The following is a 144179-nucleotide window of genomic DNA, read 5'->3' as shown; positions in this document are numbered from 1 at the left end:
CTTAGAGTTTATAAATGCATGGGAAACACAGGCAATAGATAAGAAAAACAGGTAATTTATAACATATGATAGAAAAGGAATAAGTGCTCTGGAGAAAAATCAACCAGAAAGTTAATTGAGAATGTTGTGAGGAGCAAAGGGCTATTTTATGCTGGATGGGCAGGGAGGGCATCAGTGTTCATGATTTGGAAGAGGTAGGAAGCCAGCAGATCTCTGGGACTAAAATGTTCCATACAGAAAGAAGAGCAAGGGTAAATGCATTTAGGCAGGAAGAAAGATGGCATTCCCTCAAGAACAGCACAAAAGGCATTATGGGGAGTGGACTGAGGAGATGGCAGGGAGCAGCGGCTATCAAAGAACTGAGGGAGCTTGCAGGCCATTGTAAGGACTTCTGTGTTCACTTAGCCTGAGTTGGTAAGCCAGAGGAGAGACCTCATAAGACTTACTTTAGAGCAACATTCACTCTGGCTTCTGTGTTGCAAGTTCTCAGTGATCTGTAAAGGAGATTAGGAAGATAGTTTGTTTAAAATCTTAACATGTGAAATGGTAAAATAAATGGTAAGAATAGTAACATATATTTATTCAGACTTTTACTATACACCAAATATAGATCTATCTTGTATAGATTTAATATTATATAATCTCATTAAATTCCTCCAATAATATGACATATAGTACATATATTATCCTTATCTTATGGGTAGGAAAAAGAGTTCACGGAGTTAAGGAACTTTTCTAAGATCACAGAGCTAGTGAGTTGCATTGAGAAGATCTGGTTCTAGGGTTGAGACTCTAATATGTCTTCCCCTACAGGACATTAAATGAGATCTAACTATTTTACACCTATGTGTGTATATAAATTTTTTTAATTCAGTTCTTTCCACTATGTAGTTTAATTATTAGTGTTTAACCAAATACATTGCCTTTTGTATTAATGACCATGAGTGAATGAAAATATCTCCACAGATCCACATACTGTATTTTGTAAAAGGGACTGAAAGTCACCAGTTTTCTGTAAATCATATCAAATATTACTTAAATTAGCAAATGAATTATCAGCTATGGTAGAGTATTTAAAACACTGATTCATAAATGTAGGCTCTGTATATTTTGACAGAGTTTAGTTGGTATAGATGAATGGTAAATATGCTTTTTAAATGTGCACTATATTCCTTTTTTCATTTTGATTCATGATTTGGAATCCTGATTAAGTCTCTCCAGGAAAACAACAGATTTTAAAGCAGATTAGAGTGAATAGATATTTGCTTTAAATCTAAACCCTCTTTGAAATGTCTTCCGCTTGGGTTCCACTGATATGGTTAAAGTTCAAAGTGCAGTGATTGTTTTCAAAACTAAACATTCTTCAGGAGCCCTAAAAAACTAGTTTAAAATGGTGGCGGACATATGCACATAGTAACAAACCACAGCTTTAAGTAAGTAGAAGACACATCTCACTTCGCATTTCATATAGAGAGGCTCATCTTAGCTTATTATTGACTCAATAATACCACCCTAAAGATGTCCATATCCTAATCCCTGAAACCTGTGAGCATGTTACCTTGTATTGCAAAAACAACTTTACAGATGTGGTCAAATTAAGAATATTGAGATGGAGAGATTATCCTGGATTATCTGGGTAGGCTCAATGTAATCATAAGCATCCTTTTAAGAGAGAGGCAGAAGATCAGAGAGGGAGAGAAATAGAAGATCTATGCTACTTCTTTTTTTTTTGAGGCAGAGTCTCGTTCTTTCTCCCAGGCTGGAGTGCAGTGGCGCGATCTCGGCTCACTGCAAGCTCCGCCTCCCGGGTTCACGCCATTCTCCTGCCTCAGCCTCCCGAGTAGCTGGGACTACAAGCGCCCGCCACCATGCCTGGCTATTTTGTATTTTTAGTAGAGACGGGGTTTCACCGTGTTAGCCAGGATGGTTTCGATATCCTGACCTCGTGATCCGCCCGCCTCGGCCTCCCAAAGTGTTGGGATTACAGGCGTGAGCCACTGCGTCCGGCCTAGGAGATCTATGCTTCTGTTGTCTCTTTTTGCAAAAATAGTCAAAGTTATTTTACTTAACTTTTCCTGTTAGGCACTGGGCTGAGTAATTTATGTTCTTCACGTTATGTATTTCTCAGAGCCTTATGAAGATGTGTTAGCTCCATGTAACAGATAAGAAGACCTGGGCTGAGTGAGTGTGTGTGAGTGACCTGAGGTGGTAAAGGAGAATGTTTATGGGACCCTGGCTCCAGAGGGTGATGAAGGGTCCAGGTCTCAGAAAAGAGATGCAGTCATGGTAGGGCTCTAGTCCCAGAAGAGAGAATGTGTGGAGAAATTGAGACAGAAACTTATTAACATGGACTAGGCTAGCATGTGGTGGGCTTGGAACAGTAGTAACAGGCTGGGCATGTGGGTGAGCAGGGGTATCTGAGGACCTGACCACTGGGGAAACGGTGAGAAGGCTTTCTAATCATAGCTGCCCACTGAATGAGGCTGATCATTCACTACCTGCTCTCATCATCACCCTGGTGTAGCACTTGAGAGAAATAAACCCTCCAATGACAGTGAATCTAGAAATAGAAGGAGGAGTCAAGAAGATGCCACAAGGCTACAAACAAAAGGATAAGTTGTCAGTTTTTACCAAAGGTCCCCGACTTATTAGAAAGGCTACTGAATAGTTATGTAATTATTCTAAAAACACATGGAATAAAAGGCTACTCTGAGTAAGCAAGGTATACTTTGAAAGCTTCCATGCCAAAACAATTAACAAACCAAAACAAACAAAAAACCATCCTACATATACCTCTAATTGATTTTAATTAGAAAATAACCTCTTTGAGGTTAAGGCTTATAGCAACCACTCACATTTTGCATGAAGTTCTCCAACAAAAATTGCTTTTTCTTTTTTGTTATAAGTAAAGAAAAGTAAGTTATCAGTGAAGAAGGAATTATTTTGTGTCATGGGGCACTTTAGTGAAAATTGGATACAATTAGGGAAGTGGAATAGAGCAAGATATAACAAAAATATTCAGCTAAAAAGGGAGGAGGGAAGGATGATCAAAGGATATTAACAACAAATTTTTCCTAATTTTCCATTTTAAGTGTGCCACTGAAAATTTTCTCTTTGGAAGACTTTGTATGACACAGATTGCCTGTACGTTATCTTTTAAAACAGGAAAAATGTTTTGGTTCTGTCAAATCCGTAAAATAGTTGGCTCCAATTTCTTTCTCATATTTGAAAATGTGTCATAGAAACATGAGTTATTGTAATTGGATGTTTTTCTCATGGCACTCTATCTTAGTCCATTTGGGCTGCTATAACAAAATACCATAGACTGAGTAGCTTATAAACAGCAGAAATTTATTTTTCACAGTTCTGGAGGCTGAGAAGTCCAAGATCAAGGTGCAGGCATTTTTGGTGTCTGGTGAGAGTGCATTTCCTCATTCATACGTGGCACCTTCTTGCTGTGCCCTCACATGGTGGAAAAGGCAAGGCAGCTTCCTGGGGCTTCTTTTGTAAGAACACGAATCCCACTGAGCCCTCATGATTTATTCACCTCTCTAAGGCCCCACCTTTTAATACTGTCACATAGTGATTAGTCTTTCAACATATGAATTTTAGGAGGACGTATACTTCAGAACACAGCATACTCTCGATTAAAATGACCATAAAACACTCAGCCATGCACATCTATTTTATTAGTGGCTCCTTTCTGTTGCTCCCTCCTTACCTATATATCTTATTTTCTCTCTTCCTTCCTTCTCTGCCTCCTTACCTTCTGATCTGGTCAGGCTTTGTGTCTTCACCCAAATCTCATCTTGAATTGTAATCTCTAGGTGTTGAGGGAGAGACCTGGTGGGGGGAGATCAGATCATGGGGCAGTTTCCCCCATGCTGTTCTGATGGTTTTATGAGTGTTTGGCAGTTCCTCTCTTGTTCGCTTCTTCTTCTCCTGCCACCCTGTGAAGAGGTACCTTCTGCCATGATTGTAAGTCTCCTGAGGCATTCCCAGTCATGTGGAACTGTGAGTCAATTAAATCTCTTTTCTTTATAAATTACCCCCTCTCAGGAGTTCTTTATAGCAGTGTGAGATCAGGCTAATACACCTTCCTTCTTTCCTTTTCTTAACTGGAGGCCATTACCTTAAGTGAAACAAATCAGAAACAGAAAGTCAAATACTGCATGTTCTTACATATAAGTGGGGGCTAAATAATGTGTACACATGGACATGCAGTGTGAAATAACAGACATTGGAGCTTGGAAGGGCAGGGATGGGAGAGGGGGTGAGGGGTAAGAAGTTACTCTAAGGATGCAATGTACACTATTCAGGTGACAGTCAACACTAAAAGCCCAGACTTCAACACTATATAATATATCCATGTAACAAAACTGTACTTGTACCCCTTACGTTTATAACTCTTTTAAAAATGGAAACCAGTGTTGTCTCAGCTTGCTAGGAAAAGATATGTGATACTAATAGGTACAAGATGAACCCTTATTCCATTGTTGAATATGAAGACTTCAAAACAAAAACTGGTCCAATTTACTACTATTCTTATCAAGAAATATAAGTCACAAAAATATGGTCAAATAACTAGCTATGATAAATGCACTGAATGTTGCAGCTGGGCATTCAACTGAAATGGCTGCACTCTGACTTGACACTAGTGGAAGGAAAAGGCCTCATTGCCAAATTCAAAACTTGCTTTTAACATGGAGGTTTGAAAAATTAAATTATTGCCTGTCGTGCTGTATTTGAGGGTGTAATCACCAAGCATTGCATAACTACCTGCTGTACTTCAAAACTGTACCCATGTGCTCTCTGAGTCAGCTTTACTTATCATCTGCCCCCTCCTTCTCAGCCTTCTCATGAACAACTGTCGTCTTTTTTTCTTTTCATTTCTTTTTCAAAAAAAAAAATTAGTTCCATATTCATTGACACTTTCCTACCACATGATATATGTTGTTGGCTAGCTCCAGCCTGGCTCTCCTTTTTGGTTCTTTCACAAGCTGTCGTGCATTTAATCGTTGTAGGGCTGGATAGGACACACGGCTAAGTTTCAGTTTGTTCATTTATTTGGCAGAATGATCAGTTCAAAGTTTTAGAAAAAGACAGAACAAATGCACCATACTGATGTATTTTGTCATTTGAGTGGCTGCTTTAGAGGTTCTCATCTTCACCAATCACATTCATTTTTCCCATTTCTTTCAACTCAGCCCCACTCCTCCTCACCCTGATTCCCCGCACAGACATGCACGATCGATTTGACTTTCAGGGGTCATAATTATGCTTGCAGTTTTGAGGTTTCTGCTAATGGATTTTACCACTTAGCCAAAGTCTTAACATTCTTTTTCCTTCATCCTCACATTGCATTACACCATATATTTAGATTTTTACCACAATTCTGGAAACTGATGGATACACACACATACATGCACATACAAACTGAATAAAAGATGCACTGTGCTATTTGCTGGAGAGAATTCCATTATGACGGTTTCAACAAAGCACTGTTACTGGAAGTCACTAGTCAGGACTTTTAACCCATTTATTCTAGCATATTTTACCTTTCAATATTATTCTTTGTAGACTTTGTTCTGTTTGCTTGTGCTTTTTTTAATGTTTACTTTTTTTTTACAACTCTGCTTTCAAATTGTAAGAAAGAAGAAAAAAAACCTGTTAATTTAAGAACTGAGAAGGAATTCCTCTTAGTTGAAATGAATATGTTTCTTGAGACCAGCACCATGGTAGACCATCCGTTTGGTTGAACAATGAATGTCTCTCAGCATAGGAATAGGCTGAGTAAGAAGTGAGGCAAAGGGAAACATATTTCTATGAATGGTCATGTGAGAAGCATTTTGAGCTTCTCTAGGCAGCCTGAGAATAAGAAAGAAGATGAAAGTAGGTGGGGAACGACAGATCTAGAAACTTAGGCAATGGTCGACATTCTATATTAAAGAAGGGTGAAGTCTCCAAAGTCAGAAATGGCTAAGAGGCTTTAAAATCAGATACAACTAATTCTTAATTCCAAGTTGTTCCCTATGTCACTATAATATGGAAACGGCCCTTCTCCAATTCGCTTTGCACCAAAACTTCACACTAGTCTGCTAGTCATAGATAAATATACAACTCCGAGTGGTTGCTATTTGGGGGTGTGAAATGATTGGGGGCAGTGTACAGTGGGTGAAGAGGTGAGGAAAATCAAAGGCATAAGCAAGAAGCAAAGGCAGGGTGTAGTGATATAAACTTCAGCAAAAGTAAATTTCAGTGCCAATGGTGGCTGGCAGAAATTTAAGTGCCATCACTTCTCACTCTAAATCTGTGGCAAATATGAGAAGTGAGATTTGTCAGCTTTATTTAAAGTGTCTCCAATACTGTGGAGTGCTTATTGCATCCAGGAGCTGATTTTTGCATTACAATATAAACTGCATTTAGAAAAGAGCTCTGAGTATATCCCATGATATCAGTTTTAAATTGTGCATTTCTGTGTATTGTTAGACAAAGGAGATAAGAAGAAACAGGAGGAGGGAGGTAAAGAAGCGAAGAGGAAGAAGAAGGAAAAATGAAGACAGGAAAAAGATGTGCCAAAGTTCTTTTCATGTGGAGAGCATGAATTTTCTGCTACTGCCCCTCACTCCTCCTCCCTTCCTTCTTATCCTCTCTTCTTTTCTTTATTTTCTTTTTCCCTTCTAATATGGTTTGGATTTATGTCCCCATCCAAATCTCATGTTGAATTGGAGGAGGGGCCTGGTGAGAGGTGATTGCATCATGGGGATGGATTTTCCCCGTGCTGTTCTCACGAGAGTGAGTGAGTTCTCATGAGACTTGATGGTTTAAAAGTGTGTGGCACATTCCCCCTTTGCACTCTGTCTCTTCTGCCACCATGTGAAGAAGGTCCTTGCTTCCCCTTCGCCTTCTGCCGTGATTATAAGTTTCCTGAGGTCTCCCCGTCATGCTTCCTGTTAAGATTGCAGAACTGTAAGTCAATGAAGCCTCTTTTCTGCATCAATTACCCAGTCTCAGGTAGTTCTATACAGCAGTGTGAAAACAGACTAATACACCTTCTTTTATTCCTCCCTTCTTTTCTGCCCTCCTGCTCTCATTGTCTTCCTGGCAATGAAAGAGAACAGATTGCAGTAGAAATGGTATGTAACAATTTTGGAGAAAGGCAGCTTTTAATCAGCAATACCTGCATTCTCTTTGGTTTTACTAACATCATGCAGGAAATTAATTGTGAATTAGTCCTCATATGAGTCTCTGAATCTTCAGTGGGATGAAGTATATTTACCTAAATATGGAGGGCAAGTATAGGTTTCTTAGGGAAGAGCTCATCAGACATGGGAGAAAAGTGGGTAAGAATGAGGAAAGGGCTTAATAAAGTTTTTAGAAATACAGCATTGGTTTTCAGAGAAAAGCTGTATGGGGCAACTGGGGCAAAATAATAAGCAATTGGTGGAAACTGGTAGTGTTCTTGTCCTTTCTCAAGGATACCAACCCTGCCTTTCAGACCATTTCTCTGTTATTTAGACTCCTATTGGTCTTCTTGTTGGCTCTTATTACAATTGAAATCAATTTATTAGTGGTGTCTTCTCTACTACATTGTAAATTTCATGATGGCAGGGACAGTAAATTGCTTATACAGTGATAGGCACTTACACACTCTTATTAGTACTATTATTAATCTCTATGTATCCCCACCTAGTATAATGCCTGGAACATGGTAAATAGTCATTAAATGTTTACCTAAAGCAGGAATAAAATGACAGATGCAGAGGGGAGACACTCAAACTGAGGAGGTCAATGAACTGACCCAGTTTGTTGAGCTAATTGTCAGTCAGATATATATGACTTTGTATATCATTTATATACCTCCTAAGGGTGTTTAAGTATAAGGAGAATTTGCTTAGTAAAATTAATTCAAATATTTATTAACATAAACAGATTTTAAAAACAGTCTAATTTTAGCAAAATTATTTTGCATTTTTTAAAACTTTAAAAATGCATTGAGAGTTCTTTGTGACAACTCATGGTGAGTTAGTCATTTTAATAGACATTGTTTTACTGAATTCTGGCCCTGAATTTCAAATTGAGATTTTCATGTAACTCTGAATTTAACTAGATTTGAACTAATTGCTTATTACTTGTTTTATTTAAGAGATTAAAATGTATGGATTTGTTTATGTTATGGACTAAGATTCTTGCCCACCACCCCCCCCCCCAACTTCAGTAATGTTTTTCTCTTATTTGTAACTATTTCCTGTGGCAAATTCCTTTAATAATCACTTTCCCCACTGCAAAGTGTGAAGTACAAGGTCTCTAACAAATTATTCAAGTGAATGTTGACGTAAATTACACTGTAGATAGGCTGTCATTAATGATGATGGGTGTGTCCTTTTCAGAGATTATGATTTCCTGCTTCTTAAAAGAACAAGGAGTGGAAATCCAAGTGGAGACTTGCTTGTGGTTACATTTTGATGACTCAGTATCATGACTGTAATCAAGGACCACATTTTTTTGATAGGCTGAATTTTTGAAATGGAAACAGCACCATAATTATGGTATTTCAGATGTTCATATGACCTAAATTTATACATGTATTTATAATTTTCTTACATTACTTCTATATATTTTCTCAGGAGTTTACACATTTCTATAAAAGAAACATACTACAAAAAATTAAAGATTTTAATGACCTTGTTTAAGGTGTTTTGAAATTGCTTATTTATGAATGATTTTAGTTCATCTAGGTTTAATATAACCTCAACAATCTGTTACAAAACAGCACTTTCAGCATTCTCTGATAATTGATAAAAATTTATATTACAGAAAGCTAAGTACTCTTCCCAAAATCTCTTTCCTTTTTCGTGTTGGAATTTAGGCTTAGTTGAGTGAAATAATTACAGGCAAGACTGGACACATCAAACCATTCCAAGGATTCCAATGATTCTGTTGTGCTGTGGAACGGATGGTGTTCTCTGGCATTTAAGGTAGTTTGAGATGGCAGACTATTTTGTTGCATAATTCAATAGAATTTAATTCAATTCATTTTTATTGATGAAATAATTAAAACCTACAGAAAAAAAGAAAGTAACAAACACACGATGCACGATTTAGGTTTAACAGATGCTATTTTGCCATGTTCCTTGAGTTCACAGCTTATTTTCACTTTAAAGAAATAATACATTGAGGATCCCAGCAAAGCTTTATCCCTGGAACCCTCCCTTCTCTTGCCTGATAGGCAAACTACTCGCTATTCAGGAATTGGTAATAACCTAATGTTCTTTTACTAAGTATTGAATGAATTCATAAACAGTATGCAAAATTGTATTGTGTACTTTTAAACTTTACTTAAATAGTATCATACCCTGTGTATCCGACTGCAATTTCCTTTTCTCACTTAACTTGATGGTTTTAAGTTGTTAATACACTTTACCAGTAGGAATACACCACAGTTTGTTCATTTCTCTGTGATGTTTCTGCATTTTTGCTGTGATAAACAATATTGCAATGAAGAATCCTTGTACTTGTCTCCATTGAGCACTTGTAAAGAAATTTATTTAACGTAGATGTGTGGAAGTGTAATTCCTAACTCATAGGGCAAGTGCGACTTTAACTTTTCTAGATATTTCTAAATTGCTCCCTAAAGTCTTTGTATAAATTTACATTTAAAGGTCAATATTTAGGTTTCCTTTCCCATATCCTCACTAACATGTGAATGTTAATCATCCTAAATATTTGCCAACTGGAGAGAGGTGAAACCTTAACTTTTATTTCCCTGTGTAAAGTAGCTGGTTAAGATTTGTTACTATGAGACCAGAAGATACAATCACTTCTTTTTCTTTTCTGTAAGACCTCTGGCATGAGGAATGACGTTCATTATATTACTAGGTTTATGACACAACATTATTAGTCCAGGCATGGCCATATTTTTGCTTATCTGTTTGTTTATAAATAATGCCGTGGACACCCATGACCTCTTAAACCCCTCTCCCTTTGCATCCCTTAGCCCTAAAGTGTAGTTTGCCTTTTAGGAATTTGTGTGTGTGTGTGTGTGTGTGTGTGGTTTGCATTTGCTTGTTGCTAAACTTTATAAAGAGAGTATCATATTGAATTTCTTTGGGGGTTTTATTATGTTAAGATTTTCCCATGTTTTTGCAGGCAGTTGTAGTTTCGTCTTTTTCATGCTCCATTGTGTGAATAAAACACAATTTATTTAACATTCTCCAGTTAAAGGCAATTAGGGTTGTTTGTAATTTTTTGCTTTTTGATTGTTCTTGTCAACATCTCTTGGTGCACATGGATAAAGTTTTCTCTTAGTTAAATTGCTATGAGTAGAATTGGTGGGTTTGGGGTATTCAAATTTCTACTATACTGATCTTTGAAAGGTTTTGTAAGATCGCCTGTAAACTCACCCAGACCTTGTGTTAATTCTGTGTGAGATTTTAGCAACACTTCAATTTCTTTACTAATGATAATGCCATTCAGGTGTTCTATATTCTCACAAGTTAGTTTTCTTGGGTTAACTTTTAACAAAAATGTGTTCATTTCACCTAGGTTTTCAATCTAATTTGAACAAAGTTATTGATAATATTTGCTTGTTCTCTTTATAATTTCAGTTGTATCATTAGTACTGTCTCCTTTGTCATTCATAATATTATATTTGCATTTTCTGTCTCTATCTTTTTATTCATCAATATTACCAGAAGTTTGCTTTTATTTTCCTACTCTTAAAATACCTAGAATTTGTTGAATTTTTCTGCTTTATCTTCATCTACTTTGTTATCTTAATTATGTCCTTTACTTAACTTTCTTTGGCCCTATTGCTTGCTTGTAATTTTTTATGTTGGACAGTTACTCTTTAATTTTTAGTCTTTCTTCTTTTCTAATTTGAGCAGTTAAGGCTGTAAATCCCCCTCTCAATGTGGCCTAAGGTATTCCTCACACATTTAGATATACTATTATTATTATTATTCACCTCTAAGAATTGTAACATTTCTTACCATTTATTTTTCTTTTAGACCAATGAGTTTTAATGAGGATTTTAATTTTCCTGTTTCTAACTTTTAACTTAATTGTGTTGCAGTCAAAGTACATGAATTGTATAATAGGTCTTATCTGAAATATTTTGAGATTTCTTAAATGTCATAGGATGTAGGCAACTGTGGTAACTCTTCCATATGTGTTTGAGAGGGATGTGTTTTTTCTACCAGTGTTTTCTTTGATGAGACTATATTAGCCTGGGAAAGTGGAAGGAAACAGATGAGGAGCTATGTTAGTATCTAGGTATAAAGCCATATAAGTTGTAATTGAATTTGTGGATTGTACAATTTTGAGATTGATAAGGTAAACCTGACTCAGATGAGATACTGATATATACCAGATTTGCTTACATGTAGATTGCTTTCAGATCTAGAAAGAGAACGTCATGGTAACAGAAAGCCTGGGCCACCTCACTCAGCTTTCTTGTATGTTATGGTCTGCAAGTGGTGAAAGGAAAACACCATCTGTGCTGAAGAATGTAGCTAAGATCTCTGTGGTATACCTTGACTGCATTTGCTTTCTTCTCTCTGTGCTTTAGGTAAGTAAACACTACGTGATTTTTACAAGCAGTGCCAGTCAATGTTTATTATTGACAAATGTCAACAAAGTGGTTGTGTACCTGACACACAATTTTTTGAATGCTGCTTTACCAGCCGGAATTCTCCACGGCCGGTGGTGCCTCTGCCCAGGCTTTGCTAGGGCCACTGGGCCCTGGCATCTGGACGAGAGGGAGACAGTGGCACCCCAAAACTCGGAGATGCCAGCAACTGTGGAGTCCCAAGGGGTGTTACAGCTTTTGCTCAGGGAGTCCCGAGGTCTGAGCTCCAAGGAAGTGTTACAGCTGTCTTTCGTTCCTGCTGCCTGAGCTTGGTGAAGGGGGGTGTGTCACACATCTCGTTTGGTCCCACTGCCTGCAGCTCAATGAATGGGGCTGTGTGGTGCCCAGCGGTTTTTTCACTCCTGTAGCTTGATGAGCAGGAGTGTGTGTACACAGCACCTTTTGCACCTGCTGTTCCACGGTTTCCAGGTTCTTGTCTCATGACCAAGAGGAATGAGGTATGGTGGACATCAGAGGGCGAGCAAGGCAGAGAAGAATTTTATTGAGTGACAGAAAAGCTCTCAACAGCAAGAGGGGACCCAAAGTGGGTAGCCCTCTGTGAGGGTGAGTCCAGGATTTTTATGGGCTCAGAATGGGGAAGTGCATGCTGATTGGTCCACGGGCAGGCCTGGAAAAGCAGCATTCAATTGGCTAAAAGGCATGGGGGAAGTTTTCACTCCAGTTGTGGGCTCCACCCAGAACTGGCAGCTCAGGTTCTCAGGCTTCAGGCTGTCTTTGGTTTGAAGATTAGGTTTCATTGGGGAACCTTTCCTGTCTGCCCAGGGATGCATCTGTCTCCTGTTGCTATCATACCTAAGGTCACTTTTTCATGTGTTCTGCCAATTAAGTTTTCTCTTCTTTGAATAATCTGATTAAATCCTTTGTCCTTTCTATCTTGAATTGTTTGCTTTTCTTATACATTTCCACACACACACACACACACACACACACACATTCTGGACTTTACAACTTTCTCTTAGATACAAAACTAATATGGTCTCTTGGATATGGACTATTTCTATATTTATAGTAATTTTAATGTACAGAAAATTTTTAATGTCATACACTTACAAATACTTTCCTTTATAGTTTCACTTTCTTTTTTCATTTTCACAATTCTTTAAATATTCTATTCAGAGAATACTATGTGCCAGATAACCAGATCTAGGGGTACAGCAGCAAACACAATAGACGAAGTGCCTATTCCCTTCCCAGCACCGATAATAATTGATATAAAGAAAAGTAAAACAGGGTAATGATATAGCAAATAGTAAGTATTAAGTGTGGACGTTCGTATTTTATATCTGATGGCCAAAAAAAAGCCCTTCTGAGTAGAGCAGAGAACTTGTTAGGCAAGGGAGGGAGCAACCCATGTAGATATTTGTCTTGTTTAAAATTTTTTCACTGTTCTGATGACATAACATTTACTCCGAAACATTCTTGTAAAATATTTTTAAAATTAGCTTTTCATATTCAGGTCTTTAATCTGTTTAAAATATTTTTGTGTATACTTTGAGGTAAGAATCTAATCCGAACTTTTTCTATGCAGAAAGCCAACCATTTTAACACCATGGATTACATAGGCCACTCTGTCTCCACTGTTTTGTAATGCTGCCTGTTGTATACCTTTGACTTCATATATAATTGAGCCTTTTAAAGTAAGCTTTCTATTCTGTTCAATTGGTCTACTTATTTGTTTCTGTACCAGGATCACTAGTTTAATTACCGTGTTTTTGCAATAAGTCTTGATTTCCAGTTGACTCTTTCCTCCTCTTACTGGTTTTTATTTTTAATTTGTGCTGATTATTCTTGGCCTTTCATCCTGGAATATATATATTTGAGTATGAACTTATCTAGTTTTATAAAAATTTTTTAAAATATTTTATTTTCACATGTCAATTCATTTAATGAGGATTGCCATCTTCAAGCTATTGAGTTTTGTCATCCAGGAGAGGGCATATATCTCTATGAATTTAAGTCTGCTTATAAATCCTTCAGTGAAGATTTTAATATTTTATAAACTTTTTATTTATTTCTAGGTCATCTACATTTCTCAACTTTTAATACTTTTTAAAGGATATTTTGTATTTTTTTGCTTTTGGAAAATAAGTTTTTTTGGTATAATGATCTGATATTCAGCAACCTTACAGGGCATCCTCATTATTTTAAATATATTTGTTGGTAGAGTCTCTTCAACTTTCGATTTAGACAATAATACTATCTGTGAATAACAAAAACTCTTTATATACTTTTTTTTTTACAATACTTAGCCATTTTATTTATTTTCTTTCTTGTCTGTTTTTGTTGGTTAAAATTCCTTTTTGTTTTTTTTGTTTTTTGTTTTTTTTTTGGGACAGAGTCTTGCTGGAGTGCAGTGGTGGGATCTCAGCTCACTGCAACCTCCACCTCCCGTGTTCAAGCAATTCTCCTGCCTCAGCCTCCCAAGTAGCTGAGATTACAGGAGTCTGCCACCATGCCCTGCTAATTTTTGTATTTTTAGTACAGACGGGGTTTTGCCATGTTGGCCAGGCTGGTCTTTAACTCCTGACCTCAGATGATTAGCCCACCTCAGCCTTTCAAAGAGTGGAGATTACAGGCGTGAGCCACCATGCCTGGCCAATTTCTAATAAAGTGTTTAATAACATATGTTAATATATATATTTTATATATGCATATATAATAAGATATATATGCATATATAATAATATATTACACATAAAATATATTAAATTTATAATTTTACCATCTTTTAGTTATACAATTACACAATAAAAGGATTCGAAAAAATTGTGAATTCCGTATTATGTATATTCCAGTATATGAATTGTAAATTCTATACTTATACAAGTAAATTGCATATAAATAATACGCAAAGGACTATGCTTATTTTCTATTGTTCAATTATCTTTCTATTCTAAGATATCATATTAGATTATTATGAATTTTTAAATACATTATTAAATATGATTTGCCAATATTTTAAGTATTTTTGTTAACACTTTAGCATGCGTTTATCTACATTTTAGGTAAGGCTGGACTTTCTTTTTCCATGTTTTTACTGTCTTTTTCTATTATTTGATATCAAAATTGCAATAGCTTAATAAAAAAGAATTGGGAGTTTTTCTACTTTTACTACTTTGGCAATAGTTTGCAAAAGTTAGGAATTATGTGTCCTTTAAATGTTTGTGGACGTCTCCTATAAAATACCTGTCTACTTTTTGTTGATTATTTTGTTAAATGTAGCTTTTTAACGTTGATTAATTTCTAACTATTTAAAAATATATTCCAATTTTCTATTTATTTTTGAGTCATTTTGGTAGTATTGGTTTTTCTAGAAAATTGCCCATTTAATCTGGCTTTTAAAATAAATTGTTCTGAATTTGGGCCCTTTATTAAGGTTGTTAAACCTGTACTTTGTTACTAGCTATTACCTGTATTTTTTTCTTAAGATTTGCTTATGACTGTCTCCCTTTATCTTGAGCCATCTTGCCAAAAACATGCTTAAATTTATTAGCTTTTCAGAAAAACAGTTGTCACATTTTTTTATTTCTCATCATTATGTTTAAATCTATTACTGTTACCACATTATCTACCTTTTCTCTACATTCTTGGCACTTGCCTCATTGTTACATTTTTGTGGTTATTAAAATCGGCATTCATTCACAAAGGTTAGATATCAGCGTTAAAGAGAAGTATAAACTAAAAAGATTTCTCCTACTTTTACCTCCGTCTGCTCAATTTCTATGCAGAGATTTTACATAATTATCTTTATGCACACACACACACACACACGATTATTGCCCTTCTTTTGTTACTTAATATCAGATATGTTATATTTTAGAAATTTACCTATACCACTACATTATGAGATTAAAACAAATTGTTAAAGCTGGTTAGTATTTCATTTTATATTTGATAATTATTTAACTATTCCCTTTTGATGGATATTGATGTTTTTTCCAAACTTTTGCTATCATAAACTCTGATGCAACGGTAATAGTTTACTGCATCTGACCTATCTTTACATATATTTTTGCTGAATCATTTGGCAACAAATTACATACACTATGGCACCTCACCTATATATATTTCACATGCATCTCTGAAAGATAATGACATTCTCCTGTGCAGTCACAATTTTATTGTCACATCTAAGAAAATTAATAATTCCATATATAAATTAAAACACAATTCTTATTCATATTTTTTCAATTTTCCAAAATATATTGTATATATGTAAAAATCTGGGGTTCAATCAAGTTTGACAAACTGCATTAGGTTGTTGTATCCCTTTAGTTATTTTCAATCTAGAACACTCTCTCTCCCTTTTTATTTTTTATTACACTGAGTTTTTGAAAATTCCAGGCCAGGCCGGGCACAGAGGCTCACGCCTGTAATCCCAGCGCTTTGGGAGGCGAAGGCAGGCAGATCACCTGAGGTCAGGAGTTCGAGACCAGCCTGAACAACATGGCAAAACTCCATCTCTACTAAAAATACAAAAATGAGTCGGGCATTGTGTCAGGCTCCTGTGATCCCAGCTACTCGGGAGATGGAGGTTGAAGTGAGCAGAGATCATGCCAGCCTGGGTGACAGTGAGACTCTGTCTCAAACAGAAAGAAGGAAAAAAGAAAGAAAGAGAAAGAGAGAGAGAGAGGAAAATTCCAGGCCAATTGCGGCATAGATTTTATCATATTCTGGATTTTTTGGATTGTTTTGTTTTCTCATCACTGGATTCAGGGTAAGCATTTTTGGCAAGAATTTTACAAAAACTATATTGCGTTATCAATATTGGTTATGTTAACTGGCATTATTGGTGATGTTTGCTTTGCTCATTTAATTAAGGCAGTGACAACGAGATCTCCCTTTTACAAAGGTACACTTTCTTTTGAAATGTATAAGTGTTCTTTGGATGAATAATTCAAAAGTATGTGAATATTTTCTATTTTAATAAGATTTCACTCAGAGGTTTCCACACTCATTATGATGCTTGTCTAAATCAATTATTGAATAGAATTGCAAAATCATTGATTTTCTAATTCTTTCATTCTTTTTACATTTATTAGCTGTGATTCTTTAAAGAACATCCTTTCTTTTTTCCCTTCTCTCTTCTTATAAAACTATACTCATCATTTAAAAAAAGTATAATAATTCGTTGCAATCATTATCTTTCTTAGTGCTCAAATTAGTCCAAGTTTGGCCAGAATATGCTGCTTCAAGAAAGCTTCTCCTTTTGACCAACTCTTTTTTTTTTTTTTTTTTTATTATACTTTAGGTTTTATGGTACATGTGCGCAATGTGCAGGTAAGTTACATATGTATACATGTGCCATGCTGGTGCGCTGCACCCACTAACTCGTCATCTAGCATTAGGTATATCTCCCAGTGCTATCCCCCCCCCGCCCCCCACCCCACAACAGTCCCCACAGTGTGATGTTCCCCTTCCTGTGTCCATGTGTTCTCACTGTTCAATTCCCACCTATGAGTGAGAATATGCGGTGTTTGGTTTTTTGTTCTTGTGATAGTTTACTGAGAATGATGATTTCCAATTTCATCCATGTCCCTACAAAGGACATGAACTCATCATTTTTTATGGCTGCATAGTATTCCATGGTGTATATGTGCCACATTTTCTTAATCCAGTCTATCATTGTTGGACATTTGGGTTGGTTCCAAGTCTTTGCTATTGTGAATAATGCCGCAATAAACATACGTGTGCATGTGTCTTTATAGCAGCATGATTTATAGTCCTTTGGGTATATACCCAGTAATGGGATGGCTGGGTCGAATGGAATTTCTAGTTCTAGATCCCTGAGGAATCGCCACACTGACTTCCACAAGGGTTGAACTAGTTTACAGTCCCACCAACAGTGTAAAAGTGTTCCTATTTCTCCACATCCTCTCCAGCACCTGTTGTTTCCTGACTTCTGAATGATTGCCATTCTAACTGGTGTGAGATGGTATCTCATTGTGGTTTTGATTTGCATTTCTCTGATGGCCAGTGATGGTGAGCATTTTTTCATGTGTTTTTTGGCTGCATAAATGTCTTCTTTTGAGAAGTGTCTGTTCATGTCCTTCGCCCACTTTTTGATGGGGTTGTTTGTTTTTTTCTTGTAAATTTGTTGGAGTTCATTGTAGATTCTGGATATTAGCCCTTTGTGAGATGAGTAGGTTGCAAAAATTTTCTCCCATTTTGTAGGTTGCCTGTTCACTCTGATGGTAGTTTCTTTTGCTGTGCAGAAGCTCTTGAGTTTAATTAGATCCCATTTGTCAATTTTGGCTTTTGTTGCCATTGCTTTTGGTGTTTTAGACATGAAGTCCTTGCCCATGCCTATGTCCTGAATGGTAATGCCTAGGTTTTCTTCTAGGGTTTTGATGGTTTTAGGTCTAACATTTAAGTCTTTAATCCATCTTGAATTGATTTTTGTATAAGGTGTAAGGAAGGGATCCAGTTTCAGCTTTCTACATATGGCTAGCCAGTTTTCCCAGCACCATTTATTAAATAGGGAATCCTTTCCCCATTTCTTGTTTTTCTCAGGTTTGTCAAAGATCAGATAGTTGTAGATATGTGGCATTATTTCTGATGGCTCTGTTCTGTTCCATTGATCTATATCTCTGTTTTGGTACCAGTACCATGCTGTTTTGGTTACTGTAGCCTTGTAGTATAGTTTGGAGTCAGGTAGTGTGATGCCTCCAGCTTTGTTCTTTTGGCTTAGGATTGACTTGGCGATGCGGGCTCATTTTTGGTTCCATGTGAACTTTAAAGTAGTTTTTTCCAATTCTGTGAAGAAAGTCATTGGTAGCTTGATTGGGATGGCATTGAATCTGTAAATTACCTTGGGAAGGATGGCCATTTTCATGATATTGATTCTTCCTACCCATGAGCATGGAATGTTCTTCCATTTGTTTGTATCCTCTTTTATTTCCTTGAGCAGTGGTTTGTAGTTCTCCTTGAAGAGGTCCTTCACATCCCTTGTAAGTTGGATTCCTAGGTATTTTATTCTCTTTGAAGCAATTGTGAATGGGAGTTCACTCATGATTTGGCTCTCTGTTTGTCTGTTATTGGTGTATAAGAATGCTTGTGATTTTTGTACATTGATTTTGTATCCTGAGACTTTGCTGAAGTTGCTTATCAGCTTAAGGAGATTTTGGGCTGAGACAATGGGGTTTTCTAGATATACAATCATGTCATCTGCAAACAGGGACAATTTGACTTCCTCTTTTCCTAATTGAATACCCTTTATTTCCTTCTCCTGCCTAATTGCCCTGGCCAGAACTTCCAACACTATGTTAAATAGAAGTGGTGAGAGAGGGCATTCCTGTCTTGTGCCAGTTTTCAAAGGGAATGCTTCCAGTTTTTGCCCATTCAGTATGATATTGGCTACGGGTTTCATAGATAGCTCTTATTATTTTGAGATAGGTCCCATCAATACCTAATTTATTGAGAGTTTTTAGCATGAAGGGTTGTTGAATTTTGTCAAAGGCCTTTTCTGCATCTATTGAGATAATCATGTGGTTTTTGTCTTTGGTTCTGTTTATATGCTGGATTACATTTATTGATTTGTGTATATTGAACCAGCCTTGCATCCCAGGGATGAAGCCCACTTGATCATGGTGGATAAGCTTTTTGATGTGCTGCTGGATTCTGTTTGCCAGTATTTTATTGAGGATTTTTGCATCAATGTTCATCAAGGATATTGGTCTAAAATTCTCTTTTTTTGTTGTGTCTCTGCCAGGCTTTGGTATCAGGATGATGCTGGCCTCATAAAATGAGTTAGGGAGGATTCCCTCTTTTTCTATTGATTGGAATAGTTTCAGAAGGAATGGTACCAGTTCCTCCTTGTACCTCTGGTAGAATTTGGCTGTGAACCCATCTGGTCCTGGACTTTTTTTGGTTGGTAAGCTATTGATTATTGCCACAATTTCAGCTCCTGTTATTGGTCTATTCAGAGATTCAACTTCTTCCTGGTTTAGTCTTGGGAGGGTGTATGTGTTCAGGAATTTATCCATTTCTTCTAGATTTTCTAGTTTATTTGCATAGAGGTGTTTGTAGTATTCTCTGATGGTAGTTTGTATTTCTGTGGGATCGGTGGTGATATCCCCTTTATCATTTTTTATTGCATCTATTTGATTCTTCTCTCTTTTTTTCTTTATTAATCTTGCTAGCGGTCTATCAATTTTGTTGAACCTTTCAAAAAACCAGTTCCTGGATTCATTAATTTTTTGAAGGGTTTTTTGTGTCTCCATTTCCTTCAGTTCTGCTCTGATTTTAGTTATTTCTTGCCTTCTGCTAGCTTTTGAATGTGTTTGCTCTTGCTTTTCCAGTTCTTTTAATTGTGATGTTAGGGTGTCAATTTTGGATCTTTCCTGCTTTCTCTTGTGGGCATTTAGTGCTATAAATTTCCCTCTACACACTGCTTTGAATGCATCCCAGAGATTCTGGTATGTTGTGTCTTGGTTCTCGTTGGTTTCAAAGAACATCTTTATTTCTGCCTTCATTTCGTTATGTACCCAGTAGTCATTCAGGAGCAGGCTGTTCAGTTTCCATGTAGTTGAGCGGTTTTGAGTGAGATTCTTAATCCTGAGTTCTAGCTTGATTGCACTGTGATCTGAGAGATAGTTTGTTATAATTTCTGTTCTTTTACATTTATTGAGGAGAGCTTTACTTCCAAGTATGTGGTCAATTTTGGAATAGGTGTGGTGTGGTGCTGAAAAAAATGTATATTCTGTTGATTTGGGGTGGAGAGTTCTGTAGATGTCTATTAGGTCCGCTTGGTGCAGAGCTGAGTTCAATTCCTGGGTATCCTTGTTGACTTTCTGTCTCGTTGATCTGTCTAATGTTGACAGTGGGGTGTTAAAGTCTCCCATTATTAATGTGTGGGAGTCTAAGTCTCTTTGTAGGTCACTCAGGACTTGCTTTATGAATCTGGGTGCTCCTGTATTGGGTGCATATATATTTAGGATAGTTAGCTCTTGTTGTTGAATTAATCCCTTTACCATTATGTAATGGCCTTCTTTGTCTCTTTTGATCTTTGTTGGTTTAAAGTCTGTTTTATCAGAGACTAGGATTGCAACCCCTGCCTTTTTTTTGTTTTCCATTTGCTTGGTAGATCTTCCTCCATCCTTTTATTCTGAGCCTATGTGTGTCTCTGCACGTGAGATGGCTTTTCTGAATACAGCACACTGATGGGTCTTGAGTCTTTATCCAATTTGCCAGTCTGTGTCTTTTAATTGGAGCATTTAGTCCATTTACATTTAAAGTTAATATTGTTATGTGTGAATTTGATCCTGTCATTATGATGTTAGCTGGTTATTTTGCTCGTTAGTTGATGCAGTCTCTTCCTAGTCTCGATGGTCTTTACATTTTGGCATGATTTTGCAGTGGCTGGTACCGGTTGTGCCTTTCCATGTTTAGCGCTTCCTTCAGGAGGTCTTTTAGGGCAGGCGTGGTGGTGAGAAAATCTCTCAGCATTTGCTTGTCTGTAAAGTATTTTATTTCTCCTTCACTTATGAAGCTTAGTTTGGCTGGATATGAAATTCTGGGTTGAAAATTCTTTTCTTTAAGAATGTTGAATATTGGCCCCCACTCTCTTCTGGCTTGTAGGGTTTCTGCCAAGAGATCCGCTGTTAGTCTGATGGGCTTCCCTTTGAGGGTAACCCGACCTTTCTCTCTAGCTGCCCTTAACATTTTTTCCTTCATTTCAACTTTGGTGAATCTGACAATTATGTGTCTTGGAGTTGCTCTTCTCGATGAGTATCTTTGTGGCGTTCTCTGTATTTCCTGAATCTGAATGTTGGCCTGCCTTGCTAGATTGGGGAAGTCCTCCTGGATAATATCCTGCAGAGTGTTTTCCAACTTGTTTCCATTCTCCCCGTCACTTTCAGGTACACCAATCAGACATAGATTTGGTCTTTTCACATAGTCCCACATTCCTTGGAGGCTTTGCTCATTTCTTTTTATTCTTTTTTCTCTAAACTTCCCTTCTCGCTTCATTTCATTCATTTCATCTTCCATTGCTGATACCCTTTCTTCCATTTGATCGCATCAGCTCCTGAGGCTTCTGCATTCTTCACGTAGTTCTCGAGACTTGGTTTTCAGCTCCATCAGCTCCTTTAAGCACTTCTCTGTATTGGTTATTCTAGTTATACATTCTTCTAAATTTTTTTCAAAGTTTTCAACTTCTTTGCCTTTGGTTTGAATATCCTCCTGTAGCTCGGAGTAATTTGATCGTCTGAAGCCTTCTTCTCTCAGCTCGTCAAAGTCATTCTCCGTCCAGCTTTATTCCGTTGCTGGTGAGGAACTGCGTTCCTTTGGAGGAGGAGAGGTACTCTGCTTTTTAGAGTTTCCAGTTTTTCTGCTCTGTTTTTTCCCCATCTTTGTGGTTTCATCTACTTTTGGTCTTTGATGATGGTGATATACAGATGGGTTTTTGGTGTGGATGTCCTTTCTGTTAGTTTTCCTTCTAACAGACAGGACCCTCAGCTGCAGGTCTGTTGGAGTACCTGGCCGGCCGTGTGAGGTGTCAATCTGCCCCTGCTGGGGGGTGCCTCCCAGTTAGGCTGCTCGGGGGTCAGGGGTCAGGGACCCACTTGAGGAGGCAGTCTGCCTGTTCTCAGATCTCCAGCTGCATGCTGGGAGAACCACTGCTCTCCTCAAAGCTGTCAGACAGGGACATTTCTGACCAACTCTTATTTGTTAATGAGAACATTCTTGATTTTTGAAATTGCATTTCAATGTGATTAAGATTGAGCATCTTTGCATATGTATAAAAGCCATATGTATTTTTTTCTGTGAAGAATTTATTAATATCCTTTGCTCATTTTCAGTTAGGTTGCTCATCTTTTTGTTATCAATTTGTATGAACTTTGTTAAATTTAAAAGGACTAGAACTTTGGCTGTGGTTTTAAATATATCACATTTTTGTGACATTATGATTTTATGTTTTGACTTTATGATTTTTTTCTTTTTGCCAGAAAGATTTCAACAATTTATCTTGTTAAAATGATTTTTTTTTCGTGGCTTCTAGAGTTTGTGTCAGTTAGATAAACCTTTTGCACTCTAGATTCTAAAGGAATTCTACCATGTTTTATTATAGGACTTTCTACCATGGGACTAAGATGTGGTTGTCCAGGTCGCCTAGGAGGTCTGGTGAGAATAATACTAGTGTTATTAGGGTGAGAAGGAAGAGGAGTAGGCCTAGGATGTCTTTGGTTGTGTAATAGGGGTGGAAAGTGATTTTGTCGGAGTGGGAGGAGATTCCTAGGGGGTTATTTGATCCTGTTTTGTGTAGAAATAGAAGGTGTAGGGTTGTTAGAGCTGTAATGATAAAAGGTAATATGAAGTGGAGAGTGAAGAATCGCATTAGAGTGGGGCTACTTACTGAGTAGCCGCCTCAGACTCATTGGACTAGATCTGTTCCGATATATGGGATGGCGGACAGTAAGTTTGTAATTACTGTGGCTCCTCAGAAAGATATTTGGCCTCATGGGAGGACGTAGCCCATGAAGGCTGTTGCTATGGTCATGAATAAGAGGATAATACCAATGTTTCAGGTTTCTAAGTGGGTGAATGAGCCGTAGTACAGACCCCGGCCGATATATAGGAAGAGGCAGATAAAGAATATTGAGGCGCCGTTAGCGTAGAGGTAGCGAATGATTCAGCCATAGTTTACATCTCGGGTGATGTGGGCAATTGATGAGAAAGCGGTGGAGGCGTCTGGTGAATAGTGTATGGCTAGGAGTAATCCTGTGACGATCTGAATGGTTAAGCAGGCGCCAAGAAGTGAGCCGAAGTTTCATCATGTGGAAATGTTTGATGGAGTAGGGAGGTCGATGAATGAGTGGTTAATTAATTTTATTAGTGGGTTGGTTTTGCGTGTTGGGGTCATTAGTGTTCTTGTAGTTGAAATACAACGATGTTTTTTCATATCATTAGCCATAGTTATAGTCTATGCAAGAATAATGACATACGCTCTATTTTTGTTAAGTGTAATTTTAGTAATGGGGTTTGTGGGGTTTTCTTCCAAACCTTCTCCTATTTATGGGGGTTTAGTGTTGATTATTAGTGGTGTGGTTGGGTGTGCAATTATCTTAAATTGTGGGGGACGTTGTATGGGTTTAATGGGTTTTTTAAATTTATTTAGGGGGCATGATGGTTGTTTTTGGATACACTACGGCGATGGCTATTGGGGAATGTCCTGAGGCATGGGGATCAGGGGTTGAGGTTTTGGTAAGTGTTTTGGTAGGGTTAGCAATGGAAGTGGGGTTAGTGTTATGGGTGAAGGAATATGATGGGGTGGTAGTGGTGGTAAATTTTAATAGTGTGGGAAGTTGGGTAATTTATGAGGGGGAAGGGCCAGGGTTGATTCGGGAAGATCCTATTGGTGCAGGGGCTTTATATGATTATGGGCGCTGATTGGTGGTAGTTACTGGTTGGACGTTGTTTGTTGCTGTGTACATTGTGATTGAGATTGCTCAGGGTAATAGGTTATGTAATTAGAAGGAGGATTAGGAAGAGTGGGATGAGGAAGGAGAGGAAATAGAGTTTAATTATGCCTTTTTGGGTTGAAATAATGGTGGAGGCTGTGGTTTGGTGTTGTGAGATTGTCTTGGGTATTAGTTTTTCTAGTCAGATTAGGTCTAGTAGAAGTAGGGACAGGTCTTGGCTTATGAGAAGACCTAGATGGGGGATCATGCAGTGGATGATGTTGGGGTAGAATCCAAGTATGATGGAGAAATAAAATGTAGGTAGTGGGGGTTTTGGTTTGAGTTTGTTGGTTAAGTAGTTTAGGTCTAGGGCTACTAGGAGGCCCAAGAAGGTGACACTTAGGGCTACGAGTTTTAGGTAGGGTGGGGTTGTTATTTGGGGGAGGGATGTAGGGAGAATGTTGTTGGTAATGAGGAATCCTGCGAATAGGCTTCCCATTGTGAGGTGTTTGATGGGATTAAGTAGGGCGGGGTTGTTTTCGTTGATGGTGACTGGGGTTGGGAAGCGAGATTGGCCTGTAAGGGTGTAGAGAATTATTCGAGTGCTGTAGGCGCTTGTTAGGGAAGTGGCGGTAAGAGTAATAGATAGGGCTCAGGCGTTGGTATACGACATGTTTGCGGTTTCGATGACAAGGTCTTTGGAGTAGAAACCTGAGAGGAAGGGTATTCCTGCGAGGGCTAGGCTGCTAATGGTGAGGGAGGTTGAGGTTAGGGGCATGGTTTTAAGTAGTCCTCCTATTTTTCGAATATCTTGCTCATTGTTGAGATTATGAATGATGGATCCAGAGCATATAAATAACAGGGCTTTAAAGAAGGCGTGAGTGCAGATATGAAGGAATGCTAGGTATGGTTGGTTAATACCAATTGTGACTACTATAAGTCCTAGCTGACTTGAAGTGGAGAAGGCTACAATTTTCTTAATGTCATTTTGTGTGAAGGCACAGATTGCTGCGAATAGGGTAGTAATGGTGCCTAGGCATAGTGTGAGGGTTTGGATTAGTGGGTTGTTTTCTGCTAAGGGGTGAAAGCGGATGAGTAGGAAGACTCTGGCTACGACTATAGTACTTGAGTGGAGTAAAGCTGAGACGGGGGTTGGACCTTCTATGGCTGAGGGGAGTCAGGGGTGGAGGCCTAGTTGAGCTGATTTGGCTGCTGCTGCTAGAAGGAAGCCTAATAGTGGTAGGAAATTGGGGTTATTATTTAGGAGGAGTATTTGTTGTGGCTCTCATGAGTTGGAGTGTAAGAGAAATCATGCTAGGATTAGGATGAAACCAATATCGCCGATACGGTTATATAGGATTGCTTGGATAGCTGCTGTGATGGCGTCTGTTCGGGCATATCACCAACCGATAAGCAGGAAAGATATAATTCCTACGCCCTCTCAGCCGACGAAGAGCTGAAATAGGTTGTTAGCGGTGACTAGAATAAGTATGGTGATTAGGAAAATAAGGAGGTATTTGAAGAATTGATTAATGTTTGGGTCTGAGGCTATATATCATAGTGAAAATTCTATGATAGACCAAGTGACGAATAGTGCTACAGGAATAAATATTATGGAGAAGTAGTCTAGTTTAAAGCTTAGTGAGAGTTGTAGTGTTTGGGTTGTTGTTCAGCATCAGTTTGTGATAATGGTTTCTTGGCCCAGGCATATAAATATTGTTGTTGGGATTAGACTGATGGTAAAGGCGGATGCGATAGTTGTTTTTACGTAGTGGGGATATGAGCTTTTTTTGTCAGGGTTGATGAAGGTAACGGTGATGGGGGGAATTAGAGAGGTCAAGGTGAGGATAGTTATGGTAGTAAACATGGTTATTATTATTTTATTTGGAGTTGCACCAAAATTTTTGGGTCCTAAGACCAATGGATAGCTGTTATCCTTTAAAAGTTGAGAAAGCCATGCTGTTAGACATGGGGTGAGAGTTAGCAGTTCTTGTGAGATTTCTCGGTAAATAAGGGGCTGTGAAACCCTATTATTAGATTCACAATCTAATGTTTTGATTAAACTATATTTACAGCAGGTGAACCCAGTAATGATGCTAGGGTTGAGAGATAAAAGGAGGATGGGGGATAGGTGTATGAGCATGAGAGTGTTTTCATGTGTAAGGGAAGGTTTTATATTGTTGATGTGGTGTGTGGGTGTGCCTTGTTGCGTTGTGATAAATATGTAGAGAGAGTACAGGGCTGTGATCAGCATACTAAGTCCTACTAGTAGAAGGGTGATGTTTGATCAGGGAAATATAGCTATTAGCATGGAGAGCTCTCCTAGTAGATTAATAGTGGATGGTAAGGCAAGGTTAGTGAGGCTTGCTAGAAGTCATCAAAAGGCTATTAGTGGGAGTAGAGTTTGAAGGCCTTGAGAGAGGATTATGATGCAGCTGTGGGTTCACTCGTAGTTTGAGTTTGCTAGGCAGAATAGTAAGGAGGATGTAAGTCCATGGGCAATTATGAGGGTGGTCGCGCCGGTGAAGCTTCATGGGGTTTGGATGAGAATAGCTGCTACGACAAGAGCTATGTGGCTGATTGAGGAGTATGCGATGAGTGATTTTAGATCTGTTTGTCGTAAGCAGATGGAGCTTCTTATAATTATACCTCATAGGGATAATATAAGGAAGGGGTAGGCTATGTGTTTAGTTAAGGGGTTAAGAATGAGGATGAGATGTATCATTCCGTAGCCACCTAGCTTTAAGAGTACTGCAGCGAGTACCATTGAACCGGCAATAGGGGCTTCAACATGGGCTTTGGGGAGTCATAGGTGTAATCCGTAGAGGGGTATTTTTACTATGAAGGCCATTGTATATGCCAATCATATTAGGTTGTTAGATCAGGAATTTGTTAGTTCTCGGGCAGTAAGAGTTAGTAGTATAATATTAAGTGAGCCCAGAGTGTTGTGAGTATGGATTAGGGCAATGAGTAGAGGGAGGGAGCCTACTAGTGTGTAGAATAAGAAGTATGTGCCTGCGTTTAGGCGTTCTGGTTGATTACCTCGGCGGGTAATAATAACTAGGGTGGGAATAAGGGTGGTTTCGAAGAGGATATAAAATATAATTAATTCTGTAGCTGTAAATGTTATAATTAAGGAGGCTTGAAGGGAAATTAGTATGGTGAGGTATAATTTTTTTCGTGATGGGGGTTCGTTGGATAGGTGATGCTGGCTTGCTATAATTATGAGAGGTAGAAGTCAGGTTGTTAATATTAGAAGGGGGGTTGTTAGGGGGTCGGAGGAGAAGAGAAGGGAGTAGCTGAATAGATTGCTGTTGGTTTGATTGAGGAATAGCAGGGGGGTGGAGCTGATAATTAGGCTATGGGTGGTGGTGTTAATTCAGATTATGTGTGTTTTAGAGAACTATGTTAGTGGTAGCAGTATGATTGTTGGGATAACTAGCCTTAGCATTGAAGCAGGTTCAGGTTATTGACGTAGTCTAGGCCACATGTGTTGGAAATTGAGATTAGTAGGGCAAGGCCTACTGCTGCCTCGCAGGCAGCGAAGACTAGTATGGTGATGGGTATGATGTTAGCTAGGAGGGAGTGGGTGTTGAGAGTTATGAGGGTGATTATAATAAATAATGATAATATTATTCCTTCTAGGCAGAGTAGAGAGGATATTAGGTGTGAGCGGTAAATCAGTATTCCTAAGAGTGAAATAGTAAATGCTAGTATGATGTTTATGTAAATAAGGGGCATTTGGTAAATATGACTATCATAATTTAATGAGTCGAAATCATTTGTTTTGTTTAAACTATTTACCAATTCGGCTCAGTCTAATCCTTTTTGCAATCATTCATAAGTTAGGCTTAGGGCCAGGATGATAACTAATAGAAGTGATGATATGGTTATTAGCGGTAAGTTGGCTGTTTGTAGGGCTTATGGTAGGGGTAGTAGTAGAGCAATTTCTAGGTCGAATAATAGGAAGGTGATAGCTACTAAGAAAAATTTTATGGAAAAAGGAATGCGGGCGGGGGATGTTGGGTCAAATCCACATTCGTATGGGTCGGATTTTTCTATGTAAAGGTTAAGTTGTGGTAGTCAGAATGTGATAATTATTAATAGTAAGGCTAAGAGGGTGTTAACTACTAGGATTAAGGTGAAGTTAATTACTCTTTTTTGAGTGCTATCAAAACTAGTTAATTGGAAGTTAACGGTACTGCTTACACTAAAAGAGTAGGATCCTCATCAGTAAATGGAGATGTACAGAAATAGTCAGATTACATCTACAAAGTGCCAATACCAAGCGGCGGCCTCGAAGCCAAAGTGGTGTTTGGATGTGAAGTGGAATAGTAGTTGGCGAGCTAGGCAGACAGTGAGGAAAGTTGATCCAATAATAACGTGGAGACCATGGAAACCTGTAGCTACAAAAAATGTTGAGCCATAAATGCCATCAGAGATGGTGAAGGGGGCTTCAAAGTATTCTGAGGCCTGGAGAAGGGTGAAATAGATGCCCAGTAAGATGATTGTGATAAGTAATGCTTGAATCGTTTGGGTTCAGTTATTTTCTGTTGGGCTGTGATGGGCTCAAGTAATTGAGACTCCTGATGCGAGCAGTACGGATGTATTCAGGAGTGGGACTTCTAGGGCGTTGAGAGGGGTAATACCTGTTGGGGGCCAGTGCCCCCCAAGTCAAGGGGTAGGGGCTAGGCTGGAGCGGTAGAATGCTCAGAAGAACTCAGCGAAGAAAAAGACTTCCGAGGTGATGAATAAGACTATCCCATATCGGAGGCCTTTTTGGACGGGTAGTGTGTGGTGGCCTTGGTATGTGCTTTCTCACACTACATCACGCCATCATTGATATATGGTTAGTGTATTGATTAGTAGGCCTAGTGATAATAAGGTTGTGGAGTAGAAGTGAAACCATATGGTCAGGCCGGATGTTATTAGGAGGGCTGAGAGGGCCCCTGTTAGGGGCCATGGGCTGGGTTTTTCTATGTGATAAGCGTGCGATTGGTGGGCCGTTATGAGTTTTCATGTAAGTAGAGGCTCACTAGAAGTGTAAAAACATAGGCTTGAATTAGGGCGATGGCAATTTCTAGAATAGTTAATAAAATTAAAATTATGAAGGTGATGAGGGTTAAGGGGAAGCTGATGGTTAATATTGCTAGTGTAGCGCTTCCAATTAAGTGTATGAGTAGGTGGCCTGCAGTGATGTTGGCGGTTAAGCGTACGGCTAAGGCTAATGGTTGAATAAATAGGCTGATGGTCTCGATAATAATTAGTATGGGGATGAGGGATGTGGGCGTGCCTTGTGGTAGGAGGTGGGTTAGGGTGATTTTGGCTTTGAAGCAGAAGCCTGTAATCACCGTACCTGCTCACAGGGGGATTGCTATGGCTAGGTTTATAGATAGTTGGGTAGTTGGTGTAAATAAGTAGGGTAGGAGTCCTAGGAGGTTAGTTGAGGCAATGAAAATAATTAGGTATATTAGTATGAGGGATCAGGTTTGTCCTTTAATGTTATGGATAGTTATTATTTGTTTTAAGGTGAGTTGGATTAGTCACTGTTGAGCAGCGATTAGTCGATTGCTGATGAAGTATTTGAAGGTGGGAACCAGTAAGGGGGGAAATAGAATGATTGGTACTGCGGCGGGTAGGCCTAGTACTGTAGGGGTAATGAATGAAGTGAATAAATTTTCGTTCATTTTAGTTCTCAGGGTTTGGCATGGTTTTCTGTTTTAGTGAATTTTGGCTAAGCGGGTGAATGGAAGTGTGTATTTAATAGTTTTAGTTGAGTAATGAGAAATAGTGTGAGAAGTACGGGGGTGATGACAGTAGGCCATGTGGTGGTGTTTATTTGTGGCATTTCACTGCAAAGAGAAAATAGCTCTCTTAGTCTTTAACTTAAAAGGTTAATGCTAGGTTAGCTTTACAGTGAGCCTTGCAGGGGGAGTGGGGCAGGCTGCAGGGTGAGTAGGAGGGCTATAAAGTGAATACAGGCCCTATTTCGAAGATTTTTAGGGGAATTAGTTCTAGGACGATGGGTATAAAGCTGTGATTAGCTCCGCAGATTTCTGAACATTGGCCATAATATACTCCTGGCCGTGTGGCAGTGAATGTGGTTTGGTTTAGGCGTCCGGGGATTGCATCTGTTTTTAGGCCTAATGAGGGGACGGTTCATGAGTGTAAAACGTCTTGGGATGTGATTATTATGTGAACGGGGGCTTCAACTGGGAGGACTACTCGGTTGTTGACGTCAAGAAGTCGAAGGTCCCCTGGTTCTAGGAATAATGGTGGGAACATGTAGGAATTGAAGATTAATCCGCCATAGTCAGTATATTCGTAAGTTCGATATCACTGATGGCCAATTGATTTGATGGTAAAGGAGGGATCGTTGATTTCGTCTGTCAAATAGAGAATGCGTAGAGATGGGAGGGCGATTAGGACTAGGATAATAGCTGGTAAGATAGTTCAAACAGTCTCTATTTCTTGGGCGTCTGAGATGCTAGTGTTGGTCAATTTTGTTGTGAGTGTTAGGAAAAGGGCGTATAGGACTAGGAAGCAGATTAGGAAAATGATTATAAGGGCATGGTCATGAAAGGTGACTAGTTCTTCTATGATAGGGGAGGTAGCGTCTTGCAGACCTACCTGTGCTGCGTGTGCCATTAAGATACACAGGGCTTAACCTGTAATTTAACTTTGACAAGGTTATGAAATGGTTTTTCTAGTATCTTTTTGAAAAAGTCATGGAGGTTATGGGACTGGCTTGAAATCAGCTTTAGGAGGTTTGATTCCTTCCTTTTTTGTTCAGGTTTCATAGAGACTGGCTCTTCAAACGTATGGTAGGGTGGAGGGCATCCTACAATCACTCCAGGTTTGTAGAGGGTTGTTCAATTATTAGGACTTTTCGCTTTGAGGCGAAAGCTTCTCAGATTATAAAAATTATTAGTATTACCGCTGTCAGGGAAATAAATGAGCCTGCGGATGATAGAATGTTGCATGTGGTATATGCGTCGGGGTAATCGGAGTAACGTCGGGGTATTCCAGACAGGCCAAGGAAGTGTTGTGGGAAGAAGGTTAGATTTACGCCAACAAATATGATAACGAAGTGGATTTTGGCATAGGTCTGGTCTAAGGTGTAGCCTGAGAATAGTGGGAATCAGTGGACGAAGCCTCCTATGATGGCGAATACAGCCCCCATTGACAAGACGTAATGAAAATGAGCTACAACGTAGTATGTATCGTGTAGTACAATGTCTAATGATGAGTTTGCTAGCACGATGCCTGTTAGGCCGCCTACGGTGAAGAGGAAAATAAATCCTAGGGCTCAGAGGACTGCAGCGGATCATTTAGTATTGCTTCCGTGGAGTGTAGCGAGTCAACTAAATACTTTGACGCCAGTGGGGATGGTGATAATTATAGTAGCAGAGGTGAAGTAGGCCCGTGTATCTACGTCTATTCCTACTGTAAATATATGGTGGGCCCATACAATAAATCCTAGAAAACCAATTGACATTATGGCTCAGACTATACCTATATATCCGAATGGCTCTTTTTTTTCCAGAGTAGTACGTTACAATGTGGGAAATTATACCGAAGCCTGGTAGGATGAGAATATAAATTTCGGGGTGGCCAAAAAATCAGAATAAGTGCTGGTATAGGATAGGATCCCCTCCTCCAGCTGGATCAAAGAACGTAGTATTTAGGTTGCGGTCTGTTAGCAGCATGGTGATGCCAGCAGCTAGGACTGGAAGGGAAAGGAGTAGCAAGACTGCTGTGATTGGGACGGATCAGACGAAAAGGGGCGTCTGGTACTGAGATATTGCAGGGGGTTTTGTATTAATAATTGTTGTGATGGAATTGATGGCTCCTAGAGTAGAGGAAATGCCTGCTAGATGTAGAGAGAAGATTGTCAAGTCTACAGAGGCTCCTGGGTGGGAGTAGTTTCCTGCTAAGGGAGGGTAGACTGTTCAGCCTGTTCCTGCACCGGCCTCCACTATAGCAGATGCGAGTAGTAGTAGGAAGGAGGGAGGGAGGAGTCAGAAGCTTATGTTGTTTATGCGCGGGAACGCTATGTCGGGAGCGCCAATTATTAGGGGTACTAGTCAGTTGCCAAAGCCCCCAATTATAATGGGCATCACTATGAAAAAAATTATTACGAATGCATGGGCCGTGACGATGACGTTATGGTCATTACCTAGGAGGTTGCCGGGTTGACCTAGCTCAGCCCTGATAAGGAGGCTTAGGGCTTTGCCCAGGACTCCAGCTCATGCGCCGAATAAGTATAATGTTCCAATATCCTTGTGGTTTGTGGAGAACAGTCAGCGGTCGGCGGCGAACATCAGTTGGTGGGGGGGGGGGGGGGGTAAAATTGCTGAGTAAGGCATTAGACTGTAAATCTAAAAACAGGGGCTAAACCTCTTTTTACCAGCCCTGAGGTGATTATCATGTTGAATTGCAAATTCGAAGGAGCAGCTTCAAACCTGCCGGGGCTTCTCCCGCCTTTTTTCCCTGTGGCGGGAGAAGTGGACTGAAGCCAATTGATTAGGGTGTTTAGCTGTTAACTAAATGTTTGTGGGTTTAAGTCCCATCGGTCTAGTAAGGGCTTAGTTTAATTAAAGTGGCTGGTTTGCGTTCAGTTGATGCAAAGTAGGGTTTTGGAGTCCTTAGTTGTTACAGAAATTAAGTATTGTAACTTACTGAGGGCTTTGAAGGCTCTTGGTCTGTGTTAACCTAAATTTCTATGAGATAGTCAGTATAAGGGGGGAGATGGGTAGAAGTAAGGTGGTGAGGATGATGAGTGCGGGGACGAGGGGAGTGGGCTTTGTGTTTTCGAACTGTCATTTTATTTTTACGTTGTTGGACATGGGGAGTAGTGTGATTGAGGTGGAGTAAATTAGGCGCATGTTAAAATAGAGGTTAAGGAGGGTGATGATGGCTATGATGGTAGGGGTAAGGAGGCTATCATTTTTTGTGAACTCTTTGATGATAGCTCATTTGGGTAGGAAGCCAGTTAGTGAGGGTCGGCCTCCTAGGGATAGTAGGGTAGATGGAATTAGGAGCATTAGCCACGTAAGTTTGTTTCAGGTGTGAGATAATAGCAGGATTGTGGTGCTAGAATTTAAGTTGAGAATTAGGAATGCGGTAGTTGTCAGAATAATGTAGATGACTAGGTTGAGGATGGTGACGTTTGGGTTGTATGGCAATACTGCTATTATTCAGCCTACGTGGGTAATTGAGGAGTATGCCAGGATTTTACGTAGTTGGGTTTGGTTTAGTCCGCCCCAGCTGCCTGCTAGGATAGATACAATTGAGAGGGTAAGAAGGACGTTGACGTTTACTGATGGGGAGATTTGGTATATAATTGAAATGGGGGCTAATTTTTGTCATGTAAGGAGGAGTAGGCCGGACATTAGGGGGACTCCTTGGGTGACTTCTGGGACTCAGAAGTGAAAGGGGGCTATTCCCAGTTTTATTGCCACGGCTGTTACAATTATTAGTGACGAGTATTGGTTGGTGGTGTTGGCTGTGGTCCATTGCCCGGAGAGTACGTTGTTGGAGAGGATGGCTATTAGAAGGATTATGGATGCTGTTGCTTGTGTAAGGAAATATTTAATAGCAGCTTCTGTAGAGCGGGGGTTTATTTTTTTGGTTAGGATTGGGATGAAGGCTAGTATATTTATTTCTAAGCCTAGTCAGGTAAAGAATCAGTGCGAGCTTAGTGCTGCAATGAATGTACCTGTGAAGACGGTGAGGTAGATGATAGGTTGGGCTAGGGGGTTAATTAGTACGGGAAGGATATAACCAACATTTTCGGGGTATGGGCCCGATAGCTTATTTAGCTGACCTTACTTTAGGATAGGGTGTGATAGGTGGCACGGAGAATTTTGGATTCTCAGGGATGGGTTCGATTCCCATTGTCCTAGAAATAAGGGGATTTAAACCCCTATAATTTACTCTATCGAAGTAACTCCTTTGTCAGACATATTTCTTAAGTTTGGGGAGGAATGCCGGAGATTGTAATGGGCACGGAGATGTGTCATATGAGTAGTGCTAGGGTGAGTGGTAGGAAATTTTTTCATAGGAAATGCATGAGCTGGTCGTAGCGGAATCGGGGGTATGTTGATCGAATTCATAAAAATAGGGAAGTCAGGAGTAGGGACTAAGATGTGACTTTATTTTTACATTTATACCTTTGATCTATTATAATTTTATTTCTGTTGTATGGTATGAACAATTAATTCAACTTTATGTTTTTCTAACAGTTTATCTAGGTTTCCCCACTTCATTTATTAAAAAATAATTTTAGCTTTTGTTTTAGATTCAGAGGGCACATGTGCATGTTTGCTACATGGGTAAATTATGGGTATATTGTGATGCTGGTGTTTGGGGTATTAATGATCCTGTCACCCAGGTAGTAACTGTCACCGATAGTAGCCAATGGGTAGTTTTTCAGTCCCCATCTCCTCCATCCCTCTCCGCCAAAGTAGTCCCCAGTACCTGTTGTTGCCATCTTTATGTCTATGTGTCCTCAGTGTTTAGCTTCCACTTATAAGTGAGAACATGTGGTATTTACTTTTCTGTTTCTGCATTAATTTGCTTAAGATAATGGCCTGCAGCCACATCCATGTTTCTACAAAGGACATGATTTTGTTCTTTTTTATACAGCTGCATAGTAGCCCATGGTGTATAACCAAGCCTCACATCATTTTTAAATAGTTCATGTTTTTCCCTCTGGTTTGAGATGATACTTTTATCATTTGATAAAATTCCAAATTTATCTGGGCCAATTTCTGGTCTTTAGATTCTGTTTTTAATGTACCTGCACCACCGGGTTTTAATTACTGAAGAATCGTAGTATATTTTGATGACTTTGTATTTTCTCAATCTTTGTTTTTTAGTCACAAAAAGTTAATATTTTCATATAATTGTAGAATTACTTTTCCTAGTTAAAAATGTTCTTGGCATTTTTATTTGTATTATGTTCCATTTATAAATTAACTTTAAAAATTGACAACTTATTAGTATTCCTATCTAAAAGCATGACATATCTTTCTATCTGGTCAAGCTGTTTTTAAAAAATATACAATTTACAGGCCAGGCGCGGTGGCTCACGCCTGTAATCCCAGCACTTTGGGAGGCTGAGGCGGGCGGATCACGAGGTCAGGAGATCGAGACCATCCTGGCTAACATGGTGAAACCCCGTCTCTACTAAAAATGCAAAAAATTAGCCGGGCGTGGTGGCGGGCCCCTCTAGTCCCAGCTACTCAGGAGGCTGAGGCAGGAGAATGGCGTGAACCCAGGAGGCGGAGCTTGCAGTGAGCCGAAATCGAGCCACTGCACTCCAGCCTGGGCGACAGAGCAAGACTCTGTCTCGAAAAAAAAAAAAAAGCATGACATATCTTTCTATCTGGTCAAGCTGTTTTTAAAAAATACACAATTTACAAATGTCTTGTTAATTTTATTCTTAGCTTTTAAATTCTTTGTTGCTATTGTAAATGGTATGATGTCTTTCATTATTTCATGTAACTTGTTTGTATATACAAAGTGTACTGATTTGGAAATTTATTTATTTGTAACCATTATCTTAAAATAGTTTAATTCATTGTAGGAGAGATTTTTGTTGTTGTTGTTGAATGTTTTATTTTTTCCAGGTAATTAATCATAAAATAATGAGTTTTTGTGTTCTTTTTTCGTTATTCATGCCTTTTCTTGTCTAATTCTAGCAGTTAAGGCATAGAAAATGATAAATGATAGAGGTGACAATATATTTCTTTGTCTTATCTCTAAGATTAAGAAAAGTACTGTAATATTCCCAAATACTAGAAGTTGCACAAAGCAGTTCATCCCTATTCAACTGTACCCTATCCCAGTTCATCCCAGGTGAAAGTCTTAGTAACTGCAATACAGCAGCCTGACAGGAGCTATCCATACTCTGCTGGTCACTTGAGTTGGGCTCGTTACTGCCATTTGGCAGGTGAGTGAGTAAATCTGTAGTAAACTACAGATTTTTTTGAGTCTGCACTCTAGACTACGTTCAATATCAACTGTCTGAATTCAAGTTCTCTAGAAAAATACCACAAAATAAGGAAATGCTTCTATGAATACTGTGGAGGGAGTGCAGGAAGCAGAACACGGAGGGGAAAGACAAAGAAAGGTAAAATTTCAGGTAAACACCTAGCCTGATCCTGCAGATTGGGAAAATAACTCTGGAGGGCAAAATATACTTTAGAGATCGTCTCAACTAAAGGCAAGTATGTTGGACTGTCATATTCTCAAATCAAGGAGTAATCGGTTAACATCCCTTAACATTCCATAAGGGATGTAAACTCCCAGGCATCCCTACTCTGTCCCCATGGGAAAAGTGGCTCCGATAATCTAAGCGCCGTCCTCTGAGGAGAGTCGCAGGTATGACTTTTTAAGCAAAAACAGAAGCTAAGGAACAAATACCCAAGAAAAGTGATATGAGAAAATCTCTATAGAACATCAACTATCACCTACAATTGATAATATTTTTTCCTATTGATTTAATATTGAGAGAAGTGTGTTGAATTTTCAACATTTGCTTATCAAATTTTCTGTTATTTTATTGTATCTGCTTCACATATTTTGTGCTGTGTTCTTAGATGCATAAAGACATTTTATCAGTACAATGACTGTCTTCATAATAGTTTTTGCTTTACAGTTTTTTTGTTTTAACTCCTATCTTGTAGGAATAGCAAGCACTGAATATGCGAGGAGAGTTGCTAGTAAGAGAGAACATCAAAGTGGAAATAAATAGTCAATTTCTGTATCTTCTCTTAAGCCAGAGTCAGCGAACTTTTTCTGTAAAAAGGCAAATTATAAACATTTCTTATTTGGCAGGCCATTCAGTCTCTTTCGCAGTTACTCTACTCTACTGTTGTAATATGAAAGCAGCCATAGAAAATATATAAATGAGTGGGCATGGCTATGTTCTAATAAAACTTTATTTATAAAACTTCCTGTCATTAGCCAATTGCACTGACCTTGTAATGCCTTATTTGCAGTTAAGATATTGTTAAACAAAGAGTTGGCAAACTACACAGGAGTTAAGAAAAATATTTATATTTTTAAAGGGCTGTAACACACACACACACAGATACACAGAACATGGACAGAGACAATGGGTAGCCTTAAAGCCTAAAATATTTACTACTTGGCCTTTTACAGGAAGTAGGCCAATGTCTGCACTAAACTCACAAAAATGAGTCTCGCAGTTTTTTCTCCTGTTTTCACTTTCTGAAATAATTTCTCTAAGGAGGAGATTATTTATTTCATAAAAATTTGGTAGGCCTTACCTGTAACACAAGTAGAACCTAGTTTTGTTTGGTTTTGTTTTTTTGAGCCAGGGATATCCTTGATTAGCACCATAAATAGTTGTCCTTCCATTCAGTTTTTCTGTTTTTTCTAATGACATAAGAGAATCGATTCATTTTCCAGAAATGTGTCCATTTTATTCTGAGTTTCATATTATTTTCCATATAGTAGATCACTGTACTCTTTTATTATTTAAAAATTCTCTTTAGCTCTCTAAGATATTTTCTCTTTTTTTAAACTCACATTTAATACATTTCCTAATTTTTTATTGCTTACATTTGCCAAACCTGTACCTAAATTATTATTCTTTCTAAATAATTAGATTTTCAATTGGGAATGTTTTCTATTCCCCTTTTGTTCTTAATTTTTTTATTTATGTAATTATCTTTTTTCTTCTTTGACTATATTCTTTTTACTTAAATTTTTCTGTTGAATATTGAGCTCATTTCCTCTTTTATTTTCTGATGAATGTATCTCGAAGCTTTAAGTTTTCCTTAATCTACTCTAACAAATTTGAACATATGGTTTTCATTGTTATTCAGTTTAAAGTATTTTGTGAATTTTTTCTCAGGGCCTATTTTCTAATTTAAAGATAAGTTGGTAGTATGATTTTTTTTTTTTTTTTTTTTTGAGACAGAGTCCCCCTGTGTTACAATCTCAGCTCACTATAACCTCTGCCTCCCAGGCTCAAGCGATTCTCCTGCCTCAGCCTCATGCTGGGATTATAGGCATGAGTCACTGCACCCAGCTGGTAGTATGATTTTTAATTTCCAGACATATAAGATTTATTTTATTAGTTTTATAACTATTAATTTCTAATTTTGTTGCATGTTTATGGTAAGAGTGTATAGGTTACACAATGTTGATTCTTTGGAACTTACTGGGGTTTCATTATTGTCTTCGATACAGATATTTTTGTTAATGTTTCATATATGCTTGAAAATAATCTTTATTTTGTATTTGGTGGATGGGAAATTCTCTATAAAGTAACTGTACTGAGTTGATTAATTATGCTCTGCAAATTTTCTACAGTTTTGCTTATTTGTCTGCTTGAGCAATCTGTTTCTGAAAGAATATCACAAATTTTCAACTAATGTGCTTTTTTTTAATAATTGAGTTATAACATAAATACAGAAAGGTATAACAATACAAATGTAGGCCAGGCGCAGTGGCTCATGCCTGTAATCCCAGCACTTTGGGAGGCCGTGGTGGGTGGATCAGTTGATGTCAGGAGTTCAAAACCAGCCTGACCAACATGACAAAATCCCATCTCTACTAAAAATACAAAAATTAGCTGGGCATGGTGGCGCATGCCTGTAATCCCAGCTACCCGGGAGTCTGAGGCAGGAGAATCACTTGAACCCGGCAGGCAGAGGTTGCAGTGAACCGAGATTATACCACTGCACTCCAGCCTGGGCAACAGAGTGAGTAAGACTGCGTTTCAAAACGAAAATAATAAAATAAAACAAAATAAATGTAAAGCTCAGTGAATTGTCAGAAAGTTAAAATATTCAGATAATTACTACCCAGGTTATAAAATAGTACAATACCAGGACTCTAGAACTGTTTTTGTTCCCCCTTGCAATCACTAGAAATGCTTATCTCCAAAGATAACCAGAGAGTTCTCAGACTGTAGAATCATTTCACCTGTTTTTAAACTTTATATAAATTGAACCATACAGTATATGCTTTTTTCTTCTATCTTCTAACATTATGTGAGAGTCATCCATATTGTTTTTTTATATCACTATTGTTTGTCCTTTTTTTATTGCATTGCAGTATTTCACTGAATAATACAATGATACATATATCCGTTGTACTGTTAATGGACATTTGGGTTATTTTCAAATGAATAAAAGTACTAGGAATGTTCTCATCCATGCTTTTTGGCATATAGATGCCCTGCATTTTTATTGGGCATATTCCCAGGAGTGGGGTTTTTTTGTTCAAAGGGTATGTGTCTGTTTAACTTTAAAAGATACCACCAAACAGCTTTCCATAATGGATGCACCAATTTGTGTCCCCCCACCAGCAGTGTAAGAATTCTGGTTGCTCCATGCTGTCAGTACTCCTGGTATTGCCAGTCTGTCTCATGTGAGCCACTCTCAGTGGGAATTGATGGCTTATTGTGGTTTCGGTTTTAATTGCCCCAATAACTAATACTGTTGAGCAGTTTTTCACAAATGAATTGACTATTTTATTGAGCATCGGTTTAAATTTCTTGGCCATTTTTTATTGGCCATTTTATTGTCATTTTCCTATTGACTTATACAAACATTATTTATTCTGGATATGAGACCTTTGAAAATTGCAAATATTTTGTCCCATTTTAAGATTCACTTTTATAATCAAATAATATATTTCGATAAACTCAAAATCTTAATTTTAATGTATTACACTGTATTTTTCTCTTTTTTATATTAGGGCTTTGTGTGTCCCTTTTAAGAAATCCCTGATTACACAAAGTTTAGTAATATATTCTGCATTTTCCTCTAGATCAGCAATGTCCATTAGAATTATAATGTAAGCCACAACTTTGAACCACAGATATGATTTTAATTTTTAGTAGCCATAATAAAAAATAAAATAGGTTAAACTAATATGAATAATACAAATTATTAATAACTTTTTTTGTTATTTTTCTTTAAGACTTCAAGTTCTAGTCAGATTTCAAGGGCTGATAACCACATGTGACTAGTTACTATCATATCGGGTGACCCATTTCTAGAAGCATTCATGATGCGCCATTCAAATTTAGCTCCATGATCCACGTGCAATTGACTTTTGTGTGTGTTATTAGGTAGCATAGCTAGCAAGGAAACTAGGTAGCTTACAGAAGCAAATGAAGATCTTCAGGATCCCGAGCCAATCTGGGTCCCTTAGGAACTAAGATAGGGCATGATAGTACTAGGACTTTCTGAATATCTCTAATTTCTGCATATTCTCTCTTATTCCATGAGGATATTTGCAACACGTCAGGGAACATGGCCACCAGTTGTTCTCAGGTCACATCTTTACAATCTCCAACAACAGATGAAAAAAGCTAATTCTAATTCTGTTTAGAAATATCCCAGCTCAGGTAATATTCCAATACTCTGCAGCCAGAGCAATGAATTATTTTTGGCCAGGCCTAGATTATATGCCTGTATTTATAACCATGGGACAGAAATTGTTACTAGAAAATGGTAACTACCACTATACATTATTTCTGTTTCTATTATGAGATGCTGTGAGGAAGCTAGGACTATTTCTTGTGCACAATAAGCAGTAAATAAGTATTTGCGAATAGCACTAGGATAGTCTCATAATTTGACAGCTATGCTTAAAATAAGGCCTAATACAGGATCAAAAATATGTATTCATTTGGTTTGAACACATTTTTATGATGCACAAGTATTTGAGGACCATCCAAACTCTTAGTTTACAAGCTTAAAACTGGCAATGTTAAGAGTTCAAGGCAATTCAACATTTTCTTTATAAACTGCATTTTCTACAGATTTTGGGGAGCTTAGAAGAGGTACACTGGTGCCCTTAGTAGCAATGTGCAGCTTTGCAAACATTCTGAGTGGTGGCCTCTATCTTACATGAAAGTACAATCCTTTTGGTTTTTAGTCTAACATCAGCCATTTTTCTTTGCAATTTAAAAAAAATACTGTGAGGAGGAAAATGTTATTTAATATTGAAAGAATAATTGTCCTTTGTAATTCATTCAGTTTCCTATCTGAGTGGGGTCTTTGGCTCAACTTATGAGTTCAGTTATTTATAACAAAATTTAAAATTAAAGTGTGACACTGTGTTAATTAGAGAAAGTTACTGTTCCCTGAGATTCCTAGTGTCCTACTTTTACCTCATATTTCTTCAGAGCTAATATGTTTCTCTTATTGGGAAACAAAAGCTGCTCCCCCTTAGGTACATTAATCAGGAAAATTGTGTGAGTGAAAGGAGATGTAGGAGGAGGAAGAGAATTGGAAAGAAAAGAATCTCTATTTAGCGTCCTTCTTTGGGAGTTTTAGCAAGAGTGCATGAGGAAAATGATCCATTTTTGTTTTTTGAAAGACATAACAACTGAGAAAAAGTATTTATTTTGGCTTTATAAAAACGTTAACTTGGTGTAGCCGAAACCAATTATATAGAATTTAGATAGATAATTTAAAAAGGAGAAAATGTAGCCTCAATTATTTGGGTGGCAAAGCATTGAGGTGGTGTCATTTTCTCAGGTGTCAACATAACAGAAAATGGTTCTGACCTTTTCCATGCTACTTTCCTAATGGCGATTTCTCATTTCTTTCTTTGATCATCCTCACCATACTTGACTCCCTTCTTTCCCTGCCAACCTCTCGCACACAGGCTTTTTGTTTGTGGTTTTTGTTCAGAGGTTCAGAAGCTTATTTAATGGTGCGTATAAAGGTAGCTTCAGGGTAATGATAACATTCAATTCTTCTCACTGAATCCAAAACCACATGTAACTATAGCCAAAAATGATATCTAGGATTTCTTTTCTTTTCATATTTGTTTTTTCTTGACACTTGGTTGAGAAAGTTAGAAGGGTTTAAAAATGTTTTGCCTTTTTGACTATTGCAAAGTAAATATTTTAATTTAGCTTACATTTTTAATGCATTTTAAATTTATAATCATAATATAACAATAGTTCATATAATGTGGAAAAAAGTCATACATAATATCATTACTTTCTATAACTACTATTCTGTTTTCCTTTACGGGCTTTTGCTATATGCATTTTTTATGTAATCGTAATTGTGTAATTTTGAACTTAGAAATTTTTTTTGGTAATTCAAAGGAACAACATGACAATGAAGAATGTGTATCTTTTACATAGTTCAAAAAAATCACCTAGTGCTAATGAGAATCAGAAAATGACTATTTTCTGGAGTCATGGTGAATTTTATATTTGTCACACTCAGATGGTGATTTAAAATGCTGGTTTATTATGAGTAGTAAGAAATAATTTTATCTTTTAATGTTGAGGAAGGCTTATAGTTGTACGTATGTGACAGCAGTATAAAGTGTAGAATCTTTTTAATTTTGTAAATATTGGATTTGACTGTATTGCCTTATTAAAAAACTCAAAATAAAAAAATAAAAATAAGCATTACACAAATTATGAAATTCAAACTGTGTTGTTATAAACAATGTAGCTTTAGGATACATTCTACTCACAAAACAGTCGCGTGTAAAATGTTTTTATACATGCATTAAAGAAAAAGAAACTCCTTAAAATGAAGTAACCATTTCCTGTTTCATTTTGTTTGAACAGCTTTTGTTGCTCACTACGAGTTGCTTTAAATCTCTGGGAAGGTCTGTTCCGAATTTACTACTTCTGGATTGGCTAAAATCTCTTTAAAGTGTGTGCTTTGTTCTCTAAAAAGCTTAGGTCAGTTGAGCAACAAGCTCCTCCTGTTTTTTTTTTTTTTTTTTTTTTTTTTTTTTGTAAAGAGCTGAGTAATGCTGGAGCCTTCTCATGTGGCTGATGCAAACCTGGAGAATTTGCATCATCATTTAGCTGTAGTAAGTTGGTGTGACAGGCAGGCGCTTAAATACAAGCCCATGAGGAAGCTGAGCTGGTTTGTAATGATAGGGCGGCAGCAGCAGCAGCAGCAGCAGTGGTGGAACGAGGAGGTGGAGAATTGAGAGCACGATGCATACACAGGTGTTTCTGAGTAGTAATTAGATCGCTGTGAAGGAAAAAGCACACCTTTGAGTTTTTACCTGTGAACACTATAGCGCTGAGAGAGACAGTCTGAAAGCAAAGAAAGCAAAGAGGAAGACATCGATCAGTAACACCAAGAGACACCAAAGTTGAAAGTTTTGTTTTCTTTCACTCTGTTTTATTTTTCCCCCGTGTGTCCCTACTATGGTCAGAAAGCCTGTTGTGTCCACCATCTCCAAAGGAGGTTACCTGCAGGGAAATGTTAACGGGAGGCTGCCTTCCCTGGGCAACAAGGAGCCACCTGGGCAGGAGAAAGTGCAGCTGAAGAGGAAAGTCACTTTACTGAGGGGAGTCTCCATTATCATTGGTACCATCATTGGAGCAGGAATCTTCATCTCTCCTAAGGGCGTGCTCCAGAACACAGGCAGCGTGGGCATGTCTCTGACCATCTGGACGGTGTGTGGGGTCCTGTCACTATTTGGTGAGTGCGACTTTTTCTTTTGGGGGGGCGTGGCTGTGGGGCTGGAAAGCTTGCTTTCTGGGAAAGCAAATTGTAGTTTTTGAGGAGTGAATGGATGGCAAAGGCCACACCAAATTTTTAAAATTTTTGTTCAGGTACGTGAACTACCCAGACGCAGCATCCACTGTTGGTGTGATCTGGAACACCCTCAAATTGCTTCCTACAGGCTGTACTTTCTTTTCCTGACTAAGACAGGCTGTTTTCTGACTTTTCTCTGTGGTGATGAGAGCAAAGGCTAACTTTCATGACCCAGTAAAAAACATGTACACTTTCTGTGCCGGGCAGTTGTACACTTAGCTTGGGCATTCTGGCAGCTGGCATGCTGAATGAGACACCTGTGAAGTGGAACCTGGCATGGCCTATTTAGACATAGAACGGAGTGTTCAACAGAAGTCTTACTGACTTTTCATTAGCCAAACAAATGGGTGGCAGTCTTTATAAAAATATTTTTTAAGTTCATGTGCTTGTCACCTCTTAATATCCTTTCAAAAGTCTTTGACATTGGAGAGATGTATGATGGCGCATAACTCGATCCCTATCATAATGGGGTATATTGCAATGGCCTGAGCATATTTCAAATTACTTTTCAACCTTTTATCTCTTCTCAATACCCATATACTTTTGCAATATAAGTTTTAAAACTTCAGTTGGGTGTTAGTTTTCTGTGCTTGCCCAGATCTGTTTTTTTCATTATATTTCACTTGTTCTCCAGGGACACAGAGAATTTGTCCACCTGTTCACTAAATTAATCTGAAGGGAACTGGCAGAAGTATAATTATGAATTTTTCTTCAAAATTTATGTCTCTTCTATTGATTTGAGAATTAATAGTAAAGAGGTAAATAAATACCCCCGTATGAAATAGGCAAATTACTAGAGAGCTACCTGAGTTTGTTGTAAAGATGATAAAAACTGGTGAACTGTCAAACATTAAATTTGATTTATGCTATGAGGATTTATTTACTCTTCTTGGGAAAGATTCTGTACTTTAAAGTTGCTCTTTGTCTTAACTCTAGGACTAACACGAACTAACAAGTACTAACACTAACTCTAGGACTAATTAACAAGTACTAACTCCTGTTCCCATGTGTACCAATCCATTCATTCTTTCTACTCAGGCCTTGTGATGTTTTAAATCATTGGTTTGACACTCATCTAGAGACCCCAAATTCCATTTTTTTTTTTTTTTTGAGACAGAGTCTCGCTCTGTTGCCCAGGCTGGAGTGCAGTGGTGTGATCTCAGCTCACTGCAACCTCTGCCTCCCGGGTTCAAGCAATTCTCCTGCCTAAGCTTCCCGAGTAGCTGGGACTACAGGTGTGTGCCACCACGTTTGGCTTATTTTTTGTATTTTTAGTAGAGATGGGGTTTCACCGTGTTAGCCAGGATGGTCTCGATCTCCTGACCTCGTGATCCACCTCAGTCTCCCAAAGTTCTGGGATTACAGACATGAGCCACCGTGCCCGGTCCTCAAATTCCATTTTTAGGAAGAAGTTATTTTAAATAAAACTTGTTAAAACAAGGTCATAGTATAGAAAGATTTATAGAGGAATTATTTGGGGTTTTTAGAGAGAGTTTGTGGTATTATTTATAACTAACTTGTGCTTTATTAAATATTCAGTAACAATTGTGTATCATTATTTCCCAGTATTACTTCCCAACTTTATAAAATAATTTGGAGTAATATCGTTATGAAAAACTCTAATAGTGCCCTTAGCCACTATTAATATTAAAATAGCTCTGGTATATGCACTTATAGATAAAGAGAAACCTAATTGTTGATCATCTTAAATGATTTTGTGCACCCTTAGCCTTTAAATCTTCCTACAGCACTTTATATATTCAGAATAAATTAATATCTAATCAGAAAAACCACAACCAGTTTACTGGACTTTGCATACTTATGTGCATGCAGCTTCCACTATGTGATTCAATTTTTGCACATAATAAAAGGTTATTCAGATGTAATAAAATAGATCAGTATGAGTATTGAACTAGTTAAAGTGATGTTGACTTGCACTATGAAAATATGCTTATGCATAAGTATTACATATCATCTTAAGCAAAAGCTCAAAAAAAAATAAAAAGAAACAGCTAAGGAGACTAGCTAACATTACACTTGAGTTGGTATTCTTTGATTAGTAATTGCAGGGAGTGTGCTCTTGTATTAATCTACTTATCTTTATTTGCATTGCATTTGTCACTTAAGTTACCAGAAGCTTTTGGACAGGAGTGCCTCTCTAACAGCAAGCAAAGCAAAATGTGAAGAAAAAATAATCCTTCTTTTTAAAAAGACTCTAGAACTCTGGGACCAACTGTAAAGAATCTGTACATTTGGTTTAATACATATATATACTTTTTTTTAAGTGAAGGGTCAATACATGGATTTTTACATCTTGTTTTGAACTTTTTTCATCTGGGCAAAATGGTTATGAAGCTTGAGACCTTTAAATGAAAATCATTCCCCCAGAACTCAGTTTAAACCTAGGGCAACCATCCTGGAGTTTCAGTAAAGCATACAGAGGTCTAGGTATTGATTCTCTGACAATAAATTCTGAGGTACTTAAGACTCTTTCAAATAACATTTTATATTGGATCCTTTTCTGGACAGCCTACCAACATGGCGAGTGGTATGTTTCCCCATGGAGAGTGAGTTGCAACTAGTTAAAATTAGTTATAGGTAGATGAAATACACCAGTGTTCCCCAAATATTAGTCTGCAGACTAGTTACTTTAGAATTATTTGTGCAAATTTTAAAATGATAGAGATTCTTGAATTTCTCTTGTGGACAATCTATACTGTCTTGATTAGAGACTATTTTTCATTTGAGTGTTTTCGAATTAAAAATTATTCCCAGACTGAGCACGGTGGCTCATGCCTATAATCTCAGCACATTGGGAGGCTGAGGCAGACAGACCCCTTGAGCCCAGGAGTTCCAGACCAGCCTGGGCAACATGGCGAAACCCTGTCTCTACAAAAAATACACAAAAATTTAGCTGGGCATGGTGGTGTGTACCTGTGGTCCCAGCTACTTGGGAGGCTGACGTGGAAGGATCACTTGAGCTCAGGAGGTGGAGGCTGCCGTGAGGTGAGATTGTGCCACTGCACTCCAGCCTAAGTGCCAGAGTGATACCCTATCTCAAAAATTAAAAAAAAAAAAAATTATTCCTAGGTGACTTTGATGTCATGATAAGTTTAGAAATCAGATATAAAATATGTGACACTAAGATTTCACTGAATATCCAAATTATATTTATATTGGACAGTTCTGTCTAAATTATTACTAATCAGTAGTACTTTTCTACACTTTTATTCTCAGAAGTAGATTGGAAAAAAATTATGTTCTTACATTTGAGCACTTGGCAGTACAGATAGAACTTTTCACATAATGACAGGATTTTTTTTTTATTTTCTTGTTAGTTACTCAAATTAATAAGTATAGCTATATTTCATGTGGTGCTTGCCATGTGTCAGGCCATGTACTGTCCTAGGTACCCACTGCCACATTTATACACACAACTCCTTTATGAGGTAGAAACTGAGATCTCCATTTCACAGAGAGTGAAACTGAGGTTTTGGAGAGTTGCATATTTGTCCAATTTTATGTGAATTGTATCGTTAAATGTTAAAAATGTAGCTTATAGTTAATTTGATCTAAAGTTCACAAATATAAATTATAGCACCTCATTTTAAAAAGTATATTCTGGGCCGGGCGCAGTGGCTCACGCCTGTAATCCCAACACTTTGGGAGGCCAAGGCGAGCAGATCACCTGAGGTCGGGTGTTCGAGATCAGCCCGACCAACATGGAGAAACCCTGTCTCTACTAAAAATACAAAAAATTAGCTGGGCGTGCTGGCAGGCACCTCTAATCCCAATTACTTGGGAGGCTGAGGCAGGAGAATCACTTGAACCCTGGAGGCAGAGGTTGCAGTGAGCAGAGATCGTGCCACTGCACTCCAGCCTGGGGGACAGAGTGAGACTCCATCTCAAAAAAAAAAAAAAAAAGTATATTCTGGCCGGGCGCAGTGGCTCACACCTGTAATCCCAGCACTTCGGGAGGCCGAGGTGGATGGATCTTCTGAGGTCAGGAGTTCAAGACCAGCTTGGCCAACATGGTGAAACCCCGTCTCTACTAAAAATACGAAATACGAAATTAGCCGGATGTGGTGGCAGCCACCTGTAATCTCAGCTATTCGGGACCCTGAGGCAGGAGAATTGCTTGAACCTAGGAGGCAGAGGTTGCAATGAGCTGACAGTGTCATTGCACTCCAGCCTGGGTGACCAAAAACTCCGTCTCAAAAAAAGAACACCCAGAGTGTACACTTCAAAAAACATCCAAGATAGCCTTTTATAGAAACAGACTGAGTCAGAATTCATTTTGTTGACAAAATATATCCTACAAATTAAATGAAATCTTGGCCGAGCGCAGTGGCTCATGCCTGTAATCCCAGCACTTTGGGAGGCCGAGGCAGGCAGATCACGAGGTCAGGAGATCGAGACCATCCTGGCTAACACCGTGAAACCCCGTCTCTACTAAAAATACAAAAAAAATTAGCGAGGCGTGGTGGCGGGCGCCTGTAGTCCCAGCTACTCAGGAGGCTGAGGCAGGAGAATGGTGTGAACCCAGGAGGCAGAGCTTGCAGTGAGCCGAGATCGCACCACTGCACTCCAGCTTGGGTGACAGAGTGAGACTCCATCTCAAAAAAAAAAAAAAAAAAGAAATCTTGCAAGGCATAGAGTCCATGGTTTTCTAAAGAGTGGATACAGCTTGTTCATTTTGATTTTCCACAGAAACATAATTTATTAAAAGGGTTCTCAAAAAATAACTCAAAAAACTTAAAAGCTAACTCAGACATTTGGACTAATGCCTTGTCTTGGTGTGAGATTGTGTTCTTCTAAAAAATAGGTCAATATTATTGACATCTCTCTCCTCTTTTTCCCCTATTTCCAGGTGTTCAGCTCAAAATTCTGGAACACATGATATTGTAGACATGTATCTTTGTCATTTCAAGTAAAATTATAGTGTTCAAATAGAATAAACTAAATCTCAACTGTGAGGATGTTAGAAAAGGAACTTGGTGGGTCTTAGCAATTAGATGATGGTTATTTGTCTTGAGTAAGGATGCCATTCAGACCAAAGGAGGTAGTTACATCTTGGGCAACATATAAACATTATTGTATCTATTCTAATGCTGGGTGTCTTGAAAATGTATTAATATTGTGACAAATATTTCACAGGAGCCTTGTCTTATGCTGAATTGGGAACAACTATAAAGAAATCTGGAGGTCATTACACATATATTTTGGAAGTCTTTGGTCCATTACCAGCTTTTGTACGAGTCTGGGTGGAACTCCTCATAATACGGTAAGAGCATAGTAGAAAGAATTAAGAAAAAATAAACCAATTCATTCTTATGAATCACCTTGATTATTTTTAACTGGTTAGACATATGCATGTCATGTGACTACATGATAAACATGTCTACCTCAGGATATAAAGCCTGTGATAAAATACCTTTCTGAATTAAGATATTTTTAATGCAATTTTATCACTGACAAGCAGTTCACCAGCAATGCCAAACTTTTAAAAGTATCTACCTTTCTTTAACCCTCAGCTATTCTCTTTGACACTTCTAGGAGAAAGATGCTTTCTTGAAAGAATATGAACATGAAAATTCACCTGGATACCTTTTGACCAACTAGACAAAATTAAATATTGAAGTTTTCTCTTATTGTAGATTATATCATTAAGGCATTTAACTTTACTTAGTCATTGTGATGAAGACACTTCTGTGCCTAACAACTTAGTTGGTCACCAAGTCTTATACTTCATAAAAAATAGAGTTTGCATGACAGAGTCAAATGACTCATTTCCTTATATTAAACAAATCAGGAACTACAGTTCCAAAAGTCTTTTTTGATTTTATCATTGTAACAATGTGTTTACATTCCTGCTTGTCTTGGTTTAAAATCACACTGAATAGTGCTAAGTCACTCTGAATAGCAACTTTCCTTCAACTTTGTGGGAAGCTTATGATGTCATATGAGCATTTCAGAGTATCACAGTTCCTTAAGGCTAACTACTTCAATAAAATGTGATGTGCACATTCTGATTACAGAATTTAATGGATATTACTAGGGAAACTTGCTCTTATCAAACTTATCAAACATATGTGATTGAGAGTTCGTGTGAGCTTTTATGGCTAAGTGCCAAATACAGTGCTAGTAAGTATTGACAACACTAATCATGAGTTTTACAGTGTTATAAGTCTTTTTTTTAACAAAAAAAAGATCTTCAAAGCAGTATATGCTTCATGAAGTCTTTTTCATTTTAAACAACTCTGCATTATTTAAAATTGTTATAATGAAATAATAATAAGTATTTTTTTCCTTTCCTGAAATTCCTGTATCGAGAATGTACTTTCTGTTCCTTTTGGTTATCTCAATCTTATCTGCTCTTCAAAGGTCATCTTAAATCCTTTCTTTCCCACAATTAATTTCCTGTTTATTTTAATTTATGTTATTTCTTTCATCTCTAAATTCTTCTGAAAATGCTATCTCTGCTTCACATTTGGCATTGAACATGATACCTTCTATTCTTCCTTAATATTTTAGGTGTCTATATTTTGTTTCCCTTTTAAAACTGCCAACATTTCAAGCATATAAAGATAAGATCTTTTTGTAACCCGCATACTACTTAGGTCAGTGCCCTTTTTTTGGCGTATATTAAATTATTTTTGAATAAGTAATTGAAAGTTTAAAGTTATAATATGTTGTGTACAACATACTCAGCATTCAAATGCATGTACTACTTATTTAGACTTCTGGCCTGTCAGGCTGGTGGGCTTTGGAGCTTAATACAGTTGGACTTGACTCCGTCTTCAGCCATGTATTAGTTGTATAACTTTGGCTCATTGCTTGGCATTATGATGAACATGATCATTCCATATAAATATAGCTTATATCTTACAGTAGCACAGATAAAATATTCATATATTAATTTATTTACTCCACAAACTGCTACTGAATGGTAAATGGCAATAAAAAGAGATCCAAAATGAAATCAGCTACAATTTCTGCTCCCAGGTAGCTGATAATCAAATGTTACTTTAATTAAAAAAAAAAAAAAAACTACTTTTCTCTGTGTGTGTGTGTCTGTTGACAGAGGAAAGTACCTTTGTATTCTAGAAGCTTTTAAAATATGTCCATATATCTCTTTGTCATAACATACTCATATTGCTGAGTTGGCCTTTTAAATAGGCAGAATAACAAATGACATGAGGAGGGACAAAATATCTAAGTATGTAAACATTTCTCTTCTTTTACTAATACCCATAGTTCCTAAGTACTTCCCATTAAAATTATACCTTTAGATTAAGTTAGTATTGCCAGAAATCATCTGTAAAACACAGATTTCAAGGAGAGAAATATTATCTATCTGTACACAGCAGGGGTCATTAAACCGAATTTGCGTGTTCACTATATATTCAATATATATTGGGTTTCCGCTATATGATAGACACTGTACTAAACACTGGAGATAAAATTGTGATTAAGATAGATATGATTTTGTACCCTTAGAACTCAGAGTTAAGTGGGAGGAAATCATTATCAATCGAGAAATCACATAGGTAAATATAAAATTGCTACTGTGATAAGCACTGTGGAAGACAGGCCAAGGGCTTCAGTATGAATATACTCCAAGAGATCTGGCCCAGTCAGAGGTTGGAGAAGCTTTCCCTGGGAAAGGAAAATTGAACCAAGATCTGAAGTATAAAACATAGTCAATGAGTTGCAGAGGCTGCAGGCAGAGAAGATTCATATCCTTCTAGTGGGAGGAAGCTAACTGAAGAAGTAGGGAGAGCTTAGACCAGATGGAGCCTTGAATGCAATGTGAAGGCTTTTTGCGTATCCTGAACATATTTTGAAAGCTCTAAAATGACATGATCAGATTTTAAATTATACATCAAAAATTGTATAAATGATGGAGAGTAGGATAAACAGTTTTGCTTGGGGAAGATGGGAGGGTGTCTAGGAAAAGAAGAAAATGAAAAACCTCATGCCGCTCTCCAGTATCAGCCGGCCAAAGTTGGGAACATGTAACGGTGGTTGGTTTTCTGATAATCTGTGGATCAGGCATGAATGTTGGGTAACCACGAGAAGAAAGAGAAGCTAAAAAGGAAGTTTGGCATAAGAAATTAGATAATTGCCGCTGGGCACGGTGGCTCACGCCTGTAATCCCAGCACTTTGGGAGGCCGAGGCAGGTGGATCATCAGGTCAGGAGTTCGAGACCAGCCTGACCAATATGGTGAGACCCCGTCTCTACTAAAAATACAAAAAATTAGCCAGGCATGGTGGCATGCACCTGTAATCCCAGCTACTCAGGAGGCTGAGGCAGGAGAATTGCTTGAACACGGAAGGCAGAGGTTGCAGTGAGCTGAGATCGTGCCACTACACTCCAGCCTGGGGGACAGAGTGAGACTCCATTAAAAAAAAAAAAGAAATTAGATAATTGCATAGACTTGCATGTTTATGGAAAAAATATGCATTCATATATACATACATCTAAAATGAAAAGGTCTGTGCAATTTTCTCATAAAAATATGTGAAGAATTAAAATAGAAAGATGTATTACCTATATTTCTATATACCTGAATTTATTTTGTATTCTTGTCTCATTTATATTTCCTTAATTGTATAAGATTATAATAAATCTATTATTTTTAAATTTATATTTTATATCTGAATGTTACTATAGGATTAAGAATAATCACTTGACTTTGAGTTTTTGTCTGTACAGAAAAAATAAGAGTAAAACAATGTCAAGTACTTAGGCATGTATTTGCAGGGAACACTTAATAGTAATTTTTTAGGTTGAGTGTTGTGTTCATTCTTTTGACTATGCCCTGACACATTAGATCTGTACAGCATTAACTAATTCATAATATGGCTGAAGTTTACTTACTGACTTTTTGAGAAAGAAGATGGCTTCCTGTAAGCCTAGCTCTGTTAAGATCTCGTGTAATAAACCAGATTTTTAAGGAAAAGTCAAATATGGGAGAGCAGGGGAAAAGTTGATGGTACTTACCCTTGTTCCCAAGAATATGTGAAGTTTAAAATCTAGCCACCAATGTTACAGGAAGTATCTCATTTGGAATGTCTATGGCAACCTAATCAAGTACGGAATTCTGAAAACTATGGACTTTGATATTTAACATGTTCCATATGCTAAATACACTCAAGGTAGAAAAAATTAATGAAAATGCTATTTTTTCCCCTGTGGTTAACCTAAATATATACATTTTTTTTAGCCCTGCAGCTACTGCTGTGATATCCCTGGCATTTGGACGCTACATTCTGGAACCATTTTTTATTCAATGTGAAATCCCTGAACTTGCGATCAAGCTCATTACAGCTGTGGGCATAAGTGAGTATTATAGCTATATATGTGAAAAAGGAAAAACAACACAAAAATGATTGAAGACAAAGTGTCTTTAGACTTTTTGCATTGCGGAATTGCCTCTCAAATCATGTTCTTTTTGCTTACAGTTCCAAATTTCTACTGGAAGGATTTGGAGTGGGATCCAATATTGTATTCCATGCCAGTTTTGTATTTGGTCAATAGATATGATGGCTAATCTTTTTAAATGGTAAAAATCACCTTACTAGTAAAATATTAAGTCTATTATACATGAACAAGACTTTTAAAGAGAAAACCCCAATTATTTTAGAGATTATTTGAATTGGAAATTAGCTATATATTGAATTATATCTCATGTGTAATCATGGAGTTACCTTTATGTAGTGGGTGTGTAAGTTGTGTTTATACATTTTGCAGTGTTAGCAGCTGTCACTCCCAGTGTTATAATGTCAGCTGCCTGTTGTTGGTCATGAAAAGAGTTTTCTTTTGAGATTGATTATTAGTAGTATTTTCTAACTAGATTTCTTTATGGTCTCCAAATTAAGAAGTTGTTCATCTTTTATCAATGGGCACAAATATTCATTGATTAAAAAAAGAAACAAAAAGAAGAACATGTACAAAATTGCATGAGTGATGTGAAGCCATATATGACTCTAATTCCCCAAAAGATGCCAGGTACCAAATACTTAAATATGGGAAAGGATAACTTAATTCTAGGTGCCATTTGAATCACTGTCTTAAGAATCAATATGATCACATTTAACCGAGTTTAAGCTACTCATAAAGAGAAAGTTACATGGGAATAACTGAACTGCATAATCATGGAAGAATTTTTAGTTTGTATGGCTAAGGTGTTTCAATGGGACAATGCCTGGGGTATTGCCTGTAATTTACTTATTGCCTGTAATTCATTTATTTATTTTTAATTAAAATTTAAAAAATAGATTTAGGGGGTACAATGCAGTTGTGTTACGTGGATATACTGTGTAGTGGTGGAGTCTGGGCTTTTAGTGTAACCATCACCCAAATAGTGTACATCATAGATATTAAGTAATTTTCATCCCTTATCCTCCTCCTGCCCTCTCATCTCTCTGAGTCTCCGATGTCTATTATTTCACACTCTACGTCTATGTGTATACATTATTTAGCTCTCTCTTATAAGTGAGAACCTATGGTATTTGAGTTTCTTTTTCTTTAATTCCACTTAAAATAGTGACTTCCAGTTCCATCCATGTTACTTGCAGCAAAGACATTATTTTATTCAATTTACTAAGAACACATTAAAAAATGGTAGCTATTTATACTTTTGGAAAAACATCATTTGAAGTTCCATGAGACTAGAGACCTATTCATTGCTGTATTTCCAGCCCCTCACTTAGCTCCTACCATGTTGTTGGTGCTCAGTAAGTATTTGTTGACTCGATTTTCTAAGAAGTCTAAGAATTTTTTCTCCAGCAGAAAAGTCTACAGTCTGTTTACTTGTTAAACTTGGAGGATTAGGTGTCTTTAATATATTTCCAGGCAGTGGGAAAATGATAAAAATGAAATAGAGTTTGTTCATATTATGTTCAGATCTAGCAGTCTAAGTTTTTGTGGGTTGAACCATTTGAGCATAGTGGTTACAGTTTAGGCTTTGGAGGGAAACAACCTGGAATTGAAACTTGGTGTTACAATTCTTAGTTTTGTGATCTTGTGCTAATTTTTAAACCTATTTAAGCCCCAGTTTTATTTATTAGGAAAATGCCTATGAAAAGATAATCTATTAATATCTTGAATGGCTGAAGGAAGATGAAATTAAGCCAGATTTTTTGTTTAGGTCACATTCTTTTTCATTATTTTTTCTTTTTTTTTTTTTAGCTTTTATTTTGAGTTCAGGGGTACATGTGCAGTTTGTTACATAGATAAACTCGTGTCATGGGGGTTTGGTATACAGATTGTCTCATCACCCAGGTACTAAACCTGGTACCCAAGCTATTTTTTTCTGATTCTCTCCCTCCTTCCAAACACCCTCAAGCAGGCCCAGTGTCTGTTGTTCCCCTTTGTGTTAATGAGTTGTCATCATTTAGCTCCCACTTATACATGAAAACATGCAGTATTTGGTTTTCTGTTCCTGTGTTAGTTTGCTAAGGATAATGGCCTCTAGCTCCATCCGTGTTCCCGCAAAAGACATGATCAAAGTCAGATTTTTAAGAACTTTAACAGAGTGCCTTGCCTATAGAAAGTTCTTGGTAAGTCCACTGTTCCACTAAGGGACTGGACTAACAGCCATTGTTATATTCACCATTTTCTTGTCACTTGAATGACTGAGGCAGAATCATATCACAATTATTATATTTAAAAAAGAGAAGAGCAGGAGTGGCATTTTTGAGAGCTCTGTAAATTAACAATAATAGTTATTAATTAAAAGCCATAACCAGAAGACTAAGTAGATTGCATGTAAACATTTATAAATCCACAAATTTTACCCACTTTGGAGTTAAAATTATATGAATAATAATGCTATATTTATGTTTTTATAAGTCTAGATAACTCTCTTCTTGTTTATCCCAATTCAATTAAACATTTTAAAGGGAAAATTTGTATCGCTGAGGATTAAATGAAAACTGCTCAAACTAAACTTTAAAACAGTTCTAGGAAAGGATAACCATGTTGGGATTTACAAAACCTCTGTAGTAGACATTGGTGACGGAATAGTTAACAACGAGCCTGAGTAAATCTTAGATGAACCCAGACATTTCCTTCTATGTTTGCCATGAGTTATTACATTCATTTTTAAATTTTGATGTTCCTTTTGCAAGCTTGAAATTCGGAGAAAGAAATGTGTTCTCATAATCAGCAACAGTTAAAAAACAAACTGGATATCCTTATGACTCAGTGGTAGGTAATGTAAATCAGTGCCCTAATTGGGAAAGTCAAACTGTCTCTAAGAAAAATTTAGCTTTAATGGAGCAACAGTGGGTGGAGATGGAGATAGAGAAGGAGAAATTTATCTAGGGGCAAGTCTCTCACATCCTGCTTTCTTCAAAGTGAGTCTAGGTGATTTTCTACCTGTTAGGGGTGGAAGGTTACGAAGATGCAGAAAATAGAGTTTAATTGCATGAATTGCTTCCCTGTGATCCCTGGGGAAGGAAACAGTTTGTGGTCATTTGAAATCTCTAGTTAAGCATAGAAAAAGGGCAAACCTGAAGGGTCTTGCCACATCATAGAAAAAAAGAATTTCAAATTTTGTGAAATGTTAGCCAACCATTTGAGAGATGATAATGGGATAAGGGTGGGGGGTTAAGTAAATACTAATTCACCTCCATTTTTTTAAGTACTGTATTTCATTTCTGTCAAATTTAATGAAGATAAAAACGTTTTTGCTTGTACAAATTTCATCCATTCCAGTAAACATGTCAGGTGCATGGAAGTTTAGGTGGAAAATCTTATAGATTCACATTTGGCTGCTCCCTTATAGCCCAATATTTAATTACTTTCTTTTATTCTTTTTTTTTTTTTTTTTTTTTTTCCGAGACGGAGTCTTGCTCTGTCGCCCAGGCTGGAGTGCAGTGGCGTGATCTTGGCTCACTGCCAGCTCCGCCTCCTGGTTTCTCGCCATTCTCCTGCCTCAGCCTCCAGAGTAGCTGGGACTACAGGCGCCCGCCATCACGCCCTGCTAATTTTTTTGTATTTTTAGTAGAGACGGAGTTTCACCATGTTAGCCAGGATGGTCTCGATCTCCTGACCTCGTGATCCGCCCGCCTCGGCCTCGCAAAGTGCTAGGATTACAGGCATGAGCCACCGCGCCAGGCCTGTAATTACTTTTTTCACCTTCTGTAGAAGTTCATGAATTTTCACTGCTTTTATAGATTCAATAAGCATTGAAGTATGCTCAATATTTAAAATATTTATCTGTTCTGTATTCCTGAAATTGGACCCTATATAATTATACACTTGAATGTCAGAATATTATAATAAAAATATTCTCCTTAAGATATGAGATCTAGTCCCAGATCCATCCCTAACACCATCAATTGTTGGATGTCAATTTCCTTGCCAGTTTATTTTATCTATATAAAATAAAGATAAGTTAAGAACCCCATCCTAATTCTCAAACTTTTGAAAGTAATTGGGAGGAACAAGCAAAATAACATTTGTGATTGTATTGTGAAAAAAATTAGCCAGTTCTACAAACGTATTACTTTATATTCTTTTTGAAATCTATATTTTCCTGGCACCATTAAATTACATAAAAGAAAATCTAGGACTATTTCTGTGTTAATACTTCAAATACAGCATATGAAGTGGCTCTGTTTAAATCTTTGAAATCTGGCTATACCTACTTCTTTTCTACCATAAGTAACGTACCAACACAACCAATTCTTAGGTAAATATACGTAGTATTAAAATATACAAGTACTGCAGAATGACTATCATATACTTTAGGAGGATGATATGTAAAATGTGGAAACAAAGGGTCCTGAAATCCCAGCTAACATAAATATGAACTTTTGCAGAGAGAAAGAGCCATCGCGAGTTTAAAAGAACTAGGTACACTAAGGGGATCATGTATGTCTTTTGAACTACTTTCTCATTGTTATCTGGGAACTAATGGTAAAAGTGTGGGCTCCAGAGTTAGATTACCTGGGCTCCAGACCCATCTTCACTGTTACTACCTATGCAAACATAGGCAAGTTAAACAATATCTCGAGTCTCAGCTGCTCATCTGAAAAATAAAGCCAATAAAATGACTATGTCATAGAGATATGAGGATTAAATAACATTATTCATGTAAAGTCTTTGTACAATGTCTGCCATAAAATAAGTTTGTATTTATATATCACTTAACATTTTTATTCCCAATAGTGAGATCCTAGATACAAACTGTCACTCTGCTTTTTAAAGTGTTTGTTGCTACGTGTCTTCTCTAAAATTAATGCATCCAGGAGACGAATGCTAATAAAAAGATAAAAGGAATCCAGGCAGCCATTACAAAACAGTAGTGAAGCAACCCACTTTATCTCAACATGTAACATACATACACAGTATCCATATATTTTATCAGTTAAGAACAAAGTACTCAGCATTCAGAAGCCAAGAAGAACCTGAACCTGGGAGAAAACCCAGTATATCTAGACTCTGTAATCTCACTCTCCAAAACCCAAAGACGGACTTGAATTACATAGTGCAGAAAGAAATACTTGCCAGTCCTTAAATCACAGCTTCAGTCCTTAGCATTCCCCTAAACATCCTCTTCAAATATAGCTTCCTTCAAATACATATTTCTTATCTCCAGGATTTATAGATACAACTTCCATTGCCACATTTCAGTTCTTAGGAAACTGCATCATAAATAAGTAAATAAAAACTATATGTCCCTGTATTTTTATTTTGGTAAAATTTAAGGTGAGCATACAAAAAATGCCCAAACTGATATAATTATTTCCTCATGTGTGAAATTAGCAAATTGTTATTCAAAGGAAGTAAAACTAGGACCAGAGAGCTGGCCCAGATTTCTTTCATTACTGCAATGTGGGTAGGTAGTATTTTTTAAAAGTATATATTATTTGTTTCAGAAACTTAGAAAGCTCTTGCATTTAGTGAATCCCAAGTCCCTTTTCAATATTGTTGGATAAGCAACATACATAGACACAAATTTCACTGTAAAGACACGTGATGAAACAGCAGTTATAGCCACTGGAGAAGCTTCACTGTGCCTCTCACTGGCTGCCTTGTTACTTGTTAAACTGTGCCTTCAGGGTAATTCAGGTGCATCTCAGCTGGAATTTGGTGTACTAATAATGAGAACAATGTCTGGATGCTCGGATAAAGCAGGGTTTTGAGAACCCTTTGAAAAAAATTCATCTTTTTTTTTCTTAAAAGGTTTTATTGAGGTGTAATTGACATACAATAAACCATACATGCTTTAAATGTACAGTTTGATGAAGTGTGATGTATGTATTCCTTGTGAAACTATCACCACAATCAAGTACCCAGCAATGGGATTGCTGGATCATATGACAGATTTATTTTTAGTTTTTTGAGGCACTTCCATACTGTTTTCTATAGTGGCTATACTAATTTACATTCCCACCAGCAGTGTACTAGCATCTTAATGAGAATTTTTGTTAAGCTATCTGAGAGGGAAGCAGGGTGAGATGATCAATTCATAGTATCTGTTTAATTTTGTCTTCCATTTGCCTAAGAAAACTTTACAAAGTATTTTTTAAAATCCCAAATACCCAGGTTTTTTAATATTTCAATAGGCATTAGGTACTTATACTCTTTATGAAAGTAACAAAACCTCTTTCTTATTTTCAAACATATAGATAGTTGTTCCAAAAATAAGAATGCCTCTGTCTCTCTCTCCTTCCTTCCTCCCTGCCTGCCTCTTTTCCTTTTTATCCTTCTCCTTTCCTCTCCTTTCTTTTTCTCTCTTTCTCTCTGTATAGTAGTTTGTTTCTACTGTGGAAAGAACTTTCATAAATACAGAGTGCTTTGGGTTTTAGGAGTCCTATTTGAAAGAAAACACTGCCCTTTTGTTGCTGGTGGCCACATGAGACAATTTTTTCACTTTTACACCAAGGTTGAACCTCCTTAATTAAAACAATAATCATTATTGTGTAATGACTCATCACACAGTCATTTGCATAGAAAAGGAAAGGAATCACTGGATGATGGAGCAGGGAGCAGAGTTACACTAACTTATTTTCCATATATAAGTGCCTTATATTGGGGAGAGATAAATAATTTTATTTTTGTGATTCCTCTGATAAAATAATGCACTTTGTCATTGACAACAGACCTGTCTATCCCTTCATGTTTTCAGCTTCCAACACAGATGAAATATCCCCCTTTAGATGCCCCTGTAGCTTATTCAGGGGTTTGGTCTTTTTGATCATTCTCATAATTACTCCTTTGAAATATTTCTTCATTAGTAACCCCGTATTTCACTTTGTATGAGATCTTCTGATCCCTTATTTTTTTCCCATCTTGGAGTTTTTTCCAAAAACAAAATGTATTTTATTGCTTCATTTACTTTTGAAATTTTTTTCGTCTTTATTGAGGTATATACAACAAATAAAATTGTAATTTTAGGGTGTACAATGTAATGATTTTATTTATATATATATGTATATATATATAGTGAAATGATTGTCACAACCAAGTGAGTTAACACCTCTATCACGTCATTTAGTTACCCCTCTTTTTTTTGTTTTGTTTTGTGGTGAGAACATTTAAGTATATTTCAAGTATACAATTCAGTATTTGAAACTATAGTCACCAAAATGCTATATGTTCATCATAAAATTTATTAAAATAAATTTTTTATAAAAATAAATTTAAAAAATTGAAAATTATTTAGTGTTCTATCACTTATAAACACCTGCTGTTGATGTTTTGGTAAATATGTTTCCAGATCTTTCTATTTCTCCTTCCTTCCTTCCTGCCTTCCATCCTTCCTTCCTTCCTTCCTTCCATCCTTCCTTCCTTCCTTTCATCCTTCCTTCCTTTCCTTCTTCCTTCCTTCCTTCTTTCCATCCATTCCTCTAACTTGCTGTATTGATCAGTAATATATCATGAATATCCTTTCTTGCAATAAATATTTAACTGCCTCATAATTTTAAGTGGCTGCATATAAACTATTAAAATGATATACCTTAATTAGCCTTCCTTTAGGAGGTTTAGGCTATTTCCATTTTTTTGCCTTTAAAGATTATGTGTTGCTAACATTTGCATTGATTGTTAAATTCTGAAGTGAGCTAGTAACTATATCAGGCAGTGAAAACTGTGAGGTGGACTCATTACTATATATAAGGAAAACTTCCAATTGCAATTTGAATAATAAGAATTCTGTAGGAGTTTTGTTTCATTCTTTGAGAAATATCTTTACATTTTAAATGTTTGTTTAGGGAGAATATACCTTTATAAATATAAAGGTTATAGTTAATAACTGTAAATGTCAGGAATAAAGTAGTGTTTTGGGTGGTTCTAAGTATAAGGTTGTGGAAAGAGTATAAAGTTGAAATCCACTGTCTAGAATAACCTCAGCCATCCCAGCAGAGTAGGGGAGAAAGGTCTTAAAGCATCACCATTTCCCTTGTGCCTTAGATTTTCTAACTGAGGATCCAGTTCATTCATTCAACAAAAATGTATTAAGCTACCTGGGCCAGTCATGGAGCTGGATACTAGCAATACAGCGATGAATAACCCTTGCTCTATCCTTGAGGTTTTCACGGTCCACAAGGTGTCGAAGGTGGATAGTTATTGCTGCTTGGGAAATTGTAGACAGCATCAGTAAGAATGAGAAATTCTGCTGGCTTTAAACCCAATGTGCATCCTAGCCTGGTTAATCTTTTGCACTCATCACTTAGAATATTGTGCTCAAGCCCTAAAACATATCTTGAAAAACTATACTTGTACAGTAGGTTGAAAGTCGCCCCTTGACATGCTAATTAGAAATAAGACAACCAAAAGAAAAGTGCTGCCTGAGGCTAGTCCTGAGAGTGAAAAATAAGATCTGAGCCAACTTCTACACTTCTTGCTCCTTCTTGAGTGTGATCCACATTGGCAGGCATACCATCGTGGAGACAGAAAAGAGTTGTCACATCAAGCTAGAGAGTCAAATTCAGCCATCTGATTGGATGCTGGGTTTGGTTAGAAGACATTTTTATATGATTGTTAGAGTACTACAATATATGTCCACTCTTACATACAGAGAACAAGAGAAGAATTCTTATTGTCCAGAGGTTTTATCCATGTTTCTCAAACTTTCATGTGCATAAAAACCAGCTGGAGAACCTGTTGAAATGTAGATTTGTATTCGTTAGGCCTGGGGCAGGGCCTGAGATTCTGCATTTCTAAAACACTTCTAAGTAATGCCAACACTGCTGCCTCATAGATTGCCCTTTGAGTAACAAGGACCTAAAATGTCTTTGTGCCAGTGAGAATTCACCTTTTGTAACTTCATCTATTTGTTTGCAGCTGTAGTGATGGTCCTAAATAGCATGAGTGTCAGCTGGAGCGCCCGGATCCAGATTTTCTTAACCTTTTGCAAGCTCACAGCAATTCTGATAATTATAGTCCCTGGAGTTATTCAGCTAATTAAAGGTATGGACTGAAAAGTAAATGCTTTTTAAAATACGTATCTGCTTTTGGTCTTTTTTAACACTAACTTTTGCTTGTACTAACAGAATCCTTAATTAGTCTCTGCTTGTGGAACTTAAACTCTATATTGTCATCTAATTGATTTGAAAGGCTGCTACATTGTGAGTGAGTTGGTTTTTACAGTTGAATGGCAGAAAGAGGATTAAGACTGGGCCAAGCAACAAAATAAGGCATCAGTGAATTTTCTAGGTTTAATGGTTTGGAGTGAAAACTCGAAGTGGAAAAAAAAAACCTGCCATTTAGTTTTAATTAAAGATAAATATGTCTTTTTTTTACTTTAAAATTGTCCAATAATAGTAATAAAAATTAAAGAGAAGAAGGTATCTGGAAAATGGTAAAAGATGATCAATAATTCTTTGACTTTCTGGTTATTATTCCTTTTAAATTGAGAGTGGTATCCTCAACAGAGCAGTCAATATGGGAACAGCATTCCTAAACACCAAAATTATATCACAGTAAAATAGTTGTAAAAACTTAATTTTTATTGTTACATTATTTTTAATATAAAATTTGCATTTCTGCGATTACTTGCTTTATAGAGTTTAACATTTAATTTAAAAAAGAAATTGAGAGGTGACATTTAGAGTTTTTGTTTTAGGAAAGAAGGCACATGCAGTTGCTTGGATTCAGTGGAAATTGTTGAAGGACAGAGATTCACATGTGGTATTTAATTAGCAACAGGAATATAGCAGGAAATAAGAAAGTGAGAAGAAATTGTAAAGGAATGACATAACTTGGGCATGTTAAGTATTTAATGTTTACATTGATATTGTCTGTTCCAAGAAAGGGAATCTATAGAGAAATTTAATGACGTTGCAGAAGAATTACACAAGGCAAAAGGAAATGCCAACGTTTGGTAAAATCATCACTTTTGGTAGAAGCATTAAATAATGACAAACACTGAAAGATCAGCCACTCTGGAGCTGGGAAAGGGAGCTGCTGTTGCCCATTTAATAAGCCTAGTGGGAGATTTTAGAGCCCTGCTGGTGGAAATGCTTTTATGAAATCCAGCAACCGCAGCCAATGCAGAATAAACACAATGAAGATTTTGACCGTTGGAGCTTGCACTGAAGACAGGAGCTTGCTCTTCTAATACACCTTGGCCTTCACAGAGCTAGCCTGCTCATTTCTATCTTATTCGTTAGGAATGTAGGCACAATAATCTGTTTTGTTAGTGCTTTATTTTTCTGAGCTAACTCTTCAGTCTTCTGTAAGAAGTTTCTTCAGTATTTGAAAAGTGCAGAATCTCTGGGTCATTGGCTGTTCTTTAATACTAGTTTAGATTCCAAAAGATTATATGCTATCCCTTGAAACTAAGATTTATTTTCTTTTTCTTTTTGGTGTAATGTAAGATACTATAGGTAGCATTATAGACTTTATTCCATTTTTACCAGGTATTTATATATGTATATGACAAAGGGTTTGGTTGCCCAAATGTTGCTGTATTGCAAATTCCTTGAGAGCAGAGGTCATGATATATCTTGAGGTCTTTTTGGTGGCTACAATACAGAGATACTTTAATCTATAATCATGATATCAATGCTTAATGTGACAGGCTTATTCAGAGATCTCACGCAACAGAGAAATTCCCTGAGAATATTACCACATTTAATGTAAATTTAACATTTTAGAGATCATTGTTAGCAGGTATATTTGCTCGATTACTATAAAATTGTGATTTTCTTCATCTCTAACATGATCACACATTTTTCACATTAATCTGAAACTCTAGTAGGAGATTTTGTTAATACAGATTGTGCTTTTATTTCTATTCTAATCATATCCTGAAAGTAGTCGTATGTTATGTATTCACTTATGAGAGTTTGTTGAACTTTCCTTTGAATATTGACTTTAATCTTCATGAGACCTCTGTTATATAGCCAAAATATTCCTGAATTCTAGAAACAAAATGCCCCTCTTTTGTAATATTCTCGAAATGGCACTTTTGAAGATCTGTGCTTGTGACCCAGTCTTTATAGAATTTGGTTTTTCTTATTGATTATTTGGTTCTGCACTCTAAGAAATATTGTGCCTTTTTGCCAAAGAGACCACAGATTATGATAAAAGAATATTCAACAGATGCTTCTATCTGAATTCCATTGTTTATATTTTTCTCCTGGAAGGATACAATGATGTTTTAGTAAAATGGGCATTTCTGAATTTATCGTGTCATTTAAAAAGTGAGCTATGTTTGGGAATCATTTGAGGGAAAAATTGTTTAGTATATAATTCAACATTCTCCATTTTTGGTCTTCATACTCACACATATTATATTTATATATATGTTACGCCTGGGCAATGAATGCAGGAAAAACTGAGATTTGACTTGGAAGACAGAGTGCCTCATACACATCATCCATGCCCTGTCCCCCTTCTGTTTATTTACATGAACTTTTATTTTAAAACAAAGTCTCACTTCCCATTTGGGTCATCTCATTTGCTATTTTCTTTGAGTAATAGAAACATTTTTTCTGCTTAAGCTTGAATATTGACTAACTAAAGTAAATCTGAATTTCTAACTTTTAAAACTATTCAAAAGATATAAAAGAAAAAGTTCCATTGTGATTCACAAAATAGAGAAAAAGGTGATGAATAAAAGTGTTCAATTGACATGCTGCTGCAAAATTTGTTGAAACCTATTTATTTTAGAGTTCATTATAATATCTTTTCAATATTTCTAGGAAAAAAAACATGTCATTTTCTAGGACAGGGTCACAGGGTGAGTGGACTTTCTCTGTAAAGGACAAGAGAGTAAATATTTTCAATTTTTCAAGCTGTATGGTCTCAACTCTGCTATCATAGGTTGAAATCAGCCACAGGCAATACTTCATGAATGGGCAATACTTCATGAATGGGCATTTTTAACTTATAGATAAAGAAAACTTTATCTATAAGAAAGGCTTGCAGCCGGACGCAGTGGCTCACACCTGTAATCCTAACACTTTGGGAGGCCGAGGCGGGCGGATCACAAGATCAGGAGTTCGAGACCAGCCTGGCCAACGTGGTGAAACCCCATCTCTACTAAAAATACGAAAATTAGTTGCGCATGGTGGCACGCTCCTGTAATCCCAGCTACTCAGGAGGCTGAGGCTGGAGAATTGCTTGAACCCAGGAGGTGGAGGTTGCAGTGAGCCAAGATTGTGCCACTGCACTCCAGCCTGGGCCACAGAGTGAGACTCCATCTCAAAAAAAAAAAAAAAAAAAAGAAAGGCTTGCAGTTTGGGTTGGCACACATGGTCCTCAGGATTTTCCAACTTCTCTTCTAGGAGGTAGGCATCTAATGAACAACATGGGGTAAACAGAAAGCAGAAAGGTGAATTGTGTAGGAAAGTAGTCCTGGGATTTATTTCCATCTCCTCATTAAGCGTAAAACCTTGGATACCTGTCCGCATTTTTTTGCCAAGCAAAACATTATCTTTACTTTTAAGAATTCTATCGTATTCATAAAGATTATAATTTACAGAAAACCCTTTAGTCTTCTTTTATGGTCACAATAGAGGCATACTCAAACAGAGGATTATTTTTCAATGCCATTTTCATCTTTGTTATAAATTTATTAAAAGAGAAACGTGAAATAGTGTTAATGATCAATATACTTTGGGACCCCTTCTATAGAATGGGTACAGTATTGATAAAGATGGTAATCGACAGAAAGTAAGAAATCTAGACTTAAAACAGTATGGTTCTCCGCACCCCCATGTTTCTGGTTAAGAGTGAATAAGAACCAATTCTTTGAAAAATCCTAAAATCAGTCTATTCTAATTACAGGTCAAACACAGAACTTTAAAGACGCCTTTTCAGGAAGAGATTCAAGTATTACGCGGTTGCCGCTGGCTTTTTATTATGGAATGTATGCATATGCTGGCTGGTAAGTTGATAGCTCCAGATCTGGTGGTTTGTATAGTTCATTAATCCCATTATGCACTCAGATTAAGTGCCAAGCAAGGTGCCAGGCAAATGTGAATAGCCATAATCCAGTGTGATAGGCTTTACTTGAAATGAGAAATAAGGTATTATCCCCTCCACCAGGCCAATTACTTCGCACATGACAACCAAACATAACAGGTTTCCAGTCAAGGTGACTGCTAGATTTAGCCTGATGACGTAAAAAACAAACAAATGCTGGGTCTTAAGATCCAATAAAAATTACTTATAAGTATGCACAAGTAAGGACATAATAATGCCGTAAGGTACTAAAGAATAATACTTCACTTATCAAAAGGCCTTTCAGCTAAAGCTCCAAGGTTGTTTACAAATAGTGATCAATTGATTTTCTTTTCCAGCTTCTCGTGAGAGAAGTAACTCAGATGTAGAAATAAGTATGACATTCCCAGAAGGTAAATGGTAATCTAAAGGCAGAGAAAGAGAAACCAAGATAATGCAGTCAACTCTGCTAGACAGTCTGTTACATTTAAAAGGACCTTACATGTTCCTTAAAATGTCCCCAACATCTGAAAATTTTAAAAAGTAAAGATGATTAAAATCATGATGCCACAGATATATTTCCTTTGATGTATGTCCACCTGTGATACCTACCTTTCTAGTTAAGTCATTAAAACTTTGTATTTGTACCTTGTTTGTTCAGATACTTGAAAAACAGTAATCATGTAATCATGGATAAGAGTGGGACTTTCTCTTCAGTAAATTTTATTGACCTTGTAAGATTTAGTTGAGATGATGGTTGCAAGAAAGCCTACAAGGTATTATTTAATTTTCAAAATCATTGTAGTAAGATTAAATTTCATTGTTTTGGGGTAAATCATGGCAATATTTATTTTTTAATTATCTATAAATCTCATTGTTATACAGCTTTAGCTGTGAGAATGATCTATGAGCCTGGAAGTAATATTAGGAAACTGCACTAGCTAAAAAATTATATGAATGCATTTCCAACACAAATATAATTCCTTTTGTTTCTTTAGTTTTTAAGATCTTACCTTCTAGCCAATGCATGGAATATGGATATATTTCAAAATGAATGGAGTGTTTACCCTATTAATCTCATTGAATTATGAAAATATGGTATTAGAGGATAATTAGGGAGTATGGGAACTTAAAATCTTAACATGGCCTTTGAGGCAAAATATGCTTGAAGATTGTTAGAAGATTATAGCTCTAAGGAAATCAGTGTAAAATATTTGTATATTCCCAGAATATTTTTATAACCATTATATGTAAGCATTAGTTTTGAATCACTCAGTATTTTTGAAGTCTTTTTGCTTTTGTCTGAAGCACAATGTGGTGCTAGACATCAAAAGAACTGAGTGTGATCACAGGGTTAAAGCAGAATCAACTGTTCTATGGCTATTCAGCCTGGATCAGAGCTCTGTGCCCTGGGGCTGAAGCCAAGCTACTGGGAGGGTCACTGGGAGACACCAGAGCAAAGCGGGGAGGTAGAGAAAGCTTTCAGCTACAGCCAAGTGTTGGGAGCCCGGCAATAGGCAATCACGAGTGTGGAATGTGAAGATAGTCACAAGGGAGATTTGATTAATTCTGTTGAATGAAATTTCTTTTGCCTGCAAGTACCATAGATCTGTTCCCATGCAATCTTAAAATATTCTTTTACCCTCCTCACTTTTCTAATACCCAGAACTAAAAATTCAGGTCACTTGCTTTATGTAGAGCAAACTTTCTCCGCTTATGTAGGCTTTTGAGGGCTGATGAATTTCTCCATGGATGAAGACCCTTTTCATTTTGAATTATTGTATTAATATTTAACTTTATTGATGCTGACCCCAAAATGTTTCTCTGATTACAAGGTAAAAGGGGTTTACATGAATCCTTTTAAATACTTTTACCCATATAATCCTCATGTCTACTCCCTATTTGAAAGACCAAAAACCATTGATTTCTTTATATCCTTGAGGGTTCAATCACAGTATCGGAAAATAAGTCCAGGATTTAAAATGGAATGTTATCTGATACAAGTGGCTTATGTAGGGGACAGATAAGTAACTGTGTTTCTATAACAGGTTGTTGTGCTACCTGAATGCTGCTTTGTGAAGACGCAGAAATAATCTGGCTGTTAATCTATGGTCATCAGTCTTAGAAAAAGGAAGCTGTGTTTAGAAAAAATAGAGTCTGTTGGTGTGGACTTCTAGAGGAAAAGTTATTATCTGGATGTAAATGAAACAAGATGGAGGCTAAAAGAATTCCAAAGAGAGGGGCATTTATTCACTTGCCAAATGCGATCTTGCCTTTCTGACCTTTCTCTCGCTTTCAAGATATAATCATAAGACTGGGTTGTAGAATTATCAGTGGGGAAGTGTAAATGATTCTCCGCTCCCTATGCTGCTGCTATGACAATGTTTGAAGCCCCCCTAATAAAAGGGCATTGAAAATGAGTAAGTCAGAAGCAAAACAGCTATTGTCATCAGCGCTTACCTCCCAACCTGTTAGCCTGTAAGTAAAAGCAGCAAGACCATTGTTGTCCTGGAGACCTTGCTCTGCTAGCAAGGAAAAAGATACCACCAAGCCCAGGGTGGGGATATGAATAGAGGAGGTTTTTGTCTCTGAGGAATGCAGAACCTTTCTAGAATGATAAAGCTACTTCGCAGAAACTTGAGTAGGGGAAAAAAAATCATTAACCCAGTCGGGTCACACGGTTGGGTCAGAACAATGTTAATAACATTGCCAATGTCTGCGTTCAGAGAAATACATCTGCCAGTCCCCCTTGTGGCCCTGGGGAACTCAGTCCCATATCCTGATCCAGAGCTAAACATTGCTTGGTAGGGTTTTCTTTTTTTTCAATTGTGTGATAGAAAATCATTTTTAGTGTCTTTTTCTCTTTCTTTTAAATCCTATCCTCAATGGATTTAGTCTTTCTAAAGCACTTGCTGGGATTATTTTGTACTATTGTGTCAAATCTAATCTAAAGAATAAGCTTCTTTTAAAAATAATTCACATAGTTGGGTATTGGAATGCATTGCTAGCATTGCAGTACCTTTTATGCACAATCATGGAAAAGCTGGAACAGTAGATCTTATGAGCATTCTCTAGAGTCCTTGAAGTGTTGTAAACCAAAGAGAATATCATGGACTCATTCCTGGAGACTAGAATGTAAAGGTGGATTTCCCACAGGATGTGTGAATGTTTGGACTAAAACAAGAAGCTTTCTCCTTCCTACCCACCATCCTGCTCCAAGCCCTTTCCTTTTCTCTACTCCCTGGAGCTATGGCAAATATTTGAAATTGTGTTCTATTTTTCATAAATATTTTCTTTCTTGCTTTAACATTGTGGGAAAAGACTACTTCCTAAAACAACTGTTAGGAAGGAACTGGCTATTTTTGACATGAGAAGCCTAAAAATATTTCTTGGGGTGTGTGATTTTTCATTGGTGGTGGTGTTTGTTTTTTTGTGTGTGTGTGTGTTTTTTTCTTTTTTCTTTGCCTAGTTCCCATTGCCTCAGGCTTATAGCAAAGACATCAAACCCCTCTTGGAGTGCATATTCCAGATATAAGTACTGATTATTGCTTGCTTTCATGGTGTAACTACAATCTCTATTTATTGAAACTTATTTTCTAGTCATTAGAAAAATCTTTGGCTGCTGACTTTTTAGATCACCGTTACTGCTACTGTTCTGTCAGCTCCTCAATTGTTTCTACTTAAAACAGTCCTAAAATTGTAGACACTTTAACCTTGAACATCAACTGACTACTTGTGAATTTGGATGAATTTAGATGGTTTTATAAAGATGGAGCAAGACAGGTTTCTTCATCTTTGTTTTAGCTGGTGAGATACTTAAAGTATATTAAGAGCTGATGGACTTATATTCCAGCCACTTGATTTTAGATTTTAGAGAATTTGTACCTATGAATCTGTGCTCCTGCATACCTATGTAAAAGGTTACTTTTAATAATAATAAGATAACGGAAGATTATATTGAATATATGATTTTTTTTTCACAAAAATTTTCTAAGCATATAAAAGGAAAAGGTAGAAAAGTCTTTGCCTTCGTATGTTTGGCTCTTTCTATAGTAATCCCTCTGTCACACTTGTACTGCAGAATACTAAACGGGTGCTCCTTTTCCTGTGCCTAACCCCTCTGCCACACTTTTGTGCTCGTGTGCTATTCTCAGTCTGGAATGGCCTCACACCACCTCACCAGGGTAAGATAAAGCAATTCTTAAAGGTTCAAGTTGGGTGATGCCTCCTCTAGAAAACCCCCTTTGACCTACCAGGTTGGGCTAGACCTGCCCTCTGGCTCCCACGTGCTTGATCCAGTATTGGACCTGCACTGTATCACACTATTCTGTGGGACATTCTATGAACTATGAGCTCCTTGAGACTATGGGCTTACCACTTGTATATCCCTGACACATGATAAAAACTCCACAAATATGGCTTAATAGAAAAATGATTTATGGGAGTATTTAGTTGTTAGATATTTTCATCTTACTGTAAGTATTGTTATAGTTTTCGTAATTCTGGGTTCAACATTAAATATTTAAAATTTGAGACTTTGGATAATGGTAAAATATATTAATAGTTTATAATTTATTTATCTATTTTTAGGTTTTACCTCAACTTTGTTACTGAAGAAGTAGAAAACCCTGAAAAGTAAGTAGCCAGATGTACCCTGAAATTTTTATGAAGAATAAAATTTAAGATTACATAGTTTAGAAAGCAGACTTGAAGAAGGAATTCAGTGTGGGCTAGTCAACCTTAACATCGTCATCATCATCACTATAATTCTCTTAGACAGATAAGATTTATTTCACTTTATCACAAATTATATACATAATTATATTTATAATTATATACAAATAGCTTAATTATATAGTCTACATTCAATACTAAGTTGTCTTTTAACCTGAAAATAGGAAATAATAAAGTTATATTTTAGGTAGCCTATCCCATATAAACACACACATATAACTTAATATGGACTCTAAACTACCCACAGGATAGCTTGAACTCAAAAAGTTAATTATTTCTAACAATTCACGTAATTTTTTTTCATAACTATCGAATTAAAGTGAGTAATGTAATTAATGGACGATTAGTTACAAAAGCCTAGAAATACCTGCAGAATGTTATAGGACCTTATAAATTTGGGGAGCTGGATAAGTTTTACTCTTTCTTTCTAGGTAACAACTTGAGAAGTAGATGATTTGATGGCGATTTATGTAATATTTTCAAAATGAACTAACTTAGAGAAAAATGAATTATTCTTATAATTTGTTCATAAACATTGGATTTTCTACAGGAAAAAATAATTCATGGGCAAAAGAGGGAAAATGTAGGAACTATAAATGTAGACTAAATTATAAAGTTATTTAATTCATTTTACTTTATTGAACATCTGTTATGTTCCAATCACTGTGCTGGAAACAGCTTTCATGATGCATAAGACTTGTCTTGAAGTGTTTTATTGACTAGTCAATGAGTCAAATGTGTAAACAAATAGATGTAACAGTGTGATTGGTACCAAAATAGATTACTTATCCAGTTTGGCAAAAAGGAAAGAAGGAAATACTTGTGTATCTAGGGAGATGTTGTTTATAATAGTGTCTCAAATGATGAGTAGGTGTTCCTTAGGTAAATATAAATGAGAGAGAAGAGGGGTATGGGGGGAGAGAAAGAGAGAGAGAGAGAGGAGAAACACACACAAACACAAACAAACACACACTGATTTCTAGGAAAAAGAACAAGTACAAAGGTGCATCAGTATGAAATAGCCTGGACATCAAAGAATATGCCTAAGGGTTGACAATTCACACTAAGATAGACTAAGAAATTCTGGCACCTGGTATCTTGGGAAATGGTAAACTGATGAGATCTGGCCAAGTACCAGGAATGTCAGAGTTTAGAACACACAAGCCAGCAATTGGTATCTGATTCAACTGCTATGCAAATCAATATGTAATTTAAACATGTGAAAGCCCGTTTTATTAAGAAATATGACCAATTTATGCCAATATTGTCATATCTATAACTGGAATTGTAGGTCGAGAACACATATTTACCAAGAGCTAGTTCTTTCTAAGCATTACTTGGAAATGACAAGCTACCTTATGACTGTAAACCCATTGATTACAGAGATAAATAGGTTGGCCTGCCTTTTTAGTTTTTGAGAATAACTTGTATGTAAGCAGCAGCATAGAGAAAAGACAGTTATTACTGGATATAATATAAAATATGTATTGAATTTCTATTACGGGAAATAAATTACTGTGGTTCGTAACTATGTCTGTTAAGTCTACAGACATTTTAAATACATCAATTACTAGAATTTAACATAAGAGAATATTTTTATAAGCAAATGGCAAATTGTAGGGTTGCAGACAAGACCTATAACATAACGTTTATTATATGATACATCAGTGGTGTAGATATAATTCATATTATCTTTAATATTATTTAACAGTTTAAGTGTGATTTTTGCTTGACACATATACAGTAATACTATTGTGTATATTAAGCATATCTTGAAGCTACTTATGCCATTATTACCTCAACCCAAATTTCTGATGTATTCCACTAAACTGTGTTCCAGTTAAGGATTGTCTCCTTCTCTTCTTTAATTGAAGGGCCTTAGTTGCACACCACTGATAATGTCCATGATTTAGTGCACACAGATACTAAGGAACAGTGATGGTGATGTATTGATTCAGTGTTTTGTTTTTTTTTTCTGTTGCAAAGAAATTCCCTTATCTCAAAAATGGAAATAATAATAGCACATACTTCACTGGGTTGTATTGATGAATTAATATGCATAAAGTGCTGTAAATTAGTGACTGTCACTTTTTAATTTCTACATAATTGTTTGGTTGTCATTACTACTATTATTGTTATATACTTTATTAGAGCAAGGTAAATGTTATTTGCAGAATAGTGTTTTCTAGAATTCAATATTCCAAGCAATTATTTTTCTTCAGAGCTTTTGAAAGAAATGTGAAAAATTACACCATTTTGAAGCTTACTCTCTAAACTTTTAGGGTCAAACCTCATATGCATTCTTGATCTCTATTATGCATTCTTGATCCATAAAATATCTTTATGGGATATCTACACTATCTTGATGCATGCATATGATGTGTAATGATCAAATCAGGATAATTGGGTACTCATCACCTCAAACATGTATCTTTTTTTGTGTTGAGATTATTCCAAATTTTCTCTTTTAGCTAATTTAAAATATACTATGTTTTTGATAACTACGGTTACTTTACTATGCCACTGAACACTAGAACATGTTTTATCTAACTGCATTTTTGTTTTCAATAACCAACTTATCTTCATTACTTTCTCCTTATACTTTATAACCTAGGTAACCATCATTTTACTCTACCTCCATAGGGTCAACTTTTTTTTAGCTCACACATGAGTGAAAACATACAATATTTGTCTTTCTGTGCATGGCTTACTTCGCTTAATATAATGTCCTCCAGGTTAATCTATGTTGCTTCAAATAACTGAGGATTTCATTCTTTTATTGGATGAATAGTATTCTAGTGTGTGTTTATATATATTTTCTATATCCATTTATCCATGGATGGACTCTTAGATTGATTCCATATTTTGGCTATTTTGAATAGTGCTGCAATAAACATGAGAATGCAGATATCTCTTCGGTATACCGATTTCCTTTCTTCTGGATATATACCCAGCAGTAGGATTGCTGGATCATATGGAAGTTCTATTTTTAGTGGTCTGAGAGCCTCCATATTGTTCTCCATATTGTCTGTACTAATTTACATTCCCACTAACAGTGAATTTTAGATTCAGGGGGTACATGTGTAGCCCCTGAATTTAAAATAAAAGTTTTTTTTATTTGTTATATGGATATATTGCATCATACTGAGGTTTGGGGTATGAATTATCCTGTTACTATTGGGTATGGGGCATAGTACCCAGTAGGTAGTTTTTCAGCTTTTGCCCTGCCTCTTGCCTTCCTTAGTCTAGTAGTCCCCAGTATTTATTGTTCCCATCTATGTGTTCATGAGTACCCAATGTTTACCTCCCAATTATAAGTGAGAACATGCAGTATTTGGTTTTCTGTTTCTCTGTTAATTTGCATAGGATAATGGCCACCAGCTGCATCCATGTTGCTGTAAAGCACATGCTATCATTCATTCTTTTTTATGGCTGCATAGTACATGTATATGTACCACATTTTCTTTATCCAACCCACTTTTGATGGGCACTTAAGTTGATTCGATGTCTTTGCTATTGTGAATAGTGCTGCAATAAACTTATGAGTGCATGTGTCTTTTTCATTGAATTACTTATTTTCCTTTGGATATATACCCAATAATGGAATTGCTGAGTCAAATAGTAGTTCTGCTATAAGTTCTTTGAAAAATCTCCCAACTTCTTTCCACAGAGGCTGAACTAATTTACATTCCCACCAACAGTGTATAAGCATTCCCTTTTCTCCACAGCCTTGCCAGCATCTGATATTTTTTGACTTTCTAATAATAGCCCTTCTCATTGTAGTTTGAGATGTGAGATGCTATCTCATTGTAGTTTTGATTTGCATTTTTCTGATGATTAGTGATGTTGAACATTTTTGCATATGTTTGCTGGCCATTTGTATGTCTTTTTTTGAGAAGTGTCTCTTCATGTCCTTCATCCACTTTTTAATAGGATTACTTGGTTTTTGTTTGTTGAATTGTTTAAGTTCTTTATAGATTTTGGATATTAAACTTTTGTCAGATGCAGTTTGTGACAACCTACAGGTTGTCTGTTTACTCTATTGATAGTTTCTTTTCCTGTGCAGAAGCTCTTTAGTTTAATTAGGTCCCACTTGTCAATTTTTGTTTTTGTTGCAATTGCTTCTGAGAACTTAGTCATAAATTCTTTCCCAAGGTCAATGTCCATAGTGGTACTTCCTAGGTTTTCTTCTTGGGTTTTTAGAGTTTGAGGTTTTACATTGAAATATTTAATTCATCTTGAGTTAAGTTTTGTATATGATCAAAGATAGGGGTCCAGTTTCATCCTTCTGCATAAGGCTGGCTGGCTATCCAAGTATACCGTTTATTGAATAGGGAATCCTTTCCCTGTTGCTTATTGTTGTTGACTTTGTTGAAGATCATATGGTTGTAGGTGTGTGACTTTATTTCTGGGTTCTTTAACCTGTTCCATTGGTCTATTTGTCTGTTTTTTGTACCTGTATCATTCTGTTTGGGTTACTGTAACCCTATAGTATGATTTGAAGTCAAGTAATGTGATGCCTCTGGCTTTGTTCTTTTTGTTTGGGGTTGCTTTGCCTATTTAGGCTCTTTTTTGGTTTCATATGAGTTTTAGAATAGTTTTATCTAATTATGTGAACAATGGTGTTGGTAGTCTGATAGGAATAGCATTGAACCTGTATATTGCTTTGGGCAATACCGCCATTTTAATAAGATTCAGTCTTTTAATCCATAAGCATGAGATATTTTTTCATTTGTTTGTGTTATCCACATTTTCTTTCAACAATGTTTTATAGTTCTCCTTGCAGAGATCTTTCACTTCCTTGGTTAGACGTATTTCTAGGTATTTTTTGTTGTTGTTTGTGTGGCTGTTGTAAATGGGATTGCATTCTTGATTTGGCCCTCAGCTTGAATGTTATCAGTGTATAGATATGCTACTGATTTTTGTACATTGATTTTTGTATCTTGAAACTTTACTGAAGTTGTTTTAAACACAGAATGCTTCCAGAAATATTTATGGGTGAATATCAAGCACAGATGGTAAAATTATGTGGACTTAGCCCAGATGTGTAATTTGCATTATTTTTTTAGGTAGACACAGCTTCAAAATACCTTTAGTTACAAGGGAGAATAATTATGATTCCATCTCCTTTGTGATGTGCCAAGATAAATGTGTTTCCCAATCAGTCATGGATGCATGTGTCCAGGTGTGCTGCAACATGCAACTTTCTGGCAGCTGGTGAAATGAATCATCTGCTGAAGATACAACACCTTTTATGGTCTTCCTCCACCTAGACAATAAAATTTTCCTAAATTTGTGACCTAATAGAAAGATGATAATTAATTTAGATTAGTGAAAATACCAATGTGTATTAAAATATATAGAATGCAGAGTAAGTTTCCATGATCTCAATTGACTACACTTTAGGTGTAATTTCATTTTGAGACATCTTTCAAATTATCTACCATTACTTCATGAAATAACTTTTGAGCTGCTATTATAAGTAGGTGGTATAGGACAGTTCCTTAAGCGTTGTATCAAATGAGAGACAAAGGTGGGCAAAATTCCTGTTTGTGTAATTACATTTATAGTGTTAAGAAATTTTGCCATGATCTTTCTTACAATGTTTTCTTCTCCAAGAATAGCTTTGAATTTATGGAAGTAGCAATCTTTCAAATACAACAATTGCTGTTGAACTTTTATAATAACATAAGAGTATTGCCTTTACTGATTATCTATAACATGATGGCTGACTCCACAAATTAATATATTAGAGTAAGGATTGTATTTTGAGGGACATGAATGTCCAAAGTTTGGACCATGAAGATGATAGAATCCCAAGGAATAACTGAATTTTAAAAGGCTTCCCCCCCCCCAAAATGGCATATATATATATAGCAATAATAATTGCTACTGTGTACATTTGTTTTAAAAAATCATAGTGCTTGCGCAAGTGTAATGAATTTTGCCTTATGATATGACTTTTGTGGTGACTATGCAATCTATCATTGTTCAAAAAGTTACACAGTGCAGAGAACATATCATTGAGATGTATAATGTTTGTAATCCTGCTCTTAGATTGATAAATCATATCTTGTGTTGATGAAAGCCAAGAAACGAATTGCTTTTCTTTGACCTTGGGGATCTGAGATTAGCCAGTTTGTCTATTAGTCTTGTTCCAGTGTTCTTCTCACTTCATTTATTCCTTCTGTTTTGAAGAGCTGGAAATAGCAGACTTAGAGGAAGTCAGTAAACCTTGATATCATCAGTCATTTTTGAAAAACAGGCTATCAACACGCTCTGAATAATCAACTTTAATAGAAGGTTTAAATAATCAGAGTGTCATGTTTAATTAATACTTTGCCTACTTCCAATTTATATTAATTGATGCCTCAAAGTCATCACACCTTGTATCAATGAAAACTTCGAAGAAGTGAAACTTGGTTTGGGAAAAATGCCCAAAGACCTTTAAGGCAGTGTGATCAACCAGATTGGTCTACAAATGGTCCTCAATCATGTTATTTGCATTCAGTTCAGATGCTGCCATCTTAAATTCTTAGTGTATCTGTATTAATTCCTTATTGACTGTGTAATTATTTATGATACTGTTTTATAAGGCCTATTGCTTGTAGGACAGTTTTATAACTGTTACCTGAGTAAAAAACATAAGAAAACAAAATAGGCAAAATATCTTGCCCAAATGTGTTGTAGCAAAGTTGCATGACTAAAGACTAAAGGTTAATTGAAGCCTTTTATCTTGCATTTTGACAACTTAGGAATGCAGCTTGCTTTCTTTCTCTTTTTATTTTTTGAGAGAGTCTCACTTACTCTGCTGCCCAGGCTGGAGTGCAGTGATGTGATCTTGGCTCACTGCAACCTCCGCCTCCCAGGTTCAAGCGATTCTCATGCCTCAGCCTCCCAAGTAGCTGGAATTACAGGCATGCGCCACTATGCCCAGCTAATTTTTGTATTTTTAGTAGAAGTGGGGTTTCACTGTGTTGATCAGGCTGTTCTTGAACTCCTGATCTCAAGTGATCCACCTGCCTCAGCCTCCCAAAGTGCTGGGATTACAGGCATGAGCCACCACACCTAGCCAAGAATGCATCTTTCCATGAGAGACAAATATTCCTCTTTATATGCATTTAGTTTTCTAACTTAATAGTTGCTAGAAAACAACATATAATATTGTAACTGTATATGTGCAGATTACAGCAATATTGTATTTTGTAATCTTTTTATTACAAGTCAATGTTATCTACATTCTTAGACAACATTAAATATTATTTTAAAGAATATTTCCAAAGTTTCTACTACAAGTACTCAAGTTATATGTTTTTAAGATATGTATTAATTTATTTACAAGTTTATAAAGGTATTCCCTGTGGCAAAATGAGGCATCTCTTTACTAATGACAATATGACATCATTCGAATTATCTTAAAATGTGACACTGCTTTTCTTCAATTGTTGAAATAATTGATATCTAAATTAGAATCCTTCTGGGTTTTTTTTTTTTTTTTGCTTTTCTTTAGAAAATATACATAAAGCTTGGTGAATCCATTTTTAAATATGTTTCACAGTAGAAATAGAATTGTGCTAGTTGAGCCACTGAGGCAGACAAAAGATTGGTATTTGGCCAGATGTCACAGAGAAGAGATGATTCTGTGTTCAAAGAACAAGGTCACCAAATTGCTCTTCCTTGCTTTTGTTCACTCTAAAAATTTCTCACTAATAGAACATGTGGTTGATGTACCTTGGGATCAAAATTCGTGCATTTCTCAGCATCACATGTGCATAAAAAATACATTTTGCCCAAAGACAGTTTGTTCATATAAGGCTGAAGTGTCAAATAAGTGGTGCAGAAATTATAGGATTATATTATAATATTTTATCATGGGGTAATCAAAGAAGACAGATATTAATCCTTCAAGTGCTTTGTGGGAGCCATTTAGCTTTTCTTTCTTTTTTTTAATTGTAAGGATCCCAATTCCACTATGAGGCAAAATTTGAAGGGCAATGCTTTACTTTCTTTCATAATAGTTGTTTCAAAGTTCTAATTTTAATCTCATCGAGTTTTATATTTTGAGGCTAGAACAATAAACTCTTGTTTTAGGAGCAACAACAGTGGCTGGTTTAATTTTATCCTATGTTTTTGTTCCCTTTAACTAGCTGAGAGAGAGGGAGGGAAGGAGGGAGGGAGAGAGAGAGAGAGAGAGAGTGAGAGAGAATACAAGTGGTACGATGAGTAGAACGATAGAATCACAGAATTTCAAAATTAGAGGGGAAATTGAAGACCATCTAATCCTTTTTAACCAGATGCAGAGATCTTCTCTATAATACCTTTACACAGCAATAATTCATGTATGATAAATTGAGAAACTAACTATTAATATAACTTCCTTGAACTGGGCTATCAGCCTTTTTTACTTCCTTATGCTAGTTAGCAACCTGCTAATTGCTATGACTATTTCAAGCCTAGATAAATTTTTGGTTAGCTGGCATAAACGATGGGTCAAATATTTTGACTGCAATAGATACAACCAAAATGAGAGTTAAATAAAATACACCAGAGATTCCAGAGTTAGAACCCTGTTATCTGAAAAGAAATACCTTCCATAATCAGAAGCATTAAGTCAGCCATTATATTGTCTCCAGCTTTTGAGTCCACACTTACATAGCCCCCCCTCATCCATATTCTTATTTATGCACAGAAGCTACCTTTGTTCTTTTCTTTATGTCTGGATTTGAAAGTTAGGTGATTGTGACCAAAATGAGGTTCACAAGTAAAGCTTACATTCTGTGTCATACTTGGTGAAAAACTTCTTAGACAACTAAAATCTAGTCCAAGGCCTGCTGCTCTCTGGGCACTCATGCAGATGCAATGTTGTTTAAGATTCTCACTGAAATAGAATAATGTCACATGTAGTTCACTAAGGGTAGAGACAAGATGCGTTCAGGTTATTATGTTTACACACACCATGCACTGAAATCATTTTGATAACTTTATTCTAGTCACATTCAAACACTGACTTAGATTATTGATCTACTCAGGAAAATGAGCAACTTTTGAATTTGGATAGGCACAAGCTAAAACTGTATTACCAATGTAAACATCTAAAATGAACCAAATGAAGTTGAGACTTTCCAGTGAAAAAAATATTTTCTTTACTTCTATGAACTGTAAAAACATCTACTTGCTGAGTCTTTGAAAATAGCACTAGTTCAGGAAATCAAATTCTAATCCTGTCTCTTTTTAACTAGCTGTTTGACCTTGGACAGACTTCTAAATTGCTTCCGAATCTTTGTTTACCAGTTTTAAATGGAAAATGATAATCCCTATATTATAGTTCTCATGGGGTTGTGAGGATAAAATATGTGAAATTCAAAAATGTTAATGAGCTCTGCAAGTAATATACAAACACCATCTGCAACCAAAACCTATATTCTTCAAAGATTAGAATATTTTATAATCTTTGAAAAAATTAGAGGATTAGCATAATTGTTTTATGAATGGGGAGTGCCTTTTCACATACATGACCTATTAATCAGCTTGAAAAGTTGTTCTGCATCATCAGCAAAATGCCCAATTATTAGTAGTTAAAAGGTTCAGAAGATGATGAGAATCGCTATTTATTTTATAGTCTACTAACCTCCCTCAGGTGACAATATGCTCACACATCGTAATCAGAATGACTTCCTGGCAGATTTTTTTTTCTTCTTAAGCAAATATTTGTATGCTCACACCCCTATTGTCATTGTCACTGTTGCCTGGTTGTGCTGATATAATGGATGGACTGTTTGTGTTTCTACTGAAGTCACCTATTTTTAGGTTTACTATCTTACCAAGAAACTCCTTTATGAAATCTGACAAACAAGATCTTGATCTGAGTGGCTGGCATCATGTATTTTAATATTTTATTTTTACTTTTTCTAGAAAAGGAGCTATTCTGTTGATACAAAACAGAAGAATACAAGTTCACTTCCAGATAATTTTTATGAATTTTTGCTTAATTTAAAAATATAAGCCCATTATTAAAAATACAAACAGTATCTGCTTTCTGACAAGTAGATTGATTGCAGCATAAAAGTAGCACCTCAGATTACTTTTAATAACATGATGTATATTATCTTCATTCTGTGGCATAGAAAGCTGAAGGTCAGAGTAGTGAAGTAATTTCTCATGCCCATGTAGTTAGCCAACGAGAAGACCAGAATTGCAATCTACGTTTGCCTGGTTCTAGAGCTGATGCTCTTTCTAACATGACAGCTGGTTTTTGGGAAAACAAATCTGATCCATGAGGGTACAAGGTGAATGGCTAAGGAAGTAATTTTGCTATGGAAGAGAAAGTTGGAGGAAGAGTAGAACCTAGAAGAGTAGAACAGAGAAGTGAAGATGTCTCGGGCAGCGGGTGAGCATACATACAGCCATAGAAGAATTCTTGGTTTTACGGAATAGTATGTAGACTGTTTTGACTAAAGGAAAGGATTGTGAAGAGGAGTCAAAATCAAGATAGTAGTAGGATGTGGATAAGGGGATACAGCAACTTTTAGCCTCTACTATAAGAATTTTGCATCTTATCCAGTAGCCAATGGTGGGATGGAGGGTGGGAAAACTGTTGCAGGTTTTGAATGTGTGGGAAGCAGTGCTTAGAGACAATTAACTTTATCACAATTTTAGTGGATTTTCCTCTTGTGACACATATGCAGTTTTTAAAAAGTCATAGTCTGTGAAGATATGTTTTAGTTTTATTTTGCATGTTTGTTTTTAATAAAAGCAAGTAACTCTGTTAATTGCCTCATACACCTGCATCATTGCTAAAGTCAGACAATATGATAAATTATGTGGCAGAAATTATGGCAAACAGCACCATAATCTCCACACTGTCCAAGTCCAAAGATATGGATTAAACTGCTTAGAGAAAAAGGATGCATCAGCATAGTGTTTACATACTATGCAAAAATATAGAGCTATCTTGTTTTAATGAAAAAGACACTATCATTTATTTTCCCTGACAATGGAAGAACAAATGGGATTTAATTAAATGAGAATATAGTTCATTTTAAAATTAAATTTATATTTCAAAAGCATTGAAATGAGAATTTGGTTAGGCATTGGAATTCTCAAAATAGAGATAAAAAGGATTATTGTTTAGCCACAATTTAGGGGATATTCAGGTTGAAAAAATGATGCACTATTGCCTAAATGTGTTTCTAGTTCAAAAATATTATAGTTATCTTTTTAGATTACTGAATATATGGGAACAAATGTAGGGAAGCACATCTTACACCACAGACCTATTTTACTGGGGTGGGGAGGGAAGAAGGTTTCACGTACTTGTAAGGTAAAGGAAATCCTTAGTTAGATTTTCCTTTTTCTTATAAGTATGGTAAGGTCAAATAGAAATCTTAGGTCAGAGTTTCTAAATATTTTAAATAAGGTGTATTAAAGATTTGATTTTACTCATTTTGTATTCTAAGTGAAGGGCAGGTATAAGGAAGAGAGTAAAATAGCAATGCCAGTGCACGATATGAGTCAGCCTGGGGACAACTGGCACTTCCAGGCACAATGAGCATCACACTGGTGTTGTGAAGGTAGCTCTGCACTTGGAGTCAGGTGCCTACAGTTTTAGCTCTTGTTTTGTAAATATTTGATTTTATGTCCTTAGCTACATCTTTTGTCCTCTCTGAGCCTCTGGGTTATTGGCTGCAAAAAAGAAATGGTAGAGTGGCAAATTCTGAGTCTCCCTTCAACTCTAGCATGTTCTATGATTCTTGTCGATGACACACGAGTACCTAGTTTGACAAGGAGAGTATATCACTATGGGAGCATGGCTGAAGGGTGGAAATGTAAACAGAATATCTGTCTTAGGGACACTTAAGAAAAAGTGTCAAGAACATGAATCAAGAGAAAGGGATGCTATGGCCATTTTCCAGATCCCATGATGGTTAGGAGATTAGGCAGGACCAAAGTTTCCTCAGTTATCTCAGAAAATGTTAAGAAGTTTGAATGGGTAAATGGAGGAAATGAGTCCAAACTGGCACCCCTTCAAAATGGAAACTTAGTTATTAGATCTAAAGATCTAGGATCATATCCAACCTATAGAATTGAATTCTACTTAAGGGATCACCTGAAGTAGAGTGTCTTGTGATATATGGAGGGTACCAGGAAAAATAAAGATTTTAAAAATGCTCGTTGAGGGCACCATTAATGTGGTATAATGATGAATCCCTAATCCTATTTACTATTTTTACTATATATGCCCACAGAAGATATAAAATGGTCTGTAGCCTCCGTGGTCCAGAAGGTTTATATTAGTCTCTTATTATGTGATTCATTATTTTTCTCAAGAGCATAGACATATGGGATTGCCCATAAGTATCCATAGATGCAATTATATGAGAGGAATCTTTTCTGATGGGTCTGCTACATTTCAGTATTAGACATTCCCCATTATTTAGTTAGGATTGCATTTATATATTTCTAATATGCTACGTACATAAAGAGAGGGAGCAATCCTTGACATGACTTTCAAAAGTCTGCATTAATTCATTCCTTTTCCCAACTAAGTGGGTATTCTAATGCTTACCTTAAGATCATTGTGAGAATTAGATATAATTTATGGCTGTGTCTGACAATGCTTTGCTCATAGTAGATACTTATTTAATGGTAGATGGTTTGCTTTTTATTGGTATTAAACATCATGTCATTAGTTCATTTGTCACCCATAGGGACTATCAGATCAGGATTTGTGGACATGGGGAAGCTGTTTCTTTTCTTCTGTACTGCTTGACTGTTGGCTTTGACAAAACCCATTCTCACGAGGGAAAAGACACTCTTACTTGAAACACCCAGCCATGGGAAATGACAATTATCTCAGTCTCAGAGTTGAAGCATTTCTAATCTCCAAAGCTGGAGGTTGTTTTTCAAGAACATATAATATTTTTATAATTGGTTTTCTAAGGAGACAGGCTCATAGTTTTTTAAATCACATGGTTTTCCTGGCTATTTAGTGCTGTACCATATTATCTTTCTTTCCCTTTCTTATATGCTTTCTCTTAAAATTATAGAAGTGGAAGAAGTACATCTTTCTGTGACAAAAGCTTAAACAATAACCCGTACTGATACATATTATTGAGAATGCAGTGATCAAATACAAAGGCCACTGTTTTATATATCAAGCTGTACAATACTGTATGAAAAATAGTTCATGATATCAAGTTCATGGCATAGCACTAAAATAGGCCATAATATGTAAAAACTAGAGCTTATAATACATAGCCATATAACACAAAATGAGATATTGAAGAATAGAATGTATGATTTTATGAGCAAAGTCATTTCTAGGTCCTGGGAGACTGCCCCTCGCACAATGCTTTTCTTGGCATCCCAAGTCCCACCTCTTCCGAAGAATCTCTTCTATTGGCTTTTCATGATGCTATTTCTTCTTCCTCCCTGATATTCTATGGTCATGGCTGTTCTCTAAGAGATAGATAGCAAAGGATTTATTGTAGTAATGTCTCTAAATTTCAAAATGGTTTCAATTATCATATTACCTGTGTGTACAAATAGTTCTCTACTTGGTTACCTTCTTCTATTCACACATTGACTTGGCTTAGTGTATTGGACTCATTGTCATAATTAAAACCACAATTAATTTGACCTTGAGAAAATAAATTATCAAAGCCTGTGATGTTAGAGTTAGAAGGAGAGGAACCATCAAAATTCACAACCCTTTTATTGTGAAGCTAATGAAATAGAAGCCACAGAGATGGATTAATTTGTCTATATTTATAAGTTAAAATCCTGATCCTTTTCTAGTAATCTTTCCAAATGCTTAGTGTTGTTGAATAGAAATCTAAGAAAGATGGCTATGGCAAGATTTTAGCCTTGAAATTAGCTGAGGGAAATGTAATCATTAGAAGTGACCTCTATGTCATTTGAGAATAGAACAAAACTGCTTTTAAAAATGTGTAAGAGCATTAAAATTTGCCTGCGTTCGACTTTCTAAAGCTGTTAGTCAAATAGATAATGAAAGAGGGTGCTAGGCTGGTTGAAGTAAGTTAATCCATTTCAGGTCGTTTACTGAAGGTCATTTGGTTAGAAGATTAAAATAGAAAGTTTATGATTAGGAAATGCTGAAATGTTAGAATATTATAAGGAAATAGCTGCTTTTTATTGTCTTTAACATCTTTACAGATACACTGGCTCTTAAAATAGGTTAAATCTCATTTGTGGAGGCAATATTTAATTTTTCTGTTATTGATATTGTCAAACAAAGTCTCACTTTCTATATTCTGGCCTGAGGCAAGTAAAAGAGAATTTGAAATAGAAAACAAGATTAACTTTGTTTTCAGCCAGAAAATGACAAAAAGAAATGAGGGAGATAGACAGCAAGTAGAGGTCATGATTTTAAGGTACTATTCTCTAGCTGCTCTGGGTCTTGTGGAAAAAGGTTAAATGTGTTTTAAATGTATGTAAGTGTTTAGCTATTTAATCCTCATAGTGCAGTGTCCTCTTGCCAAGGAGAAGTGATCAAGTGGCAAATGTTGGGGGAAAGCCACTAGAAATTGAACTCAATGATGTCTTTCTCTGAGCCGCGGAATTGTTTGTCTTTATGCCAAGTCACAAGGTGGACTCTGAACTGCAGCAAGGGAGAAAGCTTCAGTTTGAATACACAGGTGCTTTTCAAACCATTGAGTTTATGATGCAAGTCTGTGACTAGGCAGAGCAGGTATTTCCTGTTCTCTAAAAGACAGTGCTAGTTCTGCTCTATTGTTGCCATTTCTATAGCAATACCTGGGTGGAATTCCCTCCCTGCTTAACCCTGCCTCCTCCACTCCCTGCCTCTGATCTATGCACACTTAGAAACACAGGATATCCTAATTATCCTGTTCCAGTATTTCTCATAATGGACACATATTGTTTATTCTATTTTTGCATGACGGGAACACAAATCTCTACCCAGTAGTTGTGGTCGATGATCCATTTAGTCAAATGAAGAAAGGAAAATTTATATGTATTCTGTACCTTATTGGAAGTCAAAGTAAAACTTTATGATTGTGGTAAGTATTTTCAGTAACAGTATATAGCATTTCCTCCTTTCTTTTAATAATAATAGATAAACAAATTTAAAATGCCAAAAAATTATGATGAAATTAAAAATCACCTGTAATATCTTAATCACATCAAATAAAAGTACTCACTGTTATTATTTTGATATTTCGTTTTCCCCCACCATTTGTGTGTGCGTGTGCATATATGTAGTGCATTATGTTGCTTGAGATAAATGTAAATGTGTATTTTTCTTCCTAACTTTGGTGTTATATAATGTATTTACTTGTTTGTTTATTGTCTGATTCCCAAGGCCAGGGCTTTGTCTGTATCATTACTGCTGTATCCCTGACAGCTGGAAGGTTCTTCCAAGTGTGCCCTGCCATTTAGATTTGCTGCATCTCAAGCTCAACTCCAGCTCTTTCTACTTATGTGCTATAGATCTGTCTCACCGTCTTCATTTCATGTCATTTTATTATATTTTCCTATATCACCTAGATCTTAGTTAAGAACATTTTTAATGCTAGTATGATATTTCTTTGCGGGGATGTGCCAGTATCCTTGTGCTCATTTTCTTGTTGGACATTGCAAACATTCCTAATGTTTCTTAATGTATTAGGTTGGTGCAAAAATAATAATAATTCTGGATTATATATTTCATATATAAATCCTTACATATCCAATTATTCTCTTAGAATAGATTGCTAGAAGAGAGTTGCTGTGTCAAAGGCAACAAACTTTAAAACAGTTTTTCTATTACCAAGTTGCTTTCCAAAGTGGGTATATTAATTTCCTCTCCCAATAGCAATAGCTAAGAATACTTACAGTGTTGGGTGTCATTATTTTAAAAAATCCTGGTTAATTGAAAGGCAAAAATTACACCTCATGGTTTGAAAATGCATTCATTTGATCATCAGTGAGGCTCAATAGTTCCAGCATTTTTAGCAGCTACATGTGGTTACCATTTTGGAGCATGAATATTGGTGATTCATCAGAATTCTTTATATGTTATGGCTATTGATTCTTTATCTATTATATTATTTGTAAAAAGTTTGTCCCAGTTTTTCACATTACTCAATTTTCTTTATGATCCCAGCTTACAAAACTTGTGGTTTTGTTTCTATAATTTGTAGTTAGATATAATAATCATTTTTTATTTCTGTATTGCTATTATGATCCACAAATCTTTATGTCCCTAGATCATTTTCATCTCACCTATATTTTCTGTTTGTTTGTTTTTCCTGGTTTCTTTTTTACAGCCCACTCTTTACCTTATCTGGAATGGATCTTTTTTTTAAACCTGATATAATATAGGCTCTTGACTTTCCCCCAATTTTCTCAATATCCCAATATTAGCAAATAGTCCTATTACTCCTTAGTTTATGATACTTACATTATATTATATTGATGATACTTTTTTATTTATTATATTATATTTATGATACAATATATTACATTGATACTTGTCATTATATTATATTAATATATTTTTATCTTATATACTAAGTTGTATTTCAAGGCAATCTATTCCGCTTGCCTTTTTATAGATATATCAACCAATTACTATATAATTTTATTAAAAGTTTGTAATACTCTTTTTTAATCTGAAGGGAAAGGTAGCCTCAATTATTATTATTTTTCTCTGAATAAGTCGACATTGAATATAACTTATATTTGCATAGAGATAGTTTTTACTCTTAGCTGTTCACGTGGATGAAGAGAATCTGTATAGTGCTTTTAAATTTAAAGCTCGTGGTGTTTCAAATTATCTTGGTAGTGTTATCTCTCATAATTAAATCTGCTCTATATAAAGATATAGTCCATGTATATGGCTGAGTCTTTTATAGTCCAAAAATTTATTTTTCTGTGTACTATGGTTTATTAACTTGTCTTATTTTTCTTCTTTCAGATTTAAAAAATGTTAACTAATTAAAGTAACTTCCCAAGTACCTACCAATGACATTAATCTTCCTCTTTTTGTCTTTTGTTCTTTTTACGCCCTAAATCCTATTAATACAGCAACTTTTTAATATGATTTTCTATTTTTCAGAATACTTCTTAACAACATAGCAAATGCCAAAATGTTAATGGAAGTATTAATGAAAACATGCAAAAAATATTTATGATTCTGATAATTATTTAAATTGCCTTAGATTTAACATGAATAAATTTAATTATTATATATGTATTCAAATAGTTGGATATATAATCCTGAGAAAGAATACTTCACTACATATGTTATAAAAATGGTAATGAACACATTACCTAAGAAGTCTACACTAGAAATAATAAGATACCTTTTCATTCTTGACATCTTTCTTCTTTTAGAACCAAGTATCTGTAGAAAAATATTTGAATCAAATTTTAATGGAATTCTTATTAGAGGTTTGCTACTTTTCTTACAAAATGGCAATATTGCCAGGCATGGTGGCTCACGCCTGTAATTCCAGCACTTTGGGAGGCCAAGGTGGGCGGATCACCAGAGGTCAAGAGTTTGAGACCAACCTGGCCAACATGGTGAAACCCTGTCTCTACTAAAAATACAAAAATTAGCTGAGTGTGGTGGCAGTTGCCTGTAATCCCAGCTACTCGGGAGGCTGAGGCAGAAGAATCGCTTGAACCCAGGAGGTGAAGGTTGCAGTGAGCCGAGATTGTGCCATTGCACTCCCGCCCAGATGACAAGAGCGAGGCTCTGTCTAAAAAATAATAATAAAATAAAATAATAAAAATAAAATTAAATTAAATTTAAAAAAGGCAATATCAATGTAAGCCTATTTCATAACAAGTCTTTTTTTCCCCATGGTGCTTCATCCTCACTTGGTATATTCTAAATATGCATACACAAAACACAATTGTGTTGCTCTTTCAACTTCAGTAGTCACGGAGGGAGCTCAGTATTTTGACAAGGAATGTGAGCTGGCCGTTGTATATTTAGAAGTGAGTCCTCCTTGTGCTCCTTTCCCTTCCGAGTGTTGACATCATTTCAGTCTGTGCCTATTTTTCATTGACTGGTTTCTCTAGATTAGTGAGGCCCGGTCCTTTCCATGGCACTCACACCCTGTTTGTTTGTACCCAACTCCCCACTGGTGGCTGCTGGCTGATCACACCATGCTGTTTTCGTGTTTTATGGAGAAATGTTCATGTGTGGCTGCTGTGTTTGATATTAAATCTGAGATGAACTTCAGGAGATTTCCTGCTTTTTATTACAAATAATTTTGGCTAGGGGCAGTGTTATCCTGTTCATAAATCAGGTGTTCTCAGAGACTTAATAATTTAGAATTCACATGAGGATTTGGTGGAATAAATATTTCCTTTCTCTGTTAAGCTGCCTCTTAACTTTCTTCCTATCTTCTCCTTTCTCTTCACTGCTTCCATTTTTTTAAGTCTTCTTTAAGTCTTTGCCAAAAATAAAAATAATAAAAAATAAGTAAAACAACAACAAAAGAGGCCAAAGAAGCCAGAAACCCTTTCTGCATGTGGTTACAAGCCACATAAAAAGCAGAGTTATCCTTGAGGATGACAAACAGTCCTGACAACCCTTCTCAAAAATGTTTGCACTAGAGATTTAGAGGAAACACTTCAAGGGCCCTTAATAATGCTCATTGAATAGTCTTAATATTTTTATGGAATTGGTGAGTATGAATACATAAATAAAGATATTTGAAGAGACTATAAGGAGTCAGAAGATGTTTTAGTTTATCCTCATATTAAAAGCAGTAGGTAATGGAGAGTCCCGGGGTGGGAGACCAACTTAGAAGAAGGAGGTAAGGTTCCTCTGAGGAGGGAGACTTTGATCTGAGAAAAATAGGGCAACCATGTGAAGATCTAGGGGGAGCAGCACGCCAGGGAGAGGGTCCTCCATGTCTTGTCCTGTTTGAATTTTAGATTCCATGAGAGGATGAATTTTTGTGTGTAGCTGATGTCTTTATCCCTTTGCTTATTATAATGTCTAGCATATAGAAGATATTTAACAAACATTGATTAAATGAATGAACTCGATATAAAGAATGTTAATAAATGCAATGGGAAATATCCTCCTGAAATTCAGATGGTTTTAAAAACATTTCTTGCAATAAGGTTTTGATAAAAGCTAAGGTTGTAAGATACAGTGACTTATGAAGACATTACGTGAGATAATACAGTCAATGTATGTGACCTTCCAGAGGTCTGACCTGATCCCACAGACAGCCTTTTTAGAATGCAGAAGAGTGAACAGATCACTTATCCTTTAAATGATCTTCTGTAATGATCATTATTTTTCAGCCAGGCTGACACTTTGAAGTTATAATGATGGAAGGTACTTTGATGTGCTGTGCTGCTGCTTGAGGACAGAATCACATCTTCAGACGACAGGAGAAGAGATTGTAAAGTTGGCATCCTATTCTCTCCTGTGAATGACAGAGCAAAACAAATGCAGAAACTTCCTTAGGATGCTCTGTTACTTGAGCAAGTGGGCTTAACTGAGTTTTCAAAGAATTCTATTAAACAATCTTTACGGATTAGCTTTATGTGCTAAAATTATTAAATAATGAACTTTCAAGAAAACAAACTTTAGATTTCATTAATTCAACACCCTTGTCAACTCATGGGGAAGTGTAAGTCCAGAGAGATTTGGTGATCTGTGTTTCTGCTAGTGATAGGGACTAGTGATAGTGATAGTGATATCTGCTAGTGATAGTGACTAGACTCAGACTTTTCCATAATTCTGTGAAATCAAGTGAATACAAATATCAGAGACAGAACTCCAGAGAAAAGATGTCACCAAAAGACAGTTTACATTTCGGATGGTATATATAGACATTTTTCTTGGTTGTAGGAGTTTAGAGTATAAAGCTGAGGGAAATGATGGAAGCAAAGAGAAATTAGGAGATGGACAATTGTATGAACCACTTTTGTTTCCCTTGGGCAGAGAGTCCCTGAGCCATTAGATAGCGGCACTTGACTTGAGAAAAATGTTCCTAAAGAGAGGGACATGAATCTTTGTAGTCTAAGAAAAGGCATTAGTAAATATAAAATGAATGCACAAAAGCTTATTTTTCAAAAGTTGTAACATTTGAGCTGAAAGATAAAAGATCACAACATTTCCATTTCTGCGGGGAATATGAATCTTTATAAATGGACAGCCTGAGGAGAGGAGAGGGAGGGCTTACAGGAGGTTCTGCCATTCTGAGAGCCTTTGTGACCTTTTCAGGAAGCTGTCAACTGTTCCAACCAGGAGTCTTCATCACCACTTTCTTGACAGTGACATATTATCTCTCTGAACTGGCAGGGTGCTTAGCCCATCAACTCTGTTTTTTTCTCTTTCCCACCTTTCCCTCTGCTCCATTCAGCTGCTATGTCGTGTCCTCTGTGGCCTTGGCATGTGGATTTACCACTTTAACTAAAGCCAGGCCATTTCTATTGGCTTCCCTATCAACTTTATACTTTTCCTACTAACATTAGCTTCATTTGCTAAGGTTATGTTTCCCTTAATTACCCTAAGAGTATGAATAGAGATTTATTGCAGTGAAAAATTAGTTTCAATTTTAGGGTCAAATATGTACATACATACCTATATAATCATTCATATTTAGGCATTTTATAAAACCAACTCATCTATATTCTGTTTATTTATTTAAGATGAAGTCTCACTCTTGTTGCCCAGGCTGGAGTGCAGTGGCACAGTCTTGGCTCACTGCAACCTCTGCCTCCCGGGTTCAAGCGATTCTCCTGCCTCAGCTTCTGAAGTAGCTGGAATTACAGGTGCCCGCCACCATGCCTGGCTAATTTTTCTATTTTTAGTAGAGATGGGGTTTCACCATGTTGGCCAAGCTGGTCTCGAACTCCTGACCTCAGGTGATCCACCCGCCTCAGCCTCCCAAAGTGCCGGGATTACAGTTATGAACCACCACGCCAAGCCCAATTCCTGTATATTTTAAACTATAGGAAGCCAGCATTGGGTCCACAAAGTGATGTAAAGACATGACTTAGAGCATCTAGAACAGTGATTTTAAAACCTACCTCAACTACTGGAACACATCTTTCTTTGATAGAATGTCAATACGTAAAACTAGTAAGAGTTTTATGTTGAAAACTGGTCATTTCTGGTTGAAATGAGTGAGAACAGGATAGTCTATAATCCTATTGCTTATCTTATATTCTAATTCCCAGAGCACCCTACTTGAAAGCCAGTTGTTTAGTTGATCACCAGATATCAAAGTGAAATGATCAATATTAGTTGCACTTGCCTTTGTTGGTCAGAAATGTTGGAGGCAATTTTGGGTGGTAGAAGCAGTAGTTCGTTTGGTGGGATTGAATGTCTCCATGTTTACTTGTTTCATTTCTTATTGTGCAGCAGAAATGTGATGGGACCTGGTTGTGTGTGTATAGTATAAGTATTGTCAGTTCCTTCTAAGACATGTGTTTACTGTCTAAGGGAATTTTGAACCTAATTCCCATTTACCATGCCAAAGCATATATATCTATTTTATGTTGCCTTGTTTTTAGCACAAGAGTATATTTTCTTAACGTTTCTTGTCTTATTATGAGTCCTTGGGCAAAACAAGGGGCAACTGTAGTTTGTTCTTTGTTGGATGGGTGGCAATTTTCAGAAGTGCAAGAGATTTTTAAATTTCAGAATAGCGAACAATGGGGTCTATCTTTCCTCTGTTTTGGGGAAGTAAGAATAATAATTTTTCTCTCTCCTCGCTTTTAAAGATGAAAATCAGTTTTTATTTGATATTGTAATTTAGGACATCATTTTAATAATTTTATATCATATACTTGTCTCTTATAAAACAAATAATATACTATAAAATAAAATTTAATGAGGACCCATTTTAAGTCTTGTATAGACTAATTAACTAAAAGCTACAAAAAAGTCTTGATATAATGAGGTCCTTCATTCTTTTGTTAGTTAGAATAATGCTAGCTGTTACAACAGACAACCCACAAAATTTCAATGGCTTTAAACAATCAAAAGTTCATTTTTAAAAATTATATAACACTCCATTGTTGGTGTCCCTGGCCACCAGTAGGCTTTCACATGTTTATTCTGTGACCCATATTCCTTTCATCATGTAGCTTTGTCATGCTATAGGTCCTTTGCAACTAGCTCACTCAGGAAAAGAATGTCACAGGGTGACACACTTAACCACCTTGGTCTTCAATGACACATCTACTCACATTCTGTTTGCAAGAATGAGTCACTTTCCCCTCCTAGATAAAAGGGGCTGGGAAATGTGGTGTCTCTTTTGGTAGCTGCTTCTCATAAATAACTTATACTTTGGAAAGAGAAAACAGACTTTTGGTGAGTAGTTGGTTGTCTGAGCTGTAAATCTGAATCTTAGAAACACTATTATAAAAATCATTTACCAAAATGTTGCATTATCTTAGTGTTGTGTAGACCAAATCCTGAGGAAAATAATAAGTTTTTTAAAAAAATTAAAAACAACCTAAGAGATACAAGAATTGAACATCAGTATAAAATTGAATTTATTACTATTAAAATATTTTGTCTTCTTAGTTTTTTAATTGCTAGTATTTTATTTAAAACCAATTTTGTTTTTGTACACTAGAACTTCCCTACAAATATGTTTGTGTTTATCCATGATAAATATGGATAACTGTAATATATCTGGAAGACACACTCTAAGTCTTTAGAAAATGAGAAAAAATGAGATGCAGACAATGCAAATTTTTTGTGTGTATGAAATGCAAGCAAATGAAAATTTACTCTCAAGCTACAATTTGCTGAATAATTTTATTTAGTCATGAATTTATTCTAATAATAGAACAAAAATAATGAATAGATAAAACTGCTTATATTTATGTTTCTGATTGCTTATTATTCCATATTTCTGAGTTGTGAGTTTTCATTTTAGTTCATTTTTCTGTGTGGTGGTGGCTAAGAGTGACCCTTCTGGCCATTTTTCTATGTGGCTTTGCTGCACTTTTCTCCTTGCTTTATGCATCTCTGCACATTTTTCCATGAGCTTCCTTTAGCCCTGTAGTCTTTTAATCTTTGTCTGTTCATTTCTTACATCTCCCTACAGGTCTCTCTGTCCTCTCTTCTTTTATGGAGTTCTTCATCTGTGGACAATGGAGAATGGTGAGATTTAGATTAGACATCAGTGGTATTGAAATTTAAAATGTCTCAGTGAAAACACCCATAGCCTTGCCATGGTTCAGTAAGAAGCAGAGGGCAGGTGTTTGATGCTGGAAATCAGTGAGATCACTGTGCACATTTATGTAACAATATGCTCAGCCCATCACTTTGTTCAGCCTTGGCCCAGAATCATCATTAAGCATGAACATGAACCATAGACCTTTAAAAAATGTTCATAAATAGGCTTATTGAATGTTTTCTTCCTCTTGCTATATTTTTTTCAGTGACCACCTATGCCTTCCCTGCAACTATGTGCTATGTCTCTTCAAATACATTTCATTTATAATGTTTTTAATAGCCAAATTCCCACTCAGTAGAAAACTAGAGTTACCGCCATAGCACTAAATGACAACGAGGCAAAATCACTGAAAACACACAAAGAAATGTGTGTTCTTCTACAGATGCTCTCAGTCATCTGTAGTCCATTTTTTTTCATGTCTGGAAAACTATTTGTTTTCTTGAACGCTTACTTGTACTTCAATCCCTGCTAGAAATGTCAGAAATCAGAGAGGCAGATAGGACAGTTCCATGTCAAGGGGTCTCTGGAGAGTTTAGTGTGAGCAAGAGTCAGGGAAAGTATGTCAAAATGTATGGAAGAAAACTCATGTGAATGAAAAATACAGATAGCTTTTCTTTAAAATGTACTCATTTACTTTTTCTGTCTGCAACACATGACTGAAGTTTGAAGGGCAGAATAAAATGAACAGCTGTGGTAATAAGATAGAGTACTTCTGCAAAAAAGTAAATTGGTGGGTTGAAAAGAGAAGTGAGAGATGTTTGCGTCATTTCTGGGTCAGACCTACAGAAAAGCTTTCCAGGTCTTTACAGGGTCACTATAAAGAAAATGTGAAACAAGTATGATTCAAAAATAAATGCTGTGAATCAAAAGGTACTTAATATAATTATAAGTACTTTATGTTGAGATAAATTACAGCTCCATTTCAATTGTATGTAAAGAAATAGTCCCGTTTCCCTTTGTTTTAAATCTTACATTTTAAGGTATTTGCCATTTTTTGTTCTTAATTTTTTCTCTTTCCCTCCTTTCTTTTTTTCTGAATGCCAAGTACATATGTTAAAATATTTAGAATTTTTAAATAGAAATGTGAAGCATCAACCATTTCTCTCCAGAACACACAAATGTAGGTTTTGACAGAACTGCCTATCCTCATGCCCAGCCCCATAGCACAAAGACAAGTTTAGATGCCCCAGGATCCATGAGTTCTGTAGTCACCATTCTATGTGTCCAGCAGAGGGGAGTGTGTATGATCTATTTGGACTTGCACAAATCTCAGAAGACTGTATTCATGTTATAAAATAATCTGAAATATCCTAAATTCAGGTGATCAGAGAATTACTCATGTAATTCAGACCACTCATGTGGGCTGAATGTCAGAAATCCTTCTAACCTTCAGGTCTCCTTGACTTCTCTGGAGAATCAAGCTAGGTTTACTCATTACTCATTTCATTTTCAGAGCAAGGATCACTTTTAGCAAAAATGATGCAATGGGAACAACAGTCATTTCTGATGCTCCATGATAGAGTTGCAAAGCATGCTTTAAAAAACGCACCTTATTCTGCATTATTTACAAATTTATTTGTGGTGTGAATGTTTTTTCTACTGTTTCTACCATTAGGTGTGAAGAAAAATATACTTGGCTTCAAATGTGTCACACCATGACAATTAGTCTTCTAATATTTGCCTCATTTATATAAAATATAATACATGTTTGTCAGCATGTAAAGGTCCTGGGGCCTTGTACCTAGAGTTAAAGCAGGCACAAAGCAGCCATGACATTGTGACAAGATATACCATGTGTGTGGAACTTAGGGTCAGAAGATGTGGGTTCTTGTTCCAGCCCTCCCACTTACTACTTTTGTGACCTTGGTTATGTCACTCAACCTCTCTGAGACTTTTTTCTTGTTAAAAAATTGTGGGTATTACTTCCTGTTTCCATGGGTTGTTGTAAATAATGTTTGCACATGCTCCTTCTCATTCCACAAATGATTTAAAATGACATGCATATATTTAAAGATAAAATAAGATGTATTTGCCAGTGCTTTGTAGATTATACAAACATAAGTCGCCTGCCATCATTATAGGGCCATTTTCATTTCTGGGGAAGCCTATCACTCAGAACAAAAATGCTTCTAAGCACATGTTTTGGAGACTTCCATTTAACAATTTCAAATAAAGCAAATATGTGTGACATAGACTGGTTATAAGTGCCAATTTAAAATAAGCCTATAAGAAAAGAAGACTATCCAAGACCTTTTTGACTGAAGACCATTTACAACTAATAAAAATAGCAAACTCTCACATACTTAATGCCTGTTAATTGAAAAGAGCATATATGACAAAAAGCTGTTAGGATTAAGTAACTCTTGTAAATGGTATTTTGTTAGTCATAACAAACATGTACTAACATTTGAGAAAGAATAGAACTTAATTTTGTTAAGAGTGAGTCATTTTTACTCAGCTTAAAAATAATGCTTTTGTTGCATTTAGGATTGGTGGATACCTCACAAGAACACAGAGGCTTTGAAATATCCGTGGCCTACCGGTTCCTTCCTCTAATTCCCTTCATTATCAAGTGCCATTTGCCTTAATCTTGGGTTACTAGCAATGCTATCTGCTCTCTGCATCTAAAGCCTCCAGAAAGATTGCTCTGGCATGGCCTAATAGCTTTTATCAGCTCACCCAGTGGCTTTTACACTTTGATACTTGAAACCTAGAGTTAACTGTGTAGGGCCAGGTCCTTCTGAAGGAGTCAACTGCTCTCCTCTATCAATAATGGCTGTTTATGCCAAAACAGCCAAGACAGCCTCCTCACCCCCTTCCCTCTGTTAAAGTGAAATGGAACCTAAGAATGGAAGCTAGTGGCTATTTTGCCATACCCCATCCAACTTGCCATTGCTTAATTCCATCTAATTATCAGCTGGGTGTCATGGCTCACACCTGTAATCCCAGCACTTTGGGAGGCCGAGGCGGGAGGATCACTTGAGGTCAGGAGTTTGAGAACAGCCTGGCCAACATGGTGAAACCCTGTCTCTAATAAAGATGAAAAAATTAGCTGGATATAGTGATGGGTGCCTATAATCCCAGCTACTGGAAGGCTGAGGCAGGAGAGTTGCTTGAACTTGGGAGGCAGCAGTTGCAGTGAGATGAGATTGTGCCCCTGCACTCAAGTCTGGGCGACAGAGTGAGACTCTATCTTAAAAAAAAAAAGAAAATTTTTTTCAAAAAGAAAAATTATAGAGAAATTACTGGATATGCTGTGCATTGCAGCAAGATTAGACTCTTTCTCTTTTGTTTATATTTTAAGCTGTTATTTTTCTCACTAATATCTGTATAGTATATTTGGCTGATAGTAAGATTGTTAGTCTGTTTCTGCTTATCTGAGGCATGCTTGCCTTCTGTCGTTCTCTATAAAAAAGTTTTTTTAGGGAAATTTATTGTGAGCTTCTGTTTTCTTTTAAATAATATATAATTTTAAAATTCTATTTCCTAAACAGTGAAACTATTTGAAAACATTCATTTGACCTTACAATTCATGTTACACAGAAAAGTGATAAAAGTCATGAAATGTTTGTCCCCTTCTTTATAATAGATAAAACTGTAGTGTCAAAGAATACATGAGAAATACTAGTTTGATAAAAGCTCTAATAAACTTTATATTAAACAACTATCATTTTCCTTAAAAGTAATAGAATTGAGGGACCCACATGCTTGAAAGTGAATACACTTTGGTGGTCCAAATGCCCGAATTTCAAGGTAGGGTGTGTATGCACCTGAATTCTGGGGCTTCCACTTACCAACTGTGTATCCTTAAATAGTTATTTAAGTACTTGAAGACTTTATTTTCTCATGTATAAAATGTGCTGATGTTCCTAACTCACAGAATTTTCTAAGGACAAAAGGAGACACATATGTAAAGTGCCTAATAAAATGTTGGGCACATAGCAGCCCAATGCTAGCAGCTGCTCCTGTTGTTTTTTTTTATTAACAAACAGAATGAAGGGAAACCAACCTAGAAGGTTAGATTTTCTAGGATCCCTTCTGCTTAGATCAATTTAGGAAACGGCCCTCAGAGAGACTGTAATGTCTAGGCAGGAAACAGGCAGGGTCTGACTTGGAGGAGCTGGACTGGGAAGATAAATTCTATGCTGGGAGAGCCACAGTCCCAAATTTCAGACTTATTTCTTTCTGCTATTTTGCAGCATCATGTGACGTGACAGTACTCTCTGTTTTGGACAGGTTACTTCACTGCAATTAATAATGTCACTTCATTTTTTATTAATGGAACCTTTATATACCTTAATCATATGCTTGCAAGGAACAGAGAGTCTTTTTCTCTTCTTTTCCTCTCTTCCCCTCTCCTCCATAGAAAGAATTTACTCCCCATATGGGGATGTTATAAAAGCTGAAAGGATGCAAGGTCAAAATAATACACTGAGTGGTTGAAAAGCTGTGTATACACCTTCATGTTCTCCTTCTTACCCTTTTGCATTTACAATAGCCCTTCTTACAGAGAAACAGAATTCATCTTTAATTTGCTTTATGCCATTCATCCTTTTATATTTGATTGGCGCAGTGATTTTCTTTACTTAAATTTAGCATTTATCAATCACAACTAGCAGTGCATGTTATAGTGTTAACAGAAAATTCCACAGGACCCTCTTCACACTGGGGAAGGGGACCATCTGCTACTTTCATATTAGGATGTCAGGATTTAGAGGTCAATGTATTTCCTCATCAAGGCTGAAGGCTTTGGGAATTGGGGGAAGTGTCAGGCTCCAAGCAGCATAATGAATGACAGTTGCTGACTGGCTAGGCGCGCATGTTTTCAACAGGGGATATTGCTGTTCAGTATAATGTGCTGGGACTTACTGTGCTAAACACACCCAGCTTGGGTAGTGAGGCAGGCTGTGCCTTTTCCCCCCTGATTCTGAACTGCATTTTCATCTTGGAAGAAATTATATTGAGGTCTTCATTAGTGGCACCCAGCAGGGTGAAGGCTCCATGAGGGCTGATAAGCACTATGGCTGAAAAACGATCAGCCTTTGTGCAGGCAGTTGAAGGTTTAAGTTGCCTGAACTGGAGAGAGTCTGAAGAGGCGATTATGTTAAGCAAGTAATGTGTATTGGTAACATGGAATCAAATTATTAGGGTCAGTAACTTCCTGGCTTTCCCAGTGCATTAAATGAAGACATAATATTGCATTTGTGTCGGGTACTTCTTGATGCCACATAGTGTCAGCACTGTCCAGTCGTCTGTACTTCACAGCATGTCACCTCTAATTTCATGGGATTATCTGCGCTGTTGCATTATTAGATACTCACGATCTTGAGCTTCCTTTGAACTCACAGCAGGGCAGTGCAAAGTCATTATTGTGAACACTTCTGTGCTTTCTTGTGTTATATACAAAATTATGGCCACATTTAGAAAGGTAGATATATCCCACTATCATACTTCCAGAAGTGTGCGTTTATTTGGTGGGAATGAAAGCTATTGATGGAAAAAACATTGAATGTGAAAAATGTTTTTAAGGACTAGTGTTAGAAAGGTGTCAAGGCAGTGAATTAGTGTTAGAAATGTTTACAGGACAGTGGTTCTCAAAGTGTGGCCTGATCAGCAGCCTCAGAATCACCTAGGAACATATAAGGAATGCAAATCCTACTGAATTGGAAACTGTGGGGTGGAGCTCAGCAGTCTGTGTTTTAACAAGCCCTGCAGGTGATTCTGATGCATCTTAAGTTTGAGAAACACTGCAGTAGCATTTACGGAGTGCATGAATGACATAAATCCATATGTTCTGGGGTATAGCAATAGACAAGACAGACGAAGTATCTGCCCCCATGGACCTTATTAAGTTACAAAGGAATATGTGGTTCTTTGCCCTGATGAAATGTTTATACATACCCAACAGAGCCTATAATTATTGTAGATACCATTATATTCTTCATTTGAATTAGCCTGTTATTTTCTTTGGTATCAGAGAATGACTAACAAAAGATAATGAATAAGTGATTCCTTTGTGCATTTCAGAACCATTCCCCTTGCAATATGTATATCCATGGCCATTGTCACCATTGGCTATGTGCTGACAAATGTGGCCTACTTTACGACCATTAATGCTGAGGAGCTGCTGCTTTCAAATGCAGTGGCAGTGGTAAGTCCAAGTTGGAAAAATGCCAATTGGAATTTAGGTTAATGAGTTGATGCAATTTTATAGTAGTTCCCTCTAGCAGAAAGTGTTTTGAAATTCAGTAATCTTTTCTTGACCTGAATAATAATGAATATTTAAAAAATTTAGAGCATACCTTAGCATATTCCATTTAACTGATATATCTAAATTCCTATATGATTTCCCATTATTTCTAGTTTCTTATAAAACAGTTTCACACATACATGCTTGAAAATGTGTCAAAGCTTATTCTCCCAGCACGTCTTTAAAGATAGGCGGACAGTTATTGAATCTAAATAAATGCATTTTTTTGTATGCAAATTACAATTTATTCTGTACACTTTCCTGTTTGTAAACTTTTCATATACGAACTCAAAATCCTTTCCCCAAGTGTCACTTAAGAATTTCGATGTGGACCATAGAAATTTGATTTTCCTAGTATATCCTTTTGAATACTAGTCCTGGGATATTAATAAATTTAGGAAATACTGGGTTATTCAAAGTTGTTGTATAATACTGAGAAGTATTATAACAAACAGATGTTGTTATAATACTTCTCAGAATATTAAAGATACCAACGTGCATTTTAACTCCCTAAGAAGTGGATACACATAATTTTATAGATTTTCCAAAATTTATTTGACACCAGGACCATCTTTGTCCCCAAAGATCATGTTATAAGACTGTTATTCTGTGATACATATTTTATTTTGCATAAAACTTAGCTAGTAAGAGACCATTCACTCTTGACCTCCTAACAATGAATGGTGAAAAGTTAAGTTCCCATTACTTGATGTCAGTTCCTTTTAAAATGGTTAGTATTACCTCATATCAGCAGCATCTACAGGGAATAAATTATCTCATTTCATTTGAACCTGTGTATGAGTTCACTATATTGAAAAAGACTTTGACCACTGTTCTAAGTCCCACCAGACAATCAAATATACAAAGCTTATTGAAGTTAGGTCAGTCATCTCATCCTTTGAGACAAAGGGCAGCACTTATTCTTTGGGCATAATGTGGCCCACTAATTGCATAGCACCAGCTGCATCAAGGACAACTAATGAATCCAACACATTTTCTTTTTTTGGAAAATACAGCCTTCATGGAAATTAGCAATATTGCACATATCATGGCATAAAAGAACATTTTAGGAGTTGTGTTTATCTTTTAAGTTTCTGTGGCTTATTGGACTTATATTTGTGTTCTAGCCTTTTTATAGGAAACCACAAAAGAAATTGACAGATACATGAGGGGGAGGGAGGGACTTTATAAACAGAGATTTAGCTAGTGTGATTTTCTGGGAAAAAGATTTTCAGAGCTACTCATGTATATGCTATAAATTATTAAGTCATCAATTATTTTATTTACCTCCTAAGAATGGGATTGGCATATGAAACACATATCTGTAATACTTCTCAGCGTATTTCAATATAAAATATGGTTTTCTAGGCTAAAGAGAACGTATTATACAGAAAGATTTCTATCTCCATTAGAACTTCTGATTTGAGCTTTTATCACTTGTCAGAGTCAGAGACAATACACATCATAGTTGATAAAGATTCGATAAATGGATCATTGCTTTTTGAAAGTAGAGAGAAGGTGCTTGTTTAGACCTTTGACTATAGTTTTGCAACAAGCAATGCCATGGTCCTTGCTTTTGATTATTGTCTACGGAGTTAGTCTGACCCTAACCAAAGAGAGAAATTATAAAACATACAAGTATCACCAGGCTAATAGAAAGTCATAGAGAAAGTTTGGTCTAAATTGTTTCATTTTATTCCACTTTCTGGCAACGCATTAATTTGCTTCGTTCTTTCTTTCACTAGACCTTTTCTGAGCGGCTACTGGGAAATTTCTCATTAGCAGTTCCGATCTTTGTTGCCCTCTCCTGCTTTGGCTCCATGAATGGTGGTGTGTTTGCTGTCTCCAGGTGAGTGAGTTCATGTATTTCCAGAAACACATTTCTGTTTTTGAGATTGGATGTGATAAGGATAACTTTAAAAAGAAAAGAAACAGTGCCTCCAAACCTGTTGTTTTTAAAGGGACATGCAAGATTGAAATGTTGGTCCAAGTATCAACAGCACGTTTTATTCTGTCCATTAGAGGGCACTGCTTGCCTATTAATAGCTTATTTGGAAGACGGACATGTGGCTTTTTTAAAAATAGTATTTCCACAGTCTAACAATGGCATTTCATTTCTGGTGATATAATTTTCTGTTTCTCTGAAGATGCCAAGAAAAAAGTAAAGTAAGAGACATCAGAAATCACCACCCCTACCATCAGTATTTCCTTTTAGTTTGATGCAATAATCTTTTTGTTTTAGTGTAAGATTAAAACCCAATCAGATAAATGTGAATGCTACATATATGTGTGTGTACCTGTGGATGTGCATGTGCGTGTGTTTGTTGAATTGGATTGACAACACACATATAATACTAGGAATCTAGAACTAGATTTCCCATCAGCTATTTATATGTAGAGAGAGCTATGCCGAGTCAGATATTGCTATTCTTTCTCTTCAAAGAATAATATAATGTTGGCAGATTTTGCATAATTCAAATTTAGATTTCCTATGATATTTCTCCACCTTATTTGAAAAGTGAACTTAGGCAATCACCTAAGGAATGCCTCACCATTTGGTATGAAAAGATGCACGTTTTCTCTGGGATTTTTGGATTTTCCCTTTGAAATGATCAATCATACAGTCAACTCCACCCACATTTCTCTCCCATCAGGTTATTCTATGTTGCGTCTCGAGAGGGTCACCTTCCAGAAATCCTCTCCATGATTCATGTCCGCAAGCACACTCCTCTGCCAGCTGTTATTGTTTTGGTAATGCATATTAACAAGTATATCTAGATATAACCTTGAATAATAGGTTAGCAAAAAGGAATTCCAACCAGACATTAGATAGCACTTTACTTTCTCATTCATTGCTAATGTATGTCATGGTGGAATTTGGGAGGCAGGATATCTTCCATCTCTTCCCTTTACTCCATGTTTCTGATGCCTATTTTTTTTGATGCTTTGGGGCAAAAATCACATCACCTCTCTTTCATCTTTGCAGAAATGTGTAAGGTCTAAGGAAAATGATTAGCTTGGCTCCTCTCATCGACATAGCACCTCACAGAAAAGAATGTACAGTATTAAGTCCCAACGACTTAAGGAAAGTAGAGCAAAAAGCTACAGTCCAAAAAGTACCCAGATGTATCATCTAGGCACCTAATAATGAAATGCACACAAAATTATTGAAAGAATTGATAAAATCCTAGACAGTGCCATGATTCATTTGAGACATTTGAGAGCAAGTCTCTTTTATCCTGCAGGATAAAAATAAAAGCACCATGAGGTAAATTTGAGTTGTAAAATTCTTTCTGCAGAGCAAAGTGTTGTGAAATGTGAGCTACAAAAGACTGTATGAGGTGTAAAAGTCCTCAAATACCCATTGGCAATGTTATATTCATTTTTACTGATGATTTTGTAACATTTCTCTGAACTGGAATCTGTTGTCAGGAGCACCATAGAATGCACTGAACATTTTTTTCATGCATTTAATTTGTTTCAGAACGTTTCCTTGAAATTTCTTTTTAAAGTATGTGTACTCTCTGTGCAGAATCTGGACGTTAACGTCACTTGTGGGAACAGAATGTATTATTCCGTGAAGAGGGCTTTCATTTTAAGCCTCTGCTATCAGTCATGCTGTCCTTGGCATGTGCAGCTGCAGAGACTTGCTAAGCTGATCTCTGCGCTTCATTCTTCTCCGTGGTCTTGAGGGTCACACACAGCAAGCACACCAGGAGAGTAAATGTGGAGGAAAAAAGGTCAATGGTTTGCAATCAAGAGCCAACAGAATCACCTATGAGTGTCTGTGTGGTCTTGAGGGTCACACACAGCAAGCACACCAGGAGAGTAAATGTGGAGGAAAAAAGGTCAATGTTTTGCAATCAAGAGCCAACAGAATCACCTATGAGTGTCTGTGTTTCCTGGGTGTGGATAGCCAAGAGCTCACCAGAGAGCATTTGCAGAGCTTTCTGTAAATCTTCCAGTTGGGTCTCTTTTACTGTTCATTATCGGTTATTTACTAATCATCTCAATCTTTGAGTCTTTCAATTTTGAGTCATTGAGTACCCTTTCTTTTACTCTTTGAAAACATACTATCTTCTCTCAAATGCAAAAGGAACTAAAAACAAAACACAACATTCATATAGAATTCCACTTGAATAAAGTATAATGGCCATATCACTCTCATACTGTTACTGGTGTGTAAATGGATTATGACAACAGAATACAGAAAAGAGATTAGTCAAATCCAGGTTTTAACTATGATGATAATTTATCGGTATAAATAATTATTTGAAAAAGGTCATAATGCGTAGTGAGGTTTTTGTTGTTAATCATCTGTGTTTTCACTGAATTCACCAAGCTTGCTTCCCTTTCCCCCCTCAGCACCCTTTGACAATGATAATGCTCTTCTCTGGAGACCTCGACAGTCTTTTGAATTTCCTCAGTTTTGCCAGGTGGCTTTTTATTGGGCTGGCAGTTGCTGGGCTGATTTATCTTCGATACAAATGCCCAGATATGCATCGTCCTTTCAAGGTAACCTCAGCAATCTTGATGGGTTTACATAAATCTTTCTCCTAATACCTAGTCCTCCCTTTGTCATAACTTGCTGATGGGGAGGTTGGGCTGGGGGCAGCATCTGTGGAATAAAAATGTTTAACTCTTGCAGGCAGTGCTGTCCTGTTGGATTTATTTTAAGTTAGAAAAAAAACAGTTCATCCAATTTTTTATGTGATGGGCTTGAACTTTGTATGTCACATTTTTGAAAAATGACTGTACGGATGAATGTTTGGTATGTTGATTTTTTCATAAATGTGTTCAATGACCTGATATACTCAAAGTATGGGCTACTTCTGTCTGTCTTTATGCTGGAGTTGTAGACAGCCATGGTGAGAAAGAGTAAGGGAGTTACTTTGTAGGGAGATAGTTTGTTAATGCTAATTCCAAAAAGGAATTTGCCTTTACAAAATAGGCATTTTAAGTACTTAAATGTTGTGACTTGTTACATTGCTCTTTCTCCATATTATACACTCTAAAAGGAATAGAAATGTAAAACATACAGGGAAAGAGAAGCTCTATGAATTTACCACTTAATACCCATTTACCATAAGTAAGCATCTCCGTTTTGGAGGACTGGAGAAAAAGCTTGTCATCTTCTTCAGACTTGACTCATGGATTGATTTGACCTCACCATTTATTTGTTTTTAAAAATGGCATAGATAAGGTTGTCAGTCACGTTGTCAGGGTTTGTTTCTAGTAATATTCATTGCCTAATGCTGCCGGCATCTTTATTAGCAGTTGAATAGGAGTTGGCTTGTTTTATTCCTGTCAGTTATTATTGTGGATCTCAACAGAAAAATCAATATGCACTGAAAGACTTTAACATGTAACAAGCAGCCGGTGCTCTTGACTCCACATTAAAGTGGGTTCTAATCATAATTATCAAAGAGCCAGTCTTTTAAAATCAAAACCATAAATCATCGTGGCATTTAACTAGTAAAATAATTCCAACAGAACATCTCTAATAAAGTATCCTTTTTTGTCCTTAGAGTTTGTTCTATCCAAAGATTTAAAAACAATTTAAATTAAGTTGAATTACATTTAAGGGAGTACGTTTAATATATTATCTGTGCACCATGAAAGAGATTTTGCTACTAAGGCATGCTGGTGCCTGTCACCTGATCGCATGACTACAGCATATCACTAAAGTATATGTCATGACTGACACGCTCATCTCAAACCCAGCTTCTGTTGCTTGAAGATGTTTGAAGTGACTTTTTTGTGTTCTGTGTTCCAGGTGCCACTGTTCATCCCAGCTTTGTTTTCCTTCACATGCCTCTTCATGGTTGCCCTTTCCCTCTATTCGGACCCATTTAGTACAGGGATTGGCTTCGTCATCACTCTGACTGGAGTTCCTGCATATTATCTCTTTATTATATGGGACAAGAAACCCAGGTGGTTTAGAATAATGTCAGGTAAGAATTTTAAATACTTTCAGGACATTGTGCAACACCATGTAGAAAACCCGTAAAGGTATACATACATAATATACTTAACAGTTAAAAATGTAAGTGGCACAATTGATGATTTGAGAACATTATGGCATTTTAATTGGAACTGCTTTTTGGCAGGAAGGACATTTAGGGTATAGCCATTGAATCCTTTCGGATATTAGTCTGGGCTGCTGTAATCACTTCTTAGGAGAAACAGCTTTGTTTTAAATGAAATTTTATCAGTAGTTCTCTAAACGACCTAATCTCTCTTTGAATCCCTTACTAACCTAATTATTTTCCTTCTAGTTTGAATGCAGTTTAGTGATTCTGTATCATAACATGTAACTTGATGAGTGACATGAGATTTGTTGGGGAGTTAGGCAGTGGCCTGCAAATGCCTTAAACATTATGCTACCTTAAAAGGAAGGGTGACTCATGAAGGATTATAATAACAAGAACAATGGAGAGAACAATAGCAGCTTCCACATATGTGTGCACATGTATGACTTCATTTAATTTTTTTTTAATTTTACTTTAAGTTCTGGAGTAAATGTGCAGAACGTGCAGGTTTGTTACATAGGTATACATGTGCTATGGTGGGAATGTAAATTAGTTCAACCATTGTGGAAAACAGTGCGGCAATTCTTCAAGAATCTAGAACCAGAAATATCATTTGACCCAGTAATCCCATTACTGGGTATATACCCAAAGGTTTATAAATCATTCTACTATAAAGAACATGCACACGTATGTTTACTACAGCACTATTTACAATAGCAAAAACTTAGAACCAACCCAAATGCCCATCAATGATTGATAGACTGGATAAGGAAAATGTGGCACATATATATGATTGAATACTATGCAGCCATAAAAAATGATGAGTTCATGTCCTTTGTAGGGACATGGATGAAATTAGAAATCATCATTCTCAGTAAACTAACACAGGAACAGAAAAGCAAACAGCACATGTCCTCACTCATAAGTGGGAGTAGAACAATGAGGACACATGGACACAGGGAGAGGAACAAGACTTTATTTAATTCATATAATATCCTACTGAGGTAGGAAAATTATTATCCCCAGTTAATAGGCTTTGAATTATAGCATGAGAGAACTCAGGTCGCTTGTTCCAAGTCATACAGATATAAAGTAGAATAGCTGAAAGTCAAACTCAGGCAGTTTTATATTTTAGGAGAATCACCCTGGGGGTTGTGAGGATGGATTAAGATAGGTTGGGGCTGAAGACAGAATATTGACTTTGGTGGTTACTGCAGCAATCCTGATGAGAATTGAGGGGGATTCTGAAGACAGGCAGTATCAGCAGGGTCTGAGAGAAAGTGACACATACTAAAAGGAAAAATCAGCAAGACTTGGTGACCAGTTAAATTGGGGAAGGAGAAAACATAGTAGATCACTAGGTAGGAAGGGTGCTTATGAACAGTCTGTGTTAAAAGCATATCTCTCTGTCAGAGGCTCTCCTGAGTCCTTTCCCCTACATGATCATCTCAAGTAATCCTCAACAAGGTTGATGGGTGAAGTGCTGTTATTCCCAAGTCCAGATGAGAAAACCACGGCTCAGGAAAATGGAGAATTTATTTTTGAGTGTACGTATTTTAAACCATATAACTAGGAATTGAACCCACATCTGCTGGACTTCTAAGTTCATGCTCATTCTCGACTGGATCCCTTGTGGAAGGTGGGGGAGAGAGAGAGAGAGATAGAGAGAGAGAGAGATAGGTAGGTAACAAATATAGCCAGAAGGGCAGATCTATTCTCGCTGGTCAATGTGGTGAGCTTAGAACATAGCTTTCATACTTTTTGTTTTAATTTACTTAGTTTACCATAATTAATTTTTTAAATTCCAGTTAAAAGTTTAGGGAGATTTCTGGTTAAATTATTAATAAATAATGCCATACTAAAAAACAAACAACCAAAAACCTTGATATGCATATTGAATCTCTAGTGTGCTGTGCAGACTCATTGAGAAGTCAGTCCTTTAAAGCAGAGTTTTGTTAATAACTTTTATTAGCATTCAATTGGAATTTTGCATCTTTAGATCTTATACTACTATTTATATCTGGATTTTGTTTCCCCAAAGAAATGTTACTATACAAATGAGGTGCTTTATGGCTGACACAGGCACACTGATTGCCTTAACTGAGTATTTAATCTCTATTTCTTCTCAGATCACACTAGCCTTCTGTGGAATATTTTTAAGTTTTCTGTGTTCTAGACACTAAATATACAGCCTGTTCTGAGGGAAAAGGGATCTTATTAAATACCATTTACCATTAGGGTTGCTTTATTCATTGCTAACATTTAGGATAGATTAGCACTCATCGCCGTGAAATCTATGTCTGTCTCCCATACTAACCGAGACAGTTAAAACCCCTGAACAGCACAGAAAATTAAGAGAATTGAGTTAGAAAGAGCTGGTGGTCCTAGAGTTAGACTAGAAGAGAGGGAGCATGATGAAAGAGCAAAGCCATTGTTCCATCCCACTTTAGCAGGCATTTTGTTCCTCCTGTTTGGAGTCAGCCAACTCTAATAGTTCTTTCCTCTTGCTAACAAACACGTGTGTACTTTGTATTATTTCTTTGTCAGTTCATCCCAATAAGCAGTTTTCATGCTTGATCCTTCATTGATGTCTTTTGGTGTTCATGTGATTTTAAAGTTTTTTGCTATTTTTCTCTCTCTAATGATGTTTTGAACATTTCCAAGGCCTCCAAATTTAGTGTTAGCCATTTGTGAAACTAGCAGCAATGGAGTAGTCCCATAATGGTTATTTGGTTCTCAAAAATGCCATTAAGTCTTACCAGGGAGCATGGCAATTCTGCTTTTAAACTGCAATCATTGTAACTCTTTATCTTTATAGCTGCCTTGAAAGTGAGTAGCAAAAAGCAACAGTCCTCTGTAATTTTGTTTGATTTTTCTCTGAGGCAGCATTCTTGTAGTAAAATAAAGAAAATTCATAATACTTATTGCTGCAATAGGAAGTATTTTCTTAGCCTTTGGCCAAAACAAAACACTCACACACAGACACACAAACAACAGAAACCTGAAGCAGCGCCCTGACCCTTCTCCCAACTACTCTATGATCTTGTTGTTAGAGAGAAACTCAATGTGAACTTAGAGACGAAGAGCCTTTGCTTGGAGCAGTTTGTTCAATGATTTACTATCATGTTCTTTCATTAGGTAAAAATCCATAACCTTTATATTATCATTTATTTTTACCCTGATAATGCATGAGTAGATTAGCCCTGTGAAAATGATAGTCTATCAAAATACATTTTACCTAGGTTGTTTCCATGAAAAATGAGAGGTAACCAAATAGCACTCGGAAAATAGTGAAAGGCTGCTGAGAACTGACAGCCAGGGAATGTTCAGAATCCAAGGAGCTGAGATTTTCAGAGATTTGATAAATCTCTCCAGCCACAGGATGCCAGTATTGAACCACTTTTTGTTTGATAGCATTTCTAGGGAGAAAAGAAAACATGCTCTTAAGGGAATGATGACATACACGGAAAGCTTTTTTCTGCCATCTGTGACAGAGTGGTTTATTCTTCTGGTGGGTTAGTTATATTATTTATTTACTTATAGAAACACAAGCCTCTCACGCGAGGAAAAAGGGGCAGATACCCCAATGACATATGCAAATACACAAAGATAGCAAGACCTGGCAAACCTGGGCCAGGACTCACAGCAGCCGTTTTACTTGGCTGTCTCTATTGATCAGCCAAACCTTGTCATGGGGTTGAGTGGGGTGACTGGAAGTGGGGTCCCTCCTGCTCAGGGAGAGAGATAGAGGACAGCCTTATTTAAACAAAATCTTTGATTATAAAAAATCAGACTGGGAAACACCAGCAGAATGACTGTAATGCATCTTTGTGGACAGTGAGTTTGCAACTCCAGAGTCCTAAAAGCATATGCTGCATACAGTGAGTCAAAAGAACTTCATTTATGTTAAATCACTGACAGCTGAATAATGCATTTAACAGACTGTTCACAAAGACTGCAGTGCAATATATAAGTTAATTAAGCTTGCCTACATTTCTTAGGGGTCCAAACTATCTTCATTGTAAGAATAAAATGAGAACATGCTTGTGAAAATATTTGTAGCCTTAAAAAAATACTATTATTCTTATGAAGACTTCCAGAAGAAAAAATGGCCTTGTGCTACATCACAAACGTGGCAATTTTTGCTGTAGTTCCCCTATTGGTACCAGGTATGGTTGGGTAAATCAAATTTTGCAGGGTCAGTTGTTGTTTCAAATTATTTCAAGAATAACTACTGAACATGAAAGGTAAAGCTAAAAATACTACAACTGTTATTTGGTCCTGTACCTTACAGTTACTGAAAATACCAAATGCAGACTCATTAACACACCTTTATTTAAAGAAAGAGTACCACGGATTGATTATCCTTAAAGCTGAAAGACTGTTTTTGAACATGGATGTAGACATGACAGTTGAATGCCACATACTCTGCAGCTTTCCCAGGCAAGCAAGAAACTTCCTTAAAGACATACTTGCCTCTCTTGAGCACTGCTGTCTGGTCCACTGCTGTAAGATAATCTAGAAGGAAAAGTTGCTGTGACTCCAACAGGTACTCATGGTCAAAATCAATTACTCTGCAGAAGCCTTCATTATGATGAAAGTCATTCAAATCCTAAGATTCCAAGAGAGATCACATAAGAAAGACACATTGGATATTGTCAACAGGGCTGATTAAACACAAAGGAAGAGGAAAGATAGCAGAAAGTGTGCAAAACCGGAAGAGAGATTCTATGGCCATGTGCTACCGAATAACGGACCCAAACCAAACTTTTAGGAAGGAGAATGACACATTAGGGAAGCAGCAGGATCTAAGTTGCTCCTCATTTGTCTGAATGGAGGCAATGTTATGACATGGGGAAGCAAGATGTCTAAGATAGCAGACATCTGGAGGTCCCTGAATATAGAGAAACATTTTTGGAAAAGGCTTTCATGTTGGGTGTGTAGGGCAGTCATGGAGATTAGTTCAGGAGGCTATGGGCAGGAGGATCTCTTTAGGGAGACAGGGCTGTAGATGATGTCTCTTTAACATTACTGCTTTTCATTTGGCCATTGCAGATGCCTGAGATCTCTTGTTTTTCTGTTTGTTTTAAACTACTGTCACATATCCCTAGCCCCTTCTCTGTCTAAGCTACATTTTCTTTACTATTTATTAATATTTCCTTTTCCCACAAATGCCTATTTTTATAGAATAAAAGTTTGTCATTTCCCTTTTCTGAAAATATGGGCTTTAATTGCTCTTGAGTGCTCCCTTAGCTGCACTTACATCTCAATGTAAAGAGTGGGCTGTGTAAAATACAGTTTATTTAGGAAACATTCACATAGAGTTTATAATTTACCGAGACTGTGCTGGGCCCTTTACAATTAATGTAGACTGTAAAATTAGTGGGCTGAGGACAGTATCTTTGACAAACACAGAAAGAAAAGGATGAAAAAATACTTTTTTTTTTTTTTTTTTTTGAAATGGAGTTTTGTTCTTGTTGCCCATGCTGGAGTGTAATGGCGCAATCTCGGCTTACAGCAACCTCTGCCTCCTGGGTTCAAGTGATTCTCCTGCCTCAGCCTCCTGAGTAGCTGGGAGTACAGGCATGCACCATCACACCCAGCTACTTTTGTATTTTTAGTAGAGACGAGGTTTCTCCATGTTAGTGGGGCTGGTCTCGAACTCCCGACCCCAGGTGATCCACCCACCTCAGCCTCCCAAAGTGCTGGGATTACAGGCATGAGCCACTGCACCTGGCCTGAAAAAAATACCTTTTAAAATGTCATTAAATATGGCTTGAAAGGAGCTATTACAGATAACAAGCCATGAATGAGGAGAAAGATTCTATGTCCAGTTGAAAGACTATCTGGGTCTGAAACCATCAAAAGGTCAGGCTCTAAACAGCTCCAGGACTAGCAGGACATTGAAAAGGTTCTGTAGGAATTCATTACAAAGATAAGAAGCAAACTGACTGGGCATGGTGGCTCACACCTGTAATCCCAGCACTTTGGGAGGTCGAGGCAGGCAAATCACTTGAGGCCAGGAGTTCAAGACCACCCAGACCAACATGGTGAAACCCCGTCTCTACTAAAAATACAAAATTAGCCGGGTGTGGTGGTGCATACCTGTAATCCCAGATACTTGGGAGGCTGAGGCAGGAGAATCGCTTGAATCTGGGAGGTGGAGGTTTCAGTGAGCCGAGATCGTACCATTGTGCACTAACCTGGGCAACAAGAGTGAAACTCTGCCTCAAAAAAAAAAAAAAAAAAGAAAAAAAGAGGCAAACAAGAACTAATGTCACCAGAAACCAAGGTCATAGAGTTCTAGAACTGCTGAGATAAAATGACCTTGGGAATCATCTAGCTCAATGGTTCTGAAGGAAAAAAGGTAGACCTCTTTCTGAACACTGGAGCCAGCCTTTCTCGGGATGCCCTCAGTTCCTACATTTTTGTGTCTATCAGAATTACAGACTGCTAGGCCCCATCTTCAGTTTCTAATTTAGTAGGTCTAGGATTGAGCTTGAAAAGATGCATTTCTAATATGGTAGTTGATGCTAATTTTGTTGGTCCAGGGACTGCACTTTGAGAATCACTGATTTAGTCTCTCATTCTACAGATTAGGCAAATTAGGCCCTAGGAGATACGACAATATTCTCAATAACATGTTACCAGTTAGAGAATGAAAATTATATTCTGATTCTCCTCCAGATTCTTCTGAGGAACTGATTGTAATCTCATAGGTGCAAAAAGAATAAACCAATTTTAAACTGAATATGAAGTGTATTTTTAAACATTTATTTATATATTGGTCCTACTGTTTCAAAATATTTTCACCCTTCTGGTCCATGAATAAAAATCCTTATTTGAATGCAAAATATTAATGTATTCTTGCTGAGAAGCCATCATGGGAAGTTACAGAAGTGACAAATAAATTAATTGAGCATGATAGAATTCTAATGAAGTAAATAATTCTTGAAAGTGCTCTATGAAGTAGATAGTTGTGTGTTTTTGGTATTCAACCCAAAATAATTCATATTTTGCTGTTTTTATGCATTTCTGATTTCCATGCATTTTTAATTTATTTTTATTTCTTTGTAGAGAGAATAACCAGAACATTACAAATAATACTGGAAGTTGTACCAGAAGAAGATAAGTTATGAACTAATGGACTTGAGATCTTGACAATCTGCCCAAGGGGAGACAAAAAATAGGGATTGTTACTTCATTTTCTGAAAGTCCAGAGAATTACAACTTTGGTGATAAACAAAAGGAGTCAGTTATTTTTATTCATATATTTTAGAATATTCAAACTAATTTCTAAGAAATTTAGTTATAACTCTATGTAGTTATAGAAAGCGAATATGCAGTTATTCTATGAGTTGCACAATTCTTGAGTCTCTGATACCTACCTATTGGGGTTAGGAGAAAAGACTAGACAATTACTATGTGGTCATTCTCTACAACATATGTTAGCATGGCAAAGAACCTTCAAATTGAAGACTGAGATTTTTCTGTATATATGGGTTTTGTAAAGATGGTTTTACACACTATAGATGACTATACTGTGAAAAGTGTTTTCAATTCTGAAAAAAAGCATACATCATGATTATGGCCAAGAGGAGAGAAAGAAATTTATTTTACATTGACATTGCATTGCTTCCCCTTAGATACCAATTTAGATAACACTCATGCTTTAGTGGATTATACCCAGAGCATTTTGAACAAAGGTCAGTGGGGATTGTTGAATACATTAAAGAAGAGTTTCTAGGAGCTACTGTTTATGAGACACATCCAGGAGTTATGTTTGAGTAAAAATCCTTGGGAATTTATTATGTCAGATGTTTTTTCATTCATTATCAGGAAGTTTTAGTTATCTGTCATTTTTTTTCACATCAGTTTGATCAGGAAAGTGTATAACACATCTTTATACACTGAGTCAGTTTGGTATTAAATCCTCGTTAGAGCAACCACCTGTTTCACTAATAACTTACCCCTGACGAGTATATCTAAACATATGCATTTTAAGCCTTCAAATTACATTATCAACATGAAAGAAATCGCCGACAAAGAAGATGTTCAAAATAATAGTCCCATATCTGTAATCATATCTCCATGCAATGTTAGTAATTCTGAACAGTTTTTTAAATTTATGGCTATTTTTACATGATGATGAATTTTTACAGTTTGTGCATTTTCTTTATATATTTTATATTCTGTTAAAATATCTCTTCAGATGAAACTGTCCAGCTTAATTAGGAAAAGGCATATATTAACATAAAAATTGAAAAAGAAATGTCACTGCTAAATAAGATTTACAACTGATGTTTCTAGAAAATTTCCACTTCTATATCTAGGCTTTGTCAGTAATTTCCACACCTTAATTATCATTCAACTTGCAAAAGAGATAACTGATAAGAAGAAAATTGAAAGAATGAGAATCTGTGGATAAGTGTTTGTGTTCAGAAGATGTTGTTTTGCCAGAATTAGAAAATATTGTGGGCCGGGCATGGTGGCTTACATCTGTAATCCCAGAACTTTGGGAGGCCGAGGCGGGTGGATCACCTGAGGTCGGGAGTTCTAGACCAGCCTGACCAACATGGAGAAACCCTGTCTCTACTAAAAATACAAAATTAGCTGGGCATGGTGGCGCATGCTGGTAATCTCAGCTATTCAGGAGGCTGAGGCAGGAGAACTGCTTGAACCCGCGAGGCGGAGGTTGCAGTGAGCCAAGATTGCACCACTGCACTCTAGCCTGGGTGACAAAGTGAGACTCCATCTCTAAAAAAAAAAAAAAAAAAAAATATATATATATATATATATATACACACATATATATGTGTGTGTGTGTGTATATATACAAATATATATATATAGTAGAACTTACAAATGAGAGCAATATAATGATGAAATTTTGAACTGTTATTTATAAACATCTAAGGTAAAATGGTTAGTCATGGCCAGAGTATGTTGTTTCATCCTTTAATTTTTGTCCATTTGAAAATAAGGATTCTTGAAAGAATTATACCAATTAAAATTATTAAAGGCAAACATAGAGTTCATAGAAAATTGTCCAAAGTAGAAATAGAAATGATGACCTATAATTTGGAGCATTTCCAATTCAGTAATTTCAATTTTGCTCTTGAAAACATTTAATATATATCCAAGAGTGACATTTCTTTAGCTGAACCTAATGTTTGGGTCTCTAAGTGAATTTATAAAAACTCCTTCCTTCCTTAGCATAGGGCTTTCAAAATTTGATTTATAATTCCTATTTCCAGTAAATATTGTTCATTTGTCCACATCTCTCCCTATCATATGTTGCTGGAGGTAAAATTTTCTTTTATATTCCTATTTTTTTTCCCCATAGACTAGGCTCATAGAATTTAAACAAGCAAATTTTCCTGAGCTTTCTCTTGCCGAATGAAAGAAGACTGGTAAATTCTCACAGAGAGGTTTGCGTAGTTCTTGGCTCTTCCTGGGGTTAATGTGCTTATATTCACAGTGGCAAATTGGTCTCAGAATTTATTTATTTTTGATTTGAATTTCTCTTTAAAAGTATCAATTTAAAAGGTAACTAGAATTATTCTTTCTCATTTTCAAAAGTGATTTTTGCATTATTAAATTTCCCTGCCATTGTAATGCCATTTTAAGCAGAAAAAAAGTCAGCCGGTAATTAAGAAAAAAAGTGATGGAGATTAAGTAGTATTTTGGCTTATTTTTAGGACTCATCATGAGAAGACACAGAGTTCCTTTAATCAGGAAATTAATATCCATAATTTTCATTCAAAATTGTAGTACGTACAGCAGATTCTCATTCAAAAACTCTCCTGAACACTTATTTATATATATGTTTTTATATAAGTAAAATTTTTCTCATATTTTTATATGATATACACAGACACACACACACGCACATACTACTTACTACATATGCTGTACTTGTACTTTGTACCATGCATATTCAAATGTTTATATACATAAGTTTTTTATAACATAAAAAGTAAAAGTAATGAATACTGTTTAAAATAACTAATATAGTATTTTTTAATTTTTGTGGGGATGGATTCTCAAATACTTAATTGTGATTTTAAAAGATCCAGTAAAGACTTCTAAAGCTAAAGCACAATTTGATTTTAAAAAGAATGATTCTCCTTACACAATTATAAATATTTGCAGTAAATATTTTCCTCATAATACTGTGTGACCCCATTTAAAAAGTATTAGATTATATTCCTTTGATCCAATGAAAAACTGAACTTTATAAATGGTTAGCTGAAAGCAGACCTTATTCTTATCCTTCTTTAGAAGAGTAAAGATTTGTCCTAGGGAAGATGGCTGACTTCGGTTCCAAACACGCATATGCATTTAGACTGTAGCTCCTCAGCCCTGTGGACACAAAATTTGGACAGCTTATTAGGTTACATTAGCAATGCATGGCAGTTTCTCCAACACTAAGATATTCACGTTGAAACAGATTTCCTGTTCGTCTTATGTGTCTGGTAAAATTGTTTCCCCAATTATAATTTGACATATCAATAGAGGGTTAACAAGAGTATAATTACATAACAGAATTCCTCATGAACTGTAATCAGTCTACAGGAAAATCATTATTTTATCTTGATTTGCAGATGAATATACTGCTAAGAAAGGGAGCAACTCTGACCTTTGTTAAAGTTGATCTTTTGTAATTGAGGTATAAGGTATGAAAAGATAAAAAACTGAAGGCCAGAGAATCAGGAAATGAAAGATAGTATGTGACTGAAGGTAACAATATTTTAATGTTATGCGATATAGTCAGAGAAATATTAAAAATTAGTTGTTTGCTGTGCATAGGTGGATCTCGCAGGAAGCTAATGAAACCTAAGCTTCAGTGCCTCTCACTTAGACATGTTCCATTCGAGGTCCTGAACCTAACTTTGCATTAGGAATTCTGTACTAATTTTGTTGAAGAAGACCAGCAAAGTTGTGTATACTTCTACCCCCACAAAATCTGCATTGTCCATGTGAGTAAAGTAAAATAATTCCTGTTATTTTTTTCTATTAGAAATAAGTATGGAGGATATATTTTTAAAAATTTGAGTTAATTGAAATATCCATATATAACAAGTGGCTTTCTCACTATATATATGATGTGATATATAGGGAGATAGTTTCACTTTCATATTTTATACGTTGATTCTGAACTATAGAAAAATAATAAATGGGATTTTAATTATAGCTCTTTTTCTTAGTTTGGAAAGAAATATAGAGAGATGTGGGATTTGAATGCCCATGAAAGACATTTTATTTTACTTGAATATATTCTTGCTTCATTTTACCCTCCATAATATGTTGTACATTAGTGCTGATCAAGTTTACAGAGTTACATTTTGCTTTCCTAACCATTCAAAGTCAGGAATTAAAATATGGCATTGTATAACTGGGAAGAAGCTCATAGTGGATATAAATTAGAGTAGATAATGGGTCACCTTGATAGCTTCTGTTTACATTACTTGTATATGGGCAAAATAATTATTACCTATACATGTATTTAAGCTTAATTTTCATATAAACAGTATTTTTAATCTATGTTAAAATAGATAATATCTAAAAGTGTGATCTCTAGGTAGTCCTTAGTTTATTAGTACTGTACTTTAAAAAGATTTTTAAATAGGTCCGGCACCGTGGCTCATGCCTGTAATCCCAGCACTTTGGGAGGCTGAGGCAGGCGAATCACCTGAGGTCAGGAGTTCGAGATCAGCCTGGCCAACATGGTGAAACCCTGTCTCTACTAAAAATACAAAAATTAGCTGGGTGTGGTGGCGGGCGCCTGTAATCCCAGCTACTCGGGAGGCTAAGGCAGGAGAATCATTTGAACCCGAGGGGCAGAAGTTGCAATGAGCCAAGATCGCATCATTGCACTCCAGCCTGGGGGACAAGAGCGAGACTTCGTCTCAAAAGAAAAAAAGATTTTTAAATAATAGCTAAAAGTATGATCTCTAGGTCGTCCTTAGTTTATTAGTACTGTACTTAAAAATTATTTTTTAATAGTCAATTTTGGGAGATAATTATTTCTTTCCTTGTATTTTCCAATTAGTTGGTCTAAAAATAAATGTTTTGTCTAATTTTAGATCAGGTATACATTCACAAAAGCATAAGTCATAATCTCACAGGAAATTCACCAATTTTCCATATGTTGTGAGATAATTGTCCTTTCTACAACCTCATAACAATGAATTTATATAATTACCTAGATTTTCTTAGTGTGAATCCACCAATTAGTTTTATTTTCTTGGTAGTTATTTTTTTCCCTCCTCTCTGTTACTATTGGCCTTAAAATACACAGAGGATTGTTACAGTGTCCTAATAGCTATCTGTTACATGTGTGTGTTTCAGCGTACTTGAATCAAGTGTACATTTATAGTACCAATAACCGCCTTTACAGCTTTACAGTTAACAATTCTCTCACAAAACTGTAGAGCATTAGGCATCTGAGAGCCATACAGAGGGCCACACTTGTTCTAAAGTGAACATGTTTTTTTTCCTCAACATATATACTACTGATTTTTTTTAAAAGTATGACTTTCAAGTGAATTAATGTATTGGTTAGGAGAACTGCTTGCTAAGTCCTTATTACCTCTTGTTGAAGCCTCAAAAGGCCGTGCTGAAAGCCAGAGGGGGAAAAAAGAGTAATGCACAGGTATCTTCTTTTGCAGTGGTGACTGTATTTTGAGTACCTTGTGTGACAGGGTATTATTACAGCATCTTGTGGGAAAACCTATTAGGCCTTTGCATGTTAAAGCTGTATAATTTGTTGGGTTGTGAATGATCTGACTTAAATGTGTATTATAAAATTTAGACATCAAATACTCCTACTAATTAACTTTATTAGATGCATACTTGGAAGCACAATCATATCACACTGGGAGGCAATGCAATGTGGTTACCTGGTCCTAGGTTTGAACTGTCTTATTTCAAAAGATTTCTGAATTAATTTTTCCCTAGAATTTCTCCTTCACTCCAAAGTAGAAACATACTTTGAAGAATGAAACAGATTGTTCCCATGAATGTATGCTTATACTCGACTAGAAACGATCTATGTTAAATGACTGTGTATATGAATTATTTCAAGTACTACCCCAAAGAACTTTCTTATTGCTCTGAAAGAAGAAAAGCAATGTAAATCACTATGATTATCACACAAACAACCAGAATTCTCCAACAATTTTAAGTAATCTGATCCTCTTCTTGGAGAAAATTGTTACCTAATAGTTTTTCCTTATGAATGTTATTACTACTGGTATAAATCAAATTTCTACAAATTTCCTACTTAAGTCTTAAGAACTGGGTTCTTCCTTTGATGTTATTCATGTTCAGAAAGGAAATAACACTTTACTCTTTTAGGACAATTCCTAGAATCTATAGTAGTATCAGGATATATTTTGCTTTAAAATATATTTTGGTTATTTTGAATACAGATATTGGCTCCAAATTTTCATCTTTGCACAATAGTATGACTTTTCACTAGAACTTCTCAACATTTGTGAACTTTGCAAATATAAGCATCATATGTGTTAAGACTGTATCATTTAATGCTATGAGATACATTGTTTTCTCCCTATGCCAAACAGGTGAACAAATGTAGTTGTTTTTTACTGATACTAAATGTTGGCTACCTGTGATTTTATAGTATGCACATGTCAGAAAAAGGCAAGACAAATGGCCTCTTGTACTGAATACTTCGGCAAACTTATTGGGTCTTAATTTTCTGACAGGATTTGACTCAATATTTGTAGAGCTTGCATAGAATGGATTACATGGTAGTGATGCACTGGTAGAAATGGTTTTTAGTTATTGACTCAGAATTCATCTCAGGATGAATCTTTTATGTCTTTTTATTGTAAGCATATCTGAATTTACTTTATAAAGATGGTTTTAGAAAGCTTTGTCTAAAAATTTGGCCTAGGAATGGTAACTTCATTTTCAGTTGCCAAGGGGTAGAAAAATAATATGTGTGTTATGTTTATGTTAACATATTATTAGGTACTATCTATGAATGTATTTAAATATCTTTCATATTCTCTGACAAGCATTTATAATCTGCAACAAGTGGAATCCATTTAGCCCAGTGGGAAAGTCTTGGAACTCAGGTTACCCTTGAAGGATATGCTGGCAGCCATCTCTTTGATCTGTGCTTAAACTGTAATTTATAGACCAGCTAAATCCCTAACTTGGATCTGGAATGCATTAGTTACGACCTTGTACCATTCCCAGAATTTCAGGGGCATTGTGAGTTTGGTCTAGTGATTGAAAACACAAGAACAGAGAGATCCAGCTGATAAAAAGTGATCCTCAATATCCTAACCAGTCCTCAACTCAAGCAGAGTTTCTTCACTCTGGCACTGTGATCATGAAACTTAGTAAAGAGGATTGTGTGTATTTTATACAAGTTTAATACAATGTCTTACACTGATTGATAAATTCTTAAAGAGCAAAACTGCATTTTATTTCTGCATCCACATTCCAATCATATTAGGAGAACTAAGATATTTATCTATGAAGATATAAATGGTGCAGAGAGACTTTCATCTGTAGATTGCGTTGTTTCTTAGGGTTCCTAGCACTGATGCCTGCACAAGCATGTGATATGTGAAATAAAATGGATTCTTCTATAGCTAAATGATTTCCCTCTGGGGAGAGTTCTGGTACTGCAATCACAATGCCAGATGGTGTTTATGGGCTATTTGTGTAAGTGGTAAGATGCTATGAAGTAAGTGTGTTTTCATCTTATGGAAACTCTTGATGCATGTGCTTTTGTATGGAATAAATTTTGGTGCAATATGATGTCATTCAACTTTGCATTGAATTGAATTTTGGTTGTATTTATATGTATTATGCCTGTCATGCTTCTAGTTGCTTCAACCATTTTATAACCATTTTTGTACATATTTTACTTGAAAATATTTTAAATGGAAATTTAAATAAACATTTGATAGTTTACATAATAAATGTCATGTTTTGCTTTCTTTTTAAGCAGTGTATATTCATTTAAATTGAAGGCCTTAGTTTTAATGATTGAATTTATCTATTACTGATTCCACAAATTTGTTGGAGCATCCCACTTCACACCAGTTTCCTGTATTAAAAACTGGAAGTGTTGGCAGACCCAGTCTCCTGGAAACACTCTTCTTTCTAATGGTCTACATCCATCTGTCCTCTGGTCTGAAATATCTAGCTCCTGTTCTATTTCCACCTGTACAAGTTCAAAATCTTTTCACTTCATGCCTTTAACAAGAATTTTGTCTTTTATCTCTTTACACTCTCAGCTGTTTCCCCAGAATGTTCTTCCTGAAACTCAAATGAGGTCAAAATTTTCAATGGTTTCACATTTATATATATATATATATTTTGTGGATGGATAAAATTCAAACTCCTCCATATAACACAGAGGGCTTTCCATCACCTGTCACCTTTCTTTCTCCAGCTTTCCACATTCTCGGCAGCCATATTAAATGTGTTCTCAGTGGTTCAATAGCAACAAAATATGATGCCATTATTTCTTTTTACACACTGAAGACTCTTACAGGAATTATATTTTCCTCCCCAACTCCCATCTCCTTATTCCACACACAGATAACTTCTACCCAACATTTAAGTTCAAAAGTAACCTCTTCCAGAAGCCTTCCCCAAGTTGCTTTAAGACCTGACACCTGAACTCATTCATCATCTGGAGCACATCTTTTTTGTAGAACTCATTGAATACTGCTGTAATTGATTTACTGGACTCACTTTTCTGCCTGAATTTGCTGATTTTGTCTTTCGCCAACTGAAGCATAGTAGGTGCTCAATTAATGTTTATTAAATGTATAAATTCAGTAAGTGCATGCATGAATAAATGACATTCATTAGGTTGCAGGGTAAGCTTTTTTATGATTAGCATAGAAGCAGGTTTTGTTACTCCGAAATTTAAGCAATCCATTAGTTTCTATGGAAATAGATTTTCTGTAAAACCTACCTGCCGAACAAAAGCAAGCTGACTGGGAAGTTTGAGTCAGTCTCTCTTTTTCTCTACTACCACAGGTAGGTAGGTCCTGATGAGGGAAATACTCAGACAAATAGCCTATTATGAATTATTTAGGTGTCTACATTCTTGATACAGTATCTTTTTCATATATCTTGACAAAAAATAATGGTCTGATATGAAGAGCAGAAAAAAATCTAAATTTTTGATGACCAAATTTTACTTGGAAATAGATATGGGAGATTAAATAGCACTTTTCCCGGGGTAAAATGTTTTGGGAGAACAAGGAAGAAAGAAACCAACAACTTTGGCACCTATTAAATTTATACAGTTTTGAAAATAAATGCAATCCATGAGATATGTAGATATATTTATTTAAAAATTAATAAATATGACATGTATTGAATTAAAATATATAATGTCTAGTAATTTGTTTTTAAATTGTCATTAGGCTTTTAAACATGCTGGTTCAGGTTCAGATAGACTTTTGTAACTGGAATACATCTAAACATTTTTTCTTAAATTTTTTGGCAATGTCTAATTTATAAGGATTTGAGATGATTACGCATGCTGAGACAAGCAGGCTTTGGGTGGGTAAGTGTACTGTTGCTTTTGTCTCCACATGCCCTAACAATTACATTTGCAGACTCCCTAGAGATCTGACTTTGAAAGTCAGGCCTGTTTTTTTTTTTGTTTTGTTTTTTTTTTTTTTTTTTAATGTTCTTAAGCTTAAGAACACCTGGTCACCAGTGGGCAGTGGCTAAAACTATGATCTAAAAAACATTTGATGTTTGAAAGAATTCAGAAGTAAAAATATAATTAGGATTCAATTCTTTACAAATTTTAGCTTCTAACATTTATTAATCTCTGAAAGGCATAAAACAGGATTTTGGAGGTGTTAATGCAGGCTAAACACTACAAACATTGAAATAACTCTCCAGCTACGATAAAATAACTTAGTAAGTGTAAATGAAGATAACCCTAAGAGACATATGGGAAAGTTATTTTCCACTAGTTTTCATTTTTATTGAAAATAAGATAAACTAATTTTACTTTTGTTGTGTAATTAACATTGTAACTGTATAACATATCATGATCATATGTTTTGTTTCCTAAAATCTAAGGACACCATAAAAATTTATTTCATGTTCTGAATGCTGCCTTCAGCTTACTTAATGTTCTCTTTTTAATTCTCACATTGCCATGTTCCTTTAATAATTTGTTACTCAATGATCTACAGTCAAAGTTTAGTTCTTCGTTCATTAATTCAGCAAAAATTCACTAAGCACTTCCCCTATGACAAATCAATATTGTAAGTGCAACAACTAACAGTTTACATAGTGCCTCTGCCTCATGAACCTACCGTCTAGTTGGGGGGAGAGATGCTTTTTCTTAATCAGTCAAATGTGTAGTCACAAATTAGGATTAGTCTCAGGTGCTGTAAGACAGTACAGCCAGGTGGATGTGATCTGGTCTGGGATGTTGGCAAAGGCTTTCCTGAAGATGTAGTATGAGTTGCTATTGAAGGATGAGTGTACATTAACGAGATAAGAGGAGGCAGGGTGAGGAGTGTTACAGGCCAAGTGAATGATGTGACAATAGCTCTAAGCCAGAATAAAATAAGCAAGGCTTGTTTAAGAAAACAAATGAAAGACCAGCACAACTAGAGTATAGGAGCAAAGTAAAGAATTCACTCTAGGAGAAGCAAGTGTAGAGCACTTATTAGGCAATATTCTAGATTTCAGTATTTACCAATATAATGGAGATAGCATAGGCAAGTGAAATGCACATATAATATAAACAGTGAACTTTATCAAAATTTCAAATATTTCCTTCTCACATGTACATAGAATTTTTTTAAATAGTAAAAAAAAAAAGATTTGAGTTTATTTTTTAAAAAATCTTATAGTTTACCTTTGTAAACTGCAATGGGCTTAAGACACATATTTGGAAAGAGAAAATAATTGGAGGAATTATATAATTAAGAAATGTGGGAAATTTTATTTCTAGGAATTTTACCATCGTCTCTCCTTAGCATGTTTCCCTCCTCTCTTCCAAGTTAGATTATATCTGATCTACATTGTTAAATACTCACTGATTATTATCTCTAACATTTGTGATTTTTAAAAAATAAATACTCTTCTGGTGTTTTGATTTTTTAACCTGATTTTAACTTCTAAAATTTATTTATTTATTGAGACACAGTCTCACTCTATTGGCCAGGCTAGAGTTAAGTGTCACAATCTTGGATCACTGCAACCTCTACCTCCCAGGTCCAAGGGATTCTCGTGCCTCAGCTTTCTAAGTAGCTGGGATTACACGTGTGTGCCACCATGCCTGGCTAATTTTTGAATTTTTAATAGAGACAGGGTTTCACCATGTTGGTCAGGCTGGTCTCGAACTTCTGATCCCAAGTGATCCACCTGTCTCAGCCTCCCACAATGCTGGGATTACAGGCATGAGTCACCATGCCCAGCCTAAAATGTATATTTTGCCCACATGAAAACACTAAACAAAATCTAATTAACATGATGTGTTATTAACAAAGTTATTGTCTCTCAAGTCAAGGCATTTATTTGATTTTAATGGTTTACTATGAAAATCTTCAATATAATAAAATTATTTGAAGCTTTTTCTGATTCTTTAGAGACCCAGAGAATGATTTTTTTTTCATTTTTTTCTACTCTTCATAATTCACAATAAAAGAAAAGTGGCTCTTGTAGCAAAAGAACAGTAATTTTGCTTAAGGAATTAAAAAATAGAGAAAATATTATTTTAAATTATTTAAAGAAAGTTTCCATGGAAAACAGGGAATTCTATGATATAGTTTTCTCATACTCAAATTTCCCTTACCTGAAATGTTATTGCCAGATGTTTTTCTATGCATTTTTCGTGATATATTGATTTCCTTAAAAGAATAATTTGATATCATCCAGGTGTGCCTAATGACAAGAAAAAGCTAATGTAGAAAGTCTACAACTATTAGTAAAACACTTTTTAAAATTAAAGCTCTCGGATTTCAGTGAAAGAATATTGAATCAAAGAACTGAAAGGGCAGAAGAAATTGAACAATGGTTCAATTTTGTAATAGATGTTATTTATCATTTTTATTAAACTTTGTATTAGCTATGTGCCTTGTATTGACTAGGATACTCCTCACCTGTGACTATGAATAAGACAGATGACAAGCCTTACTTCCATTTTTGGATTAAGAAAATGAGTCCAAAGTAAGTAAAATGGCTTGCCTAGAGCAACAGAGAAAATCAGAGATCAGAGTAGATTTTGATTATCAAATGACTCAAGTTTCAAACTGTTGAATCAAGCCATCTCTTAGGTGAAGGCAATTACTTCGTTTTATTTATAAGGCAATCAGTTATTAAATATTTTTTATCTACTATATGATTAATAATGAATTTTATGATGTGGGAAATGTACCATGATTCTTCAGCCCTAGGAACTCACAGTAATTCAGCTTGGATAAAGATGAATCTATAAAACCACAGGAATACACAATTTAATACAGTGTATGATTAACTGGAAACTGTGTGTTATAATTGTAAATAAGTTAACCGATAAAAGATGCCGGGCTCTGCTTTAGTCCTTAAATATTTGGAGGTGATTGACAGTGGGGTAGAAGTTGATTTCAGATGATGATATATGTGTGGTTTACAATTTCAGTAAAGACATATAGTAAAAGTGGACCATGCTTTTGGTTTATAAAACAGTTAAGTCCAAGTAGACTAGAGAATAACAAATAAGAAGAAGTTGGTTGTATTATATTCACTTATGACAGAGCCTTTAAAACATGAAAAAGAATTTGATCTGAAGACGGAAGTCACTGAAGGTATTTTGGGCAGGAATAATGTGGTCAAAGTGGCAACTAAACAAGATTATGTTGTCAGCTCTGCTGGAGAGATTATAAGGAAAAAATCTAGAATCAGCAAAATATAGCTGATGAGCTTTTGCAATGAGCAGGCATGAAGAAGTCTAGATTGAGATTAGTGATGAAAGCAGATAAATAAAACACTTGTGAAGAAAAAACCAACAGGACTCTATGCTTAACTTACTAGAATAAGAGGAGGATGAGTCATTCTGACTCTGAGGTTTCAGCTGAATGAGCTGATGATTAGGGAAGTATGTGACTGAAACAGGCATGCTTGGTGATAAACTTCTGATTTCCCTTTATGGAATGGTTGGAGATTGTCACACATTTCCATTTGTGAAGTCCTGAATTTGGGGTGGTGAAAATTCCATCGGGGGCCGGGCACAGTGGCTCATGCCTATAATCCCAGCACTTTGGGAGGACAAGATGGGTGGATCACTTGAGGTCAGGAATTCGAGACCAGCCTGAACAACATGGTGAAACCCCATCACTACTAAAAATACGAAAAATTAGCCAGGCGTGGTGGTGGGTGCCTGTAATCCCAGCTACTCAGGAGGCTGAGGCAGGAGAATCGCTTGAACCCAGGAGGCAAAAGTTGCAGTGAGCCGAGATCATGCCATTGCACTCCAGCCTGGGCAACAGAGACAGACTCCATCTCAAAAAAAAAAAAAAAAATCCATCTGGATATTTCCCCTGATTATTAGATTACAGGGCAAAAGCCCAGGTGAGAGGACAGGATTCTAGATACACATTGTTAATGTTCTTGAGGAGGCTAGTAACACTCTTTTCCACTGGGTCTATTAATCAGTTAAGACATACATCTAAATTATAAGGCAGATAGAAGAACAAAATATCACCATCATGCAGATACAGCTAACACAGGAGAATATGACTCATAGCTATGGACAAGTGGATTTTCTAACATTGAACTCTAGGGTTAAAAAAATGTGCCCATCTAACTGTAGGCAGCCTTGTACCATTCAAGCTTTTTTCCCACAGATCCTTGACCCTATAAAACTTATAGTGTGAATTAATGCCCAGTAGAATTGATGTCCTCTGTGGTCAGGCTGCTTCCCAAGAAGAAAATACATATAATCAGTTGTTGTTTTTTTTTTTTTCCACCAAACTCACCTATAAGATTAAGATACTACTGTTCTAGAAAGAGGCTAAGAGTATTTCCTTAATGTAGCTCTTAACGAAAACAACAGGCATGCGAAAGAACCATCTCCTCTTCCCCACCTTATCACACCTAGGCATACTCTGAGAGAGATGATACTTTGGGTTTAGAAACCATGTCTATTGCACTTTGTAGCTACAACCTAACTCAAGTAGGCTGTCTGGAAAATATTAGTCTCAACATACACTTTTTGATGAAATGAAATTGCCAGTTGAAGATGATGTGAACTGATGGCTTTCCATCAGTGAGAATGTAAAAATGGAAGCGCATAGCCCCATGGAATAAGCTTGCATGAGCTGGGTAGGAAATGAAATGAGGCAGGAGAACTAAAAGGGAAAGGAGCAGTGGGCATCTACTAAGAATCTTTGGATCTAAGATGAATGTCTATTTTAGATGATGAAACAATTTATTGTAGTTTCAGAATACCTTCATTGATGTCATCTTTTATTTCTCAAATTTGTTCAAGTTGGATGGATGGCAGACATCCTGAGCTTTGTGTTTCAGATATGTGGTGAGTGAAAAGATGTCAAACAATGATCGCTGTATTATCTTCGGATCCCAGAAGCAGTCAAGGACACAATTTTCAGCCTTACCAAGCTTGTTATGGTCTATTAGATTATATTGTTTGATACTCTTTTAGATGCAAATAACAGAAACCAATTCAAGTAATTGAAACAAAAGAGGAGTTATGATAAGAATATGGTAATGTCTTGAAAAACCCTTTGTCAGGAATGCCATCTGGCCTCAGCAGGGCTGAAAATCTGGAAATGGAAAGTGATATGAAACCAGGCATTATTCTCTCTCCATTTCTTATCTCTATGTCTCTGGGCGACTGTATTATAGCTCTATTCCTCCATGTACTGGCTTTCTCTCTGCAATGCCTTAGGCTATACATCTTCCCCAATCAAGAGAACAACTCAAAGACTCAAATCTTTAGTCACAATAACAGATACTAAGTTCTAACCCCAAATAGAGTATAAAAATTGTTCTAAGGTCCCTGCACAAGTAGATGGGTGAATGATTTTGAAGAAGTGAAATTCCCAGAGAATATAATGCCTATAACAGGTTTCCTCTACATATACACACACCACATACACAGTTACACAAAGTATGAATAAATCAAGAAAGTGGAAAGAATATGAAAAGTGAAATGCAGCCAATAATATCTAATGACTATCAAATGCATATTATACGACTTTAGTACATTCTAAGTGCTAACAGTATGCTAACTTGTTCAATCCTCTTGCCACTTTGTGAGGTCGACACTACTGTGAAGCAAGGTGGAGTTAAGTAGTTTGTCCAAAGGCACATGGTAAGTGTCTGGCACATTTTAGACACCTTTACATAAAAGCCTCTTAAAATTATCCATGTTCTTTGATCACCAATTGTTTTATTGTTCATCTATTCATAAATATGGAAATTTTTTTGCTTATCGGACAAAAGCAGAAGAAACTGCTGTCATGGGAGAATTGATGATGAATATTATTTGGTTCTTCAGGCTATCCATTGGCCACAGGGCATACTGGCATTTGCCTCACCTAGCTGTAGGGGGATGTTAAGGGTGAATTACAATTTGGGAAGTTTTCTCACCAAGGGAAAATCCAGCAAATAGTAAAGCAATTCAAGTCATATAATAGGCTTCATTTCGACAATCCTGCCATGAGGGTCATAGCTAGTAAAAATGATTACTAGCTACTATTTACTTCTAATTAACAATTCCCCTCTCCCCTTGGTTTCAGAAGTTTCTGTTTTGTCAGGAGAGGAGTGGCATGAGCAGCGGGCAGAACAATAGGGAGATGTGGATGCATTTCCAATTTCAGTTAGAGATTTTATCACTTCCTCAAAAATGGTTTAGATCAAACTGACAAAACATGAAAGTACAGAATTTTTTAACATGTATAGACACATTTAAAATTAAGCTTACTAATATACATATTTATATATATTTACCTAATATATTAGTATATATATTTAATACCTAATAAGCAAATAGAGTTTTTGAATATCCATGGACCATTCACAAAAATTGAATTTCTCCTGGGACTCAGTGAAAACTACTTAAATTCCAAGAATTCAATATCTGAGAGAATGAAGCAATAATACAGCAAAATCAAATCAACAACAAAAGGATAGCTTAAAATCCTACATATCTGCCATCTTAAAAATACATCGTTCGCTGGGGGCGGTGGCTCATGCCTGTAATCCCAGCACTTTGAAAGACAGAAGCTGGCAGATCACCTGAGGTCAGAAGTTTGAGACCAGCCTGGCCAACATGGCCAAACCTCATCTCTACTAAAAATACAAAAATTATTGGGAGGCCAAGGCAGGTGGATAACAAGGTCAGGAGTTCAAGACCAGTGTGGCCAAGATGGTGACATCCCATCTCTACTAAAAATACTAAAAAATTAGCCAGGCATGGTGGCTGGTGCCTGTAATCCCAGCTACTTGGGAGGCTGAGGGCAGAGAATTGCTTGAACCTGGGAGGTGGAGGTTGCAGTGAGCCGAGATCGCGCCGCTGCACTCCAGCCTGGACGACAGAGCAAGACTCTGTTTCCAAAAAAAAAAAAAAATTAGCTGGGTGTTACATACCCGGCTAGGTAGCACACGCCTGTAATCCCAGCTACTAGGGAGGCTGAGCCAAGATAATTGCTTGAACCCAGGGGACAGAGGTTGTAGTGAGCCGAGATCGCACCACTGCACTCCAGCCTGGCGACAGAGCAAGACACCGTCAAAAAAAAAAAAAAAAGGTTAAAACTTTAGGTTAGGAAAAAATAGTTTCAAAATACTTAGAAGAGGATGATAATGAAAAAACAGCAAGCCAGCGTTTTTAGCTTCTAGCTAACGCAGTTCTTAGAGGGACATTTAGAAGGCAGGTGGAATGGAGCTGTGGTCACAGGAAGGAAAATAACGACGACAAAAACAAAGCAGCAACAAAATCAGGCGAGGGGCTGCACAGGTTCAGCAAGAAGAAGGATCATGAACTGAGGAAATGCTTAATAGTATTAAAAAATAATAATTTTGAACAAATTAAATGCAATAATGTATTCCATTAATATCAGTTTTTAGAAAGGGGAGTTATTAAACAGCAAATTACAATGATACTAAATGGCTGTGATAGAAATGTACGTACCAATGAAAAATCATCAGTGGATGTTTTAAAATAGCACAGCTTCTTCAGTTATTTATACATCTGAGGTTTAAACGAGAGAGAGGAAAAAATGAAGAAAAAGAAGAAGGATGGTTAGTTTTCCATGTTAGCAAGAAAAATCTGTCTCGCCTATACAGTACTGCAATTCCCTGCTTCACTGTCCAGAGAATTTACTACTATTTTTTAGGTCTGAGAAAAAACAAGTATAAAACAGATTCTCTCACTTCTGAGCTTTTCTAGCAGAATCTATAACCTAATAATCTGCAGTGTCCAGGCAGTGTAATTTTCAAATAAGATACTCTCCACAATTTACCTTTAACTCTTTTTTTTTTTTTTTTCTTTTTTTGGAGACAGAGTCTCACTCTGTCGTCCAGACTTGAGTGGAGTGGTGTGATCTCGGCTCACTGCAACCTCCGCCTCCCAGGTTCAAGTGATTTTCCTGCCTCAGCCTCCTGAGTAGCTGGGACTACAGGCACATGCCACCACGCCCAGCTAATTTTTGTATTTTTAGTAGAGATGGGGTTTCACCATGTTGGTCAGGCCGATCTCCATCTCTTGACTTCCTGATCCGCCTGCCTCGGCCTCCCAAACTGCTGGGATTACAAGCGTGAGCCACTGCGCCCGGCCACCTTTATTACAGGCATGAGCCACTGCGCCTGGCCACCTTTATTACAGGCATGAGCCACTGCGCCCGGCCACCTTTAACCCTTTAGTAAATAGAGCTACAACAAGAAGCCTTGAGATGAGCCTATTAGCTTTTTAGCTATATAACAAAACGAATGTGGCAATGAAAGATCCTTCCAGGGATGTTCATTTAATCTCAATATGAATATAGATTTTAAATCATTGGTTTATCCTATAAAATTGTTTTCCCTCATTTATCAAAACTGATTCTTATCTGCATTATACAAACGCAACGATAATTTGTATTTTTAAACTGGAAATTTACCATTGAAACCCTGATTTGCTTTATACAACATTTCCTGTTATAAATGGATTTTCCAGATTATCAATAGCTAAATAAGTTGTGATGTTTTATAACATGCATTAACTTTTCTTTTACTGATGACATGTTTTTCTCACTGTTTCTTAACATTATAATTTACTGTTAAAGAATTTCCTTCTTTTTCCTAGAAACTGAACTTTTTTATAGATGTACTATATTACATACTTTAATTCAATAATTTAACTCGTTCAACAAACAAAAAACAACTACTGTGTCCCAGATTGAGTGTTACGCATTCAAACATAAAGCAGTTTTTCTCAAGTAATTAACAGCCTGATGAAAGAGACCAGTAAACAGATATGACAGTGCTTTAAGGGCCTGATAGCGGCATGAATGGGGCATTGCGGCAGCATGATAGTAATACCTAATCCTACCTAGGGAGCACAGAGATGAGATTCTAGAGGGATGATTTATAAACAAGGCATTAAAAGCTAACCAGGCAAAGGGGTATAGGAGGGTTGGGATTGTGAAAAGTATTCCAGCTGTTGTACGTGCTGGGCACAACACGTGCAAATTTAGAATGAAAATATCATACAAAGTGCACAGGGATCTTAAGCAGTGTTTGAGGCAGAGGAGAGAGACACATGCTGCAGACGTAGGCGAAGACCAGGTCAGATGGCGCCATATAGGACTTGGTGAGGAAGCTGTGTATGATTCCTTTGGGTGACAAGCAAGGAAAATCTCTACAAAAACCCTGAGTATTTGAACAGAGTAGATTATAGAGAATCAACACATAAGAAGGGCGACAATAAAGAGGTTTGTGGCAATTGTTCTAGGCAAGACATTGAAACTAGCATTGCAAAATTATAACCAAGACAGTGAAAGAGAGCGGACCTAACCTACTCCATCTTGCTTCTAACATCCAAACTGTCCTTGTTCATTCCTGGGTGTAGGTTGAACTAACTTTGGGAGGAACTTAGTTTATAGTTTAAAACAAAGAAAATAACAGGCCTTACCCAAAACCTCCTTCTTGCCTGCAGACTAGACTGCCTTTGTAGTACTAACAAATTAGCCACAAGATTAAAAATTATAGTTTAGAAGTCATGCAGCTAGAGGCTACAAGACTCTGACTCTCCCTAAACTGCTCCTGAAATCAGCGTTTGAGATATTTTGCAGACTCTGCACTTCATGGATAAGGTGGCACCACCCAGATTGATAAACTGGCTCATCTGATCTGTGGCCCCCACTCAGGAACTGAATCAGTGCAAGAGGACAGCTTCAATTCCCTATGATTTCATCTCCTACCCAAACAATCAGCACCCTCAACTCACTGGCCTTCCTCTACCCACCAAATTATTTTTAAAAACTCTGATCCCCTAATGCTCAGATAAACTAATTTGAGTAATAATAATGAAACTCCAGTCTCCTGTACAGCCAGCTCTGAGTGAATTACTCTTTCTGTATTGTAATTCTACTGTCTTGATAAATCGGTTCTCCATAGGCAGTGGGCAAGGTGAACCCATTGGGTGGTTACAACATGATAAGCACCAAACCCAGTCTGTGGACACAGAGACTGTAATGAGGGGACATACTGGTTGCCTATAGCTACTAAAATAAATTACCACACACTTAGTGGCTTTAAACAGCATAAACTTATATCTTACAGTTCTGGAAGTCAGAAGTCTGAAATGGATCTATGGGGCTAAAATCAAGGATCAGCAGAGCTGTGTTTCTTCTTATTACTCTGGGGAAGGGAATTGTTTCTTTGCCTTTTCTGGTTTTCCTGCATTCCTTGGCTTAAGGCCTCTTCCTTGAGTCCCTCTGGCTTCTTTCTCTGTTGTCACATCCCCTTCTCTGACTGTAATCCTTCTACCTTCCTTTTACGAAGATCCTTGTGATTATATTGGGTTTGGCTCATTGAGATAATCCAGAATAATCTTCTTATCCCAAGAGCTTCAATTTAATCACATCTGCAAAGTGTTTTTTGTCACCTAAGAAAACACTTTCACAGGCTTGAGGGATTAGGATGTGGACATCTTTGGTGGGCCATTATTGTGTCTATCACAGGGAGTAAATGCAAAAAGTATTTGGGAGAATTTATTAATTTATGAAGATGGTGTGGGATGAGGGAGGGAGACAGTAAAATATTCCCAGGTATTTAATTTACTTAATTTTAAGAATAGAGGTGTTCCATAGACACAGGGAGGGGAACGTCACATGCTGCGGCCTGTCGGGGGGTAGGGGGCAAAGGGAGGGAGAGCATTAGGAAAAATACCTAATGCATGCAGGGCTTAAAACCTAGATGACGGGTTGATAGGTGCAGCAAACCACCATGGCACATGTATACCTATGTAACAAACCTGCATGTTCAGCACATGTATCCCAGAACTTAAAGTAAAATAAAATAAAATAAAAATAAAAAAGTAAACAAACAAGAAAAAAAATAGTGGTGTTTATCCACTAAGACAAAGCATATTAGAAAGAAACTCATTCAAGTGTGAAGACTATAACGCTGAGTCATGTAGACAACTATATGTGACAACTACAACATTTAAAATTACATATGTGGCTTGCATTTTGTGGTTCACATTAGTTTTTTACTAGCCAGTGGTAGTCTAAAAAGTCCTATTCCAAATACCTTTGGCCTACGAAAGTTCAAAGCCTCTTCATGATCTCTTCGAATTCCCAGATAGTCCATTTTCATGGGACTTCCTCCAAATATCTGCCCTATACACATTGTCTGTGTTTTGCTCTACATTAGCACAATATAAAATTTAGAAGCTTTATCAGTTATTTAAAGAAAAGGATTTGTATGTGTAGAAACATTATTGACAATGTATGAGTCACAGAATCACATCATAAGCCCTGCCTTCTCTTTCACCACCCATTTTCTCCCTTAATTCTTTATTCATTCTTCCTTTTCTTCTTTCTTCTGAGAAACAAAGCAAACTATCTCTTTTTCTCCTGCTAAGTAGTTCAGTAAGCGTCTTATTCTGTTTGAGCATGCTTTTGAGATTTGTCTCTCTTCCTGAAATCAGGCAGTTTTCTCCTTAAGATCAGGTCTAGTGAATAAAATTTTCTTCACCTTTTTACACTTGCAATACAAAGATGAAAGTCACTGGAGAGATTTTTTGTGTATTCACAGTCTAGAGGGGGATACAGGGAAGGTAAATAAAAATGAAGATAGATATGCGAAGCACCACCACATAGCAATGTATAGAGGCTATGGGACCACAGAGAACAAAAATGCATATCATTAATTATGTGAATTGATGAACGTAATTAGTAGCTGAATCTTTTTTTTTTTTTTTTTTTTTTGAGACAGATTCTCACTCTGTCGCCCAGGCTGGAGTGCAGTGGTGCAATCTCGGCTCTCTGCAACCTCCGCCTCCCAGGTTCAAGCGATTATCCTGCCTCAGCCTCCTGAATAGCTGGGATTACAGGTGCATGCCATCATACCTGGCTAATTTTTAATATTTTTTGTAGAGATGGGGTTTCACTATTTTGGCCAGGCTGGTCCCGAGCTCCTGACCTCAAGCAATCTGCTTGCCTTGGCCTCCCAAAGTGCTGAGATTACAGGCGTGAGCCGCCGTGCCCAGCCTAGTAGCTGCATCTTCTTGGCTACATTCACAGTATGCTCCAGCCAAGTGACCAGGTGACATTCATCATTCACTCTACATCCAATTTTCTACTCAAAATTTAAATGTAATTTTATCACAAAACTGCTTATTTAAATAAAATTCTATGGAAAAGTGGAAACTGATCAATAAAAGCACCCTTACTCTGATTTTGGTAAGAGATGTGGAGCCACATCTATTCACCTATTCACTCCTCTCTGCTGTAACAAATCGTAGTAACCCCCAGTGGGACTTTGGGGAGCATAGTGTAAAAAACATTGTTCTGTTTTCCTGGCCCTTGAGACACTCCTCTAACTCTCCCAATTTTTCATTTCTGATAAGTCCTCTTCAGTGAATGTAGAAGGCTTCTCAACTTCCAAATATCTCTAAAATGCTGGTTTCCTGTTGCTCTCCTCCCTCTCAATCTTCCTTGTGTGTTTTTATCCAACGTGGTTTCAACTCTGCTCCTTAAAGGCTACGTTCATCCAAATTTAAACTGCCAACAGCATTCTCACGTGGGCTTCAGGTTCCAATAGCAGCATACCTGCTAGATATATCCTGTTGGCTTGAGCTTCCACAAGCACCTCAACTTCTACATGTCACATTTAAAAAGTAAAGTAGGCTGGGTGCAGTGGCTCACACCTGTAATCCCAGCACTTTGGGAGGCTGAGGCAGGCAGATCACCTGAGGTCAGGAGTTCGAGAGCTCCTGGCCAACATGGTGAAACCCAGCTCTACCAAAAAAAAAAAAAAAAAAAATGAGCCAGGAGTGGTGGTGGCATGCCTATAATCCCAGCTACTAGGGAGGCTGAGGCTGGAGAATCACATGAACCCAGGAGGCAGAGGTTGCAGTGAGCAGAGATCATGCCATTGCACTCTAGCCTGGGTAACAAGAGTGAAACTTGGTCTCAAGAAGTAAAAATAAATAGGTAAAATTATTTTGATAGCATATTTTATTTAACACAATATATCCAAAATACTGTTTTCTTAGTAATCAACATAGAAATTATTAACAAAATATTCTACTTTTCTTTTGTTGTACTGGTTTACATTTTATAGTTACAGCACATCTTATTTTGAATTAGCCACATTTCGGGTGCTTAATAGACACATGTGGCTACTGGCTACCATACTGGACACCTGTGAAGCAGGTTCACTGTGTACTGGCATCAATCTTAGGGGAGGGCTCTAAACACTTTGTTAATAACATGAACTGGTATCAATCCACATGATTCCAGTGAAACACTCACACAAGTGAATTTTATTACTCAGAGATGGGCAGCAAGGGACAATAGCAGCCTAAAATCCATGGTGAGCCAGTCTCCTAAGGCTCAGGAACACTGCCTAGGGTGGACGGAGCCTCATATGCATGGGCCCTATGTCACACCACAGCTGAGGGATCCTGTAAAGCACTCTACCCTGGGTTTTACACCCAGGGGTAATTTGACTAGCTGAGCTAAAGCATTGCAAGCATCCATCCTGTTCTAGGAGGGTGAGAACAGAGTCCAAGCTATTCTAGTCAATTCCTCCTTATTCCAAGATGTTATATTCCCAGGACATTCTATAGTTATTCTAAAGTGAGAAAGGGAGGAAGAGCTGGGTTGTAAGGCCATCAGAGGCCTTGCTCTGCAACATCAAAAATCTAGATGCGCATAATGTAGGTAACCTGCATTTAATATTAATATTTTATTTTTAGTGTTTCTCTGGAATTGATGACCTTAGCACAAACATGGAGTTGCATTTTGAATGACACTTAACCAGGAATACATTCTCACCACAGCTGCCTAACTATTAGATATATAACTTAGCATAAATGAACACACACTTTCTTGAGCAGGAAAAAAATGGTTAAGCAGCAGTATAATCTATTTTCTTTCTTTGCCTGGAAAATGACCCCAAGAAAGAACAAAAGCCACCAAGTTGAGTCTTCTTATACACATTCAAATTACAGATCTATTGAAAAACATACTAACTCTATTTAGTAATGGGAAAGTCTTTATTTAGGGAATGCTTTGAGCAGATGCACCTGGTCTGTCAACGATTGCTTACGGCAAACTGTCAACTGTTAGGAATGAAATCTATGGATGTGTGGCCAAGACTTTCTAGGAAATTTTATGAAAGCTATTTCAGTATAAAATGGAGACAATGCATGATAAAAGATATGTCTTCTATGTAAGTAGTGTTGTTGCCTATGTTATTAGAGATTACCTAAGTTAATCAGGGCCAGGAAGTATTCTGATCTGGTAAGAAGACACCAGGACAGCTAAACTAGGGGATCTGGACTTCTCTTTGCTTTGCCTGTGCCATGGATTACTTTAAACTCAAAATTATTAGGAAAGCCTGATGCTGGGTAAAATCTCTGATTCACGTGAGTTTGGTTTGATAATTCAGTTCTTTGTGGTATTTGTTAAAAGATTGAAATATTTAATATGAAGAAAATGAGGTCTATGAAGATACGCTTGGTGACATGATTGCAAATAAGCTCTGATTATTAAGGAAGTACTTGTAGGTCTAGTAGAAATTACTTTGTATGAAGTGGTGTTGTCCTAAATAGTAACCACTGGCCACATGCAGCTGTTTAAATTTAAATTAATTAAAATTTTAGAAACTTAAAAAGTCAGTCCTCAGGTACACTAGCCACATTTCAAATGCTCAGTAGCCACAAATGATCAGTGGCTAGTCTATGGACAATATGAATATAGAATGCTTCCGTTATTACAGAAAATTCTGTTGAACAATCCTTTTCTAGCAACTGCAGATATTATTGGGTACCATGAACCAGAAAGAGGACTTAGTTTTGAGTTAGAACATTCCAATGAAATATTACACAGATGTCTAAAAGTAGGAAATAATTTGGTATAAAAGTAGGAAAAAATTTGTTTTGGCTTTGAGACATGAGAGAGATTGGAGAAGAGGAAAGAGGTATAAGCGGAGACCTAGAGAAATGGGAGAAGGTTATGCATTTTGCCATATAATTCTATATTTGTGAGTACTACATTTTTAATGGCATTACTGAACTTGAGAACAGGCAGGAGTATGTGTGTATGTGTGTGTGTTACTATTAAAGGAACTAAACTTTCTTTATTAATAGGTCTGGAAGTAGATGGCACCAAGAAAAAGTAAGGCTATACAAGAAGGCTTTGGCTTTTCTACTATTTTAGAATTTATGATTCAAGCCATGTACCTAGGTCCCTAAGACAGAGAGGGAAGGAAGATGCACTTCATATTTGGATTATAGTAGTACATGATGTGGTGTCTGACATGAAATATATTGTCAATAAAATGGTTAAATGAATGGATTAATCCAATACCAATTGGCTTTCTTGAAGCAACTTTTGTTCACAGACAGCTATCAGTGTGTGGAAGATTAACACAGCACAATCTTTGACTTGTTTTGATTTTGCAATGACAATGTAAATTTTGGTCAACTGCAGTTCAGATATAAGTATCTTTAGAAGCTAAAAGGTAGACTAGCTTGTACTGGAGGCCTCTTAACCTTTGAAGGTTCATAGTTTTTTTTTTAATTTTAGATTTATTGCTGTGCTCAATACTCTGCAGTGACTAAGTAGTCACTAATCTACAGTACATCTTCAATTACAGAGTAAACCTTATAATTCTACAGAGATTTTGCAGGCACCACCAAGTTGAAAAAATGCAAAAATTAGATGACATGAACACATTAACCTTTTTAACTCACTCTACAACAATTCCAGAAGCGCCTCTCAGTTTTGATTCTGGCAAACTAGTCCTGGGGTCTGACTTAAGTGCTGAAATTTTCTTGTCTGGTTTAGATTCAGTGTTGCTGAACTGTATAAAAAAGACTTCATTAAGTTGGCTTTCATTCTATTTATGCCTTTGTCATTTCCTTCAGTGTTTAAGTGAAAATAACACATAAGAAATCATTGCTGACAGGCCTAGAATTTATCTTCTATTATTTATTGTGATACTCCTCTCTCCGCCCACCATTACACTCTAACAAGTCAAATATCAGTGAAGGAGATGTTTAAGACCCTGTAATTCACAGCATGGTATCTGTTTTGACTATATTTAATAGCCAGCACTTACTCCAAATGAGTTAAAGCATGTTATTGTGTAAGCATTTATTTTGACTACTTTACTGCCTTGATAAACATTTTCCTACTTCTCCACTGCTTTTCTGTTCTTTTGTAAGTTTATGTCACAGGATATAACTAGCTAATGAGTAGGATTAGATACTGCACCAACCAGGCTGTTAAGTGTAGCAAGTTACCACCACATTAGCAAATGGAGAAACACATATTAAACACTCTAAATACTCCGGCCTCACATTTTTTTCACATGTCCATGTCTACAAGAGGCTTTCCTCTTGACTCAGTACCTACCTTGGTTTTCTCTGTCTGAGGGATTGGCATTACCATTTTACTTATGGCTCAAGTCAGAGATGTGGTTATCAGTTTCAACTCCCCCCACTATATCCTGTACATCCATTATATTTGATAAATTTTCTAACTGTATTGCATACAAGATAATTTGAGTGAAACTGAGTTCTCTCTCTTCACCTCCTTTCAGAATTATCTAGATTGTGTATCATCTATGGATGACTAATTAGAAAGACTTTAGTTTTTCTTTCATTCCCAGTAATGTCCTGTTTTATAACTAAATCAGTCACAATTTTGATTTTACAAAATCCTATTGTATTTAATAGCTTTTACTTCTTCAATAAGGAAGAAAATAGGAATCTGGATATATTAAAATATTGACTTTTGCCCTTTTCCTTAAATTGTCTTCTAAACTCTGATGACAGCCTAGCCATCTATATCAAATGTACCATAAAACTCAGTTCGCATGCTAGAATTAGCCCTCCTCTAAATACAAAGTAATGCTGATAGTTAGATCACCTGTGCTGCAAGTACAGTCCAGAAATCATTCCACAATTCTTTCAGTTTTCTTTATAAGAGTTAAAGTTTGTTCATAGCACACTTTGGTTTGTTGACTAGTTATAATTATTATGTATTAGCTTTGTGTAATTTACTGGAGTAAATATCAAGGGATATTAAGGGGAAATAATAAACATGATATGTGCATAAAAGGAGCTATATAGTAATGCAAAGGAGAATACAAAAAAGATTTTAAAAACATGAATAGCCAACTAAGATTGTAAAATTTTGTACTCAAAATTTGAATATTAGAATGAAGATAATTTTTACAGTTTCATTGACAATGACAAATAGGAGACAAGCTAACTGCCAATGATACGATAAGTAAATAAACGGGATAGCATATAGACACTGAAAATGATACTTTCCAAAAATATTTAAAACATGAAAAATGTTCACAGTATTATGTTAAGTAAAAATAAAGAATGTATAAATCAAAATCATACACATAGTAAAAAAAATCTGAATTTATGCAGCTTTAAGAAGTTTACCTTTCACCCTTTCATAAAAACAAATCTCTTTTGTGGCTCAGTCTTTATAGCTGAAGTATGCTCGCCACTACTTGCTGGTGTCATCTGTTATGTCCTCCATCAGTTTGTGAAAGCTTTGGCATCTGGCTTATATCCATCAGAATAGGCTATGTCACACTACAACAACAAATGACTCAAAAATTCTATTGATTTATAATGATAACTATTTATTTCTCTCATGCTAATGTCCTCACTTATCAGCTCTGACTCTACTCCTTGTTGCTTTCCCTGTAGAACTCAGGGTAATGGAGCCTTCTCTCTCTGGAACTGTGTCACTGAAGAGAGAAAAGAGACATGAAAGACCACACATAGGCTCTTAAAACTTTTGCCTCTCATCAATTCACATCACTTCATGAACATTTCATGGGCCCAAACAGGTAGCATACCTACTCCCAAGTTCAACAGCGTGAGGATGTGGAAACATCACTCTCAGAGGGACATTACAAGACCTTACAGTAAATAACAACACTCATCTCTCATTCCCTCAGCTATCTCAGATTAAGTAATTTCCACCACTACTCCATTTGAACCATCTATACTCATGTCATATCTTATATATTATGGTGTTAGCCCCTTAAGAGAGTTGAAATTCTGTCTCCTCACACAACCTCTTGAATCCTTACTCAAGGAGTGATGGAAATATTTCACTTAAATGAGACTGTAGGAGATGTATATTATTCAAAGGCAAAAACGCATTGTCATCCACCTGTAAATGGGCAGGGCTTTCTCTGTGCTGAGCTAGAGTGTTCTGGTACTATTGATGGCCTGGATCATGCTCTTTCTTAGAGATGCTAGGGCCATTTATATTTACTTTCTCTCTCCCTTTTGGATTCCTTCCCACATAGCCAGGTAGGATAGGTGAATGAAAGGAGGGTAAGATCAGTTATAGCTTAATAAAATTGGAGATAACTATTCTGTTAAATCTCTTGAATCTTTTGTCTGCTCCTTTTGGAAAAGGTGGCCTTATCTTGGTTTGAATAGACAGAACATGTGACTATTATTTGGCCTTTGGTCTAGAAGTAGAAAGAGATTTCCTATTTAACTATTTAGTTCCTGAACTTTTGGACTTGAATATACAGTAGGTTCTTTCTAAAACATAAATAATGATTGTTTTTGGCTTATGAGATTATACATGAGTTTTAAATTTTATTTTTGTAGTTTTTCAGATCTTCCAAATATTTATTTCACAATAACAACATAATTACTTTTATAGTAATAATAATAGAATAAAATTATTTTGGAAAACAACATAAGAAAAAGTAAAGAGTAAAGAGAAAAACTATGGGAGAATGACATCAGGGAAGACAGGGATAATTCCAAGTCCTTTGAGTGTCTATATAATACCTTGTTTACTTATATATTTAGCATAGTTCTCATGTTGAAAGATGTTAATTTGACCTTATGGTGGTATGGTCCTAGTGATCCACAAATATCCAAAATGGTATGGTCCCAGTGATCCACAAAAATCCAAAATCTACACCAGACAAATCAGCTATTTTTGTAGTTCTTGGTAAAAATGAACAGAAAAGGTAACACAAGGGAAAAGATACTACAGGAATTTCTAGGTCTTTAGGAATACTCCAATGCATAACTCTTATGAGTTATCCTGAAACATAAAGATGGAGACCATTTTAGATGGAGTCCAGAAATCTGGACTCAGCACACCTAAGAAACTGGAAGCAAACAAGTCTGCCTATGTGTCCTACGTTGTTATTCCCTTACTGAAGTATGAATATGTTTGAGGATTTCTAATTGAGAGTACACCAACCAGTTACGAAAGGAGAGAGCAAAACAAGACGCCTTTTCTCCAAGCCTTGGCTGCTTATTTTGAACATTTTCTTAGGCACAGAGAAGATATTTGCTTTTGGGTCTGTTTATCTAACGGAAGGAAAACGAAGAGAGAGATTGACTCAGCAGAGTAAAGGACTTCAAGAGGGAGATACAGGATAGAGAAAGAGAGAGAGACACACATAGAGAGAGAGATTGCATGATCTTAGGAAGGAAAGGTCCAGAAAAAGTATGCATTCACTAGCAAAATGTTAATAAGATATCCTAGGATCAAAACATTTTATAGAAACAATCTCTTTGTTGGAGAAAAGTGAAACTTGTTCTGAGCATTCTGTAGCCAACACTGGAGAGAAATGCAGAAGCTAGTCACTCCATGTTGAAATGAAGAGATGGATGTTAGGATAAACGAGTCTTCTAATAGTTCAAGTGGATTGGAAGGTAGATAAGGGCTTTTGTTTCTTAGAGAAATATAATCTTCAGTCTTTATTCATCACTGTGTTAAGTTTCTAAACCAATCCAGTGGAAGATTTATCAGCAAACTTTTATGCATAAATTTTATGAGGAATTTTAATAAATTCTAACATGTGACAGATCTCCTAAGTATCATGTATCTAAATTATCAAATTAATAGTCACAGAATGGACAAAGCAAACATTTCAAACAGGCAATTCTCTGTCACATTGACAGATTTACTAACTATTATTTGCATTATTTTACAAACAGCTTTTAGAGATGTTATGGTTTATTGGAGCAGTACATTGTATTATAATGGCTTTTCTGGCTATTAACAAACTGTTCTTTTGGAAACACTTCAGAAGATATTTCTGACTTAAAAAAGAAGATAAAATTACAAAAATTAAAACGTTTCTAAAGTCAAGCCTGTAAGTCAAACCATGTAAGAAGCAAATACAATTCGGTATAAGAATAAAAGTTAAAGCCATCTCCAAGAGTTTAAAAAAAAAAGCACTTTTGTATTAAAAAAAAGAATTCTTTACCTCCTTAATCCATTATTAAAGGTGACCATTCATCCTTAGTAATCAGGTCAATTTGTGCTGAAAATTTAGTTCTATATGTGTGAATTGGAAGTGATCTTATTAGTGTACTACTACATCAAGTTTGATAAAATCCCCAATCCATTTCAGTTAAGTTTCTATTGATCCACTTAAGAGATCAATTTGGACTTGTTCGATTCCTTTGTCAAGGGATTTCATCTGGCTTGAGTTTAACGTTATGAAATAAATGTGATTTAGAAATGTAAGATGGAATAAAAAAGAGTCCGGATGAGTGCTGACAATTATTTGAACTCTAGATTTTGCATCCGAGCATTTGATAGGGCATTGCCATTTAGAAATGGGCTAAAAAAAACCAGTAGGACACAGGGGTCAAAGAGTGCCTTTCAAAGCAGTTAACAGTCAGATCGTCCCTCACAGTTACCAGTGATTATGTCTTCTGTGTCATTCAACAATTTGAAATCTATTTTCAATCAAAAATCAAAATATAGATTTAGTTTTATTCTTAAATGTGTTTTATATATATTTGTACTGATTTTCAGTAGCAAAATATTCCCTTCATGCCTACTTTTTAGTTTTTTTTAAATTATTTTCTGCATTTCATCTTAATTTTCCTTAGAAAAGAAAGGATCAATGTAAAAATGTGTAGAGATCTCAAAGACAATTGCTGGAGTTGCACCTCATAGCCATTTTTTTTTCTGCCTCTTTCCTCTCCTTAGGGACAGTTTTGGAAATGGTCTTAGAATGAGATCAGCCCAGAAACATTTCTATTTCTCCCCTAATTCTATTTTCTTATTTGTAGAATGGACAAAGAACTCTTTTCAGCAGGAAGCAGTTGTCAAGACTCTGTGTTCTGCCTGGTAAAGAATAGGTATATGGATCTGCAGTCATCCTGCATTTATTCTGCATTTATTCAGTATATCAAG

General features: G+C 36.4%; 2 protein-coding genes and 3 pseudogenes across 2 annotated transcripts; 2 read left to right on the top strand and 3 right to left on the bottom strand.

Annotated features, from left to right (window-relative positions):
* The first annotated feature begins 23586 nt into the window (after positions 1-23586).
* Positions 23587-24071, top strand: LOC129058821 (NADH-ubiquinone oxidoreductase chain 6). Its single transcript, XM_063723664.1, has 2 exons — positions 23587-23734; positions 23769-24071. The coding sequence occupies exons 1-2, from the start codon at positions 23587-23589 to the stop codon at positions 24038-24040; spliced, it is 420 nt and encodes a 139-aa protein (XP_063579734.1). The 3' UTR covers positions 24041-24071.
* Positions 24072-24112: 41 nt separating this feature from the next.
* Positions 24113-25918, bottom strand: LOC129058820 (NADH-ubiquinone oxidoreductase chain 5-like; annotated as a pseudogene).
* A 3139-nt stretch (positions 25919-29057) lies between these two features.
* LOC129058819 (ATP synthase subunit a-like) lies at positions 29058-29738 on the bottom strand (annotated as a pseudogene).
* Positions 29739-30015: 277 nt separating this feature from the next.
* On the bottom strand, positions 30016-30699 carry LOC129058818 (cytochrome c oxidase subunit 2-like; annotated as a pseudogene).
* A 12253-nt stretch (positions 30700-42952) lies between these two features.
* Positions 42953-113508, top strand: SLC7A11 (solute carrier family 7 member 11; the record flags this gene model as incomplete). The annotated part of the gene is given in 12 exon segments (NM_001132262.1): positions 42953-43520; positions 48795-48921; positions 52869-52984; positions 61943-62068; positions 65894-65993; positions 70640-70684; positions 100006-100129; positions 101974-102077; positions 102883-102979; positions 104594-104743; positions 106005-106182; positions 113338-113508. Coding segments are annotated over 12 exon segments (1506 nt in total). The 3' UTR covers positions 113400-113508.
* Between the last annotated feature and the right edge of the window lie 30671 nt (positions 113509-144179).

This window comes from Pongo abelii, chromosome 3 (genome assembly GCF_028885655.2).
Source record: "Pongo abelii isolate AG06213 chromosome 3, NHGRI_mPonAbe1-v2.0_pri, whole genome shotgun sequence".
NCBI classification, from domain to species: domain Eukaryota; kingdom Metazoa; phylum Chordata; class Mammalia; order Primates; family Hominidae; genus Pongo; species Pongo abelii.
This window is presented reverse-complemented; position numbering and strand designations above follow the sequence as displayed.

What these genes read in the sequence shown, in the direction of transcription:
- LOC129058821 (XM_063723664.1), top strand. Translation starts at nt 23,587, where the DNA reads ATGACATACGCTCTATTTTTGTTAAGTGTAATTTTAGTAATGGGGTTT. An exon ending in CTTAAATTGTGGGGGACGTT is followed by an intron (nt 23,735 to 23,768) that starts GTATGGGTTTAA and finishes AAATTTATTTAG; the next exon opens with GGGGCATGATGGTTGTTTTT.